Source organism: Ylistrum balloti, unplaced genomic scaffold (assembly GCF_031769215.1).
Source record: "Ylistrum balloti isolate Yb309-2 unplaced genomic scaffold, AGI_CSIRO_Ybal_v1 Utg369972, whole genome shotgun sequence".
NCBI classification, from domain to species: Eukaryota; Metazoa; Mollusca; class Bivalvia; order Pectinida; family Pectinidae; genus Ylistrum; species Ylistrum balloti.
Window position 1 is genome coordinate 731096 of NW_026782064.1, and position 128905 is coordinate 860000.

The 128905-nt window shown below is 36.5% G+C and overlaps 3 protein-coding genes and 1 long non-coding RNA gene across 10 annotated transcripts; 2 read left to right on the plus strand and 2 right to left on the minus strand.

The window, feature by feature from the left end:
• Positions 1–3310: 3310 nt before the first annotated feature.
• LOC132547686 (cilia- and flagella-associated protein 298-A-like) lies at positions 3311–13802 on the minus strand. The gene is made up of 8 exons (XM_060211485.1): positions 13726–13802; positions 11415–11574; positions 10618–10785; positions 8770–8837; positions 7526–7684; positions 5280–5411; positions 4753–4848; positions 3311–4184 (listed from the first exon to the last, which is right to left on the minus strand). The coding sequence occupies exons 2-8, from the start codon at positions 11551–11553 to the stop codon at positions 4071–4073; spliced, it is 876 nt and encodes a 291-aa protein (XP_060067468.1). The 5' UTR covers positions 11554–11574; positions 13726–13802; the 3' UTR covers positions 3311–4070.
• A 6822-nt stretch (positions 13803–20624) lies between these two features.
• On the plus strand, positions 20625–50311 carry LOC132547710 (DNA helicase B-like). The gene is made up of 12 exons (XM_060211514.1): positions 20625–20844; positions 26792–27050; positions 27716–27843; positions 29477–29643; positions 30784–31184; positions 32440–32577; positions 36819–37363; positions 37700–37772; positions 38082–38520; positions 41520–41690; positions 42710–42907; positions 49433–50311. The coding sequence occupies exons 1-12, from the start codon at positions 20625–20627 to the stop codon at positions 50300–50302; spliced, it is 3609 nt and encodes a 1202-aa protein (XP_060067497.1). The 3' UTR covers positions 50303–50311.
• A 5093-nt stretch (positions 50312–55404) lies between these two features.
• Positions 55405–57818, plus strand: LOC132547672 (uncharacterized). The gene is made up of 2 exons (XR_009554127.1): positions 55405–56154; positions 56204–57818. It is a non-coding gene; the product is annotated as an uncharacterized LOC132547672 (long non-coding RNA).
• Positions 57819–59823: 2005 nt separating this feature from the next.
• LOC132547684 (trithorax group protein osa-like) lies at positions 59824–112288 on the minus strand. Of its 7 annotated transcripts, none has more exons than XM_060211482.1 (18): positions 111071–112288; positions 104049–104213; positions 102889–103263; positions 101251–101313; positions 88983–89133; positions 84441–84530; positions 83854–84006; positions 81834–83288; positions 80947–81137; positions 79539–79697; positions 77257–77448; positions 71461–71680; positions 69408–70692; positions 68657–68940; positions 68015–68128; positions 66901–67100; positions 66623–66737; positions 59824–63306 (listed from the first exon to the last, which is right to left on the minus strand). In XM_060211482.1, the coding sequence occupies exons 1-18, from the start codon at positions 111836–111838 to the stop codon at positions 61058–61060; spliced, it is 8229 nt and encodes a 2742-aa protein (XP_060067465.1). In that variant the 5' UTR covers positions 111839–112288; the 3' UTR covers positions 59824–61057. The 7 variants fall into 7 exon arrangements, with proteins under 7 accessions (XP_060067465.1, XP_060067463.1, XP_060067462.1 ...); XM_060211480.1 differs by having other exon boundaries at positions 68657–69144; positions 102889–103128; positions 111071–112287; XM_060211479.1 differs by having other exon boundaries at positions 68657–69144; positions 102889–103131; positions 111071–112287.
• Positions 112289–128905: the final 16617 nt, after the last annotated feature.

Below are 128905 nucleotides of genomic sequence, written 5' to 3' on the forward strand. Positions count from 1 at the left end.
GTAGGTCATCCATCTTTCTCCACTGATTTTTTGTCAAACTGAATCAATAAAGCATTGTTAATTGTTTTTTAAGAATCAATATGAATTATTTCAAAATTTTCATCTTTATTTCCGAGTTTCTTTTCTGTAATTAACACTGCACTGCATTACTGACGATACTGTTGTAGAAAACTGTCTCTTCTATTTAGTGGAAATATTTACATAAAGTTCTCACCACTACAAGAATTTAAATTAGATTCATATATTTGATTTGTTTGTTTGCTGGATCTATCATCCGGTAAACAGCCAGGGTCATGTTGTAGTAGATGGTGACTACCAGTCACTATCCAAAGCAATTAGGATGACGTGTCCTAACAAAGACCACAACCATGTCAGCACAGATTGGTCATTTCCTAGGATCTTAAAAATTTCACTAGTTTTAACTGAATTATTAACACATCAGTGAGATCTTCTAGTAAATATAAAAAATGCTGATTGGCTTACGGTCAAGTTTAATCTGACAAGACACATCCTTTTCTCAGCCTTTAGGAAATGGAGAACAGTATTTCAATGTGTCTCCTAAAACTTCATGGAAAAAGTATGTATATAAAACAGAATTCACCAAAGCATGGCCATGTATCACACAGAAATATTGTCACGTTTAAGGATGTCATCCTGTCGAGTATTGCCATTATACATTTGTAGAGATCAGAGTCTGTGTTCTCATTTGAAGGGTAAATATCACACAGTTAATCTGGCACCTTGTCTGTGGCCTGGTATTACAGTGATCTCCTGGTATTACAGTGATCTGTGATAGAGCCAGCCTCTGGTCAACACAGGGTACAATTTTTCCATAATCCACCAACTTACATCAATACACATGATATTTGTCAATATTTTTTTCTAAACCTACAGATAAGTAAATATTAAAGTATTGTTTATTAATGGGGTTTAAGTAGATTGCAAATCATATCATAATTGACCACCATGATGGAAAACCTATCTTCTTGCCTGGTGAAATTTCTTTTTGAAGATGCCATTTTCAAATATTGGAACATAAAAATACCATATTTATATTCTATATATAGAAACAGGATCAGACATAATGTCACACAATAACTGTGGATGTTTCTTTCAATAAGGACTAAACTTTACCATGGGAAAAACTTGTTGTATTGCAGTAAAGACTGGTTAGTTCAGCAATCAGTTTAGATGGTATGCCAAGGGGAGGTATTAATTGTAGAACTTTTAGAGTACATTGTTTTAATTTTCTTCAATAGCAGGCATAGGGTTACATTGTAGAAAACGCAACATACAAAATCAACAGGATAAGAGTTGCATCTTCACAGCTTTGGTCAGGCCTGCTTATGTAATGGTGGGAGAAATTAGCTGTAGGGCACATTCTCTCTGTTCAATTTTTTAGCAATATTTAGAATATTTTAATGAATGCAGCAAGAAAGTGTTTTATAGACATTGAAATCAGTCTAGTCATAAAGATATGTATACTTGTTGATTCATCACATTTTCTAATGTTTATTTTTGTGAGTCGACAAATATTTTACCTGTAAAAATTTGTATATATCTCAGTTTGAAGTACATGTGTATACATTTTCATGAAGTCATTTAATTTATATCTATATATATATATATATAATGCAATATTGTCCGTTTCATCTCTGAAGTTTAATTTTAGATACCTTATCATGACTTTCATATAATAAGATCTGTAACAGACATTTAATAGGACCTGTTTACTGTTATTTTCACACAGTATTTTCAATATTTTGGATGGCTTCATATGGATTGTCTCCCCTTATTTGGGTGGCTCATTCTTAGATAGAAACTCAGGTGATCAGATCAATTCTACAGAAAACAATTGGTTGATTTTCTTATTTGTCCAAATGTAAATACAGGTCTAACTAAATAAATGGCAGAACAAGGTTTAATAAATTTGTACTTAGATTTCTGCTTCAATAAAACAAAGATACTGTTAGCATGGTGTGTTCAAAATGAATAATGGCAGAATTCTGGTAATTATACCTGGGAACCTTCAGGGTAAGTGTCACTACATTAGACTTTTGTTAAGAACTTGTCACAAGTCTTCCATTATCAGTGTATTTGAAGGACAACAATCACAAACATGTAAAGGAATAACACTGGTTTGTTGTAATGTTCTATTGTGGGTAGACTTGGAACTCCATCTGGCACCAGGGATGTATATTTCTGTCTTGTAAAGATATACTGTAATGGTATGGGATATGCTGACTATAGTGCTGACAAAACTTTATTATAATTTACAGGTTTATACAGGATAATACCCTGCTAAAAGTTTTCCCACATTAACAACCTGGTCAAACCTAACATTCCACCAATTCAATTTCACCCACCTAATAAATGCAAGCTGTTGTAGAAAAAAATAACCTTGTTGAAAATATAAATCCCTTCTTGTGTTACAAGGTACAAAATATGCCCCTATATTCATGATCGTCCCACATAAAGCCCCTTCTTCCCTCTGTTCCGATGACCCCAGATATCCCTTCTACAGTGTTAGCAACACAGCCTTAACTTACATGAATGTGTTCCCTTTTTTTGTCTCTTTCCTGGTTAGAAACATGAATGTACACGGGTAACACATATACGTGTATATATGTATAGATATATATAGACGTCAGTTTATCATAAAGTCACCCATCAGTCATCATTATTTATGTTAGGTGTTTTAAAGTATATAAGGTTTTTTTCAAACTTCTCACCTATTATCAGTTATCCTTTGGAATTCCTCAATTTTTATTATTAAAACAAAAAGGAATTCAACTTATCTCTGGTTTTTTTTTCATGTTTTTTAATTCCTCAAAAATCTGGTGAAATGATATGAGCACATATCTACTAGAGGGGTTCCAAGTATTGAAAGAAATGATGTGAATTTCATTTTTGACCAAACCATATCAGACTTTGTTAACTACAAGATGTACACGAGTGTTAAGGATTTTTTTTACATGACGTATGATTAGTGTTGTGACAGTATGTTTGTATTGTAGATCTGTTGAATATAGTTTCCATGTATAACTACAATATCAAAATACTGAACAATTAAAATGGGGAAAAGACTGTTGATTGTTGTTGATTTCTTGTTTGATGTACAATTATACAGAAACCATTTCACAAACAGGTCTTCGTATTACACAGTGTTTATTGTGTGGTGGATAGATTACAGCATAATATTGTACACATACTGCCGGATCAGGATTCAGATTCACATTGAATCAAGATTCAAAAGTTTTCATGAATAATCTCAGCTCTGGTGATTCAATGCTCACAACAAACACGTAAATTTCTCATCATTATGTTTTTATTTTTCATCCTTACTTACATCCAGCAAACTACATGCTTGATTGATAATGAGTATGATTACAATGGAAATAATGGTAAACCACTTGGAATGGTGACAATGTTGTTTTCTTGTACATATATTTATAATGGACGGAATGTAGGTATTATGTAAATATAACCATATGGTCTAAAATGCCACATGTCACAATAAAATATGTGAAGAAAGGAAATCAAATGAATTTTATAGAACACAAAGTTTTGATGTATGAAATATACACTACAAAAACATGATGAAACTATAATCATTTTAACAAACAGTGATCAAACAATGTACATTAAACAATTTAATGTCACTCTCAATTAACTATCTGATTGTTATAATGTGTAGCAATAACGTCAGGTAGTCCAAGGGACATAACTCCTCGTAGAGTACACCTACAGTATACCTGTGTTCATCAGATATAATTCAAGATCTTGCGATGCACCTATAAGAATGTGTAGTTTGAAAACTATCACATAAAGATTTGAAATTATAGCCAACTTTTCTTTATAAATCTACAGTCCTCCTCCAACACAATGAGTTCAATCCCATCTGGAGTTTTTTTCATCATATGAATCTGTTGTCATTATAATTAATTTTTACAATGTCAGAAAACCTTTCTTTCTTACTTTGGAAGTAACCTGTTGATGAACAACAGATTATCAGATCTTAAAAGCAAATGTTTTGTTCAATATGCATGTAAAAGATATACACACTGATATCACCGAGGACCACCCCATTTAATATCCCGAAGCCCATTTAAGTTCCGCTTCAGTGCTCCACTGTCTGCCCACTCTTGGTCCATATAAGCATCGTCTGCTTCTGCTTGTAATTTCTGAAACAAAACAAATCAAATTATCTATGGTATTGTCATACGTGTGAAGCAACTCAAATTTAGTCCAGTGTAACCTTTGACCCTTAAAACTCTAATGGACAATGATTCAGTACATCTACAAACATCTTTCTAATCAGGTTTTTAACTTTCTACTCTGTAAACAGAAATGATGAAAATCTATAACATGCCCAAAATTCTACACACCAGCATTTGCTGTGTGACATTTGACCAATGAAGACAATGACTGATTACAGTCGGATGTAGAACCGCAATCATTACTAAAATCCATTCAGTAGCTTCAGACAACTATATTCTGATCACGCCAAAATGTTGGGTTACTAGACTCGGGTTTAAAGGTAAAATAAAAAATCAGCTGAAGGATCATGGTCCAGATATCTTGGACAAAAAAAGGGTATCCCACTCACTTTGTATTAGACAGTTAAAATCATCAACAGATCTTATGTTTTAAGGGACTTTTTCATTAGTAAAGATTGTTTCTACAGATTGAGACAAAAATGACTAATAAAAAAGTATTGGTTTATTATTTAAACGTGAACAGCTGACAAACCTTGTAGTCCTCCTGCTTTTTGTAGTAGTATGCCATCATCTTCTTCTGTTCTTCCTCACTAACCACCTGCTCTCTCTGGGGCACACCCAGGCCTCGCTGGAAACATTACCACACAACCATCATACTTATGTGGAAATTAAAACCTTGCACACAATATTTGGTGGGAGTAATGTATGATTTTCATTGATTCAGTCTTTTATCATTCAAACAATCATAAAATAGTGGTAGTCGATAGTTCATACCAGTAACTTCATTGATGAGAATCAGTCTAATTAACAGCATGCTCATATCAGTTTTAACAAGATACCAAAAAATAAATATGTATATAATTAATAAACAAAAAATCCAGAGGGTACACAAATTATTTCTTGCTGAAAGTCATTACCAGTTAAATCATTTAAATTTGTTATTTCACTGAACAGCAATACAGGTCTATGGTAGGGCTTAGTATAATGCATTGACTTGTTGTCGGATAAATAAGGTGTTTAGCTTTCCATTCCTTGAAATTCAACATTTGTATAGCCTACCTTTTGCAGCTTGGCTATGATCTTTGTTTTCTCATTTTTACCGACAAAATCCTTCAAAAGTTTCCCCCTCAACATCTCCTTGCCAGAGAACCATACTGAGGTATTGGCTTCAGGTAGCACTTCAGTTGAAGCCTAAAAAGTCAACAAAGCGATTAAATGTTTAATGTATAAGATATACACAATTAAAGAACTAGTCTGTTACTTGGTAACATTAGATACAGACCTTGAGCTAGTCTGTTACTTGGTAACATTAGATACAGACCTTGAACTAGTCTGTTACTTGGTAACATTAGATACAGACCTTGAACTAGTCTGTTACTTGTTAACATCAGATATAGACCTTTAGCTAGTCTGTTACTTGGTAACATTAGATACAGACCTTGAACTAGTCTGTTACTTGGTAACATTAGATACAGACCTTGAACTAGTCTGTTACTTGTTAACATCAGATATAGACCTTTAGCTAGTCTGTTACTTGGTAACATCTGATACAGACCTTGAACTAGTCTGTTACTTGGTAACATCTGATACAGACCTTGAACTATTCTGTTACTTAGTAACATTAGATACAGACCTTGAACTAGTCTGTTACTTGGTAACATTAGATACAGACATTGAGCTAGTCTGTTACTTGGTAACATTAGATACAGACCTTGAACTAGTCTGTTACTTGGTAACATTAGATACAGACCTTGAGCTAGTCTGTTGCTTGGTAACATTAGATACAGACCTTGTGCTAGTCTGTTACTTGGTAACATCTGATACAGACCTTGAGCTAGTCTGTTACTTGGTAACATCTGATACAGACCTTGAACTAGTCTGTTACTTGGTAACATCTGATACAGACCTTGAACTAGTCTGTTACTTGGTAACATTAGATACAGACCTTGAACTAGTCTGTTACTTGTTAACATCAGATATAGACCTTGAGCTAGTCTGTTACTTGGTAACATCTGATACAGACCTTGAACTAGTCTGTTACTTAGTAACATCTGATACAGGTAACATGTAACATCTGATACAGATTTTAAGCTAGTCTGTTACTTGGTAACATCTGATACAGACCTTGAACTAGTCTGTTACTTGGTAACATCTGATACAGACCTTGAACTAGTCTGTTACTTGGTAACATCTGATACAGACCTTGAACTAGTCTGTTACTTGGTAACATCTGATACAGACCTTGAACTAGTCTGTTACTTGGTAACATCTGATACAGATTTTGAGCTAGTCTGTTACTTAGTAACATCTGATACAGGTAACATGTAACATCTGATACAGATTTTAAGCTAGTCTGTTACTTGGTAACATCTGATACAGATTTAAAACTAGTCTGTTACTTGGTAACATCTGATACAGATTTTGAGCTAGTCTGTTACTTGGTAACATCTGATACAAGTAACATGTAACATCTGATACAGATTTTGCACTAGGTATCGTGTGACATTAGATACAGACCTTGAACTAGTCTGTTACTTGGTAACATCTGATCGATTTGATTCGGATACATGCTGCTCTTCGTGAACCAGTAAGAGATTGGACTGGTGGTCTATTGAGACTTGACATAGGAACAGGAAATGTAAGAATATGTATAAGCAATTTTTTCTCTGGAACTTTAACGCTAAATAGAATGGTAACCAGCATGTTGCCACAACAGTCTGTTGTTTGTTGTTAAGACAACACCTAGTGATAGAAGAATTGCAAAAGACGAAAGACCAATAACCAACCACCACAGGATGACACAAGCACCCTTGGCCTCATCCCTTTATGAAAAAGGGAAAGCGGATAAACACATGAAATAATAATTATTAATCACATAACTACTGCAAGACCCAAATGTATACCAATTAAAAAGTTAAAATCTGATAAGATATCTGACAAGGGGCATAACCCTTGTCAAAATATGTTGGGTTTGGATGATGAATTCACAAGATAGATATCATCCAAGAACAGGAGCAGGTGCTCTTTGGGGAAAAATTATCACATCTAAAAAGAAAAGAGGTACAACTCCTAAATACACAACGACTACTGATCATCTGTGATATATCTTACAAACAGCACTAAATATCAAATTATCACTTAAGGACATATGATGAATTTGTATGATATTTATAAAAGTACAATTCAAAATAAAATTATTGAAATTAAAAAGGAAATTATAAACAAGTTGAAAAGAAATTGGTGGAGAATGTATAATCTTGTGTCGTAGAAGGACAAGCAGACCAAGTTCCTTAATATAAGTGTACCTGAGTGCCTTCCAAGTCCTCTGTGTTTTCAAACTCCATACGTATATTGTCATGTGGAGGCAGGTTCATTGGGTACACTATCATTACTGCTCCTCTCAGAATATCTATGGCTTCCTTCACTGTGGTCTGAGTTACATACTCATCCATTTGTACCTTTTTCTGAAAAGACAACTAACGCTACAACAAATGCTACTTCTAACGCTACAACAACTAACGTTACAACTAACACTACTACTAACACTACAACTAACGCTACAACTAATGCTACAACTAACGCTACAACTAACACTACTACTAACACTACAACTAACGCTACAACTAATGCTACAACTAACGCTACAACTAACGCTACTACTAACGCTACAACAACTAACGTTACAACTAAGGCTACAACTAACACTACTACTAACGCTACAACTAACGCTACTACTAACGCTACAACAACTAACGTTACAACTAACGCTCCAACAACTAACGCTACAACAACTAACGTTACAACTAACACTACTACTAACACTACTACTAACGCTACAACTAACGCTACAACTAACGCTACAACAACTAACGCTACAACTAACGCTACAACTAACGCTACAACAACTAACGCTACAACTAACGCTACAACAACTAACGCTACAACTAACGCTACAACTAATGCTACAACTAACGCTACAACAACTAACGCTACAACTAACGCTACAACTAACGCTACAACAACTAACGCTACAACAACTAATGCTACAACTAACGCTACAACTAACGCTACAACAACTAACGTTACAACTAACGCTACAACTAATGCTACAACTAATGCTATTACTAACGCTACAATAACTAACGTTAAAACTAACGCTACTACTAATGCTACAACAACTAATGCTACAACTAACGCTACAACTATCGTTACAACAACTCATGCTACAACTAACGCTACAACTATCGTTACAACAACTAATGCTACAACTAACACTACTACAACTAACGTTACAACTAACGCTACAACTAACCCTACAAATTGTGTTTCTACTGCAAATCATTAACATCGACACAAATATTTTTACAGTCCTGTTGAGAAAATTCCCCATATATGCTAGTGAAGTAATTTTTCAAGATTTATTACAAATTTGGCAAATTCTGTACAGGATATATAGTACAGATAAAATGGGTATGAGAGGGAAGGTAATTAGCAATTATACACATGCTAATGTTATAAACTACATTATTTCTCAGTATGTCTCAACTACCTTGCTGATCATGTCTTTTGCCTCTTTCATTGTTTTTGTCAAAACTTCAGCCATCTTATCATTTGGAGCTGTGAATGAAACAAAAACAATGTAATATCATCACCTGTGTCATCAATTATGCTATAATAACAGTATAATTAGAGACAACTAAACCTCTCATTTAAACTCTCTAATCACAACACACAGGTATAAAACCATCACAACACACAGGTATAAAACCATCACAACACACAGGTATAAAACCATCACAACACACAGGTATAAAACCATCACAACACACAGGTATAAAACCATCACAACACACAGGTATAAAACCATCACAACACACAGGTATAAAACCATCACAACACACAGGTATAAAACCATCACAACACACAGGTATAAAACCATCACAACACACAGGTATAAAACCATCACAACACACAGGTATAAAACCATCACAACACACAGGTATAAAACCATCACAACACACAGGTATAAAACCATCACAACACACAGGTATAAAACCATCACAACACACAGGTATAAAACCATCACAACACACAGGTATAAAACCATCACAACACACAGGTATAAAACCCCACACACAGGTATAAAACCATCACAACACACAGGTATAAAACCATCACAACACACAGGTATAAAACCATCACAACACACAGGTATAAAACCCCACACACAGGTATAAAACCATCACAACACACAGGTATAAAACCATCACAACACACAGGTATAAAACCATCACAACACACAGGTATAAAACCCCACACACAGGTATAAAACCATCACAACACACAGGTATAAAACCATCACAACACACAGGTATAAAACCATCACAACACACAGGTATAAAACCATCACAACACACAGGTATAAAACCATCACAACACACAGGTATAAAACCATCACAACACACAGGTATAAAACCCCACACACAGGTATAAAACCATCACAACACACAGGTATAAAACCATCACAACACACAGGTATAAAACCATCACAACACACAGGTATAAAACCCAACACACAGGTATAAAACCATCACAACACACAGGTATAAAACCATCACAACACACAGGTATAAAACCATCACAACACACAGGTATAAAACCCCACACACAGGTATAAAACCATCACAACACACAGGTATAAAACCATCACAACACACAGGTATAAAACCATCACAACACACAGGTATAAAACCCCACACACAGGTATAAAACCATCACAACACACAGGTATAAAACCATCACAACACACAGGTATAAAACCATCACAACACACAGGTATAAAACCATCACAACACACAGGTATAAAACCATCACAACACACAGGTATAAAACCATCACAACACACAGGTATAAAACCATCACAACACACAGGTATAAAACCATCACAACACACAGGTATAAAACCATCACAACACACAGGTATAAAACCATCACAACACACAGGTATAAAACCATCACAACACACAGGTATAAAACCATCACAACACACAGGTATAAAACCATCACAACACACAGGTATAAAACCATCACAACACACAGGTATAAAACCATCACAACACACAGGTATAAAACCATCACAACACACAGGTATAAAACCATCACAACACACAGGTATAAAACCATCACAACACACAGGTATAAAACCATCACAACACACAGGTATAAAACCCCACACACAGGTATAAAACCATCACAACACACAGGTATAAAACCATCTGGCGAACACTAAACAAGAAAAACAAAGCTTTGATCTCATCTCAGAATATTGTCTACAGATTGCTTTTACAACTGCAGTAGGTTTCTACTTTAGCACCTCTATGATTCTATGAAGACTTACCCATCCCATTTCTGCGACCAATTGGATCCTTTTTCATTTTGGCCCCTCCACTAGGTACACATTTATCTGCCCACTCATCCTTCAGTTTGAGATCAACAATCTGGTCATCTGTCAGACCCATCATATTTGGGGGCAGAGTTATACCATGTTTAGCCAGTTCTTCCATTTCTGAACAGATTCATCATCAAATACTTTACAATACAATAGACTTCTGACTTACATTTAAATCTATAAATAATTTATTTTCTTCTCAAATTCTGAATGAAAATTGATACAGTTTCATAAACAAGTACATTTATATATACATTAAATACATGTCTGCCGCATTATTTTGTTGTTTTTCAGAATCACTTGTCACTATCATACAAATTACTTTTATTCTTCTAAATATAACTTTTATGAAATTCTGTTCACTTTGTGATTCTATGTGCTTCACCAAAGCTGTAAAGCATACTGTTAGCATAAGTTGACAAAGAGTGGAAACAAAATAAATTCCCTTTTGCAAATTGTTTTGAAATATACAGTACACTAACCACATGACATTTATGGTCATCAACACAGTTAAATTGATGGCCTCTACTCAGGGAAAGAAAGTGACATTGGGCTGGTGAAAATTACTCATCATAAGACTGATAAGTGGGTATGTTTAATTTTTCTCCCACATTGTTTATTTTTCCCCTCATAATATGATATATAGATAATGGAAACTATGAGATACAAACATTGTAAAGACTTTGGTTTAAGCAGATCTACTAAACAATACTTTCTTTGAGCCCAAGGATGTCCTTGTCACTAACCTGCACAGATTCGCTGGATCTTGAGCCGACCATTGTAAATGGCTGTTAAGTCTTTCAGTAAGTCATCCACTGGCATCTCAACTGTAGTCTCATACAGGAACTGGCTCTCATCGGCCTTTTTGACATGTAACTTCACCATGGTTGATAAACCGTTAGATTTCTGTGGAAACAGCATCAAAAGAAATTCTAATAAAACAATATCAAATAAAGTGATGAACAATACACTATTTGATATGCAGAGCTTGAGGGAAGTGACAAATTTCAGAATCTCTGACAAAGATAAAGCCAAAACAAAATGGGCCTGGTTAATTGGAAACCAGAAACTTGCTACATCCATCACTTTTTTATACCCAAAAACAGATCCTTTTACTAGAAAATATTTGCAAAACATGGGACATATGACTATGCTTCAGCTGAAGCCCATTGGGAAGTGTAACCAAACACACTAAATCAAAAAGAGAAAGTGTTGTATTTACACCACCAATGTGTTCTGTAACAAGCTCCTCCAACCTCGTGAGTGCAGGTATGTGTTTATCTCTGCATGTGTGTTTAAGTTCTCAGATTAAAACACAGGACTTATTCACTTCTAAGCAAAATCAAGGCCAAATGGGGATATTATAGTCTAACCTGATGCTTTTATATAGACTAATTAAAAAAATAAATGTATAACAATAATAATAACTTTTTGAAACAAATGATGTTGTAACTTAAATTTGTTCAATCAAAATATTTTGACAAAGAACATCATATTGTACCTTGAGATTTTTTAGAAGAGTCACTCTGTCTTCATCAATGTCAACTGACAATTTACCACTGGACTGAGGAAGGCATAGTTGCCTGTTCATGTATTACCAGGTACAATGCTACATTTTGCTCAATCAAAATATTTTGACAAAGAACATCATATTGTACCTTGAGATTTTTTAGAAGAGTCACTCTGTCTTCATCAATGTCAACTGACAATTTACCACTGGACTGAGGAAGGTGTAGTTGCCTGTTCATATATTACCATGTACAATGCTACATTCTGCGTTAAGATATATCTATCATTATGAATCCAGAACAAGGAATTAACATAAAATTTATTGTTCTATCAGCCAGATGATCATGATCAGTGTTTCATTTCTTCAAAAGTCAACCTAAGAGTCACAACCAGAAATACATGGGGAATTATCTAGAATTAGACAGAATCAAAGTTAGAATAAATCTGACCCTGTCAGGTTAAATCAATGTTGTTTTGTTGTTAACAATTTGACAATCTTAAAAGAAATAATCACCATTTGTGCACGTAATAAGGTTGAAGCCAATTTTAAGCTTATCCAAGACAATTGTTTACTTCAATATAAAAATGAAGTTATCCAGAAAGATTTGTCAAAGGCTTTCCCCATAGACTGTTAATGAAAAAGCTGCATTCTTTCCGCAACAAATTCAATATATCCTATTGGTAAACTAATGTCTCCTGAAGAATGTGATGTTGTGTGCCTGATATGTCTTTGATTTCTATGACTTTAATACACTTCTAATAGTCTCCATATCGTCTATGGGAAAGAGTTGGTAACTTTGAGTTCCTCAAATCTTTCTGGACAGACCTAGGTCAATATTATAACTCCTGGCATTTTTTATGCTTGAATTAGCATGGTACCAAACTGCACTGGCAAAAAATAGGTGGTTCAGAACTTGTTCATACAAATGCTTAAAGCTTGTTATGATGGTAAACATACAGTTTGCTTTCTTAACTTTCTCACTAACACAGTCTTCAAATTTTAACTGTGAGGCAATGCTATAGCCATTATTTTATTCGGTATGTGTATTTATACATCATAGATTCCCAGCTGGACTAAGATATGACGTGGTTAGAGTGCTCTAGTCGCGCTGCCTCACCACGACAAGTTTGAAAGACATTTATCTTTGTCAGATGTTAAAACTGTTATTAATTAGCATTACCCAAAGATTTTCCCAGGTTGGAAAAACGTTATTAGTCTCTGTGAATATCACATTTCTTGGATGGATAAATCCTTCTATCACCCTAATGTAACTTCAATGATTGTATACAGGAGATGATTGTGATAATAGTATAATTGTACAAATGATGATAAATATGCTCAGAAAATGCTTTAAAATGTTCAGAAAGCTTTGAGGATACATTATTGCAAAGAGCATAACTAGCACCTTGATACTTTGCAGGTGCCGGTTTCTTGTTTTTGAGTTTTTCCCTTTTAGTTTCTCATCGCACATGTTAAACTTCTATAAAATCATGAAACTTACAGATAATAATTACACCTGAAGCTTATTTAAACAGTTAATACCATACCTGTTTCCGATTTTCCTTTTTCTGTTTATTGAATTTTCTCGAACAAAGTTTGACGGGTCAAAACAAATTCTAGCATGTGCCCGGAAGTAAACAGTAAAGGCACGGACCGAATGTACTGGTTACGATAGTAACATCAAAAATAGAAATAAATAAAACGTTTTGTGAGTGAATTGTTTATACATTACGCTATATAATTAAACAAAACTGAACAGTGATGTTGTCAATTTGTTTCTAACAAAGGCAATATAATAAAAACTTTAAATAGATTCCAGCAGTTAACATTGGAACCACTTCCCCTTCCTGTTCGGAATCCGGGAATTTTGATATTTTGATACTGGAGAATTGTATTGTGACGATCATATGTACTTACCGAACCATTATGGGCATGCCACCTTGACACAGTGATTTACATTTTGGTGCTGTAAGTTAATTTCTAAAACTGTCATTATTTTTAAATCGTATACTTAGCCAACTCAGCTTTTTTTTTTTTTTTTTAGCGTCCTTGTTCTGGTTATACCCGAGCCTAGGACACTAAGGGGGAGTGGGCTGGTAGTGCCGAGGCATTAAGGTGTGCAATTTCGCTTTTTAGTAATCGTCAAAACAGGTCTAATGTGGGGAGGACAGATCCAGCTATTTCTATACCCTAACGTCTAAAAAAAAAAAAAGGTGGGGGGGAGGGATTTTGGACTGTCACAGAAACACCTATCCCTACTCAAGTCTAACTCTATATTTACCTATTATAAACCTATACTCTGTGGCGGCTAGCAATTAGCTTTCTCTTTTTCGAAAACCAGCAGAGGATCTTAAACGTGTACAGCGTGACTCACCGTACACCGGACCCCCGTTTAACGTCCCTTCCAAAGGACAAGAGGTTTAGAAGATAGCGGTAGAGAGCGTATGGGAAAGTAAGAAATTGGAAAATAGGTTTAGCTTGTTAGCGGGCGTAGGTTTGTTATTGGTAGATGAAGTTCTAGCCACCATTTGACGTCGCTAGTCATGATGTTCTAGAGTGGGTTTAAAAGTGGGGAACTAGATATTAGGTTCAGTTATGAGAGTGGATGTGATGGGGTGAGGAAAAGAATGTGCTGGAATTGGGTTAGCATAGATTATTAGGATTAATGAGAATTAATGTGAATTATTATACAAACGATGTAGTTCGGGAGACTGTAGATTACTGTGTGTATTCATCTACATGCCTATCCTACTAGAACAGGGATTTGTATATTAGAAGGAGGAAGGAAGAGGAGAAGAGTTTGTGTACCGGATGTTGTTGGCTTGGGGACTCCGCCCAGTGTATGCTGTTTTTATGTGGGTGATGTTTTTGTGTATGCATGTGATGTTGTGGGTATGGTTACTTAGAAAGGGATCTTAATGTATTTCTACTGCGCCCCCTGCTAAGGTATGTGGTGTGTGTTACTGGTAGGTGTTGGAGGGTATTGTTGGTATGTGTGGGGTGGTGAGATTATGGTCTTGTGTCCAATGTTGAATACACCTCCCTGTAAAGTCAATTACGAGGGCTGTGTATCCCTAGTTTCCCTACCTAACTAGATTACCGTAACACTTGGTAGGCTCAGGTAGATACGAATACGCCTACTGTTTATCCAGTTATAGTAAACAGTGCTTTTACGATCTACAAGTGGTACCTATTTGGGTTTTATTCTATACTGGACGTGGACTTATAATTGGGTATATTGTATGTGGTTTTTTTTTTTGTTGTGTATCGCTGTCCTAGATTTTATAATATAATACAATCAATATCAGTCAATTGGTCGAATACATATTTCCTATGTTGTTTAGGAGGGTTGAGTACCGTTTTTGAATCGAATTTCATATTGTCTATATCCTATATTTGGTTTTGGAAAACTGTTCTAAGGTTGTCATGGGTGGTACATTCGAACAGTATGTGTTCTATGGTTTCTGGTTCACCACAGTAAGGACAATATGGACTGACTTCCTTTTTAATACGGTTGATGTTATGACAGAGTTTGGTGTAACCTAATCGAAGTTTAGTGATAACAGTATCCTCTACTTTATTATAACTATATAACTGAGGTTAGATCTTAACATTGCTCTCGATGGAATGGAGCCAGTTATTAATTAATTTCGACTTATTTTCCTGCCTTATCAATTGGGTTTTGTTATTGATTATACTGACGACCTCTGAGACACTCAAGTCTATATTTAGATGAACATCATGTGACCCTAAGGCTGCTTTAGCGAGTTGATTGGCTATCTCGTTACCTAAAATGTCAACATGAGATGGAATCCATTCGAATTTTAGATCTATTCCTAATTGATCGATCTCGGTGATCATATATTGAATTGCATTAATCAATTTAGGTCTCCTGCTATTTCCAGTTATCAAAGATTGTAAAGAGCTGAGGGAGTCCGAAAGAATGACTACTCGATCAAATTTGGTGTGATTTTTCTTGATACCTATCAATGCGATTTGAATAGCCATGAGTTCAGCTGTGTAGACCGAAGCTCTGTCACTTAGCCGAAGAAATTTTCAGATGTTATAAGTATCGTTAAATATACCTAACCCTACTCTTATCATTGGTTGGATTTTTAGAGCCATCGGTATAAAATTTAACGAAGTTGTTATATTTATTATCTATCAACTCTAATGCTAGGTTTTTAGCGCCTATCGGGTCGTGATGTTTATCTAACGTCTTATGTAGTACTAGCGATACGTTAGGTAGTGATTTTAACCACGGGACTTGGAAGTCTTGTTTGTAGGAGATCTTGACACCTTCTAAACCATATTTCTGCTTTAATCCAAGTATTTCTGAAGGATAGGGAGCCCTGATGTTGGTTAGGGGTATTTCACTATTTTGGATTACCAACTCAGCTGATTCGTGTAAGATGTCTTACGTCACTTGATTGCATTGGTGGATTAATGGCACCTATCGAAAGTTTCTCGTATTGTTGAATCGCTAATATTGTTTGAGTAACTCGGCCTATATCAGGGATGTATATTCGTGTTATACGTCCGTGGCCTACATCTACATTGTAAATGTAGTAATTTGGCACCCCGCAAGATTTCATTTGTTAAAGAAAAAAATAGTATCAATGATATGAAATAGGCAATGCCTGAAACAAGCACAAGTTTGTCAACAAGATGCACATTTTGAACTGCCTGATCCATGTATGCACTTAAGTGTGTTTTTTAAAATTTGTTGTGTACATCACCAGATTTTATGAAAAAAATGGCACATACACATGTACCGATGTATTATCATCACCATCATCATCTTCTTCTTCTTCTTCTTCTTCTGGAAAACAATGCATCATCATGATCAGGCATTGGTTTGATGGCACAGTTGTAACACACTTCGCATAACTGTTTGGGGTTCAATTCCTCAAAGGGATACAGGTTTCCTCCCACAATTAGACCCCTTGCATGCTGACAACAAGTGTGATTTTTATTAGTTGAAATCATAAAGTTTCCACATGTAAATAAGTTATCCACATACCATCATACAACAGGAAGGCAGGCAAAGAAGAAGAAAACAAAATATGACAAGATAACACATAGCATAACATGATCCCCACACCCTGCAGGTTAAAAGAAAGACATACAATCATATATATATGTTAATATCACAACAAGTTTAATTTTTTTTTTGTTATCTTTAATTGTTCCATACAAGGTACATGTATTGAAACTGAGAACTTCTGCTAGAGTACTAGCTTGATGCCTGTTCATGGTTTTGAGTAACGGGTAATTACCTTGAACAGTTTAAGAGAATTGATCTGAAAAAAAAACTAATTTTGTAATTTGACCGATCTGTTTCCAAGGTAACAAAAAAGTAATTAAATGGTAAACTTCCCTATAGCATACTACTAGCTTAATAAGTGTAAAAAGTTTTGAGCAATTATCTTGAATGGTTTCAGAGCATTTGTCCAGAAATCACTGGAATTTGGGATGATGGTTATCTGTTTCCATGGTAACAGTAATTGTAAAATAAGTATATGTGAATTTCCCTTTCAGAGTTACAGAGATAACAGAGAGGACTATCTATCATTTTTGCTTTAAAAAAGAAATGAGTTTGAAGTCAAAATATGCTGCTTCCATGTAAGAGACAATGTATATTTCGTTCATGGAGCGTGACGAAAATTCCCGAAGGCTAAACTGGAAATAAGGTACATCAGAGAACAAACATGCTCTGATCTTGAATGGTTAAATTGTATTTTTTCAATGAGATATTTATTATATGCGTTTCAAACCATTAAAGTATATGTTTGTTAAATTCATTTCAATTATTTAAGACATTTAGTATGATTTCATTCCCACATGAAAACTTAAAAAGATATTTTGTCTGTCAAAATCATTTTTTATTCCATGCAACGGGTTGGCAATTCTCATTGTGTGCTGCGGTAAGTGTATTGTGGGTAATGAAGTTCCAGCCACATTTCTGTTTAAAGTTGATGGTATGGGCAGTTTGTGTTTGTTGAATTACCACATACAATACCATAAAGCTGAGCTCATTTTAATTATTGTTTAGGGCAAAGTGAACATTTTTGGGTAGAGGATGCAAAAGGAAATCTTGGCTATCATTATAAGAAGTAAAGTGAAGCCTACAGCTAGATTTTCAAACACCTGTGGAGATAGCCAACTGGTAGAATCTACTGACATGGAATTTGATGACTTGTCATAGACAGAATGGAAACTCATGACCAGGGGAAGTTAAGAAACACCAGGCTTTGTGAAATGTCATTATCAGAAGACAGTAAAGCAGTGATATGACTGCAGAGGCAAAAATTGTGTAATATTGTACTCTATTATCAAAGCCACTTAAATCTTGCAGGGAGTGATTCAAAAACTGAAATCCAAAATATTGAAATAGCATAATGCTTGTTTCATGTGATAAGGATTTTATGTAACAACTAGTGATTATGTTATGTAGCATTTTTAGTTATTTTCTTGTATGAACATCATCCGGTAAGATTGAGAAAGCAGTGTGTTAGCAATGCTATAGCTTCTCTGTGTTTTAGGACACCTTTCTCCAAAATCTCATTGATGTTTCAGAGTGATAAACTACAAAAAGCTAAGTAATTTTCATATTAAATGACTGGCTTTTATGATAAATTAATTTTATCAATGTGTGATATTTTTGTATTACAAACACACTTATGTGATTTCATTTTTTGTAAAGAGTTGATCTTTTGGTCCCTTTATAAACATAAAAAGAAAACCAATATGTCTGACAGACTGCCATCTTGGTTTTTGATGGTCATAATTTGTTATGATTATTGCTATTTCTGGAGAAGAACTGGATCGGTCATTCTCAAATTTCTTATGCAGTTTCCCTTAGTGCCTAAATGTGCTTTTATAATTTTAGCTTTGATCAGAAAAACAATGGCTGACAGGCAACTATCTTGGATTTTGACTATGAAAGTTTGTTAACACTTTTTTCCTGATAAGCACTGTATGTAGGCTACCATTACTCACTAGTGATGCTCTTTTGATTTTTGGACCAAAAAAAAAATGCTGGGCAATTCAACCATCATAGATTTGATAGCTAAATGTTATAATTGGTAGTTCTGAGGAATTACAAAATTCAATGGAATATAAATATAGGGAAAAGAAAAGAAGGAAAAAGATCCAATTTTCAAAAAAAAAACAAAGATAAAACAATGATAGGCACCAAGATGACTCTTTAGGGATCTCTTGTTATGTGTGTGTTGTTGTAAGTGAAGTAAGTCTTTTCTCAGTTTGACAAAACTCTGGCAGTGCAGGCTGTGTGTTAACTTTACGTCATTTGCGAGTAGTTGATAAATTAGATAACAACTGTGAGAAGAAGATGCTTTGATAAATTAAACAGCCCATTAAACAGATAAACACAGAAGTCATCATAAAAATGTAAGTCTCCATGGACCGAGCTTCCAATCCCTATAAACATTACATACTAGATATTCTGAGGAAGATACATCGCTGTGTCTAACTACATCAAAATAACAGTCACGATATTAATGTACAATGTCGGAACCTATTGTGCATGTATAACCCTAGACTTCAATCATAAATTAAATCTACTGAAGTCGGCCAGATCCTGAGGCAGCCATTCAAAATGATAGCCATTATATAATTGGTGGTTATAATGCCTGTAGTTCAGACCTGCTATAATAACACCTGTCTTATTTCAAATGTGGCAGTAGTATTAGTACAATCACACAGGGTTTTGATATTGTGACATCTTTACTTACTCAGTTTGGGATATTTAATGTTTGTTACCAAATATGTATGCTTTTTTTTAAACCATTATATTGGAAATGTTTACATTTTGTAAGCCAACATTACTTGTTTCAATATATCAAATTTTTATTGTGCGCATGATATATATATATATATACTTGTATTTTAAAAATTTTAGTCTGGAAACTCCAGTTTTTAATACAAAATAAAGTTTTGGTTTTAACAAATACTTCAGAAATGTTTACATCTGCAATTTGCATCATCAGTATTGAAGTTAAAAAAAACATGCATCTTCATCATGGTATAGAGTAATTTAGTGTAGTTGGAAATGATTCAGTTATTTAGATGAGAAGAGTTACATTTATAAAATATTTTCACAGTAAGACCATTCAGATTTGTGTTCCTGACTTGGTTACTGTATAGATATCAATAATCCTGGCCCTATCCATACATGGAAATCCTAATGTGTCATTGTTATGCTAACTATGCTTATTCTGGAGAGGGAGGGGGAACATTATTGTTGGAAAAATAACACAACATGATTTATATCCATATATATTATACATGTGTCAATATTCAATAAAACTGATGTAGAACTATTGTAAAATAGACTTGTTAAAAAACTGATGCTCTGGGAATATTTCACACATGGAATAACAACAAGTTTTTATATACATTTCCAGATTTGCACCTAAACAAAATGGCTACTACTGGTGGAGGTTATCTCCCTTACTTTGGATCAAGATATTATGATAAGTTGGGAATCTTCACCAGAAATAAAGATGATAACAGCACAGAAGACTTTGATCCGGATGAAGATGCTTGTGATGAGAGGATTCAGGATTTAAGCAGTTCAGAAATAAAAAAGATAAAAAAGGGGACAACGTTGATGGAACCAAGCACCCCAAGAGTTGTAACAGGTATGTATATCTTATAACCAAACCCAAACCATGTACCCAGAGAATTGTAACAGGTATGTATATCTTATAACCAAACCCAAACCATGTACCCAGAGAATTGTAACAGGTATGTATATCTTATAACCAAACCCAAACCATGTACCCAGAGAGTAACAGGTATGTATATCTTATAACCAACCCAAACCATGTACCCAGAGAGTTGTAACAGGTAGGTTTACCTTACAACCAACCCAAACCATGTACCCAGAGAGTTGTAACAGGTATGTATATCTTATAACCAACCCAAACCATGTACCCAGAGAGTTGTGACAGGTATGATATCTTATAACCTAACCCAAACCATGTACCCAGAGAGTTGTAACAGGTATGTATATCTTATAACCAACCCAAACCATGTACCCAGAGAGTTGTAACAGGTATGTATATCTTATAACCAACCCAAACCATGTACCCAGAGAGTTGTAACAGGTATGTTTACCTTATAACCAACCCAAACCATGTACCCAGAGAGTTGTAACAGGTATGTATATCTTATAACCTAACCCAAACCATGTACCCAGAGAGTTGTAACAGGTATGTATATCTTATAACCAACCCAAACCATGTACCCAGAGAGTTGTAACAGGTATGTATATCTTATAACCAACCCAAACCATGTACCCAGAGAGTTGTAACAGGTAGGTTTACCTTACAACCAACCCAAACCATGTACCCAGAGAATTGTAACAGGTATGTATATCTTATAACCAAACCCAAACCATGTACCCAGAGAGTTGTAACAGGTATGATATCTTATAACCTAACCCAAACCATGTACCCAGAGAGTTGTAACAGGTATGTATATCTTATAACCAACCCAAACCATGTACCCAGAGAGTTGTAACAGGTATGTATATCTTATAACCAAACCCAAACCATGTACCCAGAGAGTTGTAACAGGTATGTATATCTTATAACCAAACCCAAACCATGTACCCAGAGAGTTGTAACAGGTATGTATATCTTATAACCAAACCCAAACCATGTACCCAGAGAGTACCATGTACCAGAGAGTTGTAACAGGTATGTAACAGGTATCTTATAACCGAACCCAAACCATGTACCCAGAGAGTTGTAACAGGTAACCTTACAACCAACCCAAACCATGTACCCAGAGAGTTGTAACAGGTATGTATATTATAACCAACCCAAACCATGTACCCAGAGAGTTGTAACATATACTTATAACTAACCCAAACCATGTACCCAGAGAGTTGTAACAGGTATGTATATCTTATAACCAAACCCAAACCATGTACCCAGAGAGTTGTAACAGGTATGTATATCTTATAACCAAACCCAAACCATGTACCCAGAGAATTGTAACAGGTATGTATATCTTATAACCAAACCCAAACCATGTACCCAGAGAGTTGTAACAGGTATGTATATCTTATAACCAAACCCAAACCATGTACCCAGAGAGTTGTAACAGATATGTATATCTTGTAACCAACCCAAACCATGTACCCAGAGAGTTGTAACAGGTATGTATATCTTATAACCAAACCCAAACCATGTACCCAGAGAGTTGTAACAGGTATGTATATCTTATAACCAAACCCAAACCATGTACCCAGAGAGTTGTAACAGGTATGTATATCTTATAACCAAACCCAAACCATGTACCCAGAGAGTTGTAACAGGTATGTATATCTTGTAACCAACCCAAACCATGTACCCAGAGAGTTGTAACAGGTATGTATATCTTATAACCAAACCCAAACCATGTACCCAGAGAGTTGTAACAGGTATGTATATCTTATAACCAAACCCAAACCATACCCAGAGAGTAACCCAAACCCCAGAGAGTTGTAACAGGTATGTATATCTTATAACCAAACCCAAACCATGTACCCAGAGAGTTGTAACAGGTATGTATACCTTATAACCAACCCAAACCATGTACCCAGAGAGTTGTAACAGGTATGTATATCTGATAACCTAACCCAAACCATGTACCCAGAGAGTTGTAACAGGTATGTATATCTTATAACCAAACCCAAACCATGTACCCAGAGAGTTGTAACAGGTATGTATATCTTATAACCAACCCAAACCATGTACCCAGAGAGTTGTAACAGGTATGTATATCTTATAACCAAACCCAAACCATGTACCCAGAGAATTGTAACAGGTATGTATATCTTATAACCGAACCCAAACCATGTACCCAGAGAGTTGTAACAGGTAGGTTTACCTTATAACCAAACCCAAACCATGTACCCAGAGAGTTGTAACAGGTAGGTTTACCTTATAACCAAACCCAAACCATGTACCCAGAGAGTTGTAACAGGTATGTATATCTTATAACCAAACCCAAACCATGTACCCAGAGAGTTATACCTAACCCAAACCATGTACCTAGAGAGTTGTAACAGGTATGTATATCTTATAACCAAACCCAAACCATGTACCCAGAGAGTTATACCTAACCCAAACCATGTACCTAGAGAGTTGTAACAGGTATGTATATCTTATAACCAACCCAAACCATGTACCCAGAGAGTTGTAACAGGTATGTATATCTTATAACCAAACCCAAACCATGTACCCAGAGAATTGTAACAGGTATGTATATCTTATAACCAACCCAAACCATGTACCCAGAGAGTTGTAACAGGTAGGTTTACCTTATAACCAACCCAAACCATGTACCCAGAGAGTTGTAACAGGTATGTATATCTTATAACCAAACCCAAACCATGTACCTAGAGAGTTGTAACAGGTATGTATATCTTATAACCGAACCCAAACCATGTACCCAGAGAGTTGTAACAGGTAGGTTTACCTTATAACCAAACCCAAACCATGTACCCAGAGAGTTGTAACAGGTAGGTTTACCTTATAACCGAACCCAAACCATGTACCCAGAGAGTTGTAACAGGTATGTATACCTTATAACCAACCCAAACCATGTACCCAGAGAGTTATACCTAACCCAAACCATGTACCCAGAGAGTTGTAACAGGTATGTATATCTTATAACCGAACCCAAACCATGTACCCAGAGAGTTGTAACAGGTATGTATATCTTATAACCGAACACAAACCATGTACCCAGAGAGTTGTAACAGGTAGGTTTACCTTATAACCAAACCCAAACCATGTACCCAGAGAGTTGTAACAGGTAGGTTTACCTTATAACCAAACCCAAACTATACTCGGCGTCAATGAAAACGCAACACCTTTAAATTACTGTCAAAATTTACCAGTTATAGTTTTGAATACAATATTTAATAAAATACCTAAAAGTTGATTATGTCCATAACAAAATTCACTCAATGCAATCAGCACTACATCATGGGAATACTTTGATTTCCGGTGACTAATGTCCATACCCCCAAAATCAAAATTACCACGTTCAATATCTAATGTGGCCACCATTTGCAGCGACACAAGCGCGGCATCTTCGAGGCATTGACCGAATAAGGCGTTGAATTTGATTTGAGGAATGTTCCTCCACTCTTCCTGAAGAGCGATTTCAGGTTGCCGACGCGTCTGGGGCTGTTGTGGTCGCTCTCTCACAGCCCTACCCAATTGGTCCCAAAGATGCTCGATCGGACTAAGATCCGGGGAAAACGCGGGCCACGGAAGGGTTGCGATGTTCTGATGTTGAAGGTAGTCTGTAGTGATACGAGCGGTATGTGGTCGTGCATTGTCCTGTTGTAATAACGCTACGTTTGGGTGTCCAGCAAAGAATGGAACAACAGCAGGAGTTAAGACCTCGTTGATGTAGCGCTGTGCTGTGAGATTGCCGCCAATAATAACTAGAGGGGTACGGTATGCAAAAGAGATACCTCCCCACACCATCACACTGCCCCCACCCCACCTATCCGTTTCCGTTACACAGCAGTCCAAAAACCTTTCACCTCAACGTCGCCACACTCGAATTCTACCGTCATTTCCTCTGAGGCGGAATCTCGATTCGTCGGTGAACAGGACGCCAGCCCACCGACGTTGGGTCCATCCTCGGCGCTGTTTTGTCCAATTTAGAAGATTTTTACGGCGAATTTGAGTCCATTCGTTTCCTCTAAATGGACGGCGTGACGCCAATCCGGCTGTGCAAAGGCAACGGCGCACAGTACTAGCTGACAAACGTCTGCCATGACTTCCTATCGTCTGTCTAGCCGTTCTTGTCGCGGTTTGAAAACGATCTCGCAGGTGACTTAGTCGAATGTAACGGTCCTGGTTTGGCGTCGTCACTCTCTGTTGCCCCGGACGAGGTCGATCTCTCACGGATCCGGTTTGTCGCACTCATTCTGCCAGTCGATTGGTTGTGGAAGCAGAACAACCCATTCTCCTGGCAACTTCCCTCTGAGAAAGCCCTCCTGCCAGCATACCCCGAGCTTCGTGTCTTTCATTGTCTGTCAGTCGAGGCATTTGTAGCAAATAATGATGACAATTTAAAAAATTGATGACGGAAAAAGGTCTGCCTGTAACTACAGTGTTCACTACTAGTGACTGAGCAAGGATATAACGCACTTTAGAGCGCCGACGTGCAAACTCATGCTTTTACGACAATGCCCTGTGGTACGACAAGGAGTTGATATTACTCGACCATTATTTCGTTAGTTTTGTAGTGCATTGTGTTGTGGCTAAATACAGCAGAATAAGAATCTAATCCTTGTTGTGAAGAATATATTATGTCCAAAATTTTAGTGTTGCGTTTTCATTGGCGCCGAGTATATGTACCCAGAGAGTTGTAACAGGTAGGTTTGCCTTATAACCAAACTCAAACCATGTACCCAGAGAGTTGTAACAGGTAGGTTTACCTTATAACCAACCCAAACCATGTACCCAGAGAGTTGTAACAGGTATGTATATCTTATAACCTAACCCAAACCATGTACCCAGAGAGTTGTAACAGGTAGGTTTACCTTATAACCAACCCAAACCATGTACCCAGAGAGTTGTAACAGGTATGTATACCTTATAACCAACCCAAATTATGTACCCAGAGAGTTGTAACAGGTAGGTTTACCTTATAACCAACCCAAATTATGTACCCAGAGAGTTGTAACAGGTGTGTATGCCTTATAACCAAACCCAAACCATGTACTCAGAGAGTTATACCAAACCCAAACCATGTACCCACAGAGTTATACCAAACCCAAACCATGTACCCAGAGAGTTGTAACAGTTATGCGTATTGTGTAACTGGTGTGAATCATGTACCATGAGTGTTGTAACATGTATATACTGTTGATCCATGTACCATGAGTGTTGTAACAGGTAGGTTTACCTTATAACCAACTGTGTAACTGATGTGAATCATGTACCCTGAATGTCGTAACATGTATATACTGTTGATCCATGTACCATGAGTGTTGTAACATGTATATACTGTTGATCCATGTACCCTGAATGTTGTAACATGTATATACTGTTGATCCATGTACCATGAGTGTTGTAACATGTATATACTGTTGATCCATGTACCATGAGTGTTGTAACATGTATATACTGTTGATCCATGTACCATGAGTGTTGTAACATGTATATACTGCTGATCCATGTACCATGAGTGTTGTAACATGTATATAGTGTTGATCCATGTACCATGAGTGTTGTAACATGTATATACTGTTGATCCATATACCATGAGTGTCGTAACATGTATATACTGTTGATCCTTGTACCATGAGTGTTGTAACATGTATATACTGTTGATCCATGTACCCTGAATGTTGTAACATGTATATACTGTTGATCCATGTACCCTGAATGTTGTAACATGTATATACTGTTGATCCTTGTACCATGAGTGTTGTAACATGTATATACTGTTGATCCATGTACCCTGAGTGTTGTAACAGGAAACAAAAAACAATTTCATTATTGTACATTCATCTGTCGATGAATACAAATATCGATGAATTTCTGACATTTTGCATTTTTTCAATAGGAACACTTTACAATCCAATTGCTAGAAAGAGATGGAACATCAAGGCTCGACTTCATCTTACCAACCCTTGGTGGATAGTGCACATATTGAGGACTGATACCTACAAAGGTTTTGTAGTACCAACAGGTCAGAATGCTGTTTCCTACCGCCTCATCACAGATCCTTACCAGGTCAGACAACACAAACTTGTGGAGATACTGTTAACTGACTGCCAGCAAGATAACACCGCTGCCTTGGACAAGTTTCAACAGTTTTTACAGTGAGTGATTGATTCTTGAATAGTTCAGTTTTGAAAATCATGCAATGAAGATACCTTCAGGCCATCCTTCTAATGATAGAAAACCTTGTTACAATGCCATCCTTCATCTGGCTAAACTCTGTCGTTATAAAGGGGTCCTTATGATAAGTATGTCCCTTGAGAAATGTTAAGTAACTCTAAGATAAGTGACAAGGACATTAAGACATATGTTGTCTGCAGGAGAGACGAGAGGTTAACACGAGGGGCAGTATCACAGACAGAAAGAGGTTAACACGAGGGGCAGTATCACAGACAGAAAGAGGTTAACACGAGGGGCAGTATCACAGACAGAAAGAGGTTAACACGAGGGGCAGTATCACAGACAGAAGGAGGTTAACACAAGGGGCAGTATCACAGACAGAAAGAGGTTAACACGAGGGGCAGTATCACAGACAGAATAGATACAAAGAATATTTTAGTATAGCAATTTCATTGTATTTATTTTTTCTACCAGTAGATGTTATTTTATTTATTTTTTCTATTGGTAGATGTTATTTTATTAAATTTCTGGCAATGAAATAGCAGAATTTATCACTTTGATAAAATACTGTAGTGATGACATGAGAAGTTTCTGATGACCAAACAGGAAACCATTGCTAACCTTTATGTGTGTAACTTTAATTCAGACTGAACCATGAGGAACTGCAGCTGGACGTGTCTCACCTGTTGGACCTGTTGCAGAAGTTTGAGGATTATCTACCAGATGATGATAAGGGGATTGTTTCCCAGATAACAAAGAGGCTCAAAGGATTTGGTACGTACTGACATCCTACCTGATGATGAAGGCTCTCAGAATAAAAACAATCTTGTTGGATTTGGCAGGTACTGACACACCTCTAGATGATGAAGAGATTGTCTTCCAGATCACTAACAGACTCAGGATGTGGTAGGTACTGACACACACCTCTAGATGATGAAGAGATTGTCTTCCAGATCACTAACAGACTCAGGATGTGGTAGGTACTGACACACCTCTAGATGATGAAGAGATTGTCTTCCAGATCACTAACAGACTCAGGATTTGGTAGGTACTGACACACACCTCTAGATGATGAAGAGATTGTCTTCCAGATCACTAACAGACTCAGGATTTGGTAGGTACTGACACACACCTCTAGATGATGAAGAGATTGTCTTCCAGATCACTAACAGGCTCAGGATTTGGTAGGTACTGACACACCTCTAGATGATGAAGAGATTGTCTTCCAGATCACTAACAGACTCAGGATGTGGTAGGTACTGACACACCTCTAGATGATGAAGAGATTGTCTTCCAGATCACTAACAGACTCAGGATGTGGTAGGTACTGACACACACCTCTAGATGATGAAGAGATTGTCTACCAGATCACTAACAGGCTCAGGATTTGGTAGGTACTGACACACACCTCTAGATGATGAAGAGATTGTCTTCCAGATCACTAACAGGCTCAGGATGTGGTAGGTACTGACACCCACCTCTAGATGATGAAGAGATTGTCTTCCAGATCACTAACAGACTCAGGATGTGGTAGGTACTGACACACACCTCTAGATGATGAAGAGATTGTCTTCCAGATCACTAACAGACTCAGGATGTGGTAGGTACTGACACACCTCTAGATGATGAAGAGATTGTCTTCCAGATCACTAACAGACTCAGGATTTGGTAGGTACTGACACACACCTCTAGATGATGAAGAGATTGTCTTCCAGATCACTAACAGACTCAGGATGTGGTAGGTACTGACACACACCTCTAGATGATGAAGAGATTGTCTTCCAGATCACTAACAGGCTCAGGATTTGGTAGGTACTGACACACCTCTAGATGATGAAGAGATTGTCTTCCAGATCACTAACAGACTCAGGATGTGGTAGGTACTGACACACACCTCTAGATGATGAAGAGATTGTCTTCCAGATCACTAACAGACTCAGGATGTGGTAGGTACTGACACACACCTCTAGATGATGAAGAGATTGTCTTCCAGATCACTAACAGACTCAGGATGTGGTAGGTACTGACACACACCTCTAGATGATGAAGAGATTGTCTTCCAGATCACTAACAGACTCAGGATGTGGTAGGTACTGACACACACCTCTAGATGATGAAGAGATTGTCTTCCAGATCACTAAAAGACTCAGGATTTGGTAGGTACTGACACACACCTCTAGATGATGAAGAGATTGTCTTCCAGATCACTAACAGACTCAGGATTTGGTAGGTACTGACACCAGGCAACACTGTCAGTCAGGCATTTATGTAAAAAATTATCGTGTTATGATATTTAATCATGTGACAACATTATCTCATTTGACAATATTAAATCAGTTGATAAAACTAAATCATGTGATTTGAGAAAATGATGACATCATACAAGCAGGACTTTGGTTTGTTACAGATGGGAAGATGATAAAAAGAGCACGGGAGTTTCCAGAGCTGTTCCGTTACCTTCCACAACTGGTACCATACCACTTCCTGTCCATTATAAACACAGAACAGGCTGAAATCCTTGAAAGACTTGACTATGCCTTGAAAGAAGAACCTTGGGTGTTTGCATTCAAAAGGGTAAAATTTGTGGCCAAGTGTATGGATGATGGGTCATTATCCCTGTTTCTGTGTTTGAAACCCAGGACAGTTATATCCCTGTTTGAGCCCTGTGCATGTTATATCCCTGTTTGATTGAACCCAGTCCCTGTTTCCGTGTCTGAGCCCAGGACAGTTATATCCCTGTTTGAGCCCAAGACAGTTATATCCCTGTCTGAATGAGCTCAGTCCCTGTTTCCGTGTCTGAGCCCAGGACAGTTATATCCCTTTTTTGAGCCCAAGACAGTTATATCCCTGTCTGAATGAGCTCAGTCCCTGTTTCTGTGTCTGAGCCCAGGACAGTTATATCCCTGTTTGAAGCTTTTACCTTTTATTTCGGTTTGAGCCTTGTCCCTGGGTTATGCCCTGTTTGAGCCTAATCCCCAGGTTATCCCACCTTGTGTCTCATCACTGAATTAGACCCTTAATTATAGGCTCTCTGAGCCTTGTCCCACTTAATTATGCCATATTTGAGCCTCATTCAATGGTAATGTATGGTTGACTCCTTCCCTGAGTTATTTCCTGTTTGAATTTTGTCCCTGGGTTATGATGCTTTGGAGTCTTGACCCAGAATTTCTCAGTTTGAGCCTCATCTCTGGACCATCCCTGTTTGAGTCTTGTCCTTCAGTTATGCTCCATTGAGTCTCATCCTTGGTTATCCTAGCCTCGTCCTTTGGCTATGCCCTGGCTTAGTCTTGTCCCTTGGTTATCCCCAGTTTTGGGTTATTTGTACCATTCATTTTGGCACTGGCCCTACACTAAAAAGTAAAGACAACATTACTGTAGAAGGTCCCGGTCTGGTAACAAATAGCTAAGGCTATATGTAAACTATGTTTTCCCAACATTTTAAAGATGTTTCCCTCAATGACTGTATTAAAACTTGTGTTACCTTATCCTTCAGTGTTAAGTAGAACAAAATGATAAATCAGATTATTTCTAAGAAATTACCAAATTCAGTATAAGGTCCCTTTGAGATTAAATGTTAAAAAAATATGTCCTAATCATTTCAGCAAGTGACAAGATGATACATGCATTGCAAAGAGAGCTAAATGTGTACTGAATAACTGAATATAGTGAGTTGTAGACTCATGTTTAACACTTATTAGTGTACTCTATTAACAGCTCCTGGTGAAAGAGTACCATGTGATGGGGATAGAGGTGAGTCAGGAGGTGCTACGAAAGTGTGGTATCTTATCAAAAATACCGAAACTCTACCAGGAAGCCATTGAACTGTACACTTATGTTAAGAATGAAACAAATGCACATGGCCATACCTGTCTACACCTTAACTCTGATCATCATAATAAGAAGCTAGACACGCTGAACAAGGACAGCAACCAGGGAGCTGTCCTGAAATATCTATATGACAAGGAGATACTAGTTAGGGAGAGGATAGGAGGAAAGGTATGGACTTTTCCATATGACCTGTGGAAAAGTGAGGTCAACATTGCAAAAGGCTTGAACCAGCTGTTTGAACAACACATTGACAGCCCAAAGATACTGGACATAGACGTCCAAAACAAGTAAGTTACACATGTAAAATGGCTACAGACTTTACACAAACCAGACATGACGTCCAAAACAAGTAAGTTACACATGTAAAATGGCTACAGACATAACACAAACCAGACATGACGTCCAAAACAAGTAAGCTACACATGTAAAATGGCTACAGACTTAACACAAACCAGACATGACGTCCAAAACAAGTAAGCTACACATGTAAAATGGCTACAGACTTAACACAAACCAGACATGACGTCCAAAACAAGTAAGCTACACATGTAAAATGGCTACAGACTTAACACAAACCAGACATGACGTCCAAAACAAGTAAGCTACACATGTAAAATGGCTACAGACTTAACACAAACCAGACATGACGTCCAAAACAAGTAAGTTAGACACGTAAAATGGCTACAGACTTAACACAAACCAGACATGATGTCCAAAACAAGTAAGTTACACATGTGAAATGGCTACAGACTAAACACAAACCTGACATGATGTCCAAAACAAGTAAGTTACACATGTAAAATGGCTACAGACTTAACACAAACCTGACATGACGTCCAAAGCAAGTAAGTTACACATGTGAAATGGCTACAGACTAAACAAAAACCTGACATGATGTCCAAAACAAGTAAGTTACACATGTAAAATGGCTACAGACTTAACACAAACCTGACATGACGTCCAAAACAAGTAAGTTACACATGTGAAATGGCTACAGACTAAACGCAAACCAGACATGACATCTAAAACAAGTACTGTATTTACCTTATGATAAACCAATGTGCCCACTATGCGGCCATCATTAGGTCCATTATTACGTCACAATTATCTTTATAACGGCAAAGTTATACTTTATACGTCTTCATATTCTGTAAATTTGTCCTGATGACGGCCGCATAGTGGTCGAAACATATCGACGAATTAGTCCATAAATAAAAACTACAACAAGTATTCCTGGATGTTGAGAATCCTTCCTTTTTGCCTTATGTTGACCATATTGTAAGGAGATCTACAGAATACCTCAGATATCCATTCAGGAACCTAGCCGCAATCTGAGACATATAGTGTGTTGGTTGTTCTACATTGTTTTCTCTTGATATACGGTAACTGAAATATGTATGATAGCATCTGGTATACACTATTCAGACATTCTAAACATCATAAATAAATTGTAACTGCCTTAACATTTAATAGTCAATTTATAAAACCATCTAAGGTAATGAAAGTTAATTACTTAATGAAGATTTGAATTTCGTCTGACAGTCCCAGTTTTGTGAACATATGTACCGACAAGGATCAGATGAAGGCTGCAGAATTCATTAAGAACTATCCTGTTGTTGTCATATCTGGGAAGGGAGGCTGTGGCAAAACAACGGTGGTCACTAAAGTGATGTCAGAAACGTGAGTAGCATATCTGGGAAGGGAGGCTGTGGCAAAACAACGGTGGTCACTAAAGTGATGTCAGAAACGTGAGTAGCATATCTGGGAAGGGAGGCTGTGGCAAAACAACGGTGGTCACTAAAGTGATGTCAGAAACGTGAGTAGCATATCTGGGAAGGGAGGCTGTGGCAAAACAACGGTGGTCACTAAAGTGATGTCAGAAACGTGAGTAGCATATCTGGGAAGGGAGGCTGTGGCAAAACAACGGTGGTCACTAAAGTGATGTCAGAAACGTGAGTAGCATATCTGGGAAGGGAGGCTGTGGCAAAACAACGGTGGTCACTAAAGTGATGTCAGAAACGTGAGTAGCATATCTGGTAAAAACCAGCAGAAAAACAACGGTGGTCACTAAAGTGATGTCAGAAACGTTGTAGCATACATCAGGCTGTGGCAAAACAACGGTGGTCACTAAAGTGATGTCAGAAACGTGAGTAGCATATCTGGGAAGGGAGGCTGTGGCAACCAACGGTGGTCACTAAAGTGATGTCAGAAACGTGAGTGGGAAGGGAGGCTGTGGCAAAACAACGGTGGTCACTAAAGTGATGTCAGAAACGTGAGTAGCATATCTGGTAAAAACCAGCAGAAAAGTAAGTAGCTTGTCACATCAGAATTGTGAGTAGCTGAACCAGACTTGTGTGATCCATACTTCCAGTACTACAGACTTGTTAGATCCATACTTCCTGTACTACAGACTTGTTAGATCCATACTTCCAGTACTACAGACTTGTTAGATCCATACTTCCTGTACTACAGACTTGTTAGATCCATACTTCCTGTACTACAGACTTGTTAGATCCATACTTCCTGTACTACAGACTTGTTAGATCCATACTTCCTGTACTACAGACTTGTTAGATCCATACTTCCTGTACTACAGACTTGTTAGATCTTTACTTCCTGTATTACAGACTTGTTAGATCCATACTTCCTGTACTACAGACTTGTTAGATCCATACTTCCTGTACTACAGACTTGTTAGATCCATTCTTCTTGTACTACAGACTTGTTAGATCCATACTTCCTGTACTACAGACTTGTAAGATCCGTACTTCTTGTACTACAGACTTGTTAGATCCATACTTCCTGTACTACAGACTTGTTAGATCTGTGCTTCCTGTACTACAGACTTGTATGATCCATACTTCCTGTACTACAGACTTATATGATCCATACTTCCTGTACTACAGACTTGTTAGATCCATACTTCCTGTACTACAGACTTGTTAGATCTGTACTTCCTGTATTACAGACTTGTTAGATCCATACTTCCTGTACTACAGACTTGTTAGATCCATACTTCCTGTACTACAGACTTGTTAGATCCATACTTCCTGTACTACAGACTTGTTAGATCCATACTTCCTGTACTACAGACTTGTTAGATCCATACTTCCTGTACTACAGACTTGTTAGATCCATTCTTCTTGTACTACATACTTGTTAGATCCGTACTTCCCCGTACTACAGACTAGTTAGATCCGTACTTCCAGTACTACAGACTTGTTAGATCCGTACTTCCTGTACTACAGACTTGTTAGATCCATACTTCCTGTACTACAGACTTGTTAGATCCATACTTCCTGTACTACAGACTTGTTAGATCCATACTTCCTGTACTACAGACTTGTTAGATCCATACTTCCTGTACTACAGACTTGTTAGATCCATACTTCCTGTACTACAGACTTGTTAGATCTGTACTTCCTGTACTACAGACTTGTTAGATCCATACTTCCTGTACTACAGACTTGTTAGATCCATACTTCCTGTACTACAGACTTGTTAGATCCATACTTCCTGTACTACAGACTTGTTAGATCCATACTTCCTGTACTACAGACTTGTTAGATCCATACTTCCAGTACTACAGACTTGTTAGATCCATACTTCCAGTACTACAGACTTGTTAGATCCATACTTCCTGTACTACAGACTTGTAAGATCCGTACTTCTTGTACTACAGACTTGTTAGATCCATACTTCCTGTACTACAGACTTGTTAGATCCATACTTCCTGTACTACAGACTTGTTAGATCCATACTTCCTGTACTACAGACTTGTTAGATCTGTACTTCCTGTATTACAGACTTGTTAGATCCATACTTCCTGTACTACAGACTTGTTAGATCCATACTTCCTGTACTACAGACTTGTTAGATCCATACTTCCAGTACTACAGACTTGTATGATCCATACTTCCTGTACTACAGACTTGTTAGATCCATACTTCCTGTACTACAGACTTGTTAGATCCATACTTCCAGTACTACAGACTTGTTAAATCCATACTTCCTGTACTACAGACTTGATAGATCCATACTTCCAGTACTAAAGACTTGTTAGATCCATACTTCCTGTACTACAGACTTGTTAGATCCATACTTCCTGTACTACAGACTTGTTAGATCTGTACTTCCAGTACTAAAGACTTGTTAGATCCATACTTCCTGTACTACAGACTTGTTAGATCCATACTTCCTGTACTACAGACTTGTTAGATCTGTACTTCCTGTACTACAGACTTGTTAGATCTGTACTTCTAGTACTAAAGACTTGTTAGATCCATACTTCCTGTACTACAGACTTGTTAGATCCATACTTCCTGTACTACAGACTTGTTAGATCTGTACTTCCTGTACTACAGACTTGTTAGATCTGTACTTCTAGTACTAAAGACTTGTTAGATCCATACTTCCTGTACTACAGACTTGTTAGATCCATACTTCCTGTACTACAGACATGTTAGATCCATACTTCCTGTACTACAGACTTGTTAGATCCATACTTCCTGTAGTACAGACTTGTATGATCTGTACTTCCAGTACTACAGACTTGTTAGATCCATACTTCCTGTACTACAGACTTGTTAGATCCATACTTCCTGTACTACAGACTTGTTAGATCCATACTTCCTGTACTACAGACTTGTTAGATCTGTACTTCCAGTACTAAAGACTTGTTAGATCCATACTTCCTGTACTACAGACTTGTTAGATCCATACTTCCTGTACTACAGACTTGTTAGATCCATACTTCCAGTACTAAAGACTTGTTAGATCCATACTTCCTGTACTACAGACTTGTTAGATCCATACTTCCTGTACTACAGACTTGTTAGATCTGTACTTCCAGTACTAAAGACTTGTTAGATCCATACTTCCTGTACTACAGACTTGTTAGATCCATACTTCCTGTTCTACAGACTTGTATGATCTGTACTTCCAGTACTACAGACTTGTATGATCCATACTTCCTGTACTACAGACTTGTTAGATCCATACTTCCTGTTCTACAGACTTGTATGATCTGTACTTCCAGTACTACAGACTTGTATGATCCATACTTCCTGTACTACAGACTTGTTAGATCCATACTTCCTGTACTACAGACTTGTTAGATCCATACTTCCAGTACTACAGACTTGTTAGATCCATACTTCCTGTAAAGACTATCCAGACTTGTTAGATCTGTACTTCCTGTACTACAGACTTGTTAGATCTGTACTTCCAGTACTAAAGACTTGTTAGATCCATACTTCCTGTACTACAGACTTGTTAGATCCATACTTCCTGTACTACAGACTTGTTAGATCTGTACTTCCAGTACTACAGACTTGTTAGATCTGTACTTCCTGTACTACAGACTTGTTAGATCTGTACTTCCTGTACTACAGACTTGTTAGATCCATACTTCCTGTACTACAGACTTGTGAGATCTGTACTTCCAGTACTAAAGACTTGTTAGATTTATACTTCCTGTACTACAGACTTGTTAGATCTGTACTTCCAGTACTACAGACTTGTTAGATCTGTACTTCCAGTACTAAAGACTTGTTAGATCCATACTTCCTGTACTACAGACTTGTTTACATAAGTTATATAGAACAGTAAACTTTGTGAAGACTGTTAATCAATTTTCCAAAGATTATGAGAGATATACTTAAATTATGGCTTTGTACAATTATTTTCAAGGTTTTGGTAAAAGCACAAACGTGTATATACTTTTCAAGTCAAACTCAGAACTAGAAGCAGTGGAGTCTCATCACAATTTGACTTTGACTCTGGAAGTACCTGGCATTTAGTGCAGCAGGGCCGAACTCTTAAGAGTCGACTAACTGTATAGATAAACATGCTTACCAATATATGTTGATGTAGTAGTTGAATTATTATTTTGTTTATTATTCTTAACATTATATTTTCAGGTGCAAAGAAATTGATGATAATCCGATTGTCATGTATACTGCCCCAACAGGAAAGGCTGCAAAGCTGCTTGGACGGAAAGCAGGCACAGATGGCTTTACATTACATCAGATAATTTATAGTTTCCGTTTCCACATGAAAATGAAGCCAGACTTACCCTGGAAGTTTTCAAGTACAAAGGTCCTTGTTGTAGATGAGTGTAGTATGGTCGCAGTCCACATCTTTGCGACATTACTGGACATCCTCCTGAGGAACTCCAATCTTCAGCGAATCATTCTCCTTGGAGATGTACGACAACTGCCATCTGTCCAACCAGGAAATTTTCTGGAGGATATTTTTAACACTTTCAATTGGAACCCTGGTTGTAGCATTGAACTTAAAACCAACCACCGATCCGAATCAGAATTAATAGTCAATAATGCTACAAAAATTTCTTGTAAACAGATGCCAAAATTTGATGAAAAGTGTAATTACAGATTTTATTCTGTTTTGCCTAATAAGCAAATCACAGATCAGAAGGAATATGAAAACGAACATTTCAAGAAAGGTGATTAGACATGAGGACAATATTCTGTCCATGTATGTATAAGAAAAATAGTGGATCCTACTGGTGGTTTCATTTTATATGAACATTATAAAGTCAGTTTAAGAATTTTACATTTAATCTATGCACTGTAAAATGAAAAATTGATGACAAAGGCTGATTTTCCTATCTTGTATATATGTTTGCAGGGTGTAAATAGACCAGCCCATAGGAGGGATATGCTACCAACGTGTTTTTGTTTTTATCCCCAAGACAACAGAATTTTAGATTTTTGAGAGTATTAGGATTTTTACTACATTTTTGTGGGTATTTTTTAATTGTCATTGATATTTTTCTCAGTTTTAGAAAACATGCTTAGAAACCAGGAAAACATGCGAGACCATACCACTTCCCACATCATTGCTTACAGGAGGTAATTATCACCATAGTATTAGTATAGGAACCAAATCAGAAAGGCACAAAAAATTGAAATAACACAATACCCCCAACCCCTCCCCCTCCCCTACCTTGTGTGACAGAGGTCAACAATAATTCTGTCATGAGTGAGTTTAAGGTGCAAAGGTAAAGGTCACCATAAGGCTATTTATAGAAATTTGTCATTCAATATTTATACTCATGTGTACAGAAGCAGAAACCATTTTTGTCATACAAGCATCTTCTAGTTATCATTTGGATTATCATGACTTTCAGTGTTGGATTTTTGTGTTGTTTCTATTTTCAGAAACATGTGTAAAGTCATCAATGAATTGGCAATGGAATTCTACAATCCAGATCGTGTAGAGGGAAAGCCCAGGGAGATCAACAAATTCAAAATAGGAGATAAAGTGGGACTTTATAAGAATGGATGGGTGAGCTTATTTAAATGGGAGGGTGGAACAAGAGGTTTTGTCTCTCCAGTGTATGTGGAAGACACAGATGACCAGGTAATGCAGCCCACCCAGTTGCCCACAGTTACAGAGACACCCTGCAAGAAGCTAGGAATAGTCCAGAAGTTAACATTAGAGGAGGAGTTGTCTGTTTGTTACAGCCAAGAAATTGCCGGAAAGATGTTACAGGACCAGGACCAACAAGGAGGGGAATCAGTATCACAGCAAGGTGAAAAAGAAAAGACTCAGAAGAAGATCAGGCTTTGTAATGGAGAGATATACTTCATCAAAGATGTGAGTTGGGTGGCAAAGCATTACGTATTCCATACTTTAACAACACTAAAGATATTTAGTTTTTAGCAAGATCATGATAAAATATTAAATTGAACTGATAATGAGTCAATAATTTGATAATTTGAAATCCGGTATAGGAAGTGCTAGCAGGATAGTATACTGTCCTGTCTACAGGGCCACAATACTGTATACAACATGTGTGTTAAGAGCTAATAAAGTAGTACAAAAGAAAGGAAATCACTCCTACCTTCATTTTGACCTTTGACCTCTGTTATTTAAATTATTATAGTGCTTACTTTGCTTTCATAAGATAAATGACCTTTGGTTAAAATCAAGGTTGGAGTTGTCGGCAGAAAATGATTTTTGAATTCTAATATTTAGAAACTGATCTGTCCATAGAAATATTACTTTATACAAGTAGAATGTTGTTCTTTATCAGAGAATGTTATGTACGTGTGATCTGTACATCTAGAATGTTGTTCTTTATCAGAGAATGTTATGTACGTGTGATCTGTACATCTAGAATGTTGTTCTTTATCAGAGAATGTTATGTACGTGTGATCTGTACATGTAGAATGTTGTTCTTTATCAGAGAATGTTATGTACGTGTGATCTGTACATCTAGAATGTTGTTCTTTATCAGAGAATGTTATGTACGTGTGATCTGTACATCTAGAATGTTGTTCTTTATCAGAGAATGTTATGTACGTGTGATCTGTACATCTAGAATGTTGTTCTTTATCAGAGAATGTTATGTACGTGTGTTGAATCTTCTTCTTTATCCGAGAATGTTATGTACGTGTGATCTGTACATCTAGAATGTTGTTCTTTATCAGAGAATGTTATGTACGTGTGATCTGTACATCTAGAATGTTGTTCTTTATCAGAGAATGTTATGTACGTGTGATCTGTACATCTAGAATGTTGTTCTTTATCAGAGAATGTTATGTACGTGTGATCTGTACATGCAGAATGTTGTTCTTTATCAGAGAATGTTATGTACGTGTGATCTGTACATCTAGAATGTTGTTCTTTATCAGAGAATGTTATGTACGTGTGATCTGTACATCTAGAATGTTGTTCTTTATCAGAGAATGTTATGTACGTGTGATCTGTACATCTAGAATGTTGTTCTTTATCAGAGAATGTTATGTACGTGTGATCTGTACATCTAGAATGTTGTTCTTTATCAGAGAATGTTATGTATGTGTGATCTGTACATCTAGAATGTTGTTCTTTATCAGAGAATGTTATGTACGTGTGATCTGTATGATCTGTACATCGTGTAGTACATCTAGAATGTTGTTCTTTATCAGAGAATGTTATGTACGTGTGATCTGTACATCTAGAATGTTGTTCTTTATCAGAGAATGTTATGTACGTGTGTGATGTTGTTCTTTATCAGAGAATGTTATGTACGTGTGATCTGTACATCTAGAATGTTGTTCTTTATCAGAGAATGTTATGTACGTGTGATCTGTACATCTAGAATGTTGTTCTTTATCAGAGAATGTTATGTACGTGTGATCTGTACATCTAGAATGTTGTTCTTTATCAGAGAATGTTATGTACGTGTGATCTGTACATCTAGAATGTTGTTCTTTATCAGAGAATGTTATGTATGTGTGTGATCTGTACATGTACACTAGAATGTTGTTCTTTATAGAATGTTGTTCTTTATCAGAGAATGTTATGTACGTGTGATCTGTACATCTTGAATGTTGTTCTTTATCAGTGTATTTTATGTACGTGTGATCTGTACATCTTTATCAGAGAAGAATGTTGTTCTTTATCAGAGAATGTTATGTACGTGTGATCTGTACATCTAGAATGTTGTTCTTTATCAGAGAATGTTATGTACGTGTGATCTGTACATCTAGAATGTTGTTCTTTATCAGAGAATGTTATGTACGTGTGATCTGTACATCTAGAATGTTATGTACGTGTGTCTGTACATCTAGAATGTTGTTCTTTATCAGAGAATGTTATGTACGTGTGATCTGTACATCTAGAATGTTGTTCTTTATCAGAGAATGTTATGTACGTGTGATCTGTACATCTAGAATGTTGTTCTTTATCAGAGAATGTTATGTACGTGTGATCTGTACATCTAGAATGTTGTTCTTTATCAGAGAATGTTATGTACGTGTGATCTGTACATCTAGAATGTTGTTCTTTATCAGAGAATGTTATGTACGTGTGATCTGTACATCTAGAATGTTGTTCTTTATCAGAGAATGTTATGTACGTGTGATCTGTACATCTAGAATGTTGTTCTTTATCAGAGAATGTTATGTACGTGTGATCTGTACATCTAGAATGTTGTTCTTTATCAGAGAATGTTATGTACGTGTGTGTACATCTGTTCTTTATCAGAGAATGTTATGTACGTGTGATCTGTACATCTAGAATGTTGTTCTTTATCAGAGAATGTTATGTACGTGTGATCTGTACATGTTCTTTATCTAGAATGTATGTACGTGTGATCTGTACATCTAGAATGTTGTTCTTTATCAGAGAATGTTATGTACGTGTGATCTGTACATCTAGAATGTTGTTCTTTATCAGAGAATGTTATGTACGTGTGATCTGTACATCTAGAATGTTCTTTATCAGAGAATGTTATGTATATGTGATCTGTACATCTAGAATGTTCTTTATCAGAGAATGTTATGTACGTGTGATCTGTACATCTAGAATGTTGTTCTTTATCAGAGAATGTTATGTACGTGTGATCTGTACATCTAGAATGTTGTTCTAGAATGTTGTTCTTTATCAGAGAATGTTATGTACGTGTGATCTGTACATCTAGAATGTTGTTCTTTATCAGAGAATGTTATGTACGTGTGATCTGTACATGTAGAATGTTCTTTATCAGAGAATGTTATGTACGTGTGATCTGTACATCTAGAATGTTGTTCTTTATCAGAGAATGTTATGTAGAACAATTGTATATACATGTACATCGTTAATAAAACTTTTGTTTGATGTGTTTGAAGGATTATGAACAAGAAGAAGAAGTTAAATCTGGTGTATTTCGTCGCCGACGTTACCTGAAGCTGTCTGATGAAGATGGTGAATCACCAACAGAATTTTATGCCTTGTACTCACAGCTAATGAGGGAATGTAAAATGACACAGGCATGGGCAAAGACAATACACACATTCCAGGTAATTTGTGAAAATATGGTACTGTACACAACATATTCTAGGTAATTTGTGAAAATATGGTACTGTACACTACACATTCCAGATAATATAGCACAAATATTGAACTGTACAAAATGTTGTCAAAATATGGTACTGTACACTACACACTTCAGGTGATAGAGTGAAAATATAGTATAAAAGAAAAATTGTACCTAAAACTATTGTTTCCCGTGTTGAAGGACTCCTAATCTAACTCTTTTTTTTTGCATTGCAGGATTATGAGAGTAACCATAATGTGTCGCAGGCCTTTGAGTGTCACCCTTTTGTTTCTCGTTTTGCAAGACTGTGTTTTTTTTTTTTTTTTTTGCTTTTAAAGTTCCAAGTGAGTTGGTTGATAAGTGGGGCACTGCACATTGGGAGTGGATACCGAAAGGTATGCTGGGCAATGAAATAAAATATTAAAATTAAAGCAACAACAGTGTTAAACTCAGAATCCTGCGATACAAGAAAAAAAATCCAAATAAGTTTCAATCACAACACACACCAGGGGGTCATATGTTAACCCACTCACAGGTGATGCTTTGTGTGTGTCGTGATTGGAACTTATTTGGATCTTTTTTTTTTTCCTGTATCATAGGATTCTGAGTTTAACACTGTTGTTTCTTGTGTTGCAAGGCACCAAGTGTAACACTGTTTTTGTTTCTTGTGTTGCAGAGCTCCAAGTGTAACTATGTTGTTTCCTGTGTTGCAGGGCTTGGAGTGTAACCCTATTTTTGTTTCTTGTGTGGCAGGGCTTGGAGTGTAACCCTATTTTTGTTTCTTGTGTGGCAGGGCCTGGAGTGTAACCCTATTTTTGTTTCTTGTGTTACAGTACTTAGAATGTAACGCTATGATTTCTTGTGTTGCTTGTGTTGCAGGGCTCCGAGTGTAACTATATTGTTTCCTGTGTTGCAGGTCCTGGAGTGTAACCCTTTTTTTGTTTCTTGTGTTACAGGACTTAGAATGTAACACAATGATTTCTTGTGTTGCTTGTGTTGCAGGGCTCTGAGTGTAATACAATCACCTTTGTGGTTGGGAACTGTAAAAATCAGAACTGGTCACATGTGTATACAGCTGTAACAAGAGGGCGCAGTTCAGTCAACATTGTCGGTCAGGAGGAATGTCTTCAAATGTCAGTGAAAAAAGGAAAAATGCCTAGGGAGACAGGACTCTCTCATCAGCTGAAGAAAATTATACCAGTAAATATTGCCATAGCATGTAACATAGTGTATTGTCTGATCATACATGTTGTCAGAATCTTGATTATACAGAACCAACAACAGATGAATCATGGACTGAGTTATATGGTAAAGGAAAGGGCCTGGTTTGAATACTCCAGCTTTAGCTACTATCAGAGAACTTAGAATCATTGTCTGTTCCTTACCAATCATACTAATCAGCTGTCTGCTGTTAGTCTGGATTTACTGGACATTCATTTGTCGAGAGTGAAGGTCATTAGATAAAAATCAAAGTTTAGTTAATATTCTGATATAGATTTAAAGACACCACTTAAACATAATAACTATCATTATGCAGTGTGGCATGATGGTCATCACTAGACAGTGTGGCATGATGGCCATCACCAGGCAGTGTGGCATGATGGCCATCACTAGACAGTGTTGCATATGGCTATCACCAGGCAGTGTGGCATGATGGCCATCACTAGACAGTGTGGCATGATGTCCCCTACTAGACACTGTGGTATGACTTTACTTGAAAGGGCATTTCTGTTTTGCCATATCCCGTAAAGAGGAGGGTAAAAACCCTTTCATACAATATTGGGTTTCCATGTAAGGATTTACCAGACCATCAAGCCATTTACCTTTATCTGAGAGTTACTAGTAAGCATTACAAAATGGAGGTAATCTCAATTTTTGTATTTACCCATGAGGTATAAAAGTCCTTATAAAAATTATAACACTTGTTTCCAGAGCTTGTTTTGGCTACTCTGTGTGGACTTAAGTGTAAAGATACATCAAGGGGAGGCAGTGTCTAAGAAACATGTTTAAAAGTATAAACTACCTGTTATTCTCTTTTGATTTTACTAAACCATGATCTTGATAATTTAATCATCTATAGATATGAGATCAGTTATGCTGTTACGGTCCATGGTTTATCATACAGAAGCTTTATAAATTGTCTGCTCTGCTCCATACTAATGGCCATGTCTTACCAGATGTTCTGACTTTTTGTGATAATCCCTCTGACATAGACATTGTATCACTATATCTGTCAGCACAGCAGCAGAAAGCTTTCCTCTGACAGGGACATTATATCACTATATCTGTCAGTACAGCAACTGCAAGCTTTCCTCTGACAGGGACATTATATCACTATATCTGTCAGCACAGCAGCAGAAAGCTTTCCTCTGACAGGGACATTATATCACTATATCTGTCAGCACAGCAGCAGAAAGCTTTCCTCTGACAGGGACATTATATCACTATATCTGTCGGTACAGCAACTGCAAGCTTTCCTCTGACAGAAACATTGTATCACTATATCTGTCAGTACAGCAGCAGAAAGCTTTCCTCTGACAGAGACATTATATCACTATATCTGTCAGTACAGCAACTGCAAGCTTTCCTCTGACAGAAACATTTATATCACTATATCTGTCAGTACAGCAACTGCAAGCTTTCCTCTGACAGAAACATTGTATCACTATATCTGTCAGTACAGCAGCAGAAAGCTTTCCTCTGACAGGGACATTATATCACTATATCTGTCAGTACAGCAACTGCAAGCTTTCCTCTGACAGAGACATTGTATCACTATATCTGTCAGTACAGCAACAGAAAGCTTTCCTCTGACAGGGACATTGTATCACTATATCTGTCGGTACAGCAACTGCAAGCTTTCCTCTGACAGAAACATTGTATCACTATATCTGTCAGTACAGCAACAGAAAGCTTTCCTCTGACAGGGACATTGTATCACTATATCTGTCGGTACAGCAACTGCAAGCTTTCCTCTGACAGGGACATTGTATCGCTATATCTGTCGGTACAGCAACTGCAAGCTTTTCTCTGACAGAGACATTGTATCACTATATCTGTCAGCACAGCAACTGCAAGCTTTCCTCTGACAGAAACATTGTATCATTACATCTGTCAGTACAGCAACAGAAAACTTTCCTCTGACAGGGACAGTATATAACTATATCTGTCAGTACAGCAACAGAAAGCTTTCCTCTGACAGAGACATTGTATCACTATATCTGTCAGCACAGCAACTGCAAGCTTTCCTCTGACCAGGACAATGTATTTCTGATTGCTTAATATTGTAACACACTTTACCTGTAATTACCTGGGGATTGGCATGTTCAGTCACACCCAGTTTGTCTAACAAAATCACACCTGTGATCACACCTGTACTAATACATGATTAGTACTCACCCTTGTCAATTCAACTAGATTACAACTTACTAATTCAATGTTATATTAATGAATTAATCTCATTTTGGAGTGTATTGCTAAACAAACATCCTTAAACAGGTTCTTCTGTTAGAATCCTTGTCAACCTTTCTCTCCTCATAGTCAGGGTCAGAATGATTACTTCAACCAACAATGTCACAGGGTAAAAATTTGCCTTCCTTGTCTGACAGTCAGTCCAAAATCAAAGTAGGAAGGATTACATCTAGGAGAAAATATGCAAGGATTAAGGTATTCTGGTTCCTTAACATCACTTAATTGAAAAATGTTCATGGCCAAGATGTACCTTGTTTTACAGGAGTTATATATCATAGTTTTGTTGAAAGTAATCTTACTTTTTTCATTGGAGTCAGTGAGAGATTTACTAACAGGTTCTGTCTGTCCATTCATGCAGCCTACTGGATCAGGAGAAGTTTATATGAGAATATCCCAGTTATATACATGTAGACTACACCTGTACCAGTGTGGGAGACATTGATGAGTTCCAGGTCTTAACATTTGAGTTACTGATGTTTGATCTACACTTAACATTTGAATTACTGATGTGTGATCTACACTTAACATTTGAATTACTGATGTGTGATCTACACTTAACATTTGAGTTACTGATGTGTGATCTACACTTAACATTTGAATTACTGATGTGTGATCTACACTTAACATTTGAGTTACTGATGTGTGATCTACACTTAACATTTGAATTACTGATGTGTGATCTACACTTAACATTTAACATGTGTGAACTTAACATTTGAATTACTGATGTGTGATCTACACTTAACATTTGAGTTACTGATGTGAGTGATCTACACTTAACATTTGAATTACTGATGTGTGATCTACACTTAACATTTGAGTTACTGATGTGAGTGATCTACACTTAACATTTGAGTTACTGATGTGAGACATGTCCATATATATATATGATAACATTCTATATACATAACATTTGCTCTGTTTAATTCATCTTAATGAGTTTGGTATTGTTTTGATACAACATAGGACCAATATTAATACCTTTAAGTGCAGTCTTAGTAAATATTGACAAGGAGTAGACCACAAGTTAACAACAATTAGTCAGACATTTAATCATGAAAAAATGTTTTGCCAAAAGTTTATGGTAGTGAACTAAAATGTCAGTCATCATTCTTCAATACTATAAAGTATAATATTGATGATTTCTTAATATAAAAACTTCTTAATTCATGTCTGATGGTATACCTGAATGCCAAGTGAGCATCCATCTAGCATATCATTTCCTTTAAAAAATCTGCTGAATAATCAAAACGGTCCAGGTTCTGATAGTTGGACAGTAGCCTGCTGGAATCAGGACTTTTCTTTCAATCACTTTGGATTTTCCTCAGTCGCCTCCTAGGTTTTCAAAATTTAGGACCTTATCAATAATGAGACCTGGAATGATGAAACAGCTGTATGACGTAGCATTGCTGATGAGTCCTAGAGGGACAAAACAGCTGTATGACGTAGCATTGCTGGCGCATCCTAAAAGGATGAAACAGCTGTATGACGTAGCATTACTGATGAGTCCTAGAGGGACAAAACAGCTGTATGACGTAGCATCACTGATGAGTCCTAGAGGGACAAAACAGCTGTATGACGTAGCATTACTGATGAGTCCTAGAGGGACAAAACAGCTGTATGACGTAGCATTACTGATGAGTCCTAGAGGGACAAAACAGCTGTATGATGTAGCATTACTGATGAGTCCTAGAATGACGAAACAACTGTATGACGTAGCATTACTGATGAGTCCTAGAGGGACAAAACAGCTGTATGACGTAGCATTACTGATGAGTCCTAAGGGACAAAACAGCTGTATGACGTAGCATCACTGATGAGTCCTAGAGGGACAAAACAGCTGTATGATGTAGCATTACTGATGATCCTAGAGGGACAAAACAGCTGTATGACGTAGCATTACTGATGAGTCCTAGAGGGACAAAACAGCTGTATGACGTAGCATTACTGATGAGTCCTAGAGGGACAAAACAGCTGTATGACGTAGCATTACTGATGATCCTAGAGGGACAAAACAGCTGTATGACGTAGCATTACTGATGATCCTAGAGGGACAAAACAGCTGTATGATGTAGCATTACTGATGAGTCCTAGAGGGACAAAACAGCTGTATGACGTAGCATTACTGATGAGTCCTAGAGGGACAAAACAGCTGTATGACGTAGCATTACTAATGATCCTAGAGGGACAAAACAGCTGTATGATGTAGCATTACTGATGAGTCCTAGAGGGACAAAACAGCTGTATGATGTAGCATCACTGATGAGTCCTAGAGGGACAAAACAGCTGTATGACGTAGCATTACTGATGATCCTAGAGGGACAAAACAGCTGTATGACGTAGCCTTACTGATGAGTCCTAGAATGACGAAACAACTGTATGACGTAGCATTACTGATGAGTCCTAGAGGGACAAAACAGCTGTATGACGTAGCATTACTGATGAGTCCTAGAGGGACAAAACAGCTGTATGACGTAGCATCACTGATGAGTCCTAGAGGGACAAAACAGCTGTATGATGTAGCATTACTGATGATCCTAGAGGGACAAAACAGCTGTATGACGTAGCATTACTGATGAGTCCTAGAGGGACAAAACAGCTGTATGACGTAGCATTACTGATGATCCTAGAGGGACAAAACAGCTGTATGATGTAGCATTACTGATGAGTCCTAGAGGGACAAAACAGCTGTATGACGTAGCATCACTGATGAGTCCTAGAGGGACAAAACAGCTGTATGACGTAGCATTACTGATGATCCTAGAGGAACAAAACAGCTGTATGACGTAGCCTTACTGATGAGTCCTAGAATGACGAAACAACTGTATGACGTAGCATTACTGATGAGTCCTAGAGATACAAAACAGCTGTATGACGTAGCATTACTGATGAGTCCTAGAGGGACAAAACAGCTGTATGACGTAGCATCACTGATGAGTCCTAGAGGGACAAAACAGCTGTATGATGTAGCATTACTGATGATCCTAGAGGGACAAAACAGCTGTATGACGTAGCATTACTGATGAGTCCTAGAGGGACAAAACAGCTGTATGACGTAGCATTACTGATGAGTCCTAGAGGGACAAAACAGCTGTATGATGTAGCATTACTGATGAGTCCTAGAGGGACGAAACAGCTGTATGATGTAGCATTACTGATGAGTCCTAGAATGACGAAACAGCTGTATGATGTAGCATTGCTGGTGCATCCTAAAAGGATGAAACAGCTGTATGATGTAGCATTACTGATGAGTTCAGAGGGAAAAAAACAGCTGTATGACGTAGCATTACCAATGAGTCCTAGAGGGAAAAAAACAGCTGTATGACGTAGCATTACCAATGAGTCCTAGAGGGACAAAACAGCTGTATGACGTAGCATCACTGACGAGTCCTAGAGGGACAAAACAGCTGTATGACGTAGCATTACTGATGAGTCCTAGAATGACGAAACAGCTGTATGATGTAGCATTGCTGGCACATCCTAAAAGGATGAAACAGCTGTATGACGTAGCATCACTGATGAGTCCTAGAGGGACAAAACAGCTGTATGACGTAGCATTACTGATGAGTCCTAGAATGACGAAACAACTGTATGATGTAGCATTGCTGGCACATCCTAAAAGGATGAAACAGCTGTATGACGTAGCATCACTGACGAGTCCTAGAGGGACAAAACAGCTGTATGATGTAGCATCACTTACGAGTCCTAGAAGGATAAAACAGCTGTATGATGCAATTTAATTCATTGTCTGACAATACTGTATCTAACCTTAAAGTTATATCAAAAGGTGCTCTTCACTTGTGTCTTTTGAACAAGTGAATAGGACCAGGGCCATATTTACCATCCACATACTGGGATGATGAGCTATCAAATTTTTTAAACTGACATTCTTTCAAGCTCCAAGTGGTCAAACGTATAAATCTGGAAACATTTTTTTTCTAAAAAATAAATCATTACTGATTTTGATTCCTGGCATTCTGGGATGAACGGCTTTAAGTTTTCAAATGAATGACCAAGGTTAATTTGTAAGGTTGCATTTATAACTAAATTCAACAGGTATTCCGTACATTGTAAAATCTTTTAGATACCACTAACATTTATGGAACGAAGTAAGTTGTGTCATTCACAGTAGCTAGAGGAATAAACAGTATGCAGTACAGGTTTATTGTTGGAACTGTTGTCTTGAGAAGATTTTTTTGTGCTTGTTAACAGAACTCTTAGATGATAATAATATGATTCACTCTTCTTTTTCAGTCTACTCTCAGAGAAGAACTGTTCAAAATTGCTCGAAATGGTGGATCACCAGCAAAGAAAGTGGAGATATCTAGGAACGATTCATTTTCTGATTTGAAGGAAATAGAAAACAGTGAGATTTACAACACATCATCTGTGGAAAGCCCTTGTTTCAGTGGATATACCACACCCACAAAGACTGACTGCAGGTCAAAGGTCAGTGGATATCTCAGCAGCCAAAATGGTGACTCTGAAAAGTCAAGGTCAAGACATCATCAAGGTTCTTCCAGGTCATCAGATCATTGCATGTTCAAAGGTCAAGGATCTGAAAGATACACACGTTTAGTCACACCACATAGCACATTGGTAGAGTCACCAGCAAAGTCTAGACTGTTTAAAGAGAACACTGCGACACCTCCATCAGAATGTAAATGTCACAACAACACAGCTTGTATTTGTGGGGTTACACCTTTGTCGTTGGAGTCTGGAGAGCACCTTGTTGACAATTCCCCAGGTAGTGCAAGAGGAGAGAGTGAAGTGTGTCTGAACGATAGTCAGTGGTCAGATGTTAGCAATAATGAAATATTGTTTCAATGTGAGGAACAGGTGCTACAACAGACTGATTCAGATGAGACAGTAAATATGGCAGGTGATCATTTTGAGCAGTCAGATGATGATGATTTCATCAATATTAATACAGAGTCTGAATATATGGCCGTATCCTCAACATCCTTGTTGTCTGTACCTCAGACAACAGGACTAAACCTGCTACACCCATCCCCAAAACGGCTACCTGAAGATAACTTGGATGGTGCCACGCCTGCTAAACAGATACGCCAAGCTGCCTTGCATACAGGCATGACACCAGCATTTAAGAAACTAAATTTCTAATTTAGGTTATTCCACTAAAACATTTACCCTACCCTAGGACTCTAGGTTTTGATAATTGTTTAAAATTAATAGGCAGAAAACTAAACTTTGAGTAGAAGTTGATCATTTTCAAGTTCTATGGTCAAATAGATGTTTCAATGGAATAGCCCTAGTAAGGGTATATGGAGGGTGTTTTCACTGGAATTGGAGTGTCCGTCTATGGAGAGGTTTGTTTGTAGTCATGCTGCTTACACTCATTTCTTGATCATTACCCAATATATTGATGAGATGATAACATTTTTCTTTGTTTTGTTATATATAATTATATATGTTTGTATGAAGTATACATTCTCGACAAGCCTTTTGCACATCATCATCATCTTCACTATGGGCAGTAATTCTTGGTTCTGCACTGACAATTTTTGTGGGATTCTCCTACATTCCATCAATACTTTCAAAAGTCAAATGCTGGAAATTTTCATAAGACATTTCACTTCTCTCCATTTGGTTTCAAATGGCAGTGAGGCACTAGTTTTAAATGTGTGAACATTTTTTTTTTATGTCTGTAGTTAACAATTTAATTTTTGTTATTGTTTGGTGTCATGCCCTTTTTATAGTGGTGTACATCAATAATGTCTTTAAAATACTAGTAGCATTAAATGATTGAGTGGATTTTGTTTTAAGTGTGGTCAGAAGCATCCTTGGTGGGGGGAGTGGATTTTGTTTAAGTGTGGTCAGAAGCATCCTTGGTGGGGGGAGTGGATTTTGTTTAAGTGTGGTCAGAAGCATCCTTGGAGGGTGTGGGGGGGGGAGTGGATTTTGTTTAAGTTTGGTCATAAGCAACAATGGTGGGGGGGGAGTGGATTTTGTTTAAGTGTGGTCAGAAGCATCCTTGGTGGGGGGGGGGGGGGAGTGGATTTTGTTTAAGTGTGGTCAGAAGCAAACATGGTGGGGGGGGGAGTGGATTTTGTTTAAGTGTGGTCAGAAGCATCCTTGGTGGGGGGGAGTGGATTTTGTTTAAGTGTGGTCAGAAGCATCCTTGGTGGGGGGGGGGGAGTGGATTTTGTTTAAGTGTGGTCAGAAGCATCCTTGGTGGGGGGGGGGAGTGGATTTTGTTTAAGTGTGGTCAGAAGCATCCTTGGTGGGGGGGGGAGTGTATTTTGTTTAAGTGTGGTCAGAAGCATCCTTGGTGGGGGGGAGTGGATTTTGTTTAAGTGTGGTCAGAACCATCCTTGGTGGGGGGGGGGGGAGTGGATTTTGTTTAAGTGTGGTCAGAAGCATCCTTGGTGGGGGGGGAGTGGATTTTTTTTAAGTGTGGTCAGAAGCATCCTTGGAGGGTGGGGGGGAGTGGATTTTGTTTAAGTGTGGTCAGAAGCATCCTTGGAGGGTGGGGGTGGGGGGAGTGGATTTTGTTTAAGTGTGATCAGAAGCATCCTTGGAGGGGGGTGGGGGGAGTGGATTTTGTTTAAGTGTGGTCAGAAGCATCCTTGGAGGGTGGTGTGGGGGTGGGGGGGGGAGAGAATCAACTTTGTATAAAGGGAAATTGAGCAAATTCTTAAAAATCCTTCTTCTTCTTGTAGGAATGGTTGCATTTTGTCCAAATTTGGTCTGTGGCATTCATAGGTGAAGGGGGCTCAATTTTGTATACACAGGGGATTTGTTCCCTTGGGCAGAAACCAATAGCGTAAATAGAGCTAAATCTTTAAAAAAAGTCTTTATTCTCCTTTAGGAATGCTTGGATTATGTCCTAATTTGGGCCGAAATTTCTTTGGTTAAAAGGATGCATTTTCTTTTATAAATGGTCGGTCTTGATCCTCTTTAGCAGGAGGGGCAGGACCTCCATAGAGGAAATAAAAGAGATTATTTAAATCTTTCTTCTGTAGGGGTAGGATGGGCAGGGGCCTAGATGGGCAAAATTTTTGAAATCATCCTTCTTTTTTTTAAAATTGCCCTGAATCTGCCCCAATTCGATCTGAAACATCTTTGGATGAGGGAAAATCAATTTTGTATAAACAGGGGTTGGTGCCAATGGTGTAAAAGATATAAACATTAAGAATTCTTTTTCCTTTAGTTTGTATAATGTCAGCCAAGCAATGCCATGTGAGCTATGTGAGCCATATGGGCCTCTTGTTTGATATTGCTGTTTATTGTAATCCTTCACCTTCTATACTTGTTCTACAGTTTTTATCTATTTTTTGATCACCTTGACAACACTATGGCCTAAGGTGATCATATTTGACTTGAAGGTATCAGTGAATATTTATTAAATATTTAACTATGTTTCATTGAATTGAAGTTTTGAGTTATGGTTCTGATGTCAATATTATCTTTTTTTTTTTTTTTTTTTTGTAATTGTTTATTTTTCTGAATTTGATGCAAAATATAACACAAAGAAAAAGAAGAGACATTCACACACACATCCTCCCTCACACACACATACACACCGTCACACCCAGACCTGCACAAACATCCGTGGGGATGAAGCCCTGAAAAAGTCCACTGACGATAATACATATTTCCACACACAGTCAAAGTTTAACTGGAACGTACAAAGTTCGCGTCATTTAATGGGTATTCATCAGTCAATGTCGTGTCATAAAAAAGTCTCCGTATCTTATTCTTGTCTCTTGCATTTTTCACTTTCAGCACAGCGAATAGTTTCCCGTCCACGCTAAATGTATTTTTCACACACTCAAGTCTGTGCGCGTGGCGTAACATGTCCTGATTGTACTTGGTTAGGTCCTCTGACACCGTGTACTGGGATCCTTGCAGGACTCTCCTGGAACTTAGCACATCATGTTTTTTCCTCCTATGTGTGAATTTGACTATCACACTTCTCTTTTTGGCGGGTTAAATCGGCCGAGTCGGTGGGCAATGTCTATGTCATTACTGTGAAGTTGGACTTTTAGCTTAACTTTAGCAAATTTCACAACCTTTTCTACACACTCCTCTACGGTTTCACTTTCCTTTGTATCTTCTAGTCCAAAGATTCTAATCGAATTTTTCCTACCCTGCTGTTCTAAGTCATTGTATTTGATTGCACATTCCTTCTTGTTTTGCTGTAGTTCCAAAACCTGGTTCTCGAGGTAACCAATAGTTTCTTTAAGGTTTTTATTTTCCTCTTCCAACTCTACAACTCTGACTTTTAGTGAGTCCACCAGTTCCTTATTTTCTTTCCGAATATCGTCCTTCAGTTCATCTTTGAGACTAGTCAATTTCTTATCTATGTCTGTTATGGTAACCATACTGGATAGCATGTTGGTGATCTCATCTAGTCGTTGACTTATAGCTTGTTCGTTACTTTTTGCTGCCGCCGTTGACGTTCTCGGCCCTCCCATCGTATACGGTATCAGTGTATGCCGATGTTTCGGATGAAAAAAATCCACGTATACGAATGTCTATATTCGAGTGGTAACACAGGTAAGTCACATGTAAACAGGTGTGTCCGTTAGTAGTCATTACCGCGGTGAAGCGCTATGCCATTGTGTATTTTCAAAGTCAAAAACACACTTTCAAATAAGATTCCACAAATTTCAAATGTGATATTTCGATTCCAAGTGGTATTAGCAGCACATTGTCAAAAAATTGTCGTTTTCCAAACAGTATGGATGACGAAAATACTGATTTATCTTTGTTTTTGCAATCATAGTAACATTTCTATTGATTTGAGCGTTGTCCTGTAATAATTCCCTGTTGAGTGGCCTTTGTAGTAAGATCACCGTGTGGCTAAGAGGTGAGGAGTTAACCCTATAGTGAAGCCACCTCTTGGCTATGAGTAAGAGGTGAGGAGTTAACCCTATAGTAAAGCCACCTCTTGGCTATGAGTAAGAGGTGAGGAGTTAACCCTACAGTAAAGCCACCTCTTGGCTATGAGTAAGAGGTGAGGAGTTAACCTACAGTAAAGCCACCTCTTGGCTATGAGTAAGAGGTGAGGAGTTAACCTACAGTAAAGCCACCTCTTGGCTATGAGTAAGAGGTGAGGAGTTAACTTACAGTAAAGCCACCTCTTGGCTATGAGTAAGAGGTGAGGAGTTACAGTAAAGCCACCTCTTGGCTATGAGTAAGAGGTGAGGAGTTAACCCTATAGTAAAGCCACCTCTTGGCTATGAGTAAGAGGTGAGGAGTTAACCCTATAGTAAAGCCACCTCTTGGCTATGAGTAAGAGGTGAGGAGTTAACCTACAGTAAAGCCACCTCTTGGCTATGAGTAAGAGGTGAGGAGTTAACCCTATAGTAAAGCCACCTCTTGGCTATGAGTAAGAGGTGAGGAGTTAACCCTATAGTAAAGCCACCTCTTGGCTATGAGTGAGAGGTGAGGAGTTAACCCTATAGTAAAGCCACCTCTTGGCTATGAGTGAGAGGTGAGGAGTTAACCCTATAGTAAAGCCACCTCTTGGCTATGAGTGAGAGGTGAGGAGTTAACCCTATAGTAAAGCCACCTCTTGGCTATGAGTGAGAGGTGAGGAGTTAACCCTACAGTAAAGCCACCTCTTGGCTATGAGTAAGAGGTGAGGAGTTAACCCTATAGTAAAGCCACCTCTTGGCTATGAGTAAGAGGTGAGGAGTTAACCCTATAGTAAAGCCACCTCTTGGCTATGAGTAAGAGGTGAGGAGTTAACCCTATAGTAAAGCCACCTCTTGGCTATGAGTAAGAGGTGAGGAGTTAACCTACAGTAAAGCCACCTCTTGGCTATGAGTAAGAGGTGAGGAGTTAACCCTACAGTAAAGCCACCTCTTGGCTATGAGTAAGAGGTGAGGAGTTAACCTACAGTAAAGCCACCTCTTGGCTATGAGTAAGAGGTGAGGAGTTAACCCTATAGTAAAGCCACCTCTTGGCTATGAGTGAGAGGTGAGGAGTTAACCCTACAGTAAAGCCACCTCTTGGCTATGAGTAAGAGGTGAGGAGTTAACCCTACAGTAAAGCCACCTCTTGGCTATGAGTAAGAGGTGAGGAGTTAACCTACAGTAAAGCCACCTCTTGGCTATGAGTAAGAGGTGAGGAGTTAACCCTATAGTAAAGCCACCTCTTGGCTATGAGTGAGAGGTGAGGAGTTAACCCTACAGTAAAGCCACCTCTTGGCTATGAGTAAGAGGTGAGGAGTTAACCCTACAGTAAAGCCACCTCTTGGCTATGAGTGAGAGGTGAGGAGTTAACCCTATAGTAAAGCCACCTCTTGGCTATGAGTGAGAGGTGAGGAGTTAACCCTACAGTAAAGCCACCTCTTGGCTATGAGTAAGAGGTGAGGAGTTAACCCTACAGTAAAGCCACCTCTTGGCTATGAGTAAGAGGTGAGGAGTTAACCCTATAGTAAAGCCACCTCTTGGCTATGAGTGAGAGGTGAGGAGTTAACCCTATAGTAAAGCCACCTCTTGGCTATGAGTAAGAGGTGAGGAGTTAACCTACAGTAAAGCCACCTCTTGGCTATGAGTGAGAGGTGAGGAGTTAACCCTATAGTAAAGCCACCTCTTGGCTATGAGTGAGAGGTGAGGAGTTAACCCTATAGTAAAGCCACCTCTTGGCTATGAGTGAGAGGTGAGGAGTTAACCCTATAGTAAAGCCACCTCTTGGCTATGAGTGAGAGGTGAGGAGTTAACCCTATAGTAAAGCCACCTCTTGGCTATGAGTAAGAAGTGAGGAGTTAACCTACAGTAAAGCCACCTCTTGGCTATGAGTAAGAGGTGAGGAGTTAACCTACAGTAAAGCCACCTCTTGGCTATGAGTGAGAGGTGAGAAGTTAACCCTACAGTAAAGCCACCTCTTGGCTATGAGTGAGAGGTGAGAAGTTAACCCTACAGTAAAGCCACCTCTTGGCTATGAGTAAGAGGTGAGGAGTTAACCCTATAGTAAAGCCACCTCTTGGCTATGAGTAAGAGGTGAGAAGTTAACCCTACAGTAAAGCCACCTCTTGGCTATGAGTGAGAGGTGAGGAGTTAACCCTATAGTAAAGCCACCTCTTGGCTATGAGTGAGAGGTGAGGAGTTAACCCTACAGTAAAGCCACCTCTTGGCTATGAGTGAGAGGTGAGGAGTTAACTTACAGTAAAGCCACCTCTTGGCTATGAGTGAGAGGTGAGGAGTTAACCTACAGTAAAGCCACCTCTTGGCTATGAGTAAGAGGTGAGGAGTTAACCCTATAGTAAAGCCACCTCTTGGCTATGAGTGAGATGTTACATGTTGGCCTCCAGGTTTATATTAGGTATAATGAAAATAAGAAAACCATGGTATTGAATACAGAGATGGATTACTGTATACATACTTGTGTACCATTTTACAGGCTGTCAACTAATGGAATATTTTTTCAACAAATATAAGAGTTTTTTTGCTAGTTTTGAGGCAAAATATAGGAGTTTTCCAAATGAAAATTGTTTCATTAAAAGGCATTGATACTAAAAATTCCTACCTTCACTTACTGTTTCTATATTAATCAATGATTAAAAACTGCCTTAAAGTAGCCATTTACTTCAACAGCATCACAATCCAGGCAGAGAGCTTCTGCATAGCTCATCATCATCTGAATGGGTATCTAAAAGGCCAATATCCTGCTGCACTGCCTTGCAAGGTGCCCATACAGGTGATAAAGAGATGTACTGAATCATTTTCTGGTGGCTGGTGATGTTGTTAAAGACTTAAGAATTCTCTAACTTGTAAGATCAAGAGGCCAAAAGCAATAACAAAGAAATAACTACAATCTCTACATTTATCTGCGGCAAATTTCCTGAAAATATAGGAATATTTTTCAAAAAATAGGAACACGTAGGAAATATAGGTCTTTCAAAATATGTTTTTGAACCAAAATATTGGAAAATAAAGGAATATAGGAATTATTTGACAGCCTGCATTTTATTATGAATTGTTACTGGTAATAGCATAGCAGTATTTAACATCTTTCAAGCATCAGTGTGTAGGTATTTCAAACTGTATGAAAGTTAACTCAGTGAGAGTTGAATGTTCCCTTAGTATCTTAATGTTACAGCTTCTAGAATGTACGTTAAGTTGCTTCTGTATTAGTCAGCTGTGTTTCTCATGAATCATTTGTGAGACATTCTTTTTGGTTGTGGTAGTAATTAGCTAAAACATCTATCATCTTTCCTAAATACCATGAACATTTTTTAATTTCCTTTTTTAAAATGCTTGCCAGTTGAACATAAACTAAATATGTTTTTATTCATTATAATATAGTTGTAAACTGTGTTTTATTTTAAAGAATGTCTTCCAATTTAATTTCATATGAAGTATCTTCTTGTCAAGTTTTTAGACTGAAAACGTGTTCAGTTTCAGTTGTGGTTCCTGTATTACATGATTTGAAAGTTGGCCACTAAAAGCCATGTTACTTCCTTGATATCTTTTTTTTAAATGCAAAATGTTAAATCATGTGTGCATGTGGCAAATTGAGGCAAACTTAACTTATTGATTTTTGTCAAGATGTTTTATACAAATACTGATATACATGCCACAACTGATGTTTACATTGATTGTTTTATATAATGCATGGATTAAATCAAAATGCTACTTCAGATCAATAAATTTTTATAATAAAATTCTCTTGAATTCTTTTGTTAATTCAAAGGAATGTTATACCAAATATATAAATTACATCAATTCTTGTGACCCTTACCTGATGTATTTCATACCTGTATTACAAAGTCAACAGTGTTATGATAGGGCATCGGAGTACATTTTAGGCACAAATGACATTCTGCACTTCAGATTATTTTTTAGCAACCAAGTGAGGAAAAAGACTTGGTGCTTCAACCCTTATTTTACAATTCTTAGTATCAGGTGACTGATTTCTGCCGTGTCAAGTCATACAGTAACAGGCTCTGTACTTACAAAAGCCCAAGATCTAAAGCATGATTTTTCTGCACTAAATCTGATATTCTATAGTATTATATAGCAATGTTTTTTACTACTCGTATGCATGGATCTATGTAAACATGAAACAAATTAAAATGTTTTATCACCATATGGACAACTATGGTCATTTTGAGGCAGGCCTCCTTGTGGCAGATGATGGCTACCTCACTTAACTCTACAAGAGGTCCAAGAGCCCTAACAGTCAGCTGAGTTAAATTTTTGTCATTCTTCTTGTAACATGTCAAAAGAAAGCAAGATAACTTAAAATTACTGTGTACATGTAATGCAAATGAATACTGTGCATCCCATAATATGGGTAGTGAATAATTTTGAAATCCCTGAGACAATCTGAATCCTTTTGGCCTCACCTACCAGTCACTGGGGGCCAGCCAGGATCAATATATGCAGCTCAACAAACGGTCACCTTATACTATTCTTACTTATTTTAAGCAAGTTTGAACTATTTCCAATTACAAGTGATCCCAGAGGGATCTTGGCCCCCACCATTGTTTGGTCTTTGTTCTTTTAAAGTTGGATCTTTACCTTTCTTATCTCTTCTCTTCACAGTTTTTGCTCTTATTTATAAGAAATATCTTTGCCATCTGTCGGCCATTTTGGTATTTTGATCAGTCCCAAAATCAATCGGGCACAACTAGAGACCAAGGGGAACATACATATGAAAGTTGTTGAGAGATCCATCCAGTACTTCCGCTGAAATAGTGAAACATCTTTCAGAGTCAAAATCAAAGATTGCTGCATTGTCAGCCATTTATATATTTCTATCAGTCCCTAAATTACAAGGGCACAACCAGGGACCATGGGGAACCTACAGATGAAATCAGAAAAAGATCCATACCATCTAATGATGGTGGACTAAAAACTAAAATTGTGCCTAAAAATGTAATTTTTCTATATAAACTACAGTAAATTTTATCCCTCCCCAGGGGGAAATACGAGACCCTGACATCATGAAATTTACCATTTTCATGAAGCTCCTGGAGACATTTCCATCCATGAGGAATATTTGGTTCTACCATAACAGGCTGGGTATTGAGGCGATTCCTACAATTTGACTCTTTTTCTTTTCTTTTTTTCTTGGGCCTCACCCATTAACCCCTTTGGGTCAACTTTGGGTCAATCTGTGCATATCATCCAATAGTACAAATTCTAACCAAGTTTAAACCATTTCCAATAGAAAATAAACAAATTATGGTAAGCTCAAAATGGGGAAATGTGAGACCCAGGGATCATGAAATTGACGATTTTGATAAAGCATCTTAAGGCTTTTCCATCCACGAGTATCTGAATTTACCATATTGAGTATTGATTTTTGAAGTTTCAATTAATTTGACCAATCCTCATGCCTGTTGGGGTTTCTGACAAGAAGTCGAAAACATTTAAAGTTAACCACACTGGACAAAGGTCAGTCACAATAGGTGACCATGGGAGATTGTTGCATGTCAGCCAGAGCAGTTTGTGTAAAGTGTCTCACCCAAGAACATTACTATGTTGGCACAGACCCGTCTGTGTCTTAGCTCCTTTTGAAACAAACCATCACAAGTAAGGAGCATCGAACTACACCCATCATATCTTATGTAAGCCAAGGCTCTGAACCATCATGTATAATACTCCTTATCAACAGAACTTTTATGTTCTTCAAAAAAAAAAAAAAAAAGCAAGGACACTGCATTAAAATATTTACATTTATTTAGTTGAATCTTGTTGACATACAGTATAAAGCTGCTGCACAAAGATGATCATCAGAAATACAGGATGAAAAAACGAATGATGAAATATTTTACTACAAAACGAAAATCTACACACATTTTGTCAGTGATCCATATACGTAGATATATTATCAACATTACATTAGCAGTGCAGTTTTCATCTCTACATACAACTTTTGAAAGTGATAAATGATGAATTGATGAACATACACAACAGTTCTATGAATTAACATTTATCATATAAATACTGTCTCTTCCTATCGAAAAACACAAGTCATAAAAAAGGGAGAAATTGAAATTGTAGGGTAAGTAAATAATAAAAATATAATGGTTATCATATAAATATGTAAATGATAACTTAATATTTTGAAATCCATTTGAACAACTTTGAAATGGATCAGAAAGACTGCATGCAAACGCCTATCATTTTTACAGCTCTCGCTCCCTTCCACCTGCCTGGGAAGCCGACTTACAACTTCACACATCTTGAAATATACATTCTCCAATAGCAAATTCTATCAACCATGTTTTATGCACTCTTGAATTTCTCTTCACAATAAATTCATTTTTTATATATTCTCCATGTTACAATGTAACAAATCAGAAGGATTTTAATTCTTTTTCTTTAGGAAAAAAAAAAAAAATGAGAGTAAGTATTCATCATGAGCCAATGTAGAAAAATAAAAATGCTGAATTGACTGTTATGTGTACTATGGGATATATATTTTCTCTGTGGCCACATACATTACACAACATTTGACAGAAGAAATGGCTCACACAAAACTAAGAAAAGTGGGAATTGACTGCGAAAATCACTGGCAGTATCACTGTATATTACAATATACCAACACATTATTCCTCCTGAAAAACTCCGGGAGTTTCTTGTCATAATATACACTAGTAACTTGCACATTACATTTCCTTCATTTATTTTACAAACTTTGGGCGATGATAAACATATACACTGTACAACTTTAATGTGCACACAAGGGAATGATGTTGCCACAACAACAAACTTCAATAATGATACATATACAATGAGGATGTAATAATATATTATTTACTATACACATACGCGATGTATGAAAAACTTGGGCTTTAATATTCTTTTCCAATAACAATGCAACTTTTCACCTTTTTTGAAGAAGTATTGTAATAATGATAATAGCGTAGATAACAACTATATGTAAAAAGTACTAGGAGTCGCTTTGAAAGCACTGGAACATGACATCCGAGAGAATTTGAGCCACGACCTGGTCGAGAATCTGAGACATAACTAAGGACAGTAGCCTCTGCTGATGATGCCCAAATAAGCGTCTATTTTGCGTGTTGTATGATAGATGAAGCAGAATGTTTGCTGCACGACGAAGCATGTCCAAACTAGTGCCCATCATTTCAGGGTTCTCCCGCAGGATGTTTATACCATGTAGATTGACCACTTGCATGGCTTTCTGTTCTGCTGTTTCTAAAAAGTCAAGCAGTAAGGAGATGGTGGGGTGCTGCAATGCTATTGCCCTAACCGCACTATCTTCCCCCTGAACTAGTTCTGATAACAACACAATGGCAAACTCGAGAGTCACAGGCTCACTGCGATTAGCCAACATCTTTGTAAGGATGCTGAAAAGCTGAATGATACGACTAAACGGTGGGGTCGCCAAGAGCAGGTCAACATTAGCAGCATGTATACAGAGTTTACACATGGCCTCAAGGACCAGCCGCTGAGGGGACAGGACGGATGAAGGTGTGGAAGGGAGGGGGTCTGTCGCACATGATGATGGACAAACTGCCCAATGAAGCAGACCGTCCAAGATGGGCATACAGATCTCCTCAGGGTAGGCTGACAGGCGTAGCTGTCCACTGATGTTGGCAAATATCACTAATGTGTTCTCCCGTAACATAGCGAGGTAGTTCCACCACCACTCTGCCTCAATGTGACTGGAGTCCATTAAATCCTCCAGCTCGCTCTCGTCCCGGTCAAATTTTTTGCGAGTCGTGTTGCGAGGTAGATGACGGTGATGTAGTTGTAGCAGCTTACCAAGCGTGAATAACAAACCTGCATGTTTTGACATTTTGGCATCGTTGCCTGGTACACACGATAAGCTACGGAATATGTTTGATATACAAATACAACGTCTGCCGAGTTCATCTCGAGCGTCTGTAATTACATTGAGAGGTGGCTCATCACGCTGATAAGATTCATCCTCAAGTTCCACCTCCTCATGAGATCTTTTGCCACAACATTGGCCTGAAAGACTGTCTACATCACTTTCAGATTTAACACACACATTCGAGTCTCCCACCATCTCTGTTTTTATGTTGATCTTATTCTCTTCCAACTCTTCTTTCTCACCATCTTTGCTCGATTCCTGTCCTTCCTCTGATGTTCTCTCCGGGCTCTCCTCCTTTTTCACATCCACCTCCATACCAGCTGGAGGCTCTGACGACTCAACAACTTTCTCATCTGTGTCACAAACTTCCTTTTTGATCTGTACATGTTTAAGAATGTTATTTTTCTTTTCTTGCTTGTTTTCTTTGCCTAACTTTTTTGTGTCCGTTGAACAATTCAGCACCTCAGTTTTATTAACATTCTTAATGGAGATTTTCCCCTCCTCTATAGTCTCCTTAACCACAACCGCATCCTCAAACTCTTTGCCCTTTCCACTACAGTCCTGAGATGGACAAAGACAACGATTCTCTTTTTCCTCACCTTCCACATCCCCCTCCTCCATATCCTCTGCTGAACTTTCACATTCTTCCTCTTCCTTAAAATGTAATTCACTAATATCCTTCAACTTCATTGGTGGTCGAATGAAGAGTTTTTTGTACACTATGTTTTCTTTTTCACTAGCAAAGAATGGAACAATGTGACGAGATGTATCTCCACACCCAAGTTGCCAATGACCTTGTTGGAAGGAGAAACCTGAATATACGTCCCAAGATTTTGGATCTGATGGTGCTAATTCATCTGTATCTACGATTTTAACATTTAGTCCATTCCTCGTTGTCAAGGTGAAATCTGTCAACTTTTTGTCACTGTACTTAGCACCATTACCCGAATTGTCTATCGAATCAGCAACTTTCTCTTTCTCCTCCTTTTCTTCTTCAACCTTCTCCACCTGTTCCACTTCCTCTTCTTCTTCTTCTTCTTGTTCCATTTCCTCCTTAACATCTTCAATTTTAGGAGAGGCCGATGTGTCAAGTTTCTCCAACGGCGTAGCCATTGTCTGTTTCTCCATAGCAACAAAAGGCTCCCCAAACATTTCAATAAGGCAACGTCTGAAATGTTCCAGTAGCACTTCAAGCAGCCCCGGTAGATGGTTCAGACTGAAGTAGGACACAGTTGAGTCATCATACAAGAGAATGTTTAGTGTGTCAAGTGCCCAGGTGCTCTCTGCCAGTAAACCTGACTTCAGTGCCATCATGAGTCGCCAGGCCTCTATCTGACCTAGAGAAAAATATCAAGATATGATATTAGTTACTTTTCACAAATGATTTCCTGCACTTTCCATTGTTATAATTACATCAAAGAGTAAATAAAGGATAACTGGGCTACAACAGTATGTACAAGGTATAAAAGAGTTGGGATGTTATAAAATGGCCATGATAATGCAATGCAAAAAATAATGTGCTCAAAGTGCTTCGATGGACAAGACATGCAATTCTTTAATGGAGTTCATTTTTTTAATTATAGGCTTATTTCACTAAATTTTCCTTTGATCTTCAGACAAGCCAGGCCAATAAAGGAGGACACTGCCAAATTCAACACATATTACACAACATCAAGTGATTTGGTAAATATGCTTCTCCATGCCTTAGACCAAAATATATTGAAAATTTCCTCAAATTTGTTGATAGGTTTTGGAATCCATGTTTAACAAACCAAAATTCAATCTTAGTATATTGTTTTGACATTGGCATCATATGTTGAGAATATTTACCACATCATATATATTTGTATATATTTATATATCTTGCAGTTCAGTTAAATTTGTTGATATGAATCAGCATAATGACACAACAGTTAAATTATTAATCTTACAGCACAGCTACTAGGATGAGTGGACAAGTACACAAAAAGAATAAGACAGTAGAAGTCCAAGGTTTGTGAGAGTCAAACAAAGCAATTTTTATGTACACACTAACAGGACACAAACTGAAAAGTAAAACTGTGAGACAACTGGCACGACAAGATGAAAACTGAAAAGAGAGTTAGTTTGTACAACACCAAGGCAAAAGCATTCTTTGTGTACAATATATAACACAACACGATCACAGGGCTCAAAATTCAACAATTCATAATGATTTATTTTCAAGATTAAAAAGGGGAAAAATAAAAGTAACATCTGAACCACAAGGAGTTTTTACTAAACACAAGACTATAAGGAACCGAGTCTTGGTAGGATTTACAGACACAAAACAACAGGGAACCAGACATTTTTGTTTTCTTCTTTTTCAAATATTGAAGAGATTAATACAAAGGACTTAGTAACCAGGTATCATAATCAACCCAGAAACACTTGTGGAATATTTTTGATTTTTCACAAAAAGAGAAAAAAATCTTCAATAACATAAAATTTTGATGGAAAAATTTCAAGCCCTGCAGTTGAAACGAAAATAAAGCTCTATCTATCTACCACTGGGTTAAATAAGGATACCTTAAGTGTACTTGCTTGTTCCCAGGACCAAATTAAAATTCTTGGAATGCTTGAAGAAAATAGAAGACTGATTTAACAAAAGTAGCTCCACAGCATTTGCAGCACAGATTTAACTAGTTACCTCCCCCTGGATTCATGAAGTGCAGTTGCTTTTTGCTTGTATTATTATCAACATATCTCATATTTTATGTGAAAACTTTTGATTTGATTTTCAAATAATTTGATAGAAATGTCCATCTTAATCCAATCAAAAATCAACATTTATATGCATTTTTTTTCAACAAAAGTCATAATGGAATTGTTTTCTTTTGTAGCCAAAAAACATGATTTTTTCCATGGAAAAAGGTATGCTTCACAATATACTTACGAGAGTATGTTTCATCTACAAAGATCCAAACCAATAGATGCCCACTTACTAAAATGGCCCCAAATTTTGTTATCCCAGCTCTTGAACTCAGAAAAATACTTTCATTTGTAAGCAAACCACTTTCCATCTGGTAATTAGTGGGTTTTTATTTTTCAAAGGCATGTTGATAGGATACAAATATACAACAAGCAATTTGTTGGAGAAAATGATAAAGATGAATCATCAGCAAGTCCTAGGAAAAAGCAGCTTCTGAACCATACCCACATTTACTTGTCAAATCAAATTAAATTTAACCCAGCAATAACTTTTAAAAGTATCAATCCTAGATTTCTACCATTCTTAAATGTATCTTGCGAAAAGACCATTTGACTTGATGTTAATGTACATTTTTCCCGTCTTATGCCCATCACCAAACATGCTGTATACACCCTCAACCACCAAAGCTCAAATCATCCATCAAATATTTGATTGATGTTTTTGCTTTTTTCAATTTCTCTCTTTTACAATCTAATGTGCAATGCAAATGAAACATACTGTGTAAGCTTAGAAGAACACCTGACAAAATGTATATCCAAAAGAGATAATGGTTTATTTCACCTGACCAAGCAAGTACACTTTATGGAAAAACTGTCTTTCAAGTGCATCTCCTTTCAACCCCACAGTACATGTACATAAAATCATGATTATTAAACAGTCTCGCAACAGATGTTGATGTTTCAAACAAGGCCGCGACAAAACAATGTGAAATATATAATGATGATGTGAAGTTTGGAGTACAAGTTTCTACTACTGCACCGTTTTATGTAATAGAAATGAACATAGTAAACTTTCATAGAATGAAGCACTTAAATTTTTTTTTCTTTTATAGCATCCACAGAATAATTCTTTCTATCTGCAAGAAACTGCAACACCGCTACAAAATTTCCTGTTTATCCATGCCAAGATGTTGCTAAGTTACAATTATTACAAAACAAAGCATTGGACATTTATAATTTCATATTTCGAGTCAAACTTAGAAATTTGCATAAAGGAAACATGTTCTCCCCTTCGTATTCAATAAATTTGAAAACACAATATAATAAATTTTCAATGGCACAGAAATATAATGCGATCTTTCAGCAAAATTTTCTGCAAACTTATTAACTTAATTATAACATAGAAATATTAACAAGTCTTTGTTACTAGAAACAATTCAAAACAAAACTGAAAGAATATGCATGATTTTCAGAAGATTCCCTACAATCATTGTTCTGAGAAGATACTCTGTCTGCATGATGTCAAATACTTCTTTCGTTGAATAAATAAACCACACGACGACCAGAGGAAGGTAAAACAATTTGGTGGTGATGCAACAAATCGACTACATCTAGGGCCCATTACCAAGCAGTTAATACAAGTGACTACTAATTGGAGGGGAAAAAACACAGCATGAATTTTTTATCAGCAGGATAATCCTACTGGTGAAGTTTTAGTTTTCACATTTAGCATCATTAACAATCTGAAATGCTGTCAGATGGCATTGCAAAAAGATACATATGGAGAAGTTGTGATGGGTAGTAAATCTATATGATATACATATGTGGTGAAAAATGCAAAGGGGAGCTAACTCATTTGCTACTTTTCTTCTGCGAATGATTGATGGGATACTTGAGAGAATGATGCTTGATTAGTTATGAAACAATGTACAAACCAGACTGACCAACAACTACATAACTAAGACCCACTACAAGAATACATACCCACATCAGCCTTGGTCAGTCGCCGTCGTTTTGTCAGTGAAGGAGTGACTGCTTCAACACTGTCTGGGGGAAACGTAACCTCTTTCTTAGGAGGAAATGCCGTCATATGCTGCTTCTGCAGGAGACAAATATTTAAACTTCAGAACTGAAATACAACATTCTGAGTGAATTCTCAGATTTCACAATTGCCTTAACTATTTAGAAAAATAGTAAGATTATCAATTTAAACAATTAACAGTAATGAAATCTTATCTGACTCACAGGAAAAAAAATCTTACCTGAACCGGCTTTGGAGACATGTACATAGATTTCTCACGTGGGGGAGACATATGGTGGCCACTGCGACTCCCATAGGGGCTATGCATGTAGGGCATGTTTGGCCCACCAGGACCCATCCCTGGGGCTCCTGGGTAGCCTGGTCCTGCATGCTGGTGAAATCGCTTGGCCATAGGTGAAAATTGCATGTCTCGAAGCCCATCTAAACAAAACAAAAATTCTTGTTCTATAACCAAGTAATCTTTAATCATGAATATTATGTAAGATTTCATTTCCATTTTTCTCACTATTAACATAGAAATATGGCAGCAATGATCCATTAACTTGAAATTTATCCTTGAAATTAATTAAGTAGTCATAGAAAAAACTGTCAGTATGCATAATTCTAAAATAAAACGGACATAATACTACCTTTAAAACTTGTGTAATTTGTTGAGCAGCTGAAATACCTCATAATTAGTCCCCAGATTAATGAAATATCTACATGACCCAGATATATATTCCATATCACTAGGCCTGGGTATATTTACCCTCAGTACTTAAATGGACTTCAGAGTCAATTAAATCATTAAATCACAACCGTGTCTATAACTAAGGTATTTTATAAATTTCCTTTTCTTGGCCAAGCAATAAATTTTACAACAGTTTGCACCATTTTTTAAAATCATTATTCCATATTCTTAATATATGTATCTATCTATATATAAAATTAACTCAAGGCCTCTGGGAAAATACCTTTTTCACAATGAAGTGATTAAAATTCAGATACATTTCCCCCTTCGACTAAGCCAAAGCCATCCAACATATTTTTTTTTATTAAAAAAGCAACTTCTCATATCTGCGCTTAAGCAAAGCTGTTTTATACACTTATCTAACTTGGATACAGAAACATTGGAATCAAAATATGGAAAATTTCACAGTTCCAGTATCGCAATTACAGAAACAAGATACAATCCAGCTATACAAAAAAACAAGCACATGTACTGCAGATATGAGAGACATGATAAGAAAACAATGATAAAGGGAGGTAATAGCAGCATGCCCGACTAAGTGGAGGTGAAGGGCCATGTATTGTGCTTGGGTATACAGACACTGGGGATACAGGGTAGTGCATACCAGGTGTCATTTGGTTATCGTATGGCGACATCTTGTTGTCCCGACTCTGTCGATGCTGGTAAGGACCGGGGCCTGGGCTAGGCCGATCACAGTAACCTGACTGGGGGCTATAGCCTGCTGGGCAAGATACGTACCATACTATAATTCTAGTTTTCTGTAAGCGACTTCATTCTCTCTCATGCCCATTAATTATTTCCAACCCTTTTTCCCTATACTTTCTAGTCCAAAATTTCTTTCCCCATATTCCAACAAATTCTATGTAGATCTTCAGCAAACCCAAATATTTGATAAATTTCTTCAACTATCTATAATCAATTACATTATTTGATAAACAAACACGTTCTGCTACAAAATTTATTCATCCCTAAATAAAACGGTTAAGTAAATTTTCTCATATGAATGCAAGATTAAGGCTTTATGCTTTTCTATGAAACAAGTAAAAAGCTGAAAAATCTGAAAAATCACTTTGCGAATTTTTTCTTTTTCTTTCTTTTTTTCCAAAATATATTGTTATGATGTTGAAGGGGCTGTAGATTTTTTGTTGCTGTGCAAATGAAAGAGTATGAAGCTATTGATAAGGCAGGGAAGTGCGAACAAACAGAAATGGGAAACAATTTTAATCAACAAATAATAATGACAAACCTTGACCCATATATCCATCGTGAGGTGGATATCGCTTGTTTGGTGTACCATACATGCCACCAGGTGGCATTGACATCTCCCGTCCCATGGGTGGTCTGGGTCCCTGAAACTGACCCTGTTGGTTAGGGTATCCTGGGTAGGATTCTGGAACACCCATGCCAGGTTTGCCTCCTGGGTAGCCGGACTGAGGTGACTGGTTAGAGGGGTAGTTACTTGGAGGTCCACCATACTGTTCCATGTGTCCCTGAGACCCTGGATGTGATGACATCATTGGCTGTGGGCCACTGAAGCGAGATGAATACATGGGGTCTACTTGAGGGGGCTGAGGAGGAAGCTGGGGTGGCCCAGATGGATGATGGCTGTTCAGAGAAGAGGAAGGGGCTGTTGATGGTTGTTGATGCTGGGATGAAGGAGATGCTGAAGGCTGCGAGCTGACAGGAAGTTGTGGGGATGAAGATTGCACTGAAGGGGCTGTGGGAGAACCGAACCTGCAACATAAATGTTTCACTTCTCAACACCATGCAGAATTTCAAATTGTATTTTCGAAGTGTAAAGATAACCTATAGAAAGGAAAGAATTATTTATTTGTGACAGGTTTATCAATTAAAAGGACGCTGTAATTCTTTCTTTTTAAAGTAATGAAAGAGATAAAATCATGTAATTCATACATAATTAAAATGCCATTGTCTTCAACTTAAGACATGAAGCAAAGCATTTAAATATCACAGCCATACGATTTAGAAACATTTACCTTTCAGGTTTGGTGAACTGATCACCAAATGGAAATTGCCTTCCTATGGAAGAGACCGAGGTTGTGTTTGTAGTTGTGCTGCTGAACTGACTGCTAATGATAGATTCTGTTGACCGAGAACTGTTAGGAAAGCTTTCTGTCCGCCTGAAGGAAGAGGGTTCACTAAATTGGGGGTCAAGCGGTGTAGGCCCACCGTGCCCACCACTAACACTCTCAAAACTGTTCATACTGGCAGGGTTAGGCATGTTAAAACCCGGCATATTTGGACGATTCATGTTGCTGTTGTTGCTGCTGCTACTGTTGAATGTGTTGGATGCGCTGCTGCTGGGCGGCTGATGGGGAGGTATTCCTGAGTAAGTTGGCATGGGGGAATTTGTGGCTCCTTGCCGGGGATATGGTCCATTGCGTGGCTCATCGGCAAATGGGTCCTGACACGTAACACTATCACTGTTGGCATTTGTGGGTATACCTGTCATCATACCATTGTTCCCTGGCATACCACTATTACCAGACATACTGCCATTTCCAGGTGGCCTGTTGCTGTTTCCTGGCATAGCATTGTTACCAGGCATGCCACTGTTGTTTCCTGGTATCCCACTGTTTCCTGGAATCCCACTATTGCTGGGTATACCACTGCTACCAGGCATACCACTATTGTTTCCAGACATACCACTGTTACCAGGAATACCACTGTTACCTGGCATTCCACTGTTGCCAGGCATTCCACTGTTGCCAGGCATTCCACTGTTACCTGGCATTCCACCACTGCCTGGCATTCCACTGTTACTATGTAAACCACTATTGCCTGGCATATTATTTGGCATTCCACCATTTCCTGGCATACCAGTATTATTGTGCATTCCACTGTTACTGTGCATACTGCTGTTGCCCGGCATTCCCATATTGCCACCCATGGGTGGCATCATGTTGTTACCCATCATACCCCCAGGTCCACCAGAGTTGGGTCCATGTCCATGCATGGGTGGCATCATGTTGTTGGAGTAGCCTCCCATCATACCACTGGGCCCCATGTTTCCTCCCATCATGCCTGGCTGCATGCTGTTGGGCATGTGGTTTGGAGGCATGCCCATGGAGTTGGGGCCCATCATGTTGCCCATCATATTGCTGTTAGGGGGCAGCATGCCTGGTCCCATTGGTCCCATTCCATGGTCAGAGTTCTGCATGTAGTTGGGCCCCATGGAGGGTGGAAAGCCCTCCATGCCCTGACTGTTACTATTTGGAGTGCTTGGAGGTCGGAATGCGTCCTGGGAGCCCTGGGAACCTGCTGTAATGTAAAAGTAGAAAATAGGACTTGTAATGAGAAACATTTTAAATTAGTGCCTATCTAATGCCAACATCATTGGGATTATCGTTTCAGCTATTATCTATTATATAAATAATTTCTTCTGTAATATTTTCTTTGTTATAAAAGTTTTCTCTAGAATCATGCAGTTAGCATACCACTAAAACTTACACATGTTTTTAAGGTACACATATTGTCATATTTCTCTAGAGTACTTCATGCCTGAAATTTTTACTTCTTCAAGCCTAAGCTAGCTGAACACTTCCGCCAAAAGAAGTGAAGCAATCACCTTGTTGGCTGAACAGAGGGTAGGTCCCCTTTATCTATTAAAGTGTATTTACTATTCACATCAAGATTTTAACATACCATGTAAAGTATAAACACTTTTATTGGCTGGCTAACATTTTAACTCTAACAATTTTCTAACACATTAAGAAAAAATCATCGTTTATCTGATAAATCTAACCAGCAATACATGCATGTATATAACATCAGTTAAATGGTATTTTCCATAGAGTTAAAGTTGCAATTGCCATCCAAATTGCATCCATACTATTAGGAGTCTCTTACAAGTAAAGTAGTGTAGGACTTCATATTTTCATCCTTCATTTATCAGCAGACTGAAAGAGAGAGAGAGAGGGAGAGAGAGCACTCCACCTTTCATAACCTTGATTACACTAGGGGCATAAAAATCCTCTATAAACATCCCTAGCTGATCCAGAGCATAAAAACACCCCTCCCTTTGCTCACCTGGTGATGGAGCCCGGCGGTGCTTCTGTTCTCGTTTTTGCTGTAGTTGAGCTTCCATTTGAGCAAGAATGGGTGCTGGATCAGTGCCACCACGGTCAAACTGACACTCGTATGAAAAGAGGTATTTAATGTAGTTTTTCTTTAGTGTGAAGGCAGCGCTAGCAGATGTGCCAATGTTCACAAGCCCGCATATCTCCTTCCATTTCTTGGTCTTTGTGACCTAAAAGACAAGAATACATTCAACCTACTTGTTGTTTTTTGTAAATTCACAGGAGACTTTGGAAGCATCTAATTACGTCAGTTAAATTTTGATATTCAGTGTAAATATCTAATTCTCTGAAAACATATCACTCTTAAGTATCCATAATCTGATTTCAATTTTTGAATTATTGATAAGCTTAAAAAGCTAGAAAAGTTCACAGAAATTGATAAGATTGAAGTTAGCTCATTTAAAGGTCTCAGTGGATTAATGCCTGAAAGTTTATTATGAAAGTGATCATCATTTCAAACATTTTCCTTTTCTCCTATTGATTTTTTTTCTCTTTTTGCCTTTGAACACCTAATTCTACACATCTAAGAAATCTGATTAAATCAATTTTTTTTCTTAAAATTGCCAAAAATCAATAAATTTCATTAATACAGTAACATTCAATTTTCTGTTTTGAAATGGCAGTAAAGAAAATAAGAACATCTTCTGAAAACATGTTATACTGCAATATAAATGTGTTGATCAGAAAAGGTAATGCTCATCCACTGGCCACAGCCGACCAATGTCTGAAACTCTAGCCTGAAAGGGTCATCATTTTCAACACATCTAATCTCTAGTCAGGGAAAAACTCAGTTTTAATCATTTCAAACTTGTCAAGAAATAGAACTGACAAGATTTTTATTGATATTGATAGATGGCATGATTATTGTTTCTCACGTACAGCACAGGATGATTCCGCGGTCGCTAGAGATGGGACAACTCTGTCTCACACAGGGAATGGACAGACAGCTGACATGTGCTATGATGCTATTCACACTATATATAGTGTACCCATGTTGCAAATTGGCAACATTATCAATTTTCAAGCATATTCATGGGCTATTAGTGATGAGACAAGTTCTACAATAACTTACAATGTGTTACTTTTAAACAATGTAAGAACAAATAATTAACCATGGGTTTGTTCTATGGGCAGTGATATCTCAACCCTTGTGTAACAGTTTGACTGGTCAGCACTTGGCAAGATCCTGCTGACCAGTTCCAACTCTTGCACTCATGTTGAGATGTCAGCAGAACAAACCTATGCAAGATTCAATTAATCAATACCATCTCCTTGACAACAGTTTCAATTTGAATACAAGAGAATATCTGAAAGGGGCATCATTTTACAGTAAATCTAGAGAAAGCCATTTTTATGCAATGCCTTATAATTTAATGAGGTGAGATCACAAAGTCAGAGTTAGTTTCCTAGTTCAAATCAACAGTGTCTTAACGTTTTAATAATAAATTTGAATTGATATTGTAAGACAGCATAAATATAATTCCAATACCATCTCCCTGATGCCTGAAGCAGGAATACCTGATAGAATAATGTGTTGATCAGAGCAGGTAACACTCATTCACTGGCCACGGCCGACCAATGTCTGAAACTCTAGCCTGAAAAGGGTCATCATTTTCAACACATCTACAGACAAAAGAACCATTTCACCTCATAAATCTGCGAAGTATCTATACAACATTTTGGTTTTTTTTCTATATATTTATTTGTTTAGACTAGAGGATCAGTCATTCCTATTCAAACAAAATTGTTCCGAAATTAAAGAAACTAATTGCAAATTGATCTTGTAGCTTCCCTCCCATATCTTTACCTTAATTAACAGACAAAATGTCTAATGCCCGTTAATAAGCCCATCCATGTATGGCAGTGTTCCATACAATAATAAGTCTCTCTTTCCCTCGACATTTTGAAGAATAAACACAGAAATCTCAAAGATCTAACCAGACAAGGTTGTCATCATTTCAAAATATATCTGGTGACAATAGAACCATTTTCTCAAAAAATCAGCAAAGTATTTATACTAGGTTCACAGACATTACAACCATACACCAAACAACTGCTATTCATTGGAAGAAAAGTCGATAATAATTGTGTTGATCAGAGCAGGTAACGCTCATTCACTGGCCACAGCCGACCAATGTCTGAAACTCTAGCCTGAAAAGGGTCATCATTTTCAACACATCTACAGACAAAAGAACCATTTCACCTCATAAATCTGTGAAGTATCTATACAACATTTTGGGTTTTTTTCTATATATTTATTTGTTTAGACTAGAGGATCAGTCATTCCTATTCCAACAAAGTTGTTCCGAAATTAAAGAAACTAATTGCAAATTGATCTTGTAGCTTCCCTCCCATAATATCTTTACCTTAATTAACAGACAAAATGTCTAATGCCCGTTATTAAGCCCATCCATGTATGGCAGTGTTCCATACAATAAGTCTCTCTTTCCCTCGACATTTTAAAGAATAAACACGGAAATCTCAAAGATCTAACCAGACAAGGTTGTCATCATTTCAAAATACATCTGGTGACAATAGAACCATTTTCTCAAAAAATCAGCAAAGTATTTATACTAGGTTCACAGACATTACAACCATACACCAAACAACTGCTATTCATTGGAAGAAAAGTCGATAATAATTGTGTTGATCAGAGCAGGTAACGCTCATTCACTGGCCACAGCCGACCAATGTCTGAAACTCTAGCCTGAAAAGGGTCATCATTTTCAACACATCTACAGACAAAAGAACCATTTCACCTCATAAATCTGTGCAGTATCTATACAACATTTTGGTTTTTTTCTATATATTTATTTGTTTAGACTAGAGGATCAGTCATTCCTATTCCAACAAAGTTGTTCCGAAATTAAAGAAACTAATTGCAAATTGATCTTGTAGCTTCCCTCCCATAATATCTTTACCTTAATTAACAGACAAAATGTCTAATGCCCGTTAATAAGCCCATCCATGTATGGCAGTGTTCCATACAATAATAAGTCTCTCTTTCCCTCGACATTTTGAAGAATAAACACAGAAATCTCAAAGATCTAACCAGACAAGGTTGTCATCATTTCAAAATATATCTGGTGACAATAGAACCATTTAACCTCAAAAAATCAGCAAAGTATTTATACTAGGTTCACAGACATTACAACCATACACCAAACAACTGCTATTCATTGGAAGAAAAGTCGATAATAATTGTGTTGATCAGAGCAGGTAACGCTCATTCACTGGCCACAGCCGACCAATGTCTGAAACTCTAGCCTGAAAAGGGTCATCATTTTCAACACATCTACAGACAAAAGAACCATTTCACCTCATAAATCTGTGCAGTATCTATACAACATTTTGGGTTTTTTTCTATATATTTGTTTAGACTAGAGGATCAGTCATTCCTATTCCAACAAAGTTGTTCCGAAATTAAAGAAACTAATTGCAAATTGATCTTGTAGCTTCCCTCCCATAAAATCTTTACCTTAATTAACAGACAAAATGTCTAATGCCCGTTAATAAGCCCATCCATGTATGGCAGTGTTCCATACAATAAGTCTCTCTTTCCCTCGACATTTTGAAGAATAAACACAGAAATCTCAAAAATCTAACCAGACAAGGTTGTCATCATTTCAAAATATATCTGGTGACAATAGAACCATTTAACCTCAAAAAATCAGCAAAGTATTTATACTAGGTTCACAGACATTACAAATATCACCATACACCAAACAACTGCTATTCATTGGAAGAAAAGTCGATAATAATTGTGTTGATCAGAGCAGGTAACGCTCATTCACTGGCCACAGCCGACCAATGTCTGAAACTCTAGCCTGAAAAGGGTCATCATTTTCAACACATCTACAGACAAAAGAACCATTTCACCTCATAAATCTGTGAAGTATCTATACAACATTTTGGGTTTTTTTCTATATATTTATTTGTTTAGACTAGAGGATCAGTCATTCCTATTCCAACAAAGTTGTTCCGAAATTAAAGAAACTAATTGCAAATTGATCTTGTAGCTTCCCTCCCATAAAATCTTTACCTTAATTAACAGACAAAATGTCTAATGCCCGTTAATAAGCCCATCCATGTATGGCAGTGTTCCATACAATAATAAGTCTCTCTTTCCCTCGACATTTTAAAGAATAAACACAGAAATCTCAAAAATCTAACCAGACAAGGTTGTCATCATTTCAAAATACATCTGGTGACAATAGAACCATTTTCTCAAAAAATCAGCAAAGTATTTATACTAGGTTCACAGACATTACAACCATACACCAAACAACTGCTATTCATTGGAAGAAAAGTTGATAATAATTGTGTTGATCAGAGCAGGTAACGCTCATTCACTGGCCACAGCCGACCAATGTCTGAAACTCTAGCCTGAAAAGGGTCATCATTTTCAACACATCTACAGACAAAAAAACCATTTCACCTCATAAATCTGTGAAGTATCTATACAACATTTTGGGGTTTTTTTTCTATATATTTGTTTAGACTAGAGGATCAGTCATTCCTATTCCAACAAAGTTGTTCCGAAATTAAAGAAACTAATTGCAAATTGATCTTGTAGCTTCCCTCCCATAATATCTCTTTACCTTAATTATCGGACAAAATGTCTAATGCCCGTTAATAAGCCCATCCATGTATGGCAGTGTTCCATACAATAATAAGTCTCTCTTTCCCTCGACATTTTGAAGAATAAACACAGAAATCTCAAAAATCTAACCAGACAAGGTTGTCATCATTTCAAAATATATCTGGTGACAATAGAACCATTTTACCTCAAAAAATCAGCAAAGTATTTATACTAGGTTCACAGACATTACAAATATCACTATACACCAAACAACTGCTATTCATTGGAAGAAAAGTCGATAATAATTGTGTTGATCAGAGCAGGTAACGCTCATTCACTGGCCACAGCCGACCAATGTCTGAAACTCTAGCCTGAAAAGGGTCATCATTTTCAACACATCTACAGACAAAAGAACCATTTTCTGAGAAGTTTCTATGGATGAAGAAACATACTTTGAATTAACCAATCACATACAAGTTTATAACTAGTATAACCATAATTAGACTATTGTTACCTATTGGTCCTTGTTAGTAGATTACCCTACTAATTGATGTAAACTGAAAGTGAGCTAAAGAGTTTTTTGGAACATCATCAGAATCTGAAGAAATATTTGGTCTTTGTTTTCAGAACTATTTACCATCATTGATTTTTTCCACAATGTCTATAAAAGAATATTTTCCATATTTTTGCTTCGTCTGACTATATCCGACAATTGTACCTTCACATGAAATAGTATTTTACAACACTACACACACAAATAATATTAATATACCATCTACCCGTTAAGTTTGATTTACTTAATAGAATCATTTACTGTGTTGATCAGAACAGGTAATGCTCATCCACTGGCCACTGCCGACCAATGTCCGAAACTCTAGCCTGAAAAGGGTCATCATTTTCAACACCTTCTATTCCACATTTTGAGATTTTACCAGCTAAAATGCTTCATCCAATTAACAGCTTTGTTAACACCTGTCACCCTGATCAACATGATATTATTTATCAGCTTTGATTCACACCTGTCACCCTGATCAACATAACATCATTTATCAGCTTTGATTCACACCTGTCATCCTTTCAGATTATCCTTAAATATGACCCAAGCCTTACATCAAGCCTAATGTGCATCCTTTCTGATTATCCTTGAATTTGATTTAATCTTACCTCAAGCATACCGCCTTTATCTCTGACGATTAAGTAGAGTCTATAGAGGTCAAGGGGCTGCTTGCTGATGGAGGGCATTGATGTGATAGGCTGTGACCGCTCCTCAAGGAACACAAACAGACGATCCAAGAAGTATTTCCTCTCTGGTTCACTTCCCATCTCATACAGCTTTGCTACATCACCACCGCCCTTCTATAAAGACAAAAAGCAATGACAATCACATGCTCAGGGGAGTAAGGGAATTAGCATGCTTCAAAGACTACACCAATGACTTAAGGACCGTCTTACCAGGCTTGGCCAAGTGCTGTTTGGGAGGGAGGAAAAAGAGAATGAAAAAATAACTAACAAAATTTTAAAATAAAACATTCATCATACAAAAAATACATCACCAATATATGGAACGTACTCGTGACAGGTTTACAACAAAAATCAATTTTATATACTTTGCTCTTCTCAATTAATTGTCAAATCCAGATGTTTAATGATTGAGGATATAGAAAAGCATGAACATAAAAACTGAGAAATTCAGAGATAAGATTAAAGAGTATTTGGCTTCATATTACTGCTTTACAGTTGAGGAAAGAAGCAAGACAAATAAAAAAATATCCATGTATATTTGAAACTCAGTTAATATTTATCAGCAAAATGCTTGGCAAAATTGGACAAATGACAAAACATGAAATATTCCAGAGAAGAGAAAAAAATGTGAAAATACGTAAAACATGATGATGCAGGGAAAGTTCATAACCACCAACTGACGCAAAACACAAAAGTGTGACATTTAGGCTTACGAACTGAACCACTCTTTACAGTGCAAAGTGAAAACGTAAAAACAAGATTGAAATAAGAGGAAACAAAAACATAAATGCTCTGTGCAACTTGGATTTGATCTTATCAGGAAAATATTTTGCCATAAATCACAACTCTAAATGCAAAAGACTATCTACAAAATTAACATGAAAAGTAAATAATTGTCCAACTTGTAAGTGAAGTGTGACTGACCCCAAAGAAGGTCTAGTTATCAAAATGGAGATGAATCAACCTCCAGTATCAAGTGTAAAGCTAATGTTGACAATGAGATAAAGGTGCACATCAGTAATTATTATGCAAATGAATTAGTATTAATTGGCTGCAGTAGGTGAAAGGTTATATAATTTGATTTCCATTAAATAGCAGTTTCATCACTATATTTAGCAGGTGCCCTCTTTATTAATGATGTCCATGCTATGAAAAAATCTACATATGCAGCTTTCCTCTAAGGTGATGTGTTTCTCTTCAATTACACCATGACCACAGCACTTGTTGAGAATGATTTTTGAACAAATTTTTATTTAAATGTTAATCAAACTACCAGATCTAAAATACCCCATTTCTCAAAAAATTCCATAAAAAGTATTTGATATTTGTTAATTTGTGACAGATCATATGGTAGAACTGACACCAACAGAAATGAAAAATTTTAAAGCACAAAATGATGATTTCTTTTCTGATGCCACATGTTGTTTTAGACAGCCAATTACAATACTTTATAGAGAATGTGTCATCAGAACAGGGAAAATAAATTGAATACTAAATGAACAAAAACTTAAAACTAAACAAATCTATAAATAACAATCAACTTTTAAACTTTAAAATACAAGAGCTGTGCCAAAATCAAGGCCTTCGAGCATATTACCTGTATTTGATCCTGTGAGTGCCAAGTCAGTAAAAATGCAAATAATGAAATTATAAATGACATGATCAAACCATTAGTCCAAGTGAGCAAAGCACGAATGGTAGTAAATACTTAACACCAGTAAGTCCCATATATCAGCATGGTCTTTTCACTGTTATCTCCCAAACACAGTCTACTCTGTTGAGCTTTGTAATCTTCATCTTTCTCTCAAAATCTATATATTATCAATCAATTAAACTTTCCAAAATCGTCCAATGATTCATCATATTTCAAAGGAGTTCCTGCTAAAGGGAGATAACTAGAGTCTGACAGTAGTACAAGCCTAGTGTGCAAGTCACATCCAGGAACCACATATTTTGTGACAAACTGGCATTGTCCAGTACAATGTGCAGGGCAGACAAGACCAGTACCAGTTATGAATAATAAAAAAATCACGACTTCACCACTATAAAGAAAATATATATATATAAATATAAAATATGTAAATAATACAAATGCCATGACAACCACATCCCACAGCGGGCGGACGGTATGATGCAGGAGGGTACCACACCCATGACGAGCGAGCAGGCTATCGAGCGAGCGACGGGGGAGGTGTAGGACTTACTGTCATAGTGACCCATGAGGGAACCACCGCCGGGCCAGATGTAGAGCTAGCCGGACTGGCAATATTGTCAAAGTCGTCGTGACAAGATGAGATACTGGCTCCGCCAGGCGATGGTGCCACCGAACTGGCGGGAGTGGGTGGATGAGACAATACACCCTCCTACAATGAAGGCAAACCTACGGCTCATTACCTGTCCTCAGGTCACTAAGCGATTATAGCAGTGTATTGCTACAGTGTAGCTGAGCTCTATATCTGTAAATCGAGGCAAAAATTACCATTTGCTTGCCAAAGAGGGCAAGTCACTGCATTAACACAGTAAACATCACACTCGCCCTATGGCAGCAACTGTTAATTTTTTCTCGGTTTATATTTGAGAGCTGAGCGCCTTTGCTGCAAGAATTGCAGTCAGATCAATTTGTTGTTGGGAAAGTCCTTTCTTCTTAAGAAAAATACAGTCAACCACATCACATATAGTATCAACTTCCGAGAAAGAAAAAAAATGACCGAAACAAAAACTGTCACCCTATGCGTACATCTTTTAATTTTGTTCATGTTCCACACTAGATTCAAACTTGAAAGTAGAAGCCTTAAAAATATATACTGCCAAAAAGCTTAAACTAAACACCCTTTGACATTACCTGCTAAACTTTTAGAAAATGCTACAATTTCATGTTTCAGTGATTTAATACCGATTTTTTCTCAAACTAATTTCCCAATTTTCATATCAAGCAACCTGTCTTTTTTTTTATCTGAATATTTTTTTTCGATATCAGTGTCACACTTCCACATGAAAAAGAAAATAGCTGAAACCAAACAACACACATGAACACTTCTACATTAATAATCTGACAACTTTTTCCAGTATGTCAATGGCATTGTATCAATTATATTAGGTCTGGGTTTACAAACAAATTATTAAGTCCAAACAGCATGAGATTACCTCCCTTCCCCTACTTTCTTTTCAAACAAGATTTGAATTAAAGTGAACTGAGTGCTAGAGTTAAGAAAATTTCACATTTTGATATTATGAATGCATTTTGACATTGTGAACGTAGTTTCCTACTTATTTCTGGAAAAAAACATCTGTTTATGTGTTTTCTGTGTCAGAAATGCACAAAAAACATATTTTGTATGCAATGACTAATAGCTAAGTTGTTCAAACTTGCGTTAGACGACAGACAGGTTTGTAGTATTTTTTATCAAAACCAGAACAATCATGCCAAAATAATTTATGTATAAACAAATTACAAACGAGCTGTAATTTGTCATCCAACAAAATCTCGAACAACTCTATCAGATTACAGTATTAAATCACAAAGGTATATTACACATCAACAGAGAATAAAATAATACACATTCTTAAGTATACTAATACAGTAAAGTGTCAGTAGATTAGTAGGACTCTTACCTTCTTCTTTTTCTCCGTGGATGGTGGGGGAGGAACTGGAGCCTCCTCTATCGTGGGGATTGGCGGTATGGGTAAACAGTTGGGTTGTGGGGGAATGGGAATGTGATCCTGATGGCTGTCATTGCTGTTCCCGGCCTCAGATATACTTGTCACAGGGCTTGTGATGCTCTGGGTCACTATAGTTTTTATATCTAGCAACCAAAGGAAATGTGCAACCATGTGAGAAATTTAGTCAACTGCAGGAATTTTTCTTCAGATCTGTTGCTATTATGAAAATTACAACTTTGGATACTAATATGTATGATTTCGATAAGTCACTAAATGCATAGCATTCAACCCGTTTTAATTTACCAAGAACTTGTCTGGACAAAACATGGTACAATTAAAAATATCACTTTACAGAATGCATTTCAACAAAAATATCTCTGCTTAAAACAAGGCTTCAAGGTGATCTTTACCTTAAATTTTAACAAAAACATATCTATCCTGATTATTACTAATATAATGTATAATTATCGACACAGAATACATTAAAGCATGTACAAGCAATAACAATACTTCTGTAAAGCTAGAAAACTGCAGATTTTCATTCCAACATTCTCAAACACTTATACTCTTAGCACATATGAAATGGATATCTATGTTGTTAGGAGTGGCACGGGACTGAATATAGATCAGTACAAACATCATCTACTTTGCATGTGTTGTCTAAATCTGCAGCAAACCAATTACACCTAGGTTCTGATTTGTCCTATTTGTGAAACATAACTGAACACTTCCCTAACTGGCAAAATGTTCATGTCCCATATATAGAGGTTTTTTAATACTTCCACTGTAGTTCATTACATTTCTGATAACCTAACATCCATTCCTCAAATTTTACTTACCTGAATTAGTTGTTGTTGCTGTAGTAGTGATCGGCATTTCTTGTTTGGATGAGAATGGCGAGGACACTTGTTCCATTGGCATACCAACTGGCACACTGTCTGATGGCATTGAATTTAGTCTCTGATCCTTTCCCTCAATTGACTGGTTTTCAAGATGTGACTTGGTCACTCCAGAAGAGTTGCTATCTACATCAGAGCTTTGATTGGGCGTATTACACACAGGTGCCACCCCCTGGGGGTCACTATTGCCCTTCTTTTTAGTATCATGTTGACTATTTTGTGTCGAATCAGGAGCACTAGAATGAAGTTCACTTTCAGTAATTGGAACACTTGTATTGGATAATGTTGAGCTAGATGAATTGGAGTCATGCTGTTGCATATTTGGTGTCCTAGATGGAGGGAAATTTGATGAAGGCATACTTGAATCCATGGAAGAGACTAATGATGAAGATATAACAGAATTATCAGACGGCATGTTACCAGATGAATTGTTTTGTTGCACTGTCGTTGCTGGCAACACGGAACCATTATTATTGCCGCCTATACTATTTGGTAAAGAACTATTAGGAACACTACTAGATATTGGTACAGACATGCTATTATTATCGTTGGGCATTGTAGATGGTGAAGTACATGGTAAATGGCCACCCATAGAACTAGAATTAGGCACTGGCGAATGTGAGTTGGGCATCTGATTCATATTTGAGTTTGGTATGTTAGAGTTGAAGTTGTGCCCATATCCTACATGGTTCATTTGATTCATTTGGCCCATTTGCTGTGGTGGAGTGTACATTCTTTGTGGATTTGTCATGGTGGGCCGTACTGCCACCGGTTGTGGTCCTTTCGCAGAATTTGCTGCTGCAATCAAGGCCGCTTGAGCAGCAGCCTGCGCACCTTTAACTGCAGGTACAGTTGCTACCACTGGTTGTCCAGGACTACTTGCCGACATATTTTGTCCTTGCTGACCTATGGATCCTGACATGCCACTGTTTTGAGACATCCCTGAATGACTTCCAGGTCCTAGACCAAGTCCAGGACTTGGACCTCCACTACTTGGACCATTGGGTCCAGGGCTGGGACCAGGACCAGCATTGGGACCGATTGGCCCTGGGCTAGGTCCTCCTGGACCTGCAGGACCAGGGCCAGCACCAGAAGCTGGCCCAGGCCCAGAGTTCTGTCCAGGACCGGGACCTGGACCTGGGCCAGGGCCTGGGCCGGGACCAGGACCTGATCCTGGACCCATATGGTTCCCGAAATTATTACCATACTGATTGTTCACATTCATCATATTACTCTGTCCACTACTGTACATTGGATAGTTTCTGTTGCCCATAGGCATATTGTTATACATGTGAGCATTCCCATGACTTGGACCATTGTACATGTTTTGTTGAGGGTAGTTCTGCATCACAGAGTTTCCCTGCATATTGCCACCTTGCCTACCAGGATACATTCCTATGTAACAAAACAAATTGAATAAAATACAAAACTGACATTTCAATGGATACACCACAGAAATAAATCTCGTCAAGAAATGCCTATGATTTACATGTATGTATTTTACATTTACAGATTTTTTCCAATATACATATATTCATATATATATATAAATAAATATATATTCAAAATATACACAATTAAATGTAGAACCAACATTAATTATCATATTGTCAATTACTTAAGAATATTTCCTTCAAAAACTGAAACAGCCTCACAAAGGATACTTTCTTCGTACATTAATCAAACGGTATATAAACATCATTTGTTACAAACACACAGGAGAAGAGGGCTTACTGCTATGTTGTGATGAGATATTCTAAACCCCAGGTATTATTTTCCTATTACATCATCCACTTGTCATACTTTCAGTTTACTAACTCTATTTGCATTGGCATTTGTATTACTACTATCAATTTTACAAAAGGGGGAGGGGAAAACCCAAAGATGTGTAACTTGGTGAAATTAAACTCTGATGTATAAACTGAATATTGGGACAGAAGTCTTTTGATGTGTCCCTCACCTGGCTGAGAGAAATGAGAGTTATACTGAGGATAGTGTCCACCCACGGAGTTACCTCCCATGCCACTCCCAGGCATCTTACCACCACTTCCTGGTCCAAAGTTCATCTGGTTGGGACCCATCGGTGGTGGTGGCATCATCTGCTGGTTGTAGCCTATAAGGTGAAAAAAAAAAAAGAATTAAAAATTCAGTTGCTAAGATACAAATAGAGAAAATAATCAAACCGTACAAAATATGAGCTGAACAACCTAGAAACCAAAAGAATTGGTCCCCACTTTCTACTTGTCAATATGTTCCACTCATCATACAGAAATTATAGTAACTTTAATAAAATACTGATTAGTTTAAAAAAAAAATGTTTCAGTCACAGCCTCTCTGACAAGAGTCAACAGGAATACGGATTATGAGAACAGCTTACTTTCCCAGAATAGATCATGTATTTATATCATATATTATTAGCTAAACCAATATTCTCAATTCAACCTTCAAAATGCATCAATGAAAAGCATAGATAAGGTCTGATCAAGATTTAGTACAGAAAACATTTTTTAATTTGTTGTTCATCAAGAATTTGTTTTTCCTCTTTACCTTGAGTAGCCATTGGTGACTGTGTCATGCGCGTGTTCTGTCCATCAGAAGACGGTCTAGTTGGCATAGGACTCCCTGCCTGGGTACTACCTGTAATGACATAAATGTATCAATTAAAACTCAAAGTATGAAAGAAACTATCTATACATACTGACAAGTTGATAACCCCAACCTGTTTTAAGTAAAATGAGTATCAAGGAAAAAGGGTATATATTAACCTGATTCAGATCTAACAAAGATGACAGACATATGACCACATCTTTCATATTAAATTTTTTAACGTATCTGGAAACAAGAGAATCCAAACCTGATTCTCTGAAGCCAATTTATGATTATGATCTTTTTTTTAGTTGCCGACACCATCCTTTCTTTTAACTTAACAAATTATATTCATTATATCATTTTTATTTTTAGTTCCTGACAAAATTCTATCTCTTAACTAAACAAATTATAATAACAGATTTAAGAAGCCCTGAGCCAGTTGATGTCACATTTAGTCTGTGCTCTCTGTGATTATATATAGCTTCATGACCAGTACTACATTGATTGTATATTAATTATTCATGTCCACAACTGCCAACAGAATAACAAAATCAGGCAGGTGACCTTTACTGGATCATACCCACAGATTCATCAACTATGTTTCTGATTACCAACGGAACAGTTAAACAGTGAGGTCAAATCTGTTTCAAATCAATTATCACAGGAGGAAGTCTCTTAATAAAATATATATAGGTAATTGGTATTGATATAGAGATATGCTAAATTGTGGGATTATAAAGTTTACATTGTGATATATATATATCCTTATTCCAGAGTTGATAGTGATTCTTTTCTGTGTACACTGCTTGCTCCACAAATCAGAACATTACAATAAAACTATTAAGTATTGTCAACTTAATCATGTATAACCATTGATCAAATTTGATAATGAAGTAACTTACAACAACACTGAAACATGAAAAAATTTTAGCTTCTCCAATCAGAGAAAGCATCCTATATATCTCAAATGTAAACTATTTCATTCAGGAAATGTTTCCATCTGATGACAGGAAAACATGTATATTTTAGGTATTACTTGTAAAACAGTAAAGTTAACCAGCCACATGCTACTTATTTAGATATATGCTCTTAAATCTTTTGATGCTGCCATCTAGCATGTGTAGGTAAACACTGATGTAACCTGTAACCTTTATCCCAGTAATTTCAATACACAAGCCTGGGGCTCTCTCAGTACAATCCAGGCTTCGCAACACTGTACAAGCCAATTATCATTCTACACTATCATACAAGGCTTATTTTATATGTACCTAATGAATGAATTTTCCATAAGCCTTGTGAGATAAAAACAAAGTGCATCACCAGGACAGGAGAAATAACAGCATGCAGCCTAGTGTAAATCTATTCTAAAGTTTGAGCATCCTTCATTTAGCGGGAAATGTTTGTAGCAAGTTCTCTTAGCACACTGCTTACAGTCAACACTGATTAGCTAGATATCTTGTTGGAGAGGTTTTAAGGGTGCACCTTTTGTCTCCTCTTTAATGAGCAAATTACTTCACATATATCTGCACAATTCTTTTTTCTTATCTATCCAGTCAATGCTCTAAACTGATGCTAAAATACCCTTGTATCAGTAGCTTTATATATATATATAGGTTGCTTATACTCAAATTAAACTTAATTATAAAGATTTTCAATCTTGAAGTGCTTAATTTGAATTAATAGAACTATTAGCAATACCTAAGATTCTTTTTCACATGAAGATGATTTTACACATGTAGTTTTAATACATATCCTACAGTGACACAGTGGTAATTTGTCTATTAGAAAAATCATTTTCTACCATTAAATCTACCACGCATTAACCTTGTATCACACTACACGTACCTAGAAATGCAATAGGTGATGAATAGATCTACCAACTAATCATATTACAAATTTGAGATAAACATTTACCAATTTTAGTATATTCCTTGAAATATTTTACAGCTTTTTTCCAACTATCCTATTGTTATTTACACCAAAAAGTTTTGATAAACGCTTGTCTTGTTCAGTCATCCACATATTTTAGCAGAATGTACATGATACAATTCACCACACAATCAACAAGACATTAAAATATCTGCCAAATGAACAGACATGACATTCCAATTTCTTTTTATTTTTATCATGTCTTTTTACTCATGACTGCTAATGCAATGAACCATCATATAGTTAAGATCTTTATATCTATGCCTTTGTCTTGTGAAAGTATTATCAGGAAGTAAAACATTTCAAATCATCTCAATGAAGTCCCTTTTGGCTTTCATATAAACAGTCAGTTCTCACTCTCAACACAGCACACATATAAATCACAATTACTGTTCATAATACTTAACATCACACACTAGATATTTTATAGTCTTGCAATTTCACATCATTTCAAATCCCCAACAAGTCCATATAAATCTCCAAATATCATTTGCAGTGCTCCCTTTGGCAAAGAATGATAACCATTTTACTACAATGTGCATGTAACAAGGAAATCAATGTTGTTTATATCTTGAGGTAAATGGAATTCTCATGAATGAGTTGTGTATGTATATTTATGTCAACTGGAAGGCTGGAAACAAATTAAACCTTCCCTGAGGGGATTAGCAGCTATTTGCATCAGTTAAACACTATATTCCTTGCAAGAACAATCAATTGTGGAGAGTGCCCTCAATGGATATCATTGATCTGCGGTACATCAATCTGATACCTCCTGTCATTACTTTTTTTCTTTTTTTTCCAAGGCACTTCACACAAAAAGCACTTTCAGCTCGACAGACTTTTAATTACAAACAACAAGAATGCTAATAGAAGATAGTGCACTTGTGCCAATAACATTTTCTGAAATAGACATTGACACTAACGTACCACTAGCATTGACATAAGTGTATGTTTTGTACACAGCACACTTGACTGGGTTTGAATGGGCAAATTAAGTGCTAGCCAGCTTGTTAGGATAAGTGTGACCTCAGATGGCACACTGCTGGGGGTCATAAATCAGCAGTAAACAGGTGTACTCGACCTACAGACAGGCCTGAACTTTGACCTGTCTGATGTTGTCTAGAGTGATTATTATCTATTATTAGCACCAGGGAAATACCAGTGCTGACTGACAAGAGGCAGGGACCACCTGTTGGTAAGTGTGTCTGGCATAACAATGACTGCAGACATCCAACTTTGGGGAATCCCCTGCTGATGTGTTTATAGACCTGCACAATTAATACAGGTAGCTTCCACTCCATGGGATCAATAACACCAAAGAATGTAATAAAATCAAACTACTATTCTTCTTGATCAATAATCTCAGCATTTTCAAAAATCATATTACATATTTAAAGGTACAAGAATCTAGATCCTGCATATTAAAGGAAAGCGACAATTGCTAAGTCTATAGCTCTGACCAATTTTACCTAGGAGTACCCATGGAGTGATAATTACACACTCTAAACCAAAACATTTGATCTGTATGTAAACAAAGACTTGGTGCCGTTTCACCTGATTAAGCCATATTAATAACACAACAAACGTAGATATGAAATCTATACAGACACAGGTAGATATACACCTGAACACAGGTAAGACAAGTGTACCGAATGAACCTAATAATACTTTGCACAGGTCGAGGTCACTTTTCATGATCACTGACTGGAAAAAATTGGCTATTGTTAGTACTTCAATAGGGCAGCCCTTCAAAGATATCGGAGTAATATCTGCCACATTAAAGAGATACAGTAACACATTTCCCAATGGGAAGAACGATAAGGTGTTGTTGTTATGGCTTTACAGCATTGCTGAAGAAGAAGGTGCTATTTATTTTTACCAAACTATCTCATCTACAATCAAATATATACTTCAGCCTATCGGAGTGACAATTGATTATCATGTCTGATCTGATATAGTGGAATTCTTGCTTCACATAGCAGCTGGGGCGGTCTATGCTGCCTTATCATTATAATATTCAACTCCTGGGGAATCACCTATTTATCACATCACAGATTCTCACTTTTTATTCCCTATGCTATAAACTATTGCTTTAATGTCAATATCTGTATACTCAATGATAATATAGTACCCATTAACATATTTAACAAGGATAATTAACAGACCAGTAGAGGCAAATTAATTATACATGTTGTTGTGCAATGTAAGAACTGTAACAGAAATCTATGATCGTATGATAAAACCCTATGAATATTGAATTCATTACTCCCAATTGTAATGAACTTTTTCTTTATAGAATACTGATAAAGTTACTTAACAGAAAGTTATAGTTGCCACTAGACATAAGTAAAAATTGCAACAATCTAATTGGAAGTTGATTGATTTTGTGACACAGAAAATGTTCAGCACTTTTTAAAAGTGAGATCAGGAATTTCTTCAATAGCCTAAACAACTTGAGAAGCATTTCACAATCTGACCTGTAATAGTTGGGACAATTTTATCATCTTATCTCAAGACTGTCTCCTTCGGATGGAAAGTGTTTATATCTGACAAATAAATATTTGCATTTACCTGACAGAGAGGCAGGAGTGTTTGACCTTGACCCTGTAGAGCCAGCAGGTGAGGGAGCAGGGCGGAGCGCTGCCACTGCTGGATGCACACCTGTAGGGGTTGGTGTATTTCTGGAAGGATCACATCCTAAGTCATCACCACTCCGAGAATCCTGAAAAATATTTTTAAAAATTCTGTTTAGCTGGTAGAAAAACTAGACTCGTGAAGTAACCTCTGCAATTTCAGTAAACACAATGCGCAGCATTTATACTTTTAAAGTGTAAATCAAACAGTCCATGCCACATGGAAATCACACACCTCTATCTTTAAAAATAAATCAACATGTAGGAACAAACATTCAAAATGAGCTTTTAAATCTATTTCCACTTAGCACCATATCAAAATACCTTCAATGTTAAATGAGATGTATCAATTCAACAGCACACAGAAACACCAACAGACTTTATCAATTTACTTGACCAAGAAAGCCTATTGCTATTTTAGTAAAAGTAAAGCTTTAACATTTCGAATAACATGGCATATTTATCAATGTTTTAAACAGAATTTATTTTTTTGTAAGTTTTTTTCACCCTGCTTTAACACTTACCAGAATGAGATTTCACTGAATTTATTCATGTTAATTTTTGTTCTCTCTGCTTCAACACAACCAGTGAAGAGATTTCATAGTGAACTGTTATCCAGATAATCAAATCAAGTCTTTTGTTTCAAATGCAGTAAAGCAGTTTTAGACTTAAATACTAGGAGTCTTTCATCATTTTTCTTAAGAAAATTTTTCCTTAGAAAACACATAAAACTTAATTTTTATTTTTGCCATCAGAAGTTGGATTTGCAAATTAAAGAGTTTATAATATTTTCTTTTTAAGAAAATTCTACCTTAGAAACCCATCAAAATCAATGCCTCTAACTGCCATAGGATGTTATAATTTTCTCAATGTTTTTTAGTCTCTTTTGATCTTTTCAATAGATAAGACAATAAATTTGAAAATAACCATGTCAGTCGGTGAGGACAATTTTTCATTTTTTTCCTTTTTTTTTTAAAAACAGATCAAACAGACCAAACAGTAAATGATTTCTTTTACTTGACAAAGCTGCTGTCAAATCTAATTCAAATGATCTCTCTGTGGACTTTCCAACATTGTGTCTCCAGTATTGTCAATAAAACCTATCATATTTCCCATCACCAACTCTAAAATCTGGATATCTGTTAAGATATTAAATACTTTTTTTCTAGTTTTCCCGTGAAGCTGACAGGTTTATCGAGTGTTTTTGCACTACAGAATCCTCGGCGAACAGGCTGAATAATTTAAACACAAAGCCTGCCAGAGATCAATAAAAGTATTGATCTCCAGTACAGGTTTTTTTTTCACATCATAACTCTTCTAAATAACTTTTCTCTTTTTCCTCAAAAGTTTCATAAATATATTAAGTAATTAACTAAATGCAATTAGGCTTTTCTCTCAACTACGCAAAATAAGAAATTAATTGTGATTCACTGGAGAATCGAAAATCAATTCATCACGACAGAATAATAAATTGTGAAACAGAGTATAGACCGCCACTCTTATCAGCCTTACAATGCCTGCAAGCCTTTATTCAAACCATTCAACTCAAGTTTTTTTACCTGTTAGTCGCAAGTGCGCTCAGGTATGACTGAAAGGTAATTGCTAGCCGAGCCAACACGAGAACTTTTTAAGATCTAGTATGGGACATATAAAATCCCTGTATTTTCACCGGATCAAAAGGAGGCCCTATCAATATGCCAGTATAACAGGTGCCCTTCTTCGTCTTATTTCTGTGCCACACTGAGATGGCCTATGTAAATTAAAGCGCTTTTTCAGTATGTAGTTATTACCTTCAAGTCCCAGCTTTAATCAGATTTTGTCTTTCTTGTGCTCTAATGTTAATGACCAACTTCAACAGGCAACAATATTGTGTTGCGCATATTTAAAATGTCCCTTTTCAATACATGAACAGCTTGTCAAAGGAACCCCACAAAAACTTGGGAGGAAATTGTCCATGCGCATGGCAATCACAGGTAAATGATACCTACAGGCTTGTCGTGTGCAGACTGGTTATACAATATAGGCATTATAAGCCTTCTATTCCCTGATACACAAATTTTGATAGCACTCTTTCTCCCTCCACAGGAATGTTTGATAATTTTTATTCTAATTCTTTCAACTATAATACTGATTACAATAAAATTTCAAAATGGACATTTTAATTAAAATTCTATTTCTTTACATAAATATGTCTATACCTTATCTTTATTTGATTTTGGGTTTTTTTTTTTATTTTTATTTTGTGAAAACAACATCCACCTATCTTCTGAACATAGCAAGAAGCTTTTCTTTACTTTTTGAAATGAAAATCTGCCAAATTTCTGATCTTTAAAACTACCACTGTTGGTAAAAAAATTTACCTTTTTTTAATTACCATTTAATCTGTCTCTCCTTCAACAACAATACATTTTGGCTATTGATAAACAATTTTAGCAGACCTATTTAAACTCCTTAATTATGTAGATAGGTGTACATGTTTTCATTTTGAACAGAAGTCCTAATGAGGCTTGGGATCAATTATCTGCTTTCCTGTGTAAAGGCCTCACTCATTGCTACCCAGACAACAGCTGGAAAGACATGGACAGCTGTAGAAGGGATCAGAAGGTCCAGTTGGCCACAATGGGGCTTTTTCCTTTGACCCATGTTAGCCTTCCTAACAGTTAGGCACAATTTTACTGGAGGTCATAAAATTAAATTGAAACCTAAAAATTTTGCTAACAACTATTTCATGTCATGGTTTACACCATTTTATATATGCTGAATAATCATGTTTTCTTTTTTAATTTTTTCATTTCTTACTTCTACACTTTTTCATTAGAAACACAGTACAAAAATCTACAGAAGCTGAATGCTTGGTTCATACTTTTAAAATATACCTTGAATATGACTCAACTTAGATCATAAAACTTTTACCAATATTTGCATCAATCTTACTAATGTGCAACTTATTTCACTTATATCCATGAAATAAAATCTGATATAGTGTCTAGTTTTTGAGCCAATGCCCAACATGAGAAGGAAAATTGAATAGGAATAACAAGTTGATATAGCCTTTCAGGTAAATGGGATTTTCCCTTCTGTGTCATCAACTTACACATCAGAGTATATTATAACCCCTTCAGACCGGCTTTCCTTTCATCTGGCATTGTTATTCCCCAGTTGAAAACAGTGAATGAGTACACAGGTAGGTCTTCTATTTAGATAGATGTGTATAATTATTTATACACAAGTGTTAAGATAATACTTCCCCGTATCATAAATCAAGAAAAAACAGTTCTTCAAAGTATCAGGTACAAGATTTTACTCAAATATAAACTCTATTTTATTCTCCATTTGATATCTTAACATTTTTTTATTGTTAGAGTTTAATCATTTTTTTTCTATTTTTAAAGGCTTATAGTATTTTATAACAATACACCATGATGTAAAAATCAGTTATAATTTAGGTCTTGGTAAGATGTCTACAGCAATGACAATGTAAACAACCAGACAGATGGACAGACACCAAATGTCTCAATTGGTCACCTACAGTTATTTTTAGGACCTCGACAAGTCCTGCACTCATGATTTTCCTGTGCAACTTGTTCATATTTTGAGTACCTACTATATCACTTAGTGGTAGGATGCATAAAAATTGTGTAAATGATGTTCTGGACTTGCCAGATAAAATCCTACAAAAATTACTGCACCTGCACCTCTAATGTGGATGGAACACTAATAACATGATGATGGGTATGAAACTAAGTGCTAATGATAAAATTCAGATATCAAAATATATGAAAGATTACCTACATAAATTAACTCAACTCAACATGTATCACTATCTAAACAAATAAAGAAATTATGAACAAAACAAGCAGTAAATTTTTAACAGTGAAATAAAGGAATTCATTTACTATTTTCCTGTCCCCTAAAGTTATATAAATAAGTTTGTTTTCTATCAAATAATTATTGTTTACATTTCTGGTTTTCTATAATATGGTATACGAGGACAGTTTTTTTCTAAATTCTTACCAGATAACAGGATAAAATGGTAGAATTCAATGTAAAGCAGCCTATCAAAAATGGTGCCATCTGTTTGTCAAGCCCATTGTCAAAGTCAATTACATCACAGAACTTGTTCATATTTCCTCAACTTTTTTTAACATCAGCACATCAGATACAGACAGGCAAATACACAATTTATTTATTATTGGATTTACTTTTTTCCGCTTCAAGAAAATACCATTTTTTTTTAAAAATTAAGTTTTCTCATTAATCTATCGCAAATTTAGTTCAATCTAATAACCGCATATATATATATATATTTTTTTTCACTCTTGAAATATAGATATACTATCATCCTCGTGAAATATAGATATACTATCATCCTCGTGAAATATAGAACTACTACCATCCTCGTGAATATAGATATACTATCATCCTCGTGAAATATAGATATACTATCATCCTCGTGAATATAGATATACTATCATCCTCGTGAAATATAGAACTACTACCATCCTCGTGAATATAGATATACTATCATCCTCGTGAAATATAGATATACTATCATCCTCGTGAAATAGGATTTGTATCTGAACACTTTATATTTTCTATTTTATATATATTCTCACAGTAAAACACAACTATCTCTCTATGACAAAATCATTCTCAAAGTCACAAATACAAATGACTGTCAAAATGCACTCGTTTTAAACCCTGTTTTGCCATTTTCCCCTTTGACAGTTTTCAAGATGTTCTTTTTAAATCTTGTTTATATTTTAAATGAACAAAATAAAATGATCTTGTTTAGATTTTAAATGAACAAAAATAACTGTTAACATGTTATCTGTCATAAAAATCAACACAAACAGTACAAAATGCTAAATGATGTTCACAGCCACATCATAGAAGTGTCACAGAACTCTTAGAATAACTACAGTAAGGGCACTTCTCCAAGGAATACGTTAAATTTCATTAATTCATTCAGCATCCGCTAGCCAATAAATGGTCTCATTAAAGAATAATTACTGGCAAAGTTCTTAATTACAAAGGTTAGAAAAATGCTCATGTCAACAGCAATACAGGCTGTGAGTTTAATAACGAGTTATACATCACATAAAACAAGACAACAGCTACAAAGGAAACATAAGGCTGTGCCTTAACAAAAGAAAAACAAAAAAATATTAAAGGAATTATCATTTACATGAACCACTGTCATGGCATGAATAACATAGAACCATACTCACTTAGTCACTTTACATTGACTTTTATATATATATATAAAACGTACCCATGCTTCATTTGTTTTTGTACTGATGTGAGTAAGTAATTCAAACCAGTCACCACTCTGTGGGCCCCTGCTCTTCAAACTTCTCTTGTCTGTGTGTGTAGCTGTATCTACAGTCTTTTCTATATACCAATGCACCTCTTCACATGGTGAGTAAGACTGCTAGGCACATAATGGAATCCTAAAATATCTCCCAACACCGCTTGGGTCAACACTGTATAGAATCTACCAAGTCACACTGTTCACCCATATAAAATTCACAGCCCTCTCTTCTATATACACCACATACAACTCCCAGTCAGTTCAAAATGCTGTCCCACTCTCACAGAATATTTACCTGCCAAAGTAATCATTGAAAGGATATAATTGTCAGTTGTGTGACTAAAAGTTATACCTGGTTTCTGATGCTGGGTTCCCCTACACATGGACTGGTCCAATATTCACAGTCAAGCCAAGCAGAACAGGCAAGCAGTAAGGGACAATACAGCTACAGCCATTTATCAACCTATGTCAATTATGGGCTAGGCCCTATAGGGCCAACTGCCTGGTGTGTCAGCTTACTTCATATCGTTATAGTCTGTTTCAGAAAACTTAATTGCTTGCTAGATCCCAGGGTTTTATCCTCTATTGTAACATGATATCAACAAAATCATTAGGGATAGAAATATGATGAAAGCTTTAAACCACTACTGAAGTTATATAATTTAACATTAGTGATATTAAAAGACAGAAAATCCCAAGTTTTCCAGATTTTCCCTCCACTACTAGAGCATTAATACACACCAATCTAATATACCCAGAAAGGCTTTCAAGCGTAACAAAGACATTTTTACTGAAATCATTTTAAATTCAACAACTTTACAACAAATTAATATATTTTTTAATTCAATGCTTAAAATGATCAAAATTATTATTCTACTGGGGTTACAAAGGGAGGAAATCTCCTAGTTATTTATGATGTGTGAAAACCCAGAGAGATCTAAAACCTAGACAAACAACAGTGAGGGAAAGGGAGAAAATCAATAGCAGCTCTATACGAGTTGGTAATACCAAAGCCTGGGCTCCACTACTCTGCCAAGCTATAGCATATTTCATGTAGCTGGCTGGGGCCTAGTCATGCTGCCAGGTTATTTGTGGAGGTTGCCTGCGCTGTGTAGGTTTTAGCTGTTGTGTGCCAAGCAGAGGGCTTGGTGTAGTTTATCAGCCAGCAAGGCCTGTGAGTGTGTTGGCTGTATGGATTGTGTATGTTGGTGGGTTCTGTAGTGTGTGTGCTGTGCGGTGTTATATTGCTGGCTTTGGCTAGGGCTCTCTTCTCTCTGTCTCTCTACAAGGCCCTTCACTGGTTCAATATTACACTGCCACAAAATACAACCCCAGAAAATATCCCAACAAGTTTTATATGTAGTGGCAGCCACAAAAGAAGAGTTCATATTTACATTTAATCCTTTCTGAAGGGTGGAGATTTTACATTATCCATGGGGATATGTCAATATAAATTTCCCTTTTTTTTTGCTTTGGGAGAAATCTTCAGTTATAACAAAGAGTCAATAATTTCCAGCTCTATTCTTTTTTTTAATTACCCACTTGAAAAAGGAATCACATTAAGCGGTGATTATAAATGGAAGGATAAAAAAGGAAAGTGATTAACCTATTTCAGAATTTATATTGATGCTTTTTAGTTAATTAAATAAACAGTATACACTGTAGGGGAGATGGCCAGATGGAAGATATTGTATTTGAGAAGAATCAGTGGTGGTGTACATTTAGTCTAACTGATATAACCAAAACATGCGTAATTTAAATTGAGTCTTTTTTAATAATTTCCAGATAAAGCAAAAAACAGAATAAAGGAAATCACCTATATAAATAGAATTAATTCATGTTATTGGGCCATATTGCTTTAAACAAGAGTGATCAAAGAAAAAATCTGTGGGGTTATAGCTTCATTCATTTAAAAACAATTGCTATCATTACCGTGAACAAATACTATCCAACCTGTTTCTGCAAAATTAATTCTATTGTTAAGAAACACAATAAATTGAAAAGAAAGTTAAACAGCATGTTACTGTTTCCATTTAGGAATCAGAAACATTATAAGCATCAAATAAAACCCATTCAAATTGTTTTTTCCACTAAAAGCTTGGTTAGGAAACAATGCACACACATGCATGGAACATAAAAAGGTATTGATACAAGAACGGCCATTATCATCAAATGTAGCTGACAAAGCTGTAAGGCTTAAATTCAAGTATGTTCATGTGACATTGACCTACCAACCCCAAAAATACACTCCAGACTCAAATAATTTTATGATAAATGATTAAATTCAATTTCTCAATATTGTGAATATTGTTTCCAGAATTTTAGGTCTTCACTCAGAGATCTTGCATATTAGTGTTTTTTATTTCATCATATAAACACTTACAGACTTTGATTTGTGAGCTTGGCTAAACAGAACAAAAAATTCAATACAATTTTTTTCCCACCCTCCAATAAAGTAAAATATTTTCCCTTACTACAGACCCAAGTTCTCAAAGGATGGGTTGGTTAATGCCAAACAGAGAATGTTATAAGGATGGCCTTATACTTTAGTGATTAGATTCTTTATTCAAGTTTTTTTTTAATAAAAGAGAGAAAAATGACATCAGAAGATGGAGTTTTCAAGATGTCAGCGTGTCATTACAATTAACTTGTGTATCTTCATTGAAAAGAGGATTCTATATATTATATTTCATGTTGGTTTTTCAATAAGTGAAACAGATATAAAAAATTTTACTGACAGCTTCATGTCAAATGGCATCTTTAACATAATTCCGAAGTATATATTGTGTAATAATTTCATGAATGATTACATCTAAAATGTTGCATTTAGATACTGGTAAACTGTTCTGTTGAAATATAAAGAATTAATTCAAAAGAATCCTATCATAATGACTTAAACATTAATAACAAATGCCATTAAAACAACAAGCAACTACCTTTCCCTCATCTAAAGCATGACCATTAAAATGGCTGGAAGAGAAATGTCCTTGTTCTAATGGTTATTGATAAGGCAATTCATGAAAGTACAAATCATTTGTTTTTAGCCATAAAATCTAGAGAGGCAAGATTAATGTTCACCACTGCAGAAGACGGAGTAGTTATACTTGTTAGCTTTGTGGTATGGTACACTGGGTTAAACCTCCATCATTTCAAACAAATACTTTCATGATTGATAATTCTAATGATGTGGTTTCTCTCCACTAATTTATTTTCAAATGCACATCTTTTTGCCCCAGTCAACTTCTGCCTTTTCCATGGTCTCTAAATTAAACCTTTTTGGTTCACAAGGCTTCTTGCATTGTGGTTATTTTTAACCAACTAATTAGAGACAGTGGCAATTGACATTGAATGGGTCGGGCCAAGTTTATTCAATTTTCATTCATTATCTACACCTAGAACAGTGCACGTTATAGCCTTTCGCTCCCAGGACAAACTGCGGAATGTCCTACAACTCTCTATTCAATAAAATGAATAATATATCATTATAAATTCAATGAAACATACATACCCATTTCTCCTTTCAAAATCCATAAAATTTTCAAATATCTTACAAAGTTAAGAAATTATCATGACCCCTATTGCTCCAAGAAAGTCTCCAACAATTCTTGTTCAGTACTGATTTGTTATCCTAAATCACTAACTAGATTCAGCAGATGAATTACCTTTGTTCAGCACCCTTGAGGACGAGTCACACCAGGGGACCCTGTACTACTTACACCCACTGTGACAGCTTTGTTAGCACCTGGTGGTGTAGTCATTAGCCAACCAGTGGCAGGTGTATACATAAATTTTACATTGTAACACACAGGTGTGAATGGTAGACATACTAACACTGGCCTTTCTAGATCATAACCATCAGTAGTAATACCTTCATATCATTATTTGACCATTCTCTTCACATAATGGTTTATCTGTGGGAATGGTTTAGAACAGATCAAACAGGAACAATAAGCAGTTAGTTTATTATCAACTAATACCTGTTGGGATTTGAATGAAGACTTTTAAACCTTTACTTTCCCATTATGGGTATTAACTTTTGACTTGAGTTGTTCACTGACACCCTCCGATATTTTTTTCTTTTTGATCAATAACTTGCAAAATGATTAAACATTAAAATCTCGATATTACCTTAACAATACGGTTTGATTTAATGGAAATTTTTCCATTGTTCCTAAACTAATATTCTGTTATAAACTTTATGTTTTGCTGTTGTAAAAAAAAAATCAAGTATGTGCACCATTTGGTCTAAACTTACTGAGGTACACAGACAAATATAAAACTCTCCACACAAGATAAAGCACATTTGTAAAATACCCAGCTTATCCAGTAACAAGAACGTGACTAATTTAACTTCAAATGGTATGAGAAATGTACCAGCTCAAGTGCAATACATCTGGAATAAAAATATTACTAAGCCGATAATTGAAATTTATGTACAAGACCTTTTAAGAAGAGTTGATATACATTTAAACCTTCAGATCAATATATCCAAGTGTACATGATACAGTGGTTTTTATTAACCGAATTATGCAACACAAAAATACCAGTAAATAAGAACATTTTTTTCCTGTGCATTAATGGGTAGATAATTATTCTTTGTTTATCACTTCAAAGGTTTTTGACCAGTTGTGTACATACATGGATTTTTTACTTGCCCTTTTGAATATGCCAAATTTTAGTTTTTCTAAAACAGAACTAAGAGCTTGATTTCATGAGACAGTAGCTGGATATCGTGTCTTTGGTGGCATGGCTACATTCTTTCTCTATTCTGACTTGTACATAATACATAATATACCATGGCAATGAATTAAGTGGTAATGTCTTCAAAACAGACCAATATTACACTTGGAATATCTGACAACCTTATTGTAATAACATACTTGGGATTTTTTGCAATTATAATGCATATATGCAACATAATCTGAAGCTAAATTGTCGACCTTCAGCAGTTAAGTTAAACTATGGCTAAGTAACTGTCAGAGACCACATCAAATTGATTTATGCTTGGCACCTCGGAAATTCCCCTGGAGAAAAAACCAATAACACTTCCTGAACATTTTAGGCCACCTTATACACAAAATTTCCAGCTTTTCTTCAATGCTATTAATAGTCCCAAATGCGCCTTGTATATAAATCATTGACAAAATTACTACTAGCTATATAAAAGCCTCTTTTTATCAGTGTATAAAATCAGAGTGGGTCGTGACATCTTACAATAGATCTATCTATAGATACTTGTATCTAGGGAAAAATGCGTGAAATTGAAACAATAGATTTGTTCGCTAGATATCTTCATTGCACTGAACAAATCAAACCATTTCGGAGCAGCTGCTTTCACCGTTTTAATGTTTTGTAATTTTTTCAATTAGTCCCTTGCCAACTTTTTGTACTCTTAAGGACACATTACGAGGCACAGTCTAAAAGAAAGTCTTTCCATTTTAAAATCATGCCAAACATACCAAAAGAACAGTCTTTTACCCTAAGCTGATAATGCAATGCAACATTTCTACAGGTTTTTTTCTTTACACCTCATCCTTGCACAGTATCCTATATAACAAAATGCATTAGGTAAATGATTTGTTTACAACCCTATCCTGTTTACTGACAATTAAGAGAAAATGAAATTATCCATTGTGATCTATTACAATTAGATGGTCTTTGGCAGCCATAAGATCTGGCAAAATTGAGTAGCCTCTTGGACAATACAAGGAGTGTTATTGTTAGTTCTGTATGTTAATTGTTTTATATATTGTTAGAAAGGTGGATGATGGTTGGTGGGAAGATGTACTACAGTACGAGGAATTATGCTTGAACTGCCTCAATATTCCTGGAAATTCTCTTCAGCAGTTCTGTGCCTCAAATTTCAAAATGAAATTATTTCTACAGTGATACATACTGGTCCACAACATTAAAGCTACCCGTAAGTAAATTTATCTGTTTTTATACTTGTGTCTTAAATATGTCAGATTTATGATGACAAATAGCAACAAAATCAATTAGGAAACTCTTAATGACATGAGACAGACAAGCTATTTCTACAATCTACAGCAGTCTCCTCGAGACCATGCCTCTAACACAAGTTGCAGTTTTGGGCAACGAAGACCTGTAAAAGATTTCTCTTCTTTCCAGCAGCAAGATTTTATCCATTTGATGTGATATGCTCTTTTGTCAAGTGTTTCAAAAGGAACAACATTATAAATATTCTATTCACTTTGAAGCATATTGCCTCAACTAAACTCAGTATACTTGTACACAACATCAAGATACATGACAAATTTATATGTCAAAAAGATGCATGCATATCTACACTTCATTTATGAGGTTAACTCTTGTGAAAGATTCATATCGCTAAAGAAGTAACACCGAAAGTGTACTCTTCATCCTTTTTTTAATCAGATTCTTGGATTTGATTAGCAGCGATTGGAATAGATACACATATTCTTTCACAAACTACTATCATAATTTTTGTTTTTAAAATAACAGAACCAAATATTAATAACTTTGTTGTTGTCCTGGTCTATTAAGATATCTTTGTTGATCCAAAAATTAAAATACAATCTTAAATAATTCTAAATTTCAATCTTAAATCTTGGAAAATAATTGATGACCACCTTCTGAATTGGCAAGAAATCATACAGCGTTCAACTGGCCAGTTATACTGGGTCGTACCAGCAGTGTAGTTTGAAATGATAACTTCGATGTTTTTTTTATTTAAGGAGTAAGGATGTCAGACACTTTGTTAAAGAAGTGATTAATGAAACATTCTGCCAAAGAACTTGTATAATTTCCTGGAAAGAAATCAGAAAGTTGAGACAAATACAACCTTGGTATCATTCAATCAGAAGGTTTTTGATATGGCACTAAAAAGCATTGAGAAACTTTTAAACCTTACCGCTGTTGCTTCACCATCTTCATTGGCTTTTTTGTTAGAGGCACTCCAATTGGAATTGCTTCCCTGAAAAAGTCAAACAGTAGAGGTAGAGTTAGTTTTGCTGGTACTGTCATGTTCAATAACATGCTTATCACTTGCCACAAGGATCCTCTTATAAAACAATATTACCATTAGTTTGGTCTCAAACAGAATTAAATAATATACTTCTATCATTCATTTCTCTGTTGTTAAAATCATGGTGTTTATTGAGATAATGACTTTTGATATACCTAAAACACTTGTTAATTATCCCTCAAACTCTTAAAGTTTTTCTTTGCCTCATTTTGAATATTTTTCACATGTCCAAACATCATTACATAAACACATTTTTCCCCATCATATAAATCGATCATTTTTCCCCCTTCAAAATATATGTTAAAATTTATATTTTAAGCATCACCAGCATCTATGGAAAGATATTAAATCTCTTAAGCCAAGACGGTTACTTTGAAAATTAGATGTTTAATTTTAATCAGGTTTTTGAAATGAATTAGTGTGCAATGTTAACAAGCAGGATTAGTGTTAATTAAATACATTTGTCCAATTGACAAAATTATATCAAACAGTATTTTGGTAAAGTATGCTGAAGAACATAGAATTGTTGATATAGGAACAAAACACTTTGGACTAGGCAAGAACTGGGACAAAACAATAACTCAATATTGGGATAAATACACCACTGATACCAATAAACAATGATATTCAAATCAGTTCATTGGGATACTCATAAGATACAGCTGTTCAATGGAAGACTCATTTATGAGATAATACAGCTGCTCAACGAGACTCATTTATCAGGTAATACAGTTGCTCAACGGGAGCTTCATTTAAAAGACAATACAGCTGCTCAATGGGTGACTCATTTATGTATAAATATAGCTGTTCAATGGCAGACACATTGATGAGGTAATAAGAGTTTTCACAGGAAGACTCAATTTCCAAATACAACTTTTCCATGGGACTCATTATCCAAATGCAACTGTTTAATGACTCATTCCAAGATAGGATAATGAGATATGTAAGAATGGAAAGGAATTGGAGGATGAGGGACGACAGTAGAGAATGGGAAAAGAAAGTTAAGATCAGAAAGGCTAAAAAGGAAAGGGATGATGAGAAAGGTAGAAAGAAGAATGGGATGAAATTAGATACATTGGAAAAACAAACTGAAGGAAGAATAGACCAAGGCACAAGAAAAATGAAACCACAAAATTTACAAGATAGAATGGGAAGACCTGAGATCAGGAAAGAAGACCGAGATAGAAAGGGCGAAAAATAAGTAAACAACTAGAGAATTTGAAGGAAAAGATTGGGAAGAAATGAATGAGGGAAGATTGGAACAATAAGTAGGAAGAAGAATGGGAGAATAAAAGGATTAAGAAAGATAGAACAGAAGGTGGATTTTTTTTTACAATAAAAAGAGCAAAGTAAAGGGTGGGAACTGAAGTAGAATATTGGAAAGGATGGGGACACAAAGGGCAAGAAGAGTGCTTATGAAATTGGGTATTGACCCTACTGCCGACGCTGAAGTAAAAAAGTTGGGACAAGAATTTACACAATATAACTGACTGTTGGGATAGACCATGATAGTACAATACTTACAACTGGACTTGACTGTTGATTTTGACTGGTGGGTTGGGCTGGCTGTTGCTGCTGCTTTGGTGACGGTGATGCTGTGTTTGGAGGTTGTTGCTGTTGACGTGTAGATGAAGACTGTGATGGTGATGGCGATGATTGTTGTGGCAAAGAATGTACAGATGATTCAGATGGCGATGGTGACGGTCGCGCTCCGGGTGGAGGAGGAGTGGGCCCTGGGGGCTGGCCTGACATCTGTGGGGGTAGCTGCTGAGATGGAGGGTGAGGTTGAGGCAAGGAGGAGCAAGAAGAAGAAGGTTGAGAGGGTGACCCACAGTATCCAGAAGACACAGGGTTAGACTGTTGTTGACCATATTGTTGCTGGTGACCATAAGGAACACCCTATATGCAACAAAAGCGAAGGTCTTCATAGAAAATTGTCTGAGTTCTGTAGGTTTCTTTTATTGAATGATCAAATAGTCCCAAATTTTTACCAAAAAGCTCACTTTCCTTCAATTTCCTTTCCTCTATACAAAGCTGTTTTATATTAATGCCAACACATTCAGGAGTTCTTCATATGTTTTGGTAAGATATGAATCAAAGCATGTGATGTTAGTAGAAGCTTATACACAAAAGTTGAAATCACAAATATAAAACCATTCAGCTGATTTTGTTGATTTCAATCATCAATTTTAAGTTGGGTTTTATTTCATTAATTTGAAAGTTACATCAAACTCCCATCATTGAGCTTATCTAAAACTTAACCATATGTAGATAATTTATAAGTAAGTTCCTAGTGTTTGCATGAACATACAGACTCTGCAAGTTCAACACAAACCAAAAGCCAAAACACAAAACCTGCACCAGCTAATTTAAGAAGAAATTCAATGCCTAAAAGATCAAAGGGCATTAAATGATTGAAATGTTATTTATACTAAAATTTAAGGATTTTCAAGGCCAGTCTATTTTCACAAAAATCTTTATTCATTAAAGCTTTTACAAAGAAAGGCAAAGCAATTAATAGTGAATTTTGTAAGGAGAAAGCAATAACAAAGAGTTGACATAAATATTGTTTTAATATTAATACTAAATCATATATTGTGGATTAATTTATTAAAGAATGACATGTATTATAATTAATCATGGATCAAATCAACTCTTTAAAAGTCCATAAGTTTTATTCTTACCTGGTTTGAAAATCCCTGGCTTCCCATCTGGTTTGGGCGACTGGAACTACTACTCATCATGCCATAGCGTGAATTGGGTGAAAACTGTTGGCCATACTGACTCTGTGGCGGGTAGTTGCCTGGTGAAGTATATCCGGGTCTCGGTTGGTTCATTTCTCCCATGCTCTGAATTAAAAATAATTTTTTTGTTTTTTTTTGTCATTTATATAATTTTCAAAGTTTCAAACAAATTATACAAGAAATCTGCAAACAGGTTTTCATCAGCATCACAAATGGTAAAAAAACAAGTACAAGTCTTTAACAAAATGTGGCTTACATCAAAATGGAAGTGTAGAAAAACATGGCAATTTGACATCTCTACTGTTGGTTTTATGCACATTATCTTCATAGAAAAAATTGCGGACAAAATCTAAAGCCCATTTTTTTATTGAAAAAATCAAGGTTTGCTATGCAGAAATTGAATGATGTGGAGATAATGTCAATCTATTATCAATGTCCTGCACTTTTGTGTGTCACAAAGTATGCATCACCTTTCATTGGAATCTTCATAAATTTAAACATCATCCACAATGTGTACATTTGACATTTTGACATAAAAGAAGATCATGTAAACAAATGTTATCCCATACACACATCCCTGTCATGCTACACCAGAACGATCTTCCTATTGCTAACCTCTACACAAAATACACATCAGTGACTAATGATTTGCAACAATCATTTATTTCCTGTTTCACTTGCCTTTAAAATGAAAAAAGGAATATAAAGATACAAGTTAAATTGAAATAAGACATTAGGGATACAGTCTCTACCTTTATTATTTATATTACTAAAATCCATTCTTGCTTTTTCTGACATGACAAAACTTGCAGGAAAATAAGTAATTTTTCTATATTTATTCATACTTTTCCCACTAAAAAGCTCATTAATTCGATTCAATTTGGAAACAAATTCAGATGATGCCCCTTATTTCCACTTTTTGTTTGAAAACAAACCAATAGAGATTGTTCTTTGGTAGTACACACATGACTATATTATGTAAATGTACACTGCAATATCAATGCATGAATCTTTACTTTGGACAATGTGGCCCAGAATCTGCACACAAAGCTCAAGATCAGATCAAATGATGGTAAATAATACACCTGATGATGTACCAGTACTTCCTCTTAAGTGTGATAATCAGGCCAAATAGAATTACAATGACCTATTTTGAAATGCAGCAAAGCACCTTCTCATAAAGCATCTCTAAATCTAGGAAAATTTCCAAGTAGATAGTATCAGAGATCTATACATTCCAACAAATACAAAGTCCCTACACTGATTTCCTGTAATGGACTTGTGACAATCTGATTATCTGATCTTCTAAAGCCTTCTAATAGATCCCTACAAATATGATATCAATCAAGTTATCATAGAATCAAACAGTGGTAAAACATCCACTGGAAATTTTCAGCAATTAATATCATAGTGAGTTTTCCTCTTGAAAAGAGCACCTCCATGAATTTTTAAGAAATTTTTAGGGGCAAACATAAGTTGGACTCTAAAAGTTTTCATCTGATTACGTCAATGAAAGGATAATATTAATTCAAAATAATTAAATACAGACCATATGTTATTATTTATCTATTGCTATCATGCTGAAGCTTAATTGCAACAGCAGCATATAATGATCTATATCTTAGTTTTCTCATTATCAATGTTTTCTGTAAAATGACAGTAATACCTGGCAATTCATAATTAATGAGTCTTATTTATTAATGTGTCAGCTTTGATCAAATATCACAGTTATTTTAATATTTATATCTAAAAGATAATCAATCTGATTTTTAACAGCCATATCAACACATTCAATCAATAAAAATTACCATTAAACCAACTCTTCATCGAGGGATTTAATAGTAAATCCCCTTCGGAATGTGTATATAGTAGCATGAATAGCTGCAGATAAAGTTGGCAGGAAAACACATATAGGTTGTGACCTAGTCATTCATTCATATATACCAATCATAAAAGAACCCCCATGTGTGCGAAGTGTGTGTAACTTCCCATTATCCCATTCACAATTACTCAGAGTCCAGAAGATAGATCTGCCGGCTGTTTACATTCTTTAACAGCCAATGACTGATTGTGAAAAAGCACATGGCTAATCAGCATAATGACTACAATCTGAGTGGGTGTGTGTAAACAACTTTCCATGTGGTGTCAAGTAGTACATTAATCCTGGTCACATGGACAGTGCAACGGAACTACTTCTTTTATCACATCAGAAATCTACCTGTAATTCTATATCTATGACACTTGCCATCTCCATTCTATATATTGCTAATATCTTATTCTGAATCATCACTTAACATATTTCTTATTTTATTTTTTTTTGTTAGATTTGCATTTCCATTACGGGTGATTTGGTCAATCATTAAAAATAACCAATCATCTGATTAATGTCCATATCAATTGGATCTTACATTAGACTACTTGTTAATTCCATATCTATCTACTAATGAATGACATCCAAATAAAAAAAAAGTCTACCAGTGGGTATATATTGCCTCCTGTTTCAACAACAACAAATTAGCTATGAACCTAGAGAAATTAACCCTCTGGATGTTCAGAAATATTTAATAAAACTGTAAACACAGAATCTGTGACCGACAATGATTACAAAAAAAAAGTATAAGGCAATAAAGGGCTGATAAAATCTCACTTCATACTTAAAATGTCACTTTAATGCATATATCATGAATATAAAAAGCATTTTTTAATGTATTAATTTGTTAATTTCAATTTTTTCATTGTAATCGCTCCATCACATCAAGCAGTCCATTCTTAGAAGGACAAAAGAATCTCCTAGATGCTGAAGCAAATCCAAAGCAAAGCAACAAAATTTCTTTCTGATTTGACACATCTTTATTCATGGTTTCAAATATCAGTAAAAATATTAGAAAATTACTGTAAACCTTTGAGCAGTCTGAGGAAAATTAAATAAATGTTACATCTGTTCAAATTATTCAAAATTATGCTTATGAAAATAAAGTATTACAGTTCTAATTATTAGAGTCCATATTACTCAAAATCAAAGTGGAAAGTTCCAAAAACCTACGAGCAAGATCGGAATCTACTAATCAGTTTAGACAATGGCCTGTTTGGAATACTGACTGATGTGTCAATGTTGATAAACCTATCTTATTAATTTCAATAAGCACCCTCTGGGAAAGAGTCATATGACATTCTGAAACACTTGTCTTTTAAGCTCATCTTAGCACCTTCTTACATAGAGCACATGTTCATCTAGTGATTGTCTTAATTATTTTGCTTTAGAATTACAAATTTGTATATTCTGGAATTTTGCTACACATACATTTATTTTACCATCAGTTAAGTCATAAAGGAGAAATATTCTAAAATATGGGGGAGGGGGTTCCATTTATTATAATCATTAGTCAAGAAATCACAGAATTGATTTTTTTCTTCATCATGTTGGATATATTGTGATAAAAGAACTTGTATAAGTTTATTGAATTTTGTCGGTGATTTTTGGAACTCCGATATTCGAGTCCTTGACTCCTACTTTTCCCATAGGGCTTGCTAAAATTTTGAGAGCCAATTAATGTCTTAGTATTGGGAATATTTATTCTGGAATTGGTGGGCTGGACTCACTTTAAAAAATCCTATAAAAAATACACTTTAATAACATAACAGTATGCAGAGAGTAGATTGGCATTACAGTAAACTTCTGGCAATTTTGAATAGACGATAATTCCAACATGTTTTACTTCCTTTTTCCTTTCCAATAAAACAGTCATTTTCAGTCCAAAATTATTCTATCCTTAACTCACTTGAATTTTGAATCACTGGAACACATTAGATTGTACTCAATTTTCACACACATTCAAATAGTGAAATGGTACTTTGATATTTAATACAATTTATCTCCCTTTATCGCAACATGGACACTATCAATATATATATATATCTATATATATATTATTCATCTCTGGACCAAACATCCTGTCACTGAGGTGACTTGCATCAGAATGATCACCAAGAGTAGTGTAGTTGGTAACAAGTGCCCAACTGACCAAAACAAAACACAATTTGTGCCTATTATATTGTTTTATTAAAGCATTTGATGGAGTTACTATGTACATGTCTGGATCAGACATCTCCAATGCATTGTACATTAAAACCATATTATTTCAGGTTTTGAACATATCATTACGTCATCACACTTGATGATGAAACAAAGACAAGCAGGTCACTATGTCATAGGTTAACTTCTGCTATATGATCCACTTTGGGTCTTGTTTTACTTTTCACTCTGTAAACATTTTTTTGTTTCCCTGTTCTTATTTTATGGTGCACTTAATAGAAACATAGCATAGTTTACAAGTTGAATAGTGTGCATCCAAGGTTGAATGAAATCCTAAGGGTAAAAAGAAATGTTTAGCAAATAAGCCTGCTTCATAGGCAAGTCTGTTCATGAGAAAGGTATGGTATGAACCTAAATGGTCACTTTTTATCGCAATTTAGAACATTAAAATGAAGCACAAAATTGACTTCAGAATTCTGTCTCTGGAATCAATTATTTAAATATAATTGAGACATATGCTTTTTCAGCAGAACAATGAAAGGCAAACTTGTACAAGAGATGATACATGAGAATACATGTATGAAATATTGTAAAAAGAAATTCATCCTGTAGAGCAGAAATTATTAATTTCTATTTATAGTAATGGTGACCTGGTTTATAAACTCGTACAAGAGGTGATGCTTCTAAACATTTGTGTGTAGTATAGTGACAATTGGAAAAGAAATGCTGTCTGTAGAGAAATGCTGGTGTTGGGACACACACATTACAGGATAGAGAAGCACTTAGCACTTCTTCAATATGCAAACGAAATAAAATAAACATGTTAGGAAAACAACTGGGTTACCCAACTGCACATTATTGCATACTTGTTTATTATCTAGTTTTACCAAACTAGTCATAACCAAGTGTTTGCCCAGTTTAATCAAATACCTTTTCTTTTCCTTTGTTCAGTTAACAAGAAGAAATGTAAACCACAAGCAACATTCAAGGAGTGCTATTCATTTCCCTTGGCTTATGGTAAAGGCATATTTAGCTGATTTTTCCACTATAAGCCAAAACTTGCCCATTTATAGAAAGATGCATCAAATATAAATGCAATCATACAAACAAATGTCTACCATAGTACAACTTGAAAGTTATGACACTATCTATTACTTTATATATTACATCCTTGAGAATATTTGAGGCTCTTTTGTATATGTGATCACATTAAAGGACATTTTTCTCCATATAACTTATGACAAAAAATAATGTTTGAAAACTTGAGTGAAAATCACACTCATCCCAATTTTTATCCATGTTGCTGGTTAGGTAAATGGTTGGCTTACAGAAGTTGACTACACAAACTTAATTGTTTTATAATTGTATAATATACCTGTATCATGGACAGGTTACATCTTTGCTCAATTAAATGACAAATGAATTTGCCAACAATATCCAAGTTACCACTTCCATGATTCCATCATTATGTTGGTATGTGATATTCATTTTGTAACATTTTTGCCGATGAAATATAAGAATTCATCAATCTGATTATGACAGAAAATCATCACTGCAGTGATGTTGATGATATGACTTCTGTGGTTCAGACCAATTCGAGTGATGCTTTCTAATCACTGCTTTGAAATTTGCAGATTTTCTACTTGGAATGCAAATTAAGCAAAAGTTGAATAAGTTGGCTTTCTATGTAAGCTGTCCATATGCATTTTTTATTTTCTCAAATATGGTATATAAAAATGTTTTGGAACAAAGTCTTGACAGAAAACATCACAAAAAGGTAGAAAACCATCTGTCAATTAATAATAGCATTGTCTTCTCAACATCTGATGTTACGAAGGATAGCTAATATTCCAAGAACTTATGCTATGTTTGGATCACTGTTTTTGTTTTGTTTATCTTTAGGGTTTTTTCTCTTAAATAAAAATATAATAAAGAGAAAATTTTATTGTTTCACTTCAATATCACATTTCACTAGCATGACAGAATACAGATGTACTTTTCACTCATGCAATTTGAAATTCTGTCATATCAATGACATATATATATATATTACAGCTCAAACCATTAAATATCCCCTTTCTATCCAAAGGGTTACAGAATCCATTTCATTAAACAATTATCACATCATATTATTACATGATGTGTAGATGATGCTTGTATTCTCAGTCATTAAATGCCGAGAGTACTTGACTTACAAATCTTGTGAAAACAGCTTAACTACTTATTAAGTTGTAAATATTCAACAAAATTAAAAAATTTTGAAAGGTTCGTCATTGAAGTGTGCATAAAACCAACAAAGTCAACCGAAAAAATATTCATACAAAACTTCATTAATTTGAGAAAGAATTCTAAGAAAATGTATATAGAATTTGTTGAACAGTTTTAAAATGTGAAATAAGCTGACCAGCATCATGAATAAAAAATGCAAGGATGCAACATGTACACATCACAAAACACCACCTAGAGAAAATAAATCTGGGGAAAACCCTATTTCTTTATTTATTGCTCTATTATCATTTGACTTCCCTTCCATCTGAATCACTTGACATATGAAATAGATCATCCCAACACAGTGATTAATTGATTGTTTGACATGGGGGCATCAGCCAATCAGAGTGTAGCATTAGCACATTGGTCCATATCTTCAAAGGCTGGAATTTGCCTCCAAATTTAAACATTGATTGCTGGCATGTGGAGCAAGCAACATGTACACCAAGATGTAAACAATGCAGTGTGCTAGCTTTCACTGTGGGACCAAAACATCGACCCTGCACTTGTCAGCATGTAGTGCCATTGTGCAATCACCTGATAAGATTATATTTATATCAATGGCGGGGATTATAAACCATGGACAATGGAGCTGTCAAGTCAGTCAGATGAGAAGTGGGAGACAAACTGAAAGTAGGGAAGAAATGGCAATATACACTACCTGATTTCTATAAGGCGTTCCCGGCATCGACATTGGACCTTGAGGATAGTTTCCCATGGGTCGCTGGTTCCCTCCCCAACCATGCTGCATTCCGTATGGCATGTTCGGGTTCCCCATGTCCATACCCCCTTTTTGAGGAAAGTCATAACTGTTTGATGGCATCCTTGATGGGGGTGCATTAGGGTTCTGTAATAGTTGATTCAGCGTAGGGGTTGGACCACCTTGTTGTGAAATACTTTGCCCTGACAACATATTCCTCTGTGACTGGGGATACCCTGGCATCATGCCCCCTCCTGGTGGGGCCATTCCTGGTCGTATAGAGCCCATGACAGGCTTGACATTGCTTTGAAAACCTGACCTGGCATTGGATTGTGAATACTGACCCGGGAAAGGCGAATTTTGATTTGCAAAATCGCCACTTCCTGTCATCTGCATACCGCCATGTTGTTGGTCGCCAGAGTTGAAATTTTCTCGGTTGTAGGCATTATAACCAGACATTTGACTAGGATGCATGTTTTGATTCATTCTGCTGTAACTGTCAACCCCCATCATCTGTTCTCTAGACGATGGGGGGTAACTGTTCATGTCTGCATTCATGTGGGGCCCGTCCATTGGATTCATGAAATCATTCTGTTCAGTGTTCATGTTTTGCTGGCCTCCATCTTGAAACGAGTCCATTGTGTTGTTTTCACCAAGTTGATTTGGTGATCTAAGCTTTTTGTTCAACATATATCTTTCCTGGCTTTCAACAGGACTGACATGTTCCATTATAAACACTTACCGAAAAGTTGGTGACAGTCGGGAATGGTCCGACTGCTCTGAGTCCCCGTCTTTGTTATTCACGCAGTTGAGTTGATCCAGCATAATGCTGTTTACCCACCCAAATGGACGACAAGGACGAAGATAAATCGGCATTCAAGCATATTCCTCTTCCTCCAGACATTCACAGTTCTGTCCAAAACTGTCACTCCTCATGTGTCGTGCACTTGGGGTGAATATACATACAGTAAAACTTAGTCGGATGGCAGCATGGTCTTATCATACATAGTGCTATTATGCGGTACACTTCAATAAGCGGGAATATCGGAAGATCAAAGCGATTCCTCCGCATTTGTATTATATATACTTATTGCCAATCCGAGTCACTAACTTTAACACTAATAACCTGTGTACCTAACATAACACGTTTCCCGAGTTGAAACACACGTTATCATCAAGCGGTATTCCTTCAAACAAATTCGGGAATTCTTTTTCGTAAATTGTCCACTCAGCGGATAAACACAATTTTCTGGCAGTAATGCGTCTAAGGCATTCTTTTCAATACTGCTGTTTCAATTAGCTGATCAATACACCTCCCGCACTATGTTATGAAACTGTGTAATGTTTGGCTAAAAATTGTATTTAATTTTAATATCTTTATCAATTTAATTCGTGTTAATGGTAAATTGTCGACATTTTCAAGCAATTCCTTCAGAAAATAGTCCCTTATCTCGGGAAATAAAAAGAAATTACGCTTATCGCGGGGAGGTAAAAGGAACAGCCATAATTTGCCATAGGGGCTTTCGTACTGACGTCAATACGGCGACAGACCTGATATTATTGAGCACGCAAATGTATCTCTTTCGTTTTTTCTCTTCGATAATATGGCTCGAAACATCACATATGACTTTAGACTTTCGGGTCAATTTATGTATCCTAGAACACAGAGAAATACTTTGCAGATCGAAAAATTTAAAGAAATAAGTATAATACGCTCGAAATTGTAAAAATAAATTGCTTTAAAGTATTTTGTGGCTGTTCCCGTTATAAAACACCACCCCACGTACCGGTTTATACAACATAGAAACCAAGCGCAGGCTATGCTGAAGTTGGTTTGAGTTCGGAAGGTCGTATTAGCGAGTGCAACGGAGTATGGGCAGATAACTTGAAGTAAACATGCTCTAGTTTAACGAGACTGTACTTATCAACACGTGCATCGAAACTCAATAGGGAAACACAGGAAAGTTCGGGCATGATTTTAAAGTTTTATTAAATAAAATTCTTCAAATTTACATATTTATAGACGACATATCGTAGTAAACAATAACAAAGCCAATTTATCATTAAATCTATTTTCAGAGAGCCGGATACGTCGGTAAAGCCACAGTGATCACATATGCCCCACACGATTTTTTAGCAGTCGATATACAGCGTGGCGTCGCTGTTGTGTTAGCTGTATGAATCGAATATTGTGGTAGTTTATACATTGCGGCGTTGGTTTACCGGCGCGGACTACTTTCGGCATGGATGAATATTTACTATCCGACATAAAAAACGTACACAAAACACTTGACTGTAGTCATACTAATACAATAAAATATTGGGGGTATAAAAGAAGGAGACAATCTTGTAAAATCGACGATGACCTTTAAAGGATGATTTACTGGCGGTTCTTGGTGAACTAAAATATTTAAAAACTAACAAAGTTGGAAAATCGAAAAGTCTTATTGATTCTTGCATTAGTTTTCTTAATTTAATCTTGAGCTCATATTTTTATTGTCTCTTCATTATATTCTCCACGTCCCCATTCTCTGATATACACACAACAGTATCACGTTACAATAGAGAACGAAATTAACAAGAAGCATACAGCACGTCTTTTTTCTTTCAGTCGGGTTGGATTTTTTTTATTTATTTATTTGTATCATTTTGATTTTGTAGAAATACTATTTCGTACTGTGACAAAAATCGTTGACGAACTCATTTCTTGCACTCAGATATACGTGCTTGGTTACAAATTAAGATTATGGTGATCTAGATAAACGTGGTTTTTCCCTAACTATTTATCAAAGATAAAAATTCAATCGCCCATCGAGCCCTGACTATTCTATAGAAATTATGAGGTAAATTATTTCTCTTTGTAAAAAAAATCGATGCTATCTCCATACAGTGTTAAACAATAACAATAGAGTATATTTCATTTCTTTTGTTTGATAAAAACTGATTTAAGCATACTTGTAACCAGCATTCGAATATCGAACACGGGAAATATGCAAACCTATGGTATGTGTGAGGGCATACTTGGTGATCAATATACCGAATAATAAACATTACAACATAGATTACAATAACGAAGCAATGAACAACAAAACAATGCCGGACGACATCTTACGGGAGGACCAAGATGTTGTACAAAAGGAGATCCAGTGAAGAAGGAAGAATGATGTGGCTGTAATACATGTCGTTCTTAGTATTGACGAGAGAATGAAAACGACCTCTTGACTATCTCAGCTAACGTTTGAAAAGAAAGAGAATAAAACAACCATCGAACTTTTCACAAATTATATATATTTGGACCCCGAGGTTTGGCGACATAGTCTTTGCTATAAGTGTGTGACGAATGATCTTGTCTTACTAACTGAATCTGGTACCACGCACACACGTATGAAAAAAATATAATAACACAGGGAAATATGTAAACTTTTATTTCAGGAAAATTAGCGAATTGACAATATAATACTGTTTTATTATAGTGTAACACATCGTAGTTTAAAATAAAACACATTATTGCCAAACAAAAATGATGTCCAGCCGGATTCGGCTTACGAGACATTGTTAAAACGTCATGGTTAGCAGAATAAAAGACGTAGTTTACGTTAAAACTGTATCAGTTAAAATTACGTTATAAACAGAGCGTCTACGCCTCATTATGAGATAGACTGATTTTGACAAAAGATGTTTAGTTTCTCCAGTTTGTGAAATAAATTTTAAAAATATCTTTATCAATAATAGTGTAACATTCATTGCCCACGTCATTCTTCGTGATGGAATCTCAAACTGATTGAATTCTTATGTAATATTTGAAAAGAAAACACTCTACTGGTGGGAGATCAATTGAAATAAATCTGCGGACGCTTGAAATGTTGTGGGAATTATCACTGGTTCATTACGACAAATTATCAGCACCGATACCACGTGTGTGACTGTAGTATCCCTATGGTACAAGCCGATGTACTGTAGAGCAATAGTTAACATCACGCTACGACAACACAGGAAAATCCTCGTTATCAACCTGATTAACACTTATTTCACCTAATAGTTATGCAAACGAAATTAAAATTTACAAGGAAACCACTGAAAGTGTACAAACAGAATAAGACCAGGTGCTACGGAATGATAATAGTTTAACCACTGAAAATGTACAAACAGAATAAGACCAGGTGCTACGGAATGATAATAGTTTTATTATATTTTGATGATTGATACCATACTGCCTCTCCGATAAGAAGGGAGGGAAAAGGCAAACAAGGATTTGCTTTCCTAGGTAAGTATTGAAAAACTCATATTGAATTTTTTTAAAACTCATTAAGGATAAAAAGCTCAAAGAGGGTTGAACCGAAAATATTACAATACAAGGTAGCTGTAACTATTGTGCAAAATTTAAATGGTGACTATTTGTTGGTTTTTATCTGTCTTAAGATACTATAACAAATGAACAATGTTCAGCCCTCTCTCCTAAACATTATTTCTTCTATAAAAATATTTGATCTATAAACTGTACAGCGACGCCTTTATTCTCAAGTTTTTCTTTTCAAAGAAAGTGAACAGCAGTACAGATATATTATTGTTACGTCAAAGCAAAGAAGAAATTCAGAAAGGACGAAATTGTGAAAATGACGGAATTTCTGTTGGACAATATCTTCGTGTAGTTCGGTGGTAAACCCTCCAATGGGTTATTGGCATACCTTAGGATCTAACTTCCTCCCTTGTCTGACGTGTGCTTTTCATTAAGCGTTTGAATTTATCCCGGGTAATCTATTATATATCGTATGACAGTATATATCATTGTGTATCTATATGAGATAGTGGAGTCAAAATAACTGTAGGTGAGAGTGTGAGATAGTGGAGTCAAAATAACTGTAGGTGAGAGTGTGAGATAGTGGAGTCAAAATAACTGTAGGTGAGAGTGTGAGATAGTGGAGTCAAAATAACTGTAGGTGAGAGTGTGAGATAGTGGAGTCAAAATAACTGTAGGTGAGAGTGTGAGATAGTGGAGTCAAAATAACTGTAGGTGAGATAGTGGAGTCAAAATAACTGTAGGTGAGAGTGTGAGATAGTGGAGTCAAAATAACTGTAGGTGAGATAGTGGAGTCAAAATAACTGTAGGTGAGAGTGTGAGATAGTGGAGTCAAAATAACTGTAGGTGAGAGTGTGAGATAGTGGAGTCAAAATAACTGTAGGTGAGAGTGTGTCAAAATAACTGTAGGTGAGATAGTGGAGTCAAAATAACTGTAGGTGAGAGTGTGAGATAGTGGAGTCAAAATAACTGTAGGTGAGAGTGTGAGATAGTGGAGTCAAAATAACTACAGGTGAGAGTGTGATATAGTGGAGTCAAAATAACTACAGGTGAGAGTGTGATATAGTGGAGTCAAAATCACTACAGGTGAGAGTGTGAGATAGTGGAGTCAAAATCACTGTAGGTGAGAGTGTGAGATAGTGGAGTCAAAATAACTACAGGTGAGAGTGTGAGATAGTGGAGTCAAAATCACTGTAGGTGAGAGTGTGAGATAGTGGAGTCAAAATAACTACAGGTGAGAGTGTGAGATAGTGGAGTTTTTTTCTTTCAAATAACTACAGGTGAGAGTGTGAGATAGTGGAGTCAAAATAACTACAGGTGAGGGTGTGAATGGAATAAACTGAACTTAGTCAGATGAGGACGCCAGAAAAAGATGACCTTAAGAAGTTGTGCGTGAAGTCGCGAAAATTAGTTCGGACAGTTTCAAAACAATGAAGGATGGAAATGGAAGTAGAAATAAAAACATGGTTTTCTATGGAGAAAGAGAAATACCTAAATACAAGGGGAATCTCTTTTGCTGAACTGCAGACCCTCCTGGCTCGCCAATTGTAGACAATCAACAGCTGCGAAACAGAGTTAGGGGTTAATATACTAGCAATATTAACGAGAAAAATATAGTGAGAGAAGGCAGTTCAAGCTTTTCATTATAATTACCGAGTGCAGACAGAAACATATTTTGCAATATACCACTATACCACCTTGTTGAATGAAAATGGTTCGAAAATATGTCGAAATTGTTGAGGATATTGCTGTTAGTTGTTCAAGTAATCAAAGAATTACAATGAAGATTTAAAGCAACGAAGTCTACTGGATTTCATCACATTTAATTGTCTCGATGAACCTAGTCACAACATAGATGATGGTGACATCCGATGGAGGTTGGGATACCTATATACTACCAGAAACGGGAGAAAAGAACATAGTTATATGAACTGAAAGTATTGACTTATAAACAGTAAACAAAAAAAGGAACAACCTGCTGAAGTGAACAGATGGTCATTTCATATTTCGGGAGACCTATCTATCTAACTAAAAGAAAGGAAAGGCTGGTTGATGAAAACATCCATAATCAACAAGCTATGTCATTTATCTGTCATATTCCAGTCTAATCATCTCGCCATCATAACTACTGTACATTGCATGATATTATGAAATCAATTTTACAAACGGAGTGTTGGAAAAGCCCTTACAAGATAGACGAAACTGGGTGCAGCTTAGTAAGGGTGCCAGGCTTTAACCTTGAACGAAAGCATCAAGAAACCTTACAGGGAAATGATGCACTATACAAATAGGTCGGTCAAAAGGATATTGTGAGCGATGAAGTAGGTCGGCCAAAAGGATATTTTGAGCGATGAAGTAGGTCGGCCAAAAGGAGATTGTGAGCGATGAAATAGGTTGGCCAAAAGGAGATTGTGAGCGATGAAATAGGTCGGCCAAAAGGAGATTGTGAGCGATGAAATAGGTCGGCCAAAAGGAGATTGTGAGCAATGAAATAGGTCGGCCAAAAGGAGATTGTAAGCGATGAAATAGGTCGGCCAAAAGGAGATTGTGAGCGATGAAATAGGTCGGCCAAAAGGAGATTGTAAGCGATGAAATAGGTCGGCCAAAAGGAGATGGTGAGCAATGAAATAGGTCGGCCAAGAGGATATTGTGAGCGATGAAATAGGTTGGCCAAACGGAGACGTTAAACGATGAAATAGGTCGGTCAAACGGAGATGGTGAGCGATGAAATAGGTCGGCCAAAAGGAGATGGTAAGGATGCGTACGAAGTGTGACCGCCATGACATCTCCTAGAGAATAGAAGCATAGCGTAGATAACGTCAAAAGAATTGAGAATAAACTGAAAAGAATCGTCGACGTTTTTAGAGACAGAGAGAAGTAAAAGATATTGGAATGGGTTGGATGTGTTACGTCATCTGACCGAGTCTTTGTCAAGGATATTTTGCTACGGAACTCCTACTTTAGACCATCCCATACATCCAACTTCATATCACACAACAAAACCACCAGATATGTTAACGAACATTGAATAACGAAACCACCAGATATGTAAAAGAATAATGAACAACAAAACCATCAAAAATGTAAAAGAATAATGAACAACGAAACCACCACATTTGTTAACGAACATTGAACAAAACCACCAGACAAGTAAACGAATATTGAACAACGAAACCACAAGATATGTAAAAGAATAATGAACAACAAAACCACCAGATATGTAAAAGAATAATGAACAACAAAACCACCAGATATGTAAAAGAATAATGAACAACAAAACCACCAGATATGTAAAAGAATGATGAACAACGAAACCGCCACATTTGTTAACGAACATTGAACAAAACCACCAGACAAGTAAACGAATATTGAACAACGAAACCACAAGATATGTAAAAGAATAATGAACAACAAAACCACCAGATATGTAAAAGAATAATGAACAACAAAACCACCACATTTGTTAACGAACATTGAACAACAAAACCACCAGTTATGTAAAAGAATAATGAACAACGAAACCACCACATTTGTTAACGAACATTGAACAACAAAACCCCCAGACAAGTAAACGAATATTGAACAACGAAACCACAAGATAAACTTATGAGCATTAAATTATGTAACACAAAAAAAGAATATTTCCTAATAAGGTCATGGTGTCGATTAAAGACTTTTCACAACAACTGTAGTAAAATTGCAGCCGTTGACATCTATCAAAGAAACCTGGAAACAAGCCAAATCATGATTCACAATAAGGAAATTGTAATCACCATGCTTATAAAACTTAGTGGAAAGTGGTCTCTTCTGGTTACTTTTTAAGTGGAGATGGAGGTAGGCGGCTCACGTGAGACACTGCTGTGTCCTGTAATTTAAGTCTGTGGTCGAGATAGTAAACCATGAAAACCAGATTAACATGTGTAATGATTAAAAGTAAATCTTTTCACATCAAAATGTACGAGGAAGATCCCCCGTTTCGTCGAGAAGTTTCGGTATTCGCCGCTGAAGAATATGTGAAAAGCAACTAACTTACAGAAAAAAGTATGAGGAAAGGTTTTCGATGAACCACCCGATTTTGTCGGAGTATTAACAAATTAAGAGAAAGTGATCGAAGTACCGGTGTTGTCATTGCTGTGCATGAACGAATGTATAGAAATGGACGGAGCTGCCAACGTGTCCAAGAGACATGACCAGAGAAGCAAGGAAGCGGGAACGACTGACTGATGGACGATAGCGCTTCATCCTAAAAGAGGACTGGTGGATTCTACAGCGTCGAACTAGCATTTCCATCTCGCTAGATGCGAGGGCTGACTGATAAACTGTGATGCGCATGTTTAAGGGTTTGGTTTTTTGCGGACATATTGCATTATATTTCAACAGAACCCCCAACAGTATCTCAACACGTTTGACAGCGATGATTAAGTGCCTTAATGCCACTTTTAAAGGAGTCCTTTTCTTGACAGTTCAGAAAGTCAACCGCTACATGCATGACGTCATCATCTGACCGAAAGTGGGTACCGGAAATGGCCTTTTTCAATTTTGGAAATCGATGAAAGTCTGATGGAGCGAGATCAGGTGAGTAAAGCGGATGCACAATCAATTCAAAGACACAGTCGTTAATGGCAGCCATGGCAATGACAGACTTGTGAACAGGTGCATTGTTCTGGTTGGAAAACACACCTTTGCTAAACTTTCCGTGGAGTTAAGGTTAATATATTATCTCTTAACTGCATAGGAAGTGATGCATAATATGCGCCATTGATTGTTTGTCCCTTTAACAGATAATCCTCCATCAGAATATTATCAACCTCCCAGAAAACTGAGGCCATAACCTTTCTAGCTGATGGAAAAATCGTTGCCTTCTTTGGCGGGGGTGAACCAGGGTGCTTCCATTGTTTAGACTGTTGTGTGACCTCTGGGGGTGAAATGTTGGACCCACGTTTCATAGATAGCCACAAATATCTGCAGAAAGTTAACAGGATCTGTCCCTAAAAGGTTCAGATAAGCACCTGACAAAGTTCGTCTGGTGTGCTTCTGAACAACTGTCAGAAGTCTTGGTACCAAAAGGGCTGATACCTTTGTCATTGCAAAATCTTCCGTAATAATGGAATGTACTCTTTCCTGTGAAATCCCAACTGTACTGGTTATATATATCTATGCAACTCATCTGTCAGCCATAACAATATCATGGACTTTATTGACCATTTCTGGGGCTGCAACAGTGACAGGTCTTCCTGGACGGGCGGCATCCACAACTACACTTAATTCCGCCACCAAACATTTCACAAACATATGAAGGGATATGATTCCTACCATATCAGTACGGCTATCCTTGTGTTTAGACCTTTTTTGCAAATATTGAATCACTGCTCTTTCAGCGATTTTGTCCATTTTGCAATGTCACTTGCCTTGTTTACTTTACAGCGCTACCTCTTCGACATAAACTGACAAAATATCACCAGTCTTCGGATGCACAGTCATAAATAGTCAGGGAATAGTAGAGCTGAAAAGGAACACCCCTGCTTAACCTCTTCAATACAAGGCTCACGACTTATCAATTAGTCCTCGTAGCATGTTCTGATGGAAATCCCTCTACTGGTATTAAAGAGATTTCTCTTTGATATGCCAGAGTTCGTTTTTGCTTAGTTTCAGGTATAGACAAAGCGGGCCATACGAAATGGGAAGAGAATCAGACATATTACTAACACATATCAAGTTCATCTCAATCTTGAAGGCAGACTGTGAAGAAAGATTAAAAGGGAGACAATCCAAATAAACTAGGAGAAACCAGTGAAGTTGGATTCCTGTATCATGACGATTATATGTGAATACAGCGTCGACGTGTAAACAGATAATAGATTGGATGACGATCAGCCTACGAAGGTCACTGGTAAACGTTGGGAGATACATGACAAAATGAGAGTATAAAGGCAATGAATATCTGTAGAATTGACTGAACCACCCGGGTAAGTACGCCTAGGACAGACATAGACGGAACGAAAATTTTACATGATCAGAAAGTCAACGATATTCCTTTTAGTTCAATAACTGATAACACAGGATCATCCACCGTAATAAGTCCTTGGAATTGGATAGAAATTCACCTACAACTCTTTCCTCTACAATGCTACCTACGACAAACACACCTTTGACCATACATTTGAAAAAGTCATCCCCAAATTCATCTGTCAGTCATCATGGACATTTTCCCCTTTTTTACATGTATCATCGTATATTCAAACGTTGACCGATTCGCCTCAAATACTTCCCTGTAGCTATTCCATGGCAATGTTTGTATTGCTTACATCTAAGCATGTTTTAGGGACTGGCCTTTTTTCTCGATGAAGGTAGCAAATGTATTGTCACAGAAATGTATGTACAATATGGTACATAGTTGTTTAATTGATCAGATAGCAGACCCAAGGTGAGATATTGTTTTGTTATATGTAGTTAAATAATTTCTACGGGATATATCGTTTGAGAAAAAATTCAAAATAACCAAAAGCAAAATATAATCGGTGTTTTTATCCGGATAAAACTAGAATGTTAACTGCGTTACTGATACTTCATGTTAATTCAGAAGTTCAAACTGTAGCGTTCATCTTATTATAATGCAGAAGTTATTTAAGGTGATTTGTCGCTCGTATGTCTTCTATATCCTTGGTAATTACTGCATTTCAGTCCCAAGGTTCGCCGTAACCTTGCATGACACGTCTAAATTCTTACGTATACTGACACCTATTGGGATATGTCTTAACACTCTCGTTAAATCATCTTAAATTTACGACTTAATTGATGCACCCAGTCATATATTTCAACACCACTTTATTTCGTATATTTTGATTTCCCACAATCTTGAATTTATTCACACATCATTTGCGATTAACATCGACTGAAATGATAAAATTGTTGTATAATCTAATTTAATTCATTATTCAGCATATAGCGTACCTAATAGAGTGTGTCTATCAATTGCTAAATTTTGTATTTTAGAGTTGCCATTGACTTGTGCGTGTTTTGTACAATTCTTTCTTCAGCTCGGCATCACCGACGGATTGACAGCTTTATACCTCTGTGTTGTCGGAGACATAGATTGGAAGTAGATGAATCCATCAAGAGACTGTGTGGACGGCAGGTTCTGACGGTGACTCTATGTAGGTAAAATACTTCTACATACGATATTGACAAAGAGATGTATCAGTACCAAACATGAAATAGAAATGGAAGTAGGTAGTGTAGTTCTAAATGAGCTATACAAATGGACGTAGGTACCTGATTTTTATAAACAGTGAATATTTATGGAATAAATATATGGAGGTAGGTACCTAATTTCTCTAAACAGAATATATATTTGGGCGTAGGTACCTAATTTCTCTAAACAGAATATATATATGGAGGTAGGTACCTAATTCCACTAAACATAATATATATTTGGGCGTAGGTACCAAATAGTTTATGATAGAATGAAATATGGATGTTGGTACCTTATTCATCTAAACAAAAACATATTAACGTACCCGATACTTATGAACAGAAGAAATTAAATGGTCAGAATGTTGATAGATCATTTACGTGAAATACCAAAAATCGTTCACTTCTTTCTTTATCTCTTCATGATAGTTAAACTAATTGTGAAAATTCAGGAAACAGTAATTTATCAAAAACACATTACCATAGAAAAAGTACAAGAGATTTGTCAAATCCTTTTCTTCAGGTTTTCCTCCATGATAGTATTCCCTATAGCAGTATCCTCATATTTTATTGATTTTGTTCTCAGGCAAGTGTGACATACAAATTTCAGCGATATAATTCATTTCCAGCATGGGAAAATTTGAAAGATATATAATGATCGAAAAATCCACGGTGTACAACAGTGGTTAGTTTTGCATGAAAAACCCGAAAATACAATGGCGCTCAAAACACAAGTACTCTGTATTGAAATTAAAACTGAAAATTATTTTGCCTTCAGTTTCAAATTTAAGCAAAGTATTTGTAACTACATTTGTTCTGTTAATCAGACAGGTCGCCAGTAGATTTAAGAACGTTGTGCAGTCGTGAAAAACCATTCCATACCACAAAGGATGACCAATGCTAACAACCAGTGATAACGATCGACAGGTAAACTCGAGAATTTATTGATAACTCCCAAACAGGATTGTCTAAACTCCTTAAAATATGCATTTGTAGCGCTAATGAGTCCAATTACAGATCGAAAAAAGTGTACAATATCTAGAATCCCTAAATGTGACCACTCCCCCTGTACGCCTTTCAAATAAATAATTTCACCTTCAAAAGATGCTGCATTCAAAATATCAGCATTAAATGTGATAGATTTAATGTTTAATTCTGTTGCTGATGACATAGGCATTCACACACTGTCACAAACAACACCAGTCACTGTACCAATAAGACATCACTGTCACAAACAACACCAGTCGCTGTACCAATAAGACATCACTGTCACATACAACACCAGTCGCTGTACCAATAAGACATCACTGTCACAAACAACACCAGTCAGTGTACCAATAAGACATCATTGTCACAAACAACACCAGTCGCTGTACCAATAAGACATCACTGTCACAAACAATACCAGTCAGTGTACCAATAAGACATTACTGTCACAAACAACACCAGTCACTGTACCAATAAGACATCACTGTCACAAACAACACCAGTCGCTGTACCAATAAGACATCACTGTCACAAACAACACCAGTCAGTGTACCAATAAGACATTACTGTCACAAACAACACCAGTCGCTGTACCAATAAGACATCACTGTCACAAACAACACCAGTCACTGTACCATCACGACATCACTGTCACAAACAACACCAGTCAGTGTACCAAGAAGACATCATTGTCACAAACAACACCAGTCGCTGTACCAATAAGACATCACTGTCACAAACAATACCAGTCAGTGTACCAATAAGACATTACTGTCACAAACAACACCAGTCACTGTACCAATAAGACATCACTGTCACAAACAACACCAGTCGCTGTACCAATAAGACATCACTGTCACAAACAACAACTGTCACAAACAACACCAGTCACTGTACCAATAAGACATCACTGTCACAAACAACACCAGTCAGTGTACCAATAAGACATCACTGTCACAAACAACACCAGTCGCTGTACCATCACGACATCACTGTCACAAACAACACCAGTCAGTGTACCAATAAGACATCACTGTCACAAACAACAACTGTCAAAACAACACCAGTCACTGTACCAATAAGACATCACTGTCACAAACAACACCAGTCAGTGTACCAATAAGACATCACTGTCACAAACAACACCAGTCACTGTACCAATAAGACATCATTGTCACAAACAACACTAGTCACTGTACAAATAAGACATCACTGTCACAAACAACACCAGTCACTGTACAAATAAGACATCACTGTCACAAACAACAACTGTCACAAACAACACCAGTCACTGTACCAATAAGACATCACTGTCACAAACAACACCAGTCGCTGTACCAATAAGACATCACTGTCACAAACAACACCAGTCACTGTACCAATAAGATATCATTGTCACAAACAACACCAGTCAGTGTACCAATAAGACATCACTGTCACAAACAACACCAGTCGCTGTACCAATAAGACATCACTGTCACAAACAACACCAGCCAGTGTACCAATTAGACATCACTGTCACAAACAACACCAGTCGCTGTACCAATAAGACATCACTGTCACAAACAACACCAGTCACTCTACCAATAAGATATCATTGTCACAAACAACACCAGTCACTGTACCAATAAGACATCACTGTCACAAACAACACCAGTCACTGTACCAATAAGACATCATTGTCACAAACAACACCAGTCACTGTACCAATAAGACATCAATGTCACAAACAACACCAGTCAGTGTACCAATAAGACATCACTGTCACAAACAACAACTGTCACAAACAACACCAGTCACTGTACCAATAAGACATCAATGTCACAAACAACACCAATAAGACATCAGTGTACAAACAATAAGACATCACTGTCACAAACAACAACTGTCACAAACAACACCAGTCACTGTACAAATAAGACATCACTGTCACAAACAACACCAGTCAGTGTACCAATAAGACATCACTGTCACAAACAACACCAGTCACTGTACCAATAAGACATCACTGTCACAAACAACACCAGTCGCTGTACCAATAAGACATCACTGTCACAAACAACACCAGTCACTGTACCAATAAGATATCATTGTCACAAACAACACCAGTCAGTGTACCAATAAGACATCACTGTCACAAACAACACCAGTCGCTGTACCAATAAGACATCACTGTCACAAACAACACCAGCCAGTGTACCAATTAGACATCACTGTCACAAACAACACCAGTCGCTGTACCAATAAGACATCACTGTCACAAACAACACCAGTCACTCTACCAATAAGATATCATTGTCACAAACAACACCAGTCACTGTACCAATAAGACATCACTGTCACAAACAACACCAGTCGCTGTACCAATAAGACATCACTGTCACAAACAACACCAGTCACTGTACCAATAAGACATCATTGTCACAAACAACACCAGTCACTGTACCAATAAGACATCAATGTCACAAACAACACCAGTCACTGTACCAATAAGACATCACTGTCACAAACAACAACTGTCACAAACAACACCAGTCACTGTACCAATAAGACATCAATGTCACAAACAACACCAGTCAGTGTACCAATAAGACATCACTGTCACAAACAACAACTGTCACAAACAACACCAGTCACTGTACAAATAAGACATCACTGTCACAAACAACACCAGTCAGTGTACCAATAAGACATCACTGTCACAAACAACACCAGTCACTGTACCAATAAGACATCATTGTCACAAACAACACCAGTCACTGTACAAATAAGACATCACTGTCACAAACAACACCAGTCAGTGTACCAATAAGACATCACTGTCACAAACAACAACTGTCAAAACAACACCAGTCACTGTACCAATAAGACATCACTGTCACAAACAACACCAGTCAGTGTACCAATAAGACATCACTGTCACAAACAACACCAGTCAGTGTACCAATAAGACATCATTGTCACAAACAACACTAGTCACTGTACAAATAAGACATCACTGTCACAAACAACACCAGTCACTGTACCAATAAGACATCACTGTCACAAACAACAACTGTCACAAACAACACCAGTCAGTGTACCAATAAGACATCATTGTCACAAACAACACCAGTCACTGTACAAATAAGACATCACTGTCACAAACAACACCAGTCGCTGTACCAATAAGACATCACTGTCACAAACAACACCAGTCACTGTACCATCACGACATCACTGTCACAAACAAAACCAGTCACTGTTCCAATATGACATCACTGTCACAAACAACACCAGTCAATGTACCAATAAGACGTCAGTCTCAGAAACAACACCAGTCACTGTACCAACACGACATCACTCTCAGAAACAACACCAGCCTATGTGTCATTACGACATCACTGACACAAATAATACATGTTTATTACAATATCAACAATACCATTATCAGGACCACAAACCAGTGACAGCATCGTAATTAATCTGACGGTCACAAACAACATCAATAATTGTGTTATAAGCACCATTTTATTCTTAACAACACCACTGAGAAAACTACGGGCACAGGAAGAATAATCAAAGTTGTCTCCCCTTGTGCGTGATTCCCACGAAGAGGCGTATGTATAGAATGTACGGCACCGTTGTGATAAGCGGACCGAGGATCACAAAATAACAGCCATTTAGGTTTCACGGAAATATCGTCTGTGTTTACATTTTACCAAAATTTGCAGTTTCATTAGAAAGAGTTATTAACAAACATCAATACCTTCAAAATGTTAGATGATATGGGTGATTTTTGTGACTATGAATCTTTCAAATTGATGATGAAAATGTTGTATTGAGCAAGGGCAAAACATACCTAACATAAGAACTAATGTCTGTAAACACTAATTTCAAGAATATATCTCAAATGTTGAATAATTCAAGTAAAAGTCTCACATTTGTAAACATGTCAATAAAATATCCCACACGTGTAACAATGTAAGTAAAAATCTCACACGTGTAACAATGTAAGTAAAAATCTCACACGTGTAACAATGTAAAAATCTCACACGTGTAACAATGTAAGTAAAAATCTCACACGTGTAACAATCGGTAAGTAAAAATCTCACACGTGTAACAATGTAAGTAAAAATCTCACACGTGTAACAATCGGTAAGTAAAAATCTCACACGTGTAATAATGTAAGTAAAAATCTCACACGTGTAACAATGTAAGTAAAAATCTCACACGCGTAACAATGTAAAAATCTCACACGTGTTACAATGTAAGTAAAAATCTCACACGTGTAACAATGTAAAAATCTCACACGTGTTACAATGTAAGTAAAAATCTCACACGTGTAACAATGTAAAAATCTCACACGTGTTACAATGTAAGTAAAAATCTCACACGTGTAACAATGTAAAAATCTCACACGTGTAACAATCGGTAAGTAAAAATCTCACACGTGTAACAATGTAAGTAAAAATCTCACACGTGTAACAATGTAAGTAAAAATCTCACACGTGTAACAATGTAAAAATCTCACACGTGTTACAATGTAAGTAAAAATCTCACACGTGTAACAATGTAAAAATCTCACACGTGTTACAATGTAAGTAAAAATCTCACACTTGTAACAATGTAAAAATCTCACACGTGTAACAATATAAGTAAAAATCTCACACGTGTAGCAATGTTAGTAAAATCTCACACGTGTAACAATGTAATTAAAAAATCTCACACGTGTAACAATGTAAGTAAAATCTCGCATTGTAAAAATGTCAATAAAATTATGTCGCATGTGCCACGATGTATCCAAAAAATCTCACATTGCAGAAAAGTCGATAATATTTTTCACAAATTTAATAACGTTAATGAAGTATTGTACCTGTGAAAAATGACGGTAACATATCTGACACAAAGCACTTCCGCAGTCACATCATTTCATGTGTGCTAATACCATTCTAACATACAGATGTGGTACTACTATTCTTACATACATATGTGGTAATACCAATCTTACATACAGATGTGGTAATACCATTCTTACATACATATGTGGTAATACCAATCTTACATACAGATGTGGTAATACTATTCTTACATACAGATGTGGTAATACCATTCTTACATACAGAATACCAAGAATTGGAAATGACAGAAATCGTGACACAAGAGAAGATTGGGAGTTTGTTGTACAATGTACTAATTTTTGTTACTTGTTATATTGGAGATCACCTGATATTGATTATAGTGAACTGATTGGCTTTGCATAATGGCTAAAGATTACCGATGTATTGGAAAAAATCAACAAAGTTGAAGACAAGCATAGTTTTCAATGTTGATATTCACAA

What these genes read in the sequence shown, in the direction of transcription:
- LOC132547686 (XM_060211485.1), bottom strand. Translation starts at nt 11,553, where the DNA reads ATGGTGAAGTTACATGTCAAAAAGGCCGATGAGAGCCAGTTCCTGTAT. An exon ending in TGGTCGCAGAAATGGGATGG is followed by an intron (nt 8,838 to 10,617) that starts GTAAGTCTTCAT and finishes TTTCATTCACAG; the next exon opens with CTCCAAATGATAAGATGGCT. An exon ending in AGGACTTGGAAGGCACTCAG is followed by an intron (nt 5,412 to 7,525) that starts GTACACTTATAT and finishes TTGACTTTTTAG; the next exon opens with GCTTCAACTGAAGTGCTACC.
- LOC132547710 (XM_060211514.1), top strand. Translation starts at nt 20,625, where the DNA reads ATGGCTACTACTGGTGGAGGTTATCTCCCTTACTTTGGATCAAGATAT. An exon ending in CACCCCAAGAGTTGTAACAG is followed by an intron (nt 20,845 to 26,791) that starts GTATGTATATCT and finishes TTTTTTCAATAG; the next exon opens with GAACACTTTACAATCCAATT. An exon ending in AGCTGAAGAAAATTATACCA is followed by an intron (nt 42,908 to 49,432) that starts GTAAATATTGCC and finishes CTTCTTTTTCAG; the next exon opens with TCTACTCTCAGAGAAGAACT.
- LOC132547684 (XM_060211476.1), bottom strand. Translation starts at nt 111,838, where the DNA reads ATGGAACATGTCAGTCCTGTTGAAAGCCAGGAAAGATATATGTTGAAC. An exon ending in ATCAACAGTCAAGTCCAGTT is followed by an intron (nt 101,314 to 102,888) that starts GTAAGTATTGTA and finishes TGACTTTTTCAG; the next exon opens with GGAAGCAATTCCAATTGGAG. An exon ending in CGATGGATATATGGGTCAAG is followed by an intron (nt 68,129 to 68,656) that starts GTTTGTCATTAT and finishes CTTGCCCAGCAG; the next exon opens with GCTATAGCCCCCAGTCAGGT.